Below are 113,434 nucleotides of genomic sequence, written 5' to 3'. Positions count from 1 at the left end.
AAAAACTACTGTCTATGTTCTATTTTTAGTAATGGCTGCCATGTTTTTTGACGGATCAAAATATCCCCACATCAGTTCTGTGCAGGATACCCCAAGGAACATTCGTACCAAGTTTGATTCCAATTGATCAAATACTGTCAGAGGGGAAGATTTTTGAAAGAAATAACATTAAAAATAGCAAAAATCGTTTAAAAAGGCAATAACTCCAACATGGCTTAACGGTTTTAAAACCAAAATTGACCTGAGATAGATCTTATCATGCTGAACACTTTTACCCAGTCCGAATTTGATTAAACGTAATGGTTTTGGAGATATGCGAAAAAACAACTGTCTGAACCCTATGTTCTATAATTAGTAACGGCGGCCATGTTTTTCGACAAATAAAAAATCCCCTCATCAGTTCTATGCAGAATACCCCTAAGAACATTTATGACAAGTTTGGTTCTAATCAGTCAAGTAGTTTCAGAGAAGAGTTTTGTATAATTGTTAACAACGACGATGATGGACGCCCAGTGGTGGCAATAGCTCACATGGCCTTTGGCAAAGTGAGCTAAAAAGTTATTCCACATTACTTCAAGTTGTCTGGAGCTTTTCAGTAGATGACAATTTTATAAAACATGATTTTGTAATCGTTAATGGATGATTTTTTTTTCTAAAGAAAGTTGGGCATTATGTGCCACCCATTGCCTGGGTCTTCTATTGACACCCTGTTAATTGATTTAGATAAGTTTGATCTACCGGTAACTGAAATAAGATCTCTCACTTGCTCCTCGTGAATTGGTATAAGTATGTCACATGACATACCAATAAACAGGGAGCAGGTGGGAGATCTTATTTATATGAGATTGAAATAAGTTTTGAGGAAATTCATGTTACCCATGCAAGTAACTCTATAATTGCTTCAACTTCTTTGCACTTATATCTTGCATTATCCGTATGTTTGGCAGGCACATAATCATTACTTAGTAAAATTTAGCTTACGCATACACAGATACATGTAAATGATTCTTCATAGAGTAATCGAGGGAATCAAGATTCTAGCTGAAATCAAAAGAATGTAATCCTGGGACAAAAACTAGACATGGAAAACAGACAAACACAACAAAGAACATGAAGTAACCAAAAAATAATACAAAGTAACAAAAGTGAATGAGCAACTCAGACTCCACTAAAAACTAGGAGCATGGACCAAGTGCACCGGTAGGGTAAGCATCCTCTGCTTTTCTAGAAACACCCGCCGGGTTGCTCATAAAAAGTCAAGTCTGGGGTAGATGAAAGAGGAAAGGAAAAGTATGACACATTGAAATTCACGATTTGGAGGGGGGAGAGGGACATGGGTCTTTGAGGGTGGATTACAGCCCCTCCATTTCTATCTAGGGAGGACATTAAAATGGTTGTAGTCTAATTGACAATTAGATTACAACCATTTTAATTTAAGGGGTTGTAACCTGCCCTTTATCTTAGGCTTTAATTACTTCAATAACAAAATGTTTTATATTTTATATGACAATATATAAGAAATTCATATTTGACAATCATTTATGTTAATTACACATTACAAGAACAAGATGAAAATCACATCATGATCTATAAATAAACATTAAGCACTTTCAAGCAAAATAAGGACAAAAATAACCTTTTGTCATGAATACAATACAGATATTTCTGACAACCAAATTTTGTTCAATTTATACATTTACATATATGATTTGTAAAAAAAAATATTATAACAAAAATGAAAATAGAAATCGTGTCATGTTCTATCAATTGGTTTGACAAATATTGAAGTATTTTATTAAGGGATGATTTTACGAGGTCAACAAAGCAGAAATTTGCAAAATTGGATGTAAATATATAGTAAAAAATCTGGATTTAAAATAGTGGAAATCTGCTAAAAAAGAAAAAAAACCCATCCCTATCTATTATAATTTTATATCCCCTGTTTTGGCACAGGCATATATATGGGAGATTTTTTATGCAATATTTGGAGACTCCCATCAAAACCTGTCAAACAACTTTCCAAAAGAGAACCAACCAATAAGATGACTTGTAACAAATAATTCAAAATTTATATAAGAACCAACCAATCAGAAAGCTTGTAACAAATTAAAGTAATGTATTCATTAATATACCCAATTATTCATGCCCAATATAGATTAGTATATAACAAATGCCACCTTTTTAAAAAAAAATCATCACAAAATATTCTGACAAAAGATATTTATGAAATAACTGTTATATTTTTTCTGTCTATAAAGAAATAACCTCAATAATGTGGTACGCCTTGAATAACATTCAAAGTATAGTATTATTTCGAAAAGACAGAAACAAAACAACAATCATTCTCCTTATCTAAATTTAACAATCAACCATCAAAAAGAGTTGTACATAACAATATTAAGTATACAATATAAGAGACAACAATTTGTAGCCAATAGGAAACATGTTTTATTTCAAATATCAAGTGATAAGTGATCCAATCGGAAAATGTTTTACTTCAAATATTAAGTTATTAGTGATCCAATCGGACAATGTTTTAGTTCAAATATTAAATGATAACTGATCCAATGGGAAAGCGTTTTATTTCAAATGTTAAGTTGTAAGTGGTCCAATAGAAAAGCATTCTACTTCTAATATTAAGCGGTACTTATGTAAAACAGTTAGAATAAACAAAAACTGCCCGTTTTCTTGTTCAAAGGGTTAAAAAATGTACAAAAAAAAGAAGAAAAATACAATGTATGGGCTTGATTTGGTAACTTGGAAGGAATCAATAAAAAGAATATGAGTTGTATAATATGAATGAAACTAGAAAAAAAAGATACTGATAAAAATACAATTTGTTAAATATTTTACTTATGGTCATGTTATGTTTGATTTCTTAAGGTATTGATTCTGATAGAACATATCAAAAAGAAAACTGATAGAACATATCAAAAAGATATAGGACATTAATGGAAAATTAAGTGAAACCCAGCTACCTAATGGTGAAAAATGGGGTGATGGTAAAATGTTCAAAATGGGGTAACTGGAAAACAACAGTGGATTTTGCTGATAATATGACTTAAACTGTATTTAATGGTACTAAACAACTGTCCAAAATTTAGAAAAATTCATTGATCTGTTCTCAAGTCATCATCTAGAAACCCATGGTGGATGGACAGACGGACAGACATGGAAGTTTTTTGGTAGTACCATATAATACTTCATGTGGTGGGGTATAAAAACAATTTTTGTTCATCTCTTATCGTGACATATTAAGTAGTACTCCAGCTATGAATCATGCAAAATGTGATTCATGGGTGAAAAGCCTACATATTTATATTCTTGATATTTTGTTTGAATAGCAATAGTAGACAGAAATTAACATTCAGTTTTTCAATTAACCCATGCTCTAAGGAGATAAAAATTATATAGAATGCACTGTAGATTTCAAAATTAAGGGAGATAACTCTGTAAATGACACTCAAATACAAGTGAATTTGAATGAATAATTATTTCAAAATATAGACCCATAAATCAACTTCATATCAAAAATAAAAAAATGTAGCCTTTTTTTAGGTGTATCACATTTTACAATATTTGCATGATTCTTACAAAGACTACTACTTAAGTCTCAAAACAAAATTTGAAAATCCATTAATTTTTTTCAAAGAAATTAATTACAGTAGGATAATAAATTGGAAAGAGTAAATATAATAAATTATTGGAACGTTTGTATTCATCATTTTACATCAATCTCAAGTAAGCTTCAAAGTAACTTGGACTGATTTCATTCTGTTTCAAAGGAAAGCTTGAAAGGCTTTGGTGAAATTAAATATGATACAGACATATCACTGACATCAAGAGTTATGTGCCTTACCCTAGGTCTACCTCTTTAAATCTTTAAAGTATTATGGCATGAATAAATATATTTTAGTTATTCACAATAATCCTATCTATTTTAAATATTTTCTCCCCAATTTAATGCAATGTCAAACATGACTTTTTTATTTTGTGAACAGAAGATTGATATTCTTCTTGTAATACTTTGCCGGGAGAAAGTCTGAAACTTAAAACTTCCAAGTTATTTCACAATGTGAATTATCAAATAATTTTACACAGGGAAAATTCAATGAGTCACTTCAATCTATAAAATAAATCATATTTTATAAAACTAGTATGATAAGAAATAGGTCTACTATATCTTATTATGAAACAAAAAAACAAGAGGCTCCCAGGAGCTTGAATGGCTCACCTGGTTGAATTTTGCCTTTCAAGGGCAATAAATTAATCAAGAAGTTGTCCAACAATTTTGCCTCAAGAAAACTTTGATAGGACTTATCATAAGGATCATTTCAGTAAATGAAAGTCTTAATTTATCATAGTTTTCAAGATATTGGCTGAAAACTGTAAAAAAACAAAAAAAATGACATTTTCCCCTGTCAAATAACTCTTATAAGAAGGCGTCTGATAAATTTTATGCCTGAAGACTTTTGTAGTCCTAAAAATAAAGATCATTTCAACTACTGAAAGAATTTGGCTAAACCTAACAGTTTTGGAGATATATGCGAAAAACTACTGTCTGACCCCTATGTTCTATTTTTAGTAACAGTGGCCATGTTTTTCGATGGATCAAATAACCCCACTTCAATTCTATGCAGGATACCCCAAGAAACACTTATACCAAGTTTTGTTTCAATTGGCAAAATAGTGTCCAAGGAGAAGATTTTTTTAAAAGAAATAACATTAAAAATAGCAAAAAACTTTGAAAAAGGGCAATAACTCCTACATGGCTTAATAGATTAAAATGAAAAGTTGACTGAAGATAGATCTTGTCATGCTGAACACTTATCCCCCCCCCATCAGAATTTGGCTAAACCTAACCGTTTTGGAGATATGTGCGAAAAACTACTGTCTGACCCCTATGTTCTATTTTAGTAACGTCTGCCATGTTTTCCAACAGATCAAAAATCTCCACATCAGTTCTATGCAGGATACCCCAAGGAACATTCATACCAAGTTTGCTTCCAATTGGTCAAGTAGTTTCAGAGGAGAAGAATTTTGAAAAATTGTTAACGACGACGATGGATGCCAAGTGATGGCAATAGCTAACTTGGCCTATGGCCAGGTGAGCTAAAAATGTTAAAAAGCTACATTTTCATCAGTTCAATATTTCAGGTACTTGCTTAGGTACCTCACAGAAAATTAACAAATTCAAATAATCATCATCTGGTTCAAAATACACCAATTAATACACACTTTCATAAACAAATACACAAATAGAAATTAAAGCATTTCACATTAAAATTTACATTGAAATATTGAAATGTATTTTTAACATTTACCCCTTCAAATGGAGTAAATAAATAAGAATTATAATATCACTTAAGTAGCAGTCTTCATAAAAATCTAATAGGTGATTCATGCATGTCAAAAACCCAATGAATTTTCTTTTTTATTTCTAAATCAGTAATTTTTACAGGCCACAAAAGGTCTTAGTTAGTCATTTGGATCTTACACTTTTGAGATAAAAATTATATAGATTTAAATTTGGACTTTGCAAGAGTTATCATTCTTGATTTTCTTTGGTTTGATTGGTTTTAGTGGGAGATAAATGTATCATTTTTTCTAAATGCAGATCTGAATACAGAAATCATTATTTTATGTAAAAATATGGCATAGATAGACTGAAAAAAAAACAACATTGTTTGTTTGGTGGATTTTTTCTACACCATGAATCACTTTACCACTGACAGTACCTGCATTTTATGTGGACTGGTACTTAACAAAGACTACACAGGCAAATATTTTTCACATGAAATTCATGTTAATCGAGCTTCATGTGAAATTCACATGAAATTAACATGATTTTCATGTGAAATTCAATAAACATGAATTTCATATGAACATTTCGTGTGCATTTCACATGAAGGCTCCATTCACCCAAATTTCACATGAACTCTGTCACTCCGTTTATTTGCTCAATTTAGGTGAAAATCATGTGAAATAATTTTGCCTGTGTATACCAGTACAGTTAGTACATTTAATCAAACTTTTACTTGCAATGAAGTTTTTAAACTAGAAAAACTGGGGGCAAAGCCCGCTAAAGGATACCTCCATCCCATCTACCAGAAACCACATGGTAAAAAAATAGACAAATTCATCAAATTGGGATTTGATATCCATGAAATAATGCCAACAGCTGAAAAACAACAAGAGGCAGACTTTACTAAGAAACAAGAAATGGTACCAACTGGTATTGCCAAAAAATGAAATTCCTCTTTATTAACTAAAAATAAAAATGTGTTTTGCACGTATTTCAAGAAAATGGAATAGGTCAATTTTAAATTGATAACAAAAATATTTTTGGTCCCCCATTTTGATTAATATACTCTCCACTTTGTTCAGATAATTCCAATTACAAATATTTTGGCAAAATTTAATGCCCAACTTTATAAAACAAAAGTTTTTCATGGCAAACCACACTGATAACCTTTATGATTAAATATACGTATGTTGATGAATTCTCGCTTGAATTACTTGCACAGTTTAAACAACTCAATTTTGGTTTTGGTATGTAAATATTCAACAGGAAAGAATGCAGTAATAAGATTGTTCATGCATTCAGACAAAAAAAAAATCATACCGAATTAACAAATCACTACTAACAATGGAACAAGTACTACATCCATATCAATTATCACAAAACATTCTCAATAAATATTTGAACCAACATACACACAAGGCATTTTTAAACAGGCAGCCATAATCTCAATGATTTGTTCCTTTGTAATCCTTTACAAATACTTTATCAGTATTAAATGGAGACAATCTATAACAGAGCAGGGTTCGTAGAATCATAACTTGGAGCTATTTCTGATCCTATGAGGTTTTGTCTAGAAGAATTGATGTCCTGCTTTTCTGTCCCTCCTGACAACCCCTCTCTCCTCTTCTGTTGTGAGTCATATAGCTTGGCTTTATTAATGGGAGGCCCTGAAACATCAACAAAGATATTTATTATTCACTGGTCAACGAAACTCCATTTATGGCTTTCAACATCTCAAATGATTTTTTCTTCAAATGAATATTTAACATTCTTATTCAAAATCAAAGTCCTATTAGCACTGGAGGTTTTTGTTTTTGTTTTTTTTTGTGAAAAAAGTACTATACACTCAATCTCAAACATAAGATGATGTAAAATAAAACTGTAATCATAAATTTGCATTTCTCATATAATTTAGAACAGTTTTTTTTTTCTGAAATGTTTAAACTAAATGTTAATCTTCTACACTTATTTCAGAGATATGGTAACCTGTAAACCTTTGGAACAGTTCATGTGGGATATATGTCACCCATATGCTAACCTGTAAACCTTTGGAACAGTTCATGTGGGATATATGTCACCTATATGCTAACCTGTAAACCTTTGGAACAGTTCATGTGGGATATATGTCACCCATATGCTAACCTGTAAACCTTTGGAACAGTTCATGTGGGATATATGTCACCTATATGCTAACCTGTAAACTTTTGGAACAGTTCATGTGGGATAAAAGGCACCCATATGCTAACCTGTAAACCTTTGGAACAGTTCATGTGGGATATATGGCACCCATATGCTAACCTGTAAACCTTTGGAACAGTTCATGTGGGATATACGTCACCCATATGCTAACCTGTAAACCTTTGGAACAGTTCATGTGGGATATACGTCACCCATATGCTAACCTGTAAACCTTTGGAACAGTTCATGTGGGATATACGTCACCCATATGCTAACCTGTAAACCTTTGGAACAGTTCATGTGGGATATACGTCACCCATATGGTAACCTGTAAACCTTTGGAACAGTTCATGTGGGATATACGTCACCCACTGACACTGTCTAATACCAGAGATTTCCACATTACAACAACTTTTTTATGTAAAATTTAGTTATTAAATATATTTTTTTACAGAAATAGTAATTTTAGCCAAAAACCTACACAAACCTTACATATTCCTGTGGGAGATTCTAAATTTTCCATAGGTTTTATTGGAGTTTCCCCCTAATGTGGAAGGTTAACAGTATGTTATTTGAAGGTTAAAGGTTGATTTTATATGCAGATAAAGAACACTAACACTTAAGATACAAGGCTTGTTACTATTCTCACATTCTTTCAAATGAACAAGTACGCTGGTTAAATACATGAAAAATTCACTAAAACTCCATTCCTTTAAATCTTACCTACATAACTGAGTAATAATGACAATGCTTGTTACTATTCTCACATTTTTTCAAATGAACAAGTACGCTGGTAAAATACATATAAAATTCACTAAAGCTCCATTCCTTTAAATCTTACCTATATAACTGAGTAATACTGGTAAGAATATAAGACCGTGTGTAGCACCATAAACAACCATCCCTAAATACATCCGGAAATAAAACACCTGGAATAACTGTGACTTGGACAATGCTAGGATGATAACACCTCCTAATTTGGTCAGTGTAATACCACTTAAAACCTACAAGGAATAAATGTAATTATAGAATATTGTACAATAATATATGCTCTCTTCAGTTGGTATGCCCCCATAAGAATGGGTAAATGCCCTCATACCCACAAGGGGTCTAGTAGTAGGCCAGAGCTCCAAAACAGCAGTCCAGCCACTAGTTGGACATACTTTGAGCAAAATCTTCAGTCAGGTATACCAGAGGCTGAGCTCTGCCACCAACAACAGTTGGTTTCTACTTACAACAACTATTAATGTATAACAAATCTAAGTAAATAGAGTTGACTGTTACCAAAATTGAACTTCAAGATAAAAAGATATAAAAAAGGGGGGAACACAAGAAATTTGTATGAAGGAGTTCGAACCAAAACAACAGTACTGAAGTTGTCTGGTCTCACGACTTCATTAAGCGTAGTATACTATCCCTGACACGTGTAAAACTATAAACCAACATTATCTAGTTTAAGTTATGGCACAAGTCAGGATGCCCATAGCACGTTTCAAAATGCAGTCTATATAAATATCCGACAGTGATAAATGCATGTCAAAATTTGATAAAATTCACAAATATTTCTAATTCAGAAACAGAAATCTTTTAAAGTCTTGGATGAGGAATAATCAAAGGACAGGTATGCATACAAATACAGATGGGCATATAATGTCCTCCCACCGCAAGCCAAAAATGGCAGGGGGGGGTGGGGGTTAAAAAATGCACTTTATTATTAATAGCTAATTAAATCAAAGAATTATAATGTTCTTGGGTATCAATTTTTGTATGTTGTCATATTTTGCTACATTGTTGACTTTTGACTTTATGGATTTTAATTTCAGTGTTCAAGTTTTACAGATCCTTTGGATTTTGAATTTGTGTTTTGCCTGCATCTGACAGAGAAAACTACAAAAATAGTGCTTTCATAGTATATTACTGCAAATTAATGTATACAATGCCGCGGTATAAAATCTCCTAGTCTTTACTTACAGAACTACCCATATGTGCTAAAGCCTCTTCAGCTCTCAGTAATTTGGTTGGCTGCAAGCTGACAGCAAATGCTCTGACGATGTGAGCACAGAATTCTACAGCAATACCAACAGCCTGAAAAAGTATAGAAAATTCCAGTGACACTTGCCTTAACCATACACTGAATAAATCAAACCAAACAGCTGTCTAAACCAAACACTCTGACAGCGTGAGCTCAAAACTCTATTGCTATACCAACAGCCTGGAAAGTATGGAAACTGGTAATGATTTTAAAAGTCATTCATCCAACTTTATTTTTGGCTTTACAAAGTTAATTCCTTTGTTGTAAGGCCCACCTTTACCTCTTAAGAGTACTGAGTAAGAGGGTGCCTCATTACTCATTTTCATTGCCGTATAAATAAAAAAAAAATAAAGACATACACAACAAAGAACACAAAGTAACTTAAACCATACATACAAAGTAACAAAAGTAAATGAGTAACTCCGACTCCACTAAAAACTGGGAGCATGGACCAAGTGCACAGGTAGGGTTAGCATCCTCTGCTTTCCTAGAAACGTCCGCCGAGTTGCTCATAAAAAGTCAAGACCGGGGTAGACGAAAGCGGAAAGGAAAACTATCACACATTGAACAAATCAGTTTTCATGGCGCAGGTGGATACACCGTAACCATCCACAAGTTCATGATGACGACCATAAAACTTTTGTAGTGATGACTCCAATCTGGTAGCAACACAACCCTGTTTCAGAAGCCTTTTTGTTAGAATTCTAGCGTGATACAAAAAGTCTGTGTAGTTTCGGCAAGTTCTGGCATAACATATGAGTTGTGATATGAACACTCCATACAATATAATGTAAGAAATACCCTCATCATTTTTGGGGGCCAAAAGAAGGGTAAAAATAAATGCCTCTCTCCCTACATCATATATTTCATGAAATATACCCTTATCACCAAGAAATTAACTTTGAATGGCATTTAAATGTCTCTGCAAGTTAATTTTTTTTATATATAGTTGAGTTCTGAATTGCTATTATCACAGCTCAGGGAACCAAAATTAGTTCACAATTAATTTTAGAGAGAGTTTTGTAAACCATGAACATTTTTACTGTAATGCCTTTTTTTTCTTTTTTTACAGTTTTTAACAATTCATTTCCCAAAATTGGGATGCAGTATTAAAACTTACTTACTATGGTAAGTACAATACATTCATGCAATTTTTTTCCCACACTATATGTTTTACCGCAAAATAAAATCTATAGCCTTACCAAAATACACACAGAAAATAATGAATAACCAACTGAAGATATTCTGGTTACCAAGGCAACTTACCATGACTAGATTAACAAGTGAAACTGCATTTAATGTAATTCCCCAGAAGTACATCATCCCACATATATCGATGATAATCATCATCACAACAATGCAGATCATAACAGCAGAGAAAAAGTCAAATCCAAGAAGAATGAAGGTCATAACAAATATGGCAGCCAGACACAGACCGATGTTGAAGAGGGTGTCATGTACAACTGTCAGGTACTGTTCATAATACACGTAAAATATGCTGAAATAAGAAAATTGGGGAAAATAAGTGTTTTATAATATTCTGTTTCGCATGTACTGGTAATTACCTTGCAATCATCATTTTTTTAAAAACAAATACAAGGTGCATATGAACATTTTGCCCATATTTTAAGCCATGCCAATTTCTTGTGATAATTATCTAAGATTACAATGGTATAAAGCTCAGGATTCTCTAGGCTTACAGTGTATCCATATGAAATCAATTAAAGACAAATTATAGAATAACAAATTCTACCAATGTCTTTAAAAAAAATTATCCTTTTTTCATTGCAAGATAAAAACAGTATTGTTGGAAAATATAACCTGTAAGTGTAATAAGCATGGGACGTAATTATTGCTGGGCTTCATGATCCGTCCCAAAGCCTAAAACACATACAGGCTGTTTTCATCATCAATATTCTAATGTGTATACGGTATGTAATTTTTGTTTCACAATATAAAAAACCCTTTTTTTTTGGTAAAAATAGCCACTTTTTTTTTAGTCTGTCAGAAGTATCTGAATAACCACCAAAATGTTTATAATTAACTATATTAGAATATCTGAAGAGCCTGTAATGGGTGTCAATAAAAATTTAACCTGTGTAAAGGAACACCTGCCTAAACTGAACAAACTCTTCAAAAAGGAGGGGGGTTTAGTGTAGATAGGTACCGTTGTACTTACCTGTATGGAAACACTGTACTGTTGGAAGTTTTAGTAGATATAGCCTTGGTAATATTTTCACCGATTCGTCTCGCCTCTCGTAATGCCCCGATAAAATCTTCATTGGTTTTGAGAATGGTGTGATAGGTCATAAAATAGGTTGCTACAATTAAAATACAAATCATATATTCATAAAATTAAAACATCATTGTGAAGTTGACCCAGGTGAAAGAAGACAATAAGTGATACATGCAGATCTTGTACACAAAATAAATCTTGAGTTATGTGAGATTTTGATTCACCCAACTTTGAGTCATCAGAGGTAAAATTGTGTTGGAGTGAGAAAATTTTTGCTGGGACAGTCAAAGAAGTTTGAGTTATTCAAGATTTTGTCACATTAAGGTTCACCTGTAGTGTAATACATACCTCCTACACGAGTTTTATTCTTGATGAGATTAACACCACTACCATAAGCTGCATGACCTCTGTAATAAAAAAAAAATTAGTCTAAGGGTGTTAGGTGATTCATTGCATTGGGCAGAATAACTGTGAAATAAAATAATAGAGGACGAAGGCCTCACAAAGGTTATCAATACAAATTTTAACCTTTGACCTTAGAAATATTGAGAGTCCGATTTCAGTCTGACAGGAAGTTAGCCTGTAATACTGAGTAAGGATATTTACTATTCTTCTATCTTTAACAAATAGAAAATTGTGCTAACATCTCTAAGTTCTGTTAAATTATGAAGAAAAATAAATTCTAGTTGCTTTAACACTAAAAAATATCCATCAAGTCAATTTTCTCCTCTTACACCTGCCTTATATTAAGGGATGGAAAGTTTTTAAAAATCTCTCTTAGTAAATTTCGAGTTCCCCAACTAAGACACATTCCTACTAATATAAAATATCAAAATATCATTGGAATTTGATCATCAAAGAGAGATAACTCAGTTTTCATTATATTGTGACTTTGAACTGGCTTTCCTGCATCCTATGGTACTTTTAAGGAGGTAGACCTAGGGTAAGGGAAATAACTCTTGAAATCAGTGATATGTTTGTATCATTATATTTAAATTTCCCCAAAGCCTCTCAAGCTTTTGTTTGAAGCAGAATAAAATCAATCCAAGTTAATTTGATGCTTGCATAAGATGGATGTACAATGCTGCATACAAATGTTCTAATGATTTAAAATTTTAAGAGTTGTGTCCCTTATCCTAGGTCTATCTCATTAAGATGTTACCAAAATTTCAATTTATCTTCTAAAGCCCATAACCTATGTGCCAACATTGTTAAATTAAATCTTTTTTTTCTGAACATAATTCGTTATTTTCCAATCCTGTCTGATTCTTATAGATTCCAGTATTTAATCCCCTCTTATGCTTACCCTACCGGTGCACCTGGTCCATGCTACCTCAGTTGCTCATTTGCTTTTGTTAATTTGTATGTATGATTTTAGTTACTTTGTGTTCTTTGTTGTGTATGTCTGTTTTCCATGTCTGGTCTTTGTCTCTGGATTACATTCTTTTGATTACCACTATAACCTTGGTTCCCTTGATTACTCTTAATCAGATAAATCTCACACTGACTTTTTCGTAAGGAACCTTATGGTACAATTTCATTAATTTCCATTCATACATCAATATATTTGGTTAAGAAGTTAAGTTTTTTTTTAAATAACTGTTTTCTTGCTACTTTTTTTTTTTTGAAAGTTAATAAGCCTAAAATCAATCAATCTTCAGCTATGGCTCACAAAGCAGACACATTGCAATTTAGTCTAGTGAAATGGTCACATTGGCGACTTAAATAACGTTTTTGCGACTGAAAAGAATATTAAAGTCGCCAATTGGCGACTTGAAATAATATTGACTGGCGACCAAAAAACCTGGAAAAAAATTATGTCCGAGCCGGTATTTTTCATATGTTACTCAATTGTCACCAGTACGTTTGAAAGTAACAAGATTTTGAAAACGATTTCAAGCATGTCATCGATTGTTTCTAATTCCCCATAATGGCGGAGAAAGTAAAACAAACACTTTTGACAAGTTTTTTAATGAACAAGGACACCAGACAACATGAAAAACTAAAACTAAAAATTAAAAAAGTGAATGACCCGGACAAAATGAAAGTATATGGTATTACTTGAACTTGTGATAACATTTTTTCTGGTGACCTACTTTTTTTGGCTGGCAACCTAAAATTTGTGTTGGCCACTAAAATTTCAAGGTTGGTGGCCAAAAGACCACCTAGTTTTAAAAGGTACTTTGAGGGCTGCTTACATCACTATGTCAGGATTGTTGCAGGAAATAACATTATAACGTTGATGTTGCCTTGTCAATGATGTCAGCATGAGTGGAAGTAGTTTATAGATCGAATAAAAGAACGTTACACTAGTCTCTATTGCTAATAATCTACAATGAACTTATATTTTAGGTCTCGGAGCAAACAATTTGATTTTCATTAGAGGGAGGGAGTAAAGCCAAAGATGAAATTTTCTATCCTGTTGACAATGACTTCAATTTGATACATTTTCATTATTTTTTTAACCTGTGTATTGGTAAAGTCCTATAAAATGAGTTGTAATTGAGGGACTGAAATGAACTTGACAAAGAAAAGTTTGTTACATGTACATGTCATCTTTGAATTTAGATATTTATTACTGTTCTGTTGATGTAAATAAGACCAGGCTTTGCTTTAAAAGCATATTGTTTTTTAAGTAGTAGTCTTTGTAAGAATCATGCAAAATGTGATTCATGGGTAAAAAGCCTACATATTTTTATTTTTGATATTTTGTTTGAAATGTCAAAGTTAACAGAAATTAACATGTGGTTTTTCATATAACCCATGCTCTTAGGAGATAAAAATTGTATAGAATGCACTGTAGATTTCAAAATTAAGGGAGATAACTCTGTAAATGACACTCAAATACAATAGAATCTACTGGATTTTCAATGTTGATTATCTTCTATGAGCAGGCAGATTTGAATGAATAATTACACATTTCATAGTATAGACCCATAAAACAACTTAATTACAAAAATAAAAATATGTAGCCTTTTTTAGGGTGTATTACATTTTTCAGATTTTGCATGATTCTTACAAAGACGGATATTCAAATAAATTAAAGATTCTTTATTGACAATCTATACCTCGTGACATTTCAGAAAATTAAGTTGGTTGAATTCTAATTTAAATTTTAAATGTCAACAGTTATTACATTTTTTTACCGGTATTTTCTTCATAAAAACTTCATGTACAATATTTCAACAATGCTGGTAGTGAACATTTCACAAACACATAACCACTTCAATAAAGTAGATCTGCTGGAAAAACATCTGCTAATTTCATTTTGTCTCATAAATTTACAAGCTAAGTTAAAAATACAACAAAAACTATAGAGAAGAACTTCTCTCCAAAATAGATAAAATATAAAGAAAATTAATGATTTAAATTTATTCGTCAAATTATCATTTTAAACTACTGTCAATGGGTTTTACAAATTGATAATAATTTGAAGTACGAAAAATTAATTATTTTCCAGGGATGATTTTACATGGTGAACAACCAAAGCGGAAATTGACAAAATTGGAAGTAAATATACATTAAAAAAAAGAATCATAATGGTTAAATCTGGATTTGGAATAGCGGAATTCCGCTAACAACAGAAAAAAAAATCATCTTTGATTTTCATACCTTTTCAACTGACCAATAATTGTTTTAAAGAATTACTGGACAGGTGCAAATTATTTTATACAAGCAAGTTATATATTTGTTAACAAGTAGAAATTCTACTTTGTAGTGTGAATATCGACAGATGTCAAATTTCTAAAACAACAGAATTCCGCTAACAGCAGAAAAAAAAATCATCTTTGATTTTCATACCTTTTCAACTGACCAATAATTGTTTTAAAGAATTACTGGACAGGTGCAAATTATTTTATACAAGCAAGTTATATATTTGTTAACAAGTAGAAATTCTATTTTGTAGTGTGAATATCGACAGATGTCAAATTTCTAAAACAACAGTATTTTCTGTAAGGATTTTGATATTGAATTGAAACTGACACAGGTAAAAAAATTAACATTTTGGCCCATAAAAACACCAGGAAACATATATCAAATGAGTTTGGATATTGTCAACAGAAAACAGACAGTTTTGGAGTGATGACAGGTTCATATACTGATGCATTTATTGTATTGGCCTAGACATTGTGAAACAAATATAATATCTTTTGGCCTAGAAAGGTTCTGGTATTGTGAAATAGATATTTAATCTTTAGGCCTGGAAATTGACAACAGAAAGCAGACATTTGTTGGGGTCTTGGAATAGACACCAAGAAGATAACTGCTATTCATGGTATAGAAATAGACACTCAAGACTAGTTCTTTTGGCCTGAGATAATAAGAAGATTAGAAATAATTATCAACAAACATATATTTTATAGTTTTGCCTAGGAATAGACATGAAACAACCAAAACAATGACTGTAAATGAGAGGATCTGTTGGCCATTCTGATCAGATATAGGAATTCAGAATTTGACATCATTAATTTCTTCCAAGGATAAGTACAGTACCAGTGTAATTATTGGTATGGTAAGTCTTCATTTTGAAAACCTTGAAATGATTGCTTTGTAAATGGCTTTTTTTCTATTTTAAACAACCATTTTTGTTTGAAAATGTAATGTTAGCATCGTCTTAATATTGATATTCTTTTTAATTCAAATTTCATTATTTTTTTTATAAACTTATAATCCTTGTTCAAAGTTGAAAGATTGACAAGGTATCCCAATGTTTATCTGAATATTTTCAAAATAAATATTCATTTGAAAATTTCCTGTGGTTACTGTAGACACAGGAGATTTAGCTGGGCATAAATCGGGTTAACCCATCATTTTTTGTCAAAAAAATGTAAATTAAAGTTTGTTTTGCCTTCAAAAATGTATGCCTCCTCCCTTCAATATGGTATAACTCCACAAAATTCAGTAGATCAAAAATTCCTCAAATATGCAGAACTCCATAACAAGTCCTCACTACATACAAAATTTCATGAAATTCTGTGCAGTAGTTTCAGAGTTGTGCTTACAAAAGTGTGACAGACAGATTAACAGAGCAAAAACAATATGCCCCCCATAATAACTTGATCAATGCTGCATATATAGTGCTCCATAATATTTTAGAAATTTTTCACCAAGCCCCTCTAATAATGAACAAAATTGTGGATAAATTTCAAAAGGGGAGAAATATACACAGGTTCGTTACAGTTCTGTATGCAACATTTAAAAGCTAGTCTCTGTAAGAATCGGGCAGTGAATATAACATGAGCTCTGTAAAACTATTTTGCTCAGTTCAAAGACAAAAATCACGTGAATATGTTTTGCCTGCAAAATAAAATATTGATTATTTTTTAAAATTCTACCTTATTATTAATATAACTTCATTTCTAAATAAGTGGGTTTTTTATATACCTAATCTTGCCTGACCATTACAAGCATTTGTCCATCATAATGTGTCAAGGTTGAAAATGTTTTCAAAACTAAAACACTAGTTTGTATTTATATAATATGTCTATCATGACCTAGTAAATAACCATGCATTCAGATTCCTAAATTGTCAACTCAGAAATAATTTAATTTGATTTGTAACAAGCTTTCTGATTGGTTGGCTATCATCAAGAAAACCAGGTTATTTTGTATAATATTGATTGGTTCTGATGTCTTCAATTCAAATAATCCTATACAAAAATAACATTTTAATATTAACCAATGCTTAAGATATTTGAGTTTGAAACCATTGGAAATTGCATAATGAGGAACGTTTTTTTTATAGTTTATAAGTGAAAACTGCTGTCAACCAGGATATTTCTTCATACCTATTTAAAAATAAGAAACACTCCTTAAATAATTCGTATACTTTGAAGTACAAATTCTCCTTTAAACATCCCATGATTTGAGGTTCAAAAGGCATTGACCTAGCACACCACACAACCCATTGTGTCCAATCACTTTTGTGAATTTAATATTAAAAGGCATTGACCTAGCACAAACACACTACCCATTGTGTCCAATCGCTTTTGTGAATTTAATAAACAAAACTTTTTAAAACTAAACCCACTCCCCCTCCCACACCTCGCACCTTAAATTGGTAAAAAAAAAAAAAAACAAATCAAATCTTGATTTTTTTTATTATAATGCAAAAGTTCTTTTTCTCATGCCTCATTAAAAAATCTGAAAATCTGGATCCACACTTTGATAAGAGGGTCTCATCAATTTCATAGTTAGGAGACATTTGTCACACCAAAATATAAAGGGGTAAATTCACTAATCCTAATTTTAGGCCTCCTATCATGTTGAAGTTTCAACTTTCTATTTGAAATTTTCTATTTGGCTATTTTAAAGCTACAATACTATCTGAATACTAATATACAGAAAATACAAGTTGATGTATCATGAATTAGTCACAAGGAGGACACAAAACTGTTTCTACACGGTTTTCAAGTAATTTTCACAAAAATGAGAGATTAGGGTAGTTTTTTAATACAAAAATATAGAGTGCAAGCTTTTAACAAAATCTTTTTCCAGGAGTTGTGATGGTACAGAAGGCTATTTTGTATAAATATCAAAGAGTTTGACAAATGTACTCTATATTTTCTACCTAAAAAATTCTCATGAAATAAGCTATTTCAACACAAGTCGTCTAAATGTTTTAATTTTGCTTTATTTTCATCTACAATTTTAGTGAATATATGCATTAACAGCAAGAAACTTTGTTTTTAATGAAGGCACATATTCAACTAGTGAATTATGCAATTTTCAAATATATTTGAAACATTTTAGTTTTAGGGGCTGATTTTGATATTTTCTGAACATACTCCTTTAAGATATTAGCAATATATTATTTAAAAATAAACAAAATTACCCTTGCATCTTATAATTTTAATTGAAATAGGGCTGTAACCATGGTAACTGCTAAAGAATAAAAGCAATACTAGTACTTCAAACACCATAACTAAAATTCTTTCAATACTTTATAAAACACCAAAGCAAGTTTCTTACTTTTCAAACAAGAAATCTGTGAGTGATGGCTCACTTGTGACACCCTGCTTTCAATCATGATATAAGGTAAATAAACAAAGTCCTTGGTAAACAGGTAGTTGTTGACAAATTTTCCAGAAAATTAACCCCACCACCTGGCATACCTACATAAAGAATGTGTTAAAATTTCAAGCTGTGATGAGTAGTTGCTGAAAAAACTGTGATTGAAAAAATAGTTACAGGCAGAAACAAGATTACTTTGGAGCAGGGGAATAATAAACAGCATCACGATCCACATAAACGGAAAACAAGACCTTTAAGTACTACCTGCATGAACAAAATCATTCTTTTTTATTCTTTTAGGTTCAAACAAACTTGCAGTATAGTGACATTATGACAACAGTTGCGTCTCCACATAGAACTTATCTATTTTGATGAAACAGGCTGAACCAGTTACTAAAAAGTTTTAATAATCCAAAATCTAGTGAATTACTGGGAAACAGTATCAGCTTCCATTAGAAAGAAATACAACTTTACTAAGAATAAAAATTAACTAAGGAATGGACAATTCACAATTAGAAATCTGACAGTTAAGTTTAATGATTCATAGACCAGTGTGAAGATAAGTTCAGTCAACTCCGTGACAAGTTACTTTGAAGTTGATTAAATGAATGGTAATAACAGAATTATTCAGGATTGACCGAAGCATTTTAAAATTCTTATGAAAACTTCCTTCCACATAAAGAAAATTTTATCAAACTTTACTTAAATAAAATCAACTCACTACCACAGAAGTTGAATTGACCTGACAGCACAGAAGTTGAATTCACCTGACAGCACAGAAGTTGAATCAACCTGATAGTACATAAGTTGATATAACCTGATAGCACACAGAAGTTCAATAAACTGATAGCACACAGAAGTTCAATTAACCCGATAGCACATAGAAATTCAATTAACCTGATAGTACACAGAAGTTGAATTAACCTGATAGCAAATAGAAGTTGAATTAACCTGATAGCACACAGAAGTTTAATAGCACAGGTAAATTGAGTTAACACTTAGCAGCACAAAAACTGCATCTAACAAAATGTATGAAGAATTAGATCACAGATTTCAAATAGGATCAGGTATAGCTAGTTTGATCATTTCACCTTTCGTTATACTTGGGAATGCAATGGTTATTATCTCCATTATAAAATTTAAGCGTTTGAGAACAACGACCAACATGTTTATCGGAAGCCTAGCATTTTCTGACCTGTCTTTAGGTTTGATCACTCTGCCATTATATGCACTTTTCTACTTTGAAAAAAGTATGATTGGAATGAAGTATTTGTGCCTTTTTAAATATAGCTCAGTTTTATTTTCACTGAGTTCATCATTGGTGAATTTAGTCGTCATAGCTGTTGATCGATACATTGCAGTTCTGCATCCATTGCAGTATCGGATATGGATGACCCGAAAAAGAGCCAAACTTATTATAGGAAGTGTATGGACATACCATGTGATTATTTGTGCAATACCAAGCCTTGGGTGGAATTTGTACGACAAACATGGCAAACGAATTTGTGACTTTTTCACCATTTTACCAAAACCTTATTCAATGTTCACCTGCCCTATCACAATACTGGTTGGTCTCATCATATCACTGATTTTATATATACAGATTTTCAAAGTTGCACAAAGAGCCACCAACAAGAAGAAAAAAAGAAATCATCAATTTTCAAAAGACACAAAATCGGCAAAGGTAATGGGGCTAATTCTGTTTTTCTTTTTCATATTTTGGATCCCATTTATGATAGCTGCAGCCTCAAAGTATTTGAACTATGACCCCAATCTCTCAAACATCATAAAGAACTTTACTTTGCTACTGGCAATGTCAAATTCAGCAATAAATCCAGTGATATACTGTTGGTTAAGAATTGACTTTCGCAAGGCATTTAAAGAAGTTGTGAAAGGATTGCCTTACTTCTGCAATGGACATAGAAACGCAGATCATTTAAACATAAGTTCAAGTTTATCATGGAGCAGTTCATCTGTCTTGAATGCCAGGAGTCAACAACAAAGAATCAATAAAAATTACAATGGCTCATCATCACATATTCAAGAAAACTTCAGAAATGGATCGTCTACACATAGCAAAGTCAAATGTGATATTGGCTCATCTAAACATTGCCAAGTAAACTACAATATTGACTCGCCTAAATATAGTCAAGTCAAGTGTAATATCAACTCACCTACAAACAGCCAAATAAACTGCAGTAATGGCTTGCTTAAACATGGCCAAGTAAACTGTAATATTGATTCAGCTAAACACTGCCTAGAGAACTCCCCCCAAAAAAGCCGAATAGTCTGCAATATTGATTTCCCTACAAACAGCCTAGAAAACTGCAAAATTGGCCATCCTTTACATTGTGGAGATGAATGTAAAATAAATTCCCTTGTATTGTGCAGAAGAATGTAAAACTGAATCAATAGCAAATGTAGTCAAAACCACTGCAACATGTCAGCTATATAAGATTTTAAGACCACAAATGAAGCAAAGATTACTGTATACCAACCTCTACATGAAAATATCCAGGTTAGCAGTAGTATATACATACCCCTTAGCACATTTAGTTCCTGGGTTATCCTTTAAGAAAATGGGTAAATATTTCATGAAATCTTGTGGTGCAGGGCGGCCATTGCCAACTCGTTTCACAGGACATGCATTGCAGGTAGCATTCACTGTAAATGTAAAAATATAAACATGAAATAGGTACTGCTTTAAATGCTGGTAAAGAATTCTTATCATTATTCAAGGTAGACTAAGCAATATGGTAATCACTGATTTCAAGATTAAAAATGATGGCTGGTCTAATTTTGGAATTTTTGTTAGATTTTTAGGATCATTGGGTTTTCAATTTCACCAAAGCCTATCAAGCTATAAGGAAAATAGGTTTTTGACTCAATTATTTGTGTTCTTTTGCAGTTCATTTCGCTCGAGGAGGTAGACCTAGGGTAAGGGATATAACTCTTGAAATCAGTGACAACACATCACTGATTTCAAGAGTTATATCCCTTACCCTAGGTCTACCACCTCGAGTGAAATGAACTGCAAATGAACACAAATAATTGTGTCAAAAACCTATTTTCTACAACAATGAAATGAAACATTTCTAAACATATCCACTGATGCAGAGGTCAAAGACTTAGAGAGGTCATTTCAAAAAAGAAGACTTAATTGAGTAAAAAAATCAGAATAGTGGGTTTTTTTCACTCTTGCCCGACTCTTGAAATGACTTGTACTAAAAACAATTTAAATGAAACATTGTATCATTTTAATACCATCTATCAGCCATTAATTCTGACTGGTGCCCCATGACTTACCTACTGTTGCAGCACAAAAACTGCCATTTGGGAACAGTCTACAACAAGGTGGATTTCCTCCTGGTGCCAACCAATCAAAAAAGTCATCAATCCATGACGATGTTGGCTGAGCAATGTATGTACTGGAAAAATGAGAAAAAAAAATACAGTGACTCCTGTCTTAACCACACCAAAATAATCCAAAAACCAGTCTAAAGTAGAGACTTTACATCAATTTTAGTACCATTCTGTGTAAGAACCAGGCAATGTGTGGCACATCATTTTTCTTGTCCAGAAACACCTGTGGCATAGATAATTTTGATTGCCTATATAGGAAAAAATGCAGGATAATAATTTTCCAGCCATTTCTCCATACTTCATTTTAACTAAATTTGACCTATCAATTTCTGAAAAAAGGAAAACTTCACAAGCATTTTGATGGTTATTTCTGGAAGATATGAGGTATAAGTACTAAGATAATGCAATGAAATCTCTGTTTTTTTCCTTCATGTGCCACACCTTATACATATTTTGCCTGACACTTACACAGAAAAGTAAAAATAAACATATATTGAATCCTGGTTAACCAAACACCTGTCTGACCTGACCCAATTTTAAAGTCCAGATGAGGTTCAGTTCAGACAGGTTTCACTGTAAACTGAACAAGAATACAAAAAAAATAATAGTCTAGTTTCCTGCTACAAGCAAGAAAAAAATGGGGTAGGTAGGTAGGGAAATTGTTTTTATATTTCAAAAACATTTTAAATTGAATTAATGGGGAAACAATCTAGACTTTAATAGTGTATGAGCAAAATGAAATGTTTAGGGTAGGTACAAAAAAGCTAATGTAGGTAGGATAGAAGGAAACAGATATAAAAATTTCTTTTGCCTTACCTGCGAAAATTCAAATCAGAAAAGTTATATTAATATTCATAATAAACTCTTGTACATTGCAAGATATTTGTCAAAACATTGGGATTGATTGTTACATATCTCAGCCATTTTCTACAGAGTTTGCAATGAAAATGACATCACATGCCAACAGTGTGCAGATGCACTACTAGATTTTGTGTGTGACAATAGTCCAAAAATAAACGTTTATCAAACTGAATAGACACACAATCTATGTTGCTTTAGTACTTAGTGTCTATACCCTTATGTTGTCATAGTCACTCAGGTCTATATGTTGTTTAGTCCCTATGGTCTATATGTCATTTTAGTCCATAGGGTCTCTAGTGACTATATACTGTTATAGTCTCTAGCGTCTATGTGTTGTCATAGTCCAAATGGTCAGTATATTGTCATAATCTTTAGCTTCTATGTGCTGTCATAGTCCACATGGTCTATATGTTGTTTTAGTCTCTAAGGTCTATATGTTGTCTTAGTCCACAGGGTCTATATGTCGTTTAAGTCTCTAGGGTCTATATGTTGTTTTAGTCTCTAGGGTCTATATGTTGTTTTAGTCCCTAGGGTCTATACATTGTTTAGTCCCTCCAGTCTATATGCTGTTTAGTCCCTAGAGTCTTTTTGTCATTTTAGTCCCTTGTTGAGTCTACATGTTGTTAAATCTCTAGAGTCTCTACCTTGTTTTAGTCCCTTGGATCTGTATGTTGTTCAGACCCTAAGGTCTTTATGTTGTCATAGTCCCTAGCACCAATGGACAAAATAATAGTTACTATGAATTACTGATGAACTCCAAATATTTACAATGATATCATTAGTATCAAAAACAAAATAACTATTTTTGTAAACAGATTTATTTTCACTGTTGATAATTTTGACTGATTCAATCAGGATATCAATTCCTGTGACTTTAAAGAATGAAAAGCATTTCTAAGGATTAAATATCAATTTTCAGAGTACTGTATTTTGTGGTAATCTGTTAAAATAAAAATAGCCCGAAAAAATTCATATGATTTCAGTATTCAATAATTACTTACTAATTGGCAAGTTCACTGGCTGTGAATATTTGTCCTACTAACGAGTCCTGTGGGCATCCATTTCCTCCACACATATCGTTCTGGCCCACCACCGACGTGTAGTTATGTCCTTGCTCCACAACAAAATATACCGGGGGACCAACATGAAGATACTTGGATTCGTTTCCAAAATATCTCAATACATAGGAATCCTGAAAAATTAAGATTTATTGTGAAAGTACTACTGTTCGTGACATACAAATTTTCGTGCTTTTTGTAGGTAGGCCTAACCACGAAATTTGATTCCCAAAGAAAATTAAATTTCCATAGATGTGTCTAATGAAAACCACAAAACCACGAATTCAAGAATCCATGAACTTGTGTTTCATCCCTAATCCATGAAAATTGGTATCCACGAATTAAAGTACTTTTACAGTAGTAGTCCAGTGATTGTAATTTTTGTAATTTCATTGTTATTTCTCTTACATTTTTTCTATACATATAGTCAATTTTTGTCTTATATGAATAGATTCACTTCATTAATTTTGGGGCCTTTTACAGCTTGCTTTATATATGGGTTATACCCATCATGGAAGACTCTGTGGTGACCTGTAGAAAGTTAATTGTTCGTTGCTTGGTGTTTGGTGTATGACAGTCTAATTGGCAATCATACTAAATCTCCTATTTTTGTTTTATTTGAAATGAAGAAAATATAAGCTATTGCAATCACACAAACGGATCTAAACTTTTACACAAAAGTTAAACAATAAAATTTTACGCTTTGCTTGTAAGGGAATAACATTTGACTTAGTATGTAATACACAGATAAGTTGTAATTTCGCTGATGTCTTGACCAACGGGAATATGAGTGACTACCTATAACACATGTTGTTGCACTTGTGTTATAATTTGACAATTTCAGAGGCCATAATAAAAAAAAATCCATGATTCTCATCCCCATCTGATCTGATTTTGTATACCAGCCTGGATTTTTTTTAATTTTCAGAATGTGTTTTGACAATTTCACAAACTCAAATTTATGGAAATATATAATGTCTTGTCCAGACCCGATGTACAATTATTGATATGATGTAAACTGGTAGCTCTAGGTATAGCAGTAGAAAATATTGATAGAGCTGTTTCAATACCTTTGTGCTGGTAAAATTGATCACCAAGCACACATACATGGTGATAATAATGATAGTTTTTAACATGAGTGACAGTTACTGAAGGTAAAATATATAATAAAATTTTGTCACCCTGCTAAAATTTTTCAGAATCTAGGATTTTCTTTATTATGGCCTAATGCTCTGTCCCAATACACCATGTGCAGTACTATCATAAATACATTTATGTCATAGAAAATTCAGCGCCCTGTTTCGGTCAGTGGAACATAACATAACATAACGTGATATTATTCTGGTCATTGAAAATTCTGGTATAATATAAGGGGGTTTCTTGGGAGGAACTTGGTGTTAAAATTATATTGTAATGGGAAAGCAAGACTTACCTCTAAAATGTATAATGCTATGCCTTCGCCACCGAGGACCTGACAGTACACCCACCACAAGTGACTGTGTAAATAATATGCATTTATCATGCTCCAGTATATATATTTTTTTCCAACGTAAATGATGTGATGCCAATCATTTGAGAGTGTATTATGCATTTGCTCTCGGCCATTATTTCTGCAGCCTTTTCCACATTTGCAGAAACTTACAAAAAAAAAACCCCAAAAAACTATAATCGTATAAAAATGTAACTTACATCAGGCATAGAGAGTTTCTGATCCAAACCAAGTCCTATCTTATGAAGCACTGCTACACTCACACAGAAATATGCTGAAAACACAAGCACCTGAAAAAAAAAATGTGTACCAAAAAAATGTTTTGTTAGTAAACGTCAATTTAAGGAAGTAGAACTACGGTAAGAGACATAACTCTTGAAATCAGAGATAATATTCATATTCAATTTCACCAAAGCCTTTCAAGCTTTTATTTGAAACAGAATGAAATTAGTCCAAGTTGCTTTGATGCTTACATGAGATGGATGAAAAATGCTGAATATAAACGTTCCAATGATTTGTAAGAGTTGTGTCCCTTACCCTAAGTCTACCTCCTTAAAAATCATGTAGCAAACAAAGTAAGAAGGTAAATGTTCAACATTAGTTCAAATTTAAGTTGTCATAAAAAATGGCTGTCAAGGACATATAGCTAGTAAAAAAAAACTGCTTGTGCTAACTTTACCTCTGCTATTTATCACCCATGCACACAAATAATTTTTTATGAGAAAAGTTCTCTACCCAGTTTATGTTACTTTAAGGCAGTCCATTTTTGGCCCTTTTTAGTGAAAATGATACGTAAAATCCAGATTTGTAATTTTAAAAATGGTTCTATGGAGATATTCAATATCAATTGAGAATTCATATGAACTACAGAAGATCTGTAAAGGTAAAGACCTCCGACGTAAATGTACCAAGAAACCTGTCTCAACAAATCCACTTTAGGACATTTTGATTGGATTAATTTTGGCAGTTTTTGGGTTAACCAAGCCTCAAATTACATTTAAATTGATATATAGGAACTTTTTGAAGTGCCTGGATTAGACTGCAGCCCTTTTCACAAAAAGTCGTAACAGTAAAATTAGTTGTAAATTGTGATGTCACAATACTTAACTCTATTATGACATCATAACTTACGACTAATTTTACACTTATGATTTTTTGTGAAAAGGACCGCAGATTTTCGGATTATTCAGGGTTTGGTTATGACAGGTTTCTCTGTACTTTTAGAGGGATTATATCTTTGTACAGAGAAATCAGCCTTAACCAAATCCTTTTTTCAGACTAATGGTTTTGTTCAGTAAAAGGTGTTCCTATTACATAGGTAAAACTGGAATACATGGACTTCAGAAGATGGCTGGTTTAGACAGGTTTTGGTTTAATCATGGTGTAGTTTGGTTTAGAAAGGTTCCTGATTTATATAAGGTTATATTACTGTAAATGTATTAATTTCGTGGATTCTGTCAAGTGAACATATTCGCGGGTATCAATTTTCATGGTTTCAACAAAATGATTAGCATTACATGGTGTTAAATATCAATTTCACATGGACTATTTTTGTGGTTTTCTGTCCACCGCGAAAATAGCGGAAGTTAGTACGTTTACAGTATACAGATTTATTATATAGATAGAAGTGATTTACCGATTGTTCCCTGTGTTAACTATTTCGATAATTCACACTGTGAAATAAATTTAATTTCAGTTTCAGACTTTCTCCCGCCAAAATGTCAAAACTCTAATAACCAACTACTAATCACAAAATTTAAAATTTATGTTGAAAATATTAAATTAAGGAGAAAATCTAAATTGGATAATCAATCTGTTACTGTGAATAACCAAAATATAATTATTAGTACCAAGAACACATTAACTGTTGTGTGGAACAAGTTCAACAACACTTGTTAAATCTTGGTATACTTTGGCACTTGTAATTAAATTTGTTTATTCACTCTTTTCAATATCAAAAATTATCCTGTAGTGTACATGTACTTACAACTATAGGTCTGACATATTCTTTTAGGATAAACTTGGCATAGAAGTTTTTAAAGAGATAGAACAGCCATCCTTCATGCTTCTCCTGTTTCAAGCCAGCCTGCTTCACACAACAACAGGCATCAAATCTTGAATCCTTCAAGAAAAAAAAACATAGATGATGATTGTTAACAAGGATCGGTGTCAACTTTTCTATCCTTAACAAGTGGTTATCAGACTTGCCTACATCTTTCTTTTGAAAATAGTAAGGTGCACCCAAAAAAACATAATTTGAGATAAAAAATAGTAAGTTTCATTTTTTTAATGCCAAAAGTTGATTTTATAGACAGGAACCACCAATATTGTGGATGCATATCAATAAAATGAATATAAATGTACCATATCATATTTTATCATATTTTATCACATTGTTTTATGCTTTTTCTAGGCAGGAGCATCATAATTTCCTTCACAACTAAGTTTGGACAAAAGTTTTTGTTTGATGTTTTTTCAAACTAGAAATGACCATTGGAACAATAGTTATAGTTATAAAAAATAACAGAATGGAACCCCACAAAAATTCAGATATCAGAAAATCTGCCAAATCGTAAGGAATTTGACAACAAATGTAAGGGTGTAAGATGGCCTTAAAATTGTGAGCCTTACGCATCATCATGGGAGGCAAATCTGGTTCATACATCAGCTGTTTGGATGAATGAACCATTGAAACACCATAAGGTGGGGACATAATAACTATTGACCTCAAGGTCTTATAATTGTAGATTTTTTAAAAAGAATTTATAAAGTATAGAAGTTAGTCCATGTTCTTACTAAAATGAATGAATTAACCAATCAAAAGGGAAATAACTTTTACCTCTTGTCTTCTGGCATCTAGGGTCATCAGTCCAATAAATACAGAAATTTGTAACAGGAAGTCAAACAAAACTGCCTGGCCAGCATAAAGGGAGAAAACTCTTACAGCAGGCATGTCTGTCATGGCACCTTTAGATGAATAGAGGATATTCATTTTATTCGGAGATAGTCAAAAATATCTGGATTGTCAAACAACTCCAAAACCAGAAAACATTATAGAAGAAATACAACTTTTAAAAAAAAATTTGAACAAGCAACTTGTAGCCATATGTCCCCTGCCACCACAACGTAAGTTGGAATTGCAAAAGACACATAACTCCTGTAAAATTTATCAAATCAAAATGGCGGCTGAATAAGATCAACTATAAATGGTAACTAACAATTGTCAAAATTTGAAGGAAATCAGTCAAGCGGTTTCCATGTTGCGTCCACAAGTGTGACTGGATGGATGTACAGAAGCACAGACACTGGTATTTCTATGTTCCCCTCTGCGTAGCAGTAGGGAATAAAAACAGAATCACATTTTTTATGTTCATTTATTTTTGCTTTGTGATGTCATTTTCTCTGATGAGGAAAAATCGTAATTATTCATAGAGTTTCTAAATGACAATGAAAACCTATGAACAAGGAAACAAAACTATATCAAGATGTAGCCTGTTTCCCATGTAGGGAAATTTGCATCAAAATATAAACAGTTACCTAGGAAGAATGCAATAGATTCAGAGAAGCTACTGAGTAACATTGAGGGTCCAACTCTCCCAACAATTCTACCAATTTGTTCTTCTAAACTTTCACTTGTTGGTCTCGTGTCTCTCTAAAATAAATTAGTTGTTTAATAATAAATTAAAAATGTTTATATTATTGTAACATGACTAATGACATCAAGGATGAAATCAATTCCTTTCTTTCTTTCGAGTGTGTCCATGCAAAACCAGACCGTGGGAGGTACAAGACAAATTTTGTGTTAAAATATTTTTTTTGTCCGTTTCATATCAAAAATGCACCCTTTCTCAATGTTAAATGTTAGTTTCTGATTAATAGCAATGATTAAAGTGAAACAAAGTACATAAAAAAAGCATTGAAATTCATTGATAAGGGAGAAAACTCTTCACTAATATGTGGTCTCACTAACCACTTCCGGGTCAAATGGCCACCCCCTATGTAGTACCAAAAACACACTGAACCTAGACATATGCATTGTAAGTGCATTTTTTGTGTGTATTATGATTGAAAATAGTCAAAATAAAGCCTAGAATGTGTACTTTAAAATCATATATGTAATTAACTACAAAAGTGTATGAATATTGTTTACATGTGTGAGTAATTTATCTCCATGCTGTCAGTTAGCAGAACAGGTAAAAATGTGGATTTTCAGTCAGTATTATTTATTCAAAGTAAATTTTGTGAAGAATTTCTACAATCAGCGTACCATTAGCATAATGATTTTGGAAGCCTTATTTTCCAAACTTTGCAATGGTATGCAACTTTAAGATGTCATTTGTCCTGGGAATTCACAGTGAAACTTTGAAAATTACTTTTTTAACATGTAAAGTAATGGAAATGTTAGAAGTGGTTAGTGAGACCTGTATAAAATTTTGTTATGGAACTTTAAAATTATTTTCTGCACCATCGTCATACTATTTGACATACAAATTACATTGGAACAAAAATTTCAGTGAGAAAAAATTATGTTGTGCCACCCATAACAAACGAATTGCCAGATTTTTACATGGACAGCCTCTTAACTGTTATAAGTAATGATAAAATTCAAGAAACTTTTCATTTAAAAGAAAATTATGAAACATTAAATAAGAAATTAATTGATTTAATGAACCCCATGTTGACGTGTGTGTTTTTAAGATTGTTTCTTTCACTTTTGCTAAAAATTTCATAAATCACTGCACTTACTAAGTTTTGTTGCATTTCATTGAGCATACTGAGAGCACTTTAAAGTCCAAGGTAAAGCATTGAGCGTGAACATACCTGATAGGTTTGTATGAGGATGAAGAATTATCCTGACACCTAAAACCAAGAATAGTACCACCTCAATAATGATGAGGGTTGATGGTACACCTACATAACTGTACTCACCTGATAAGCTTGTACAAGAATGACGATATTATCCACACCGACATCCAAGACCAAGAATGGTACCACCTCAATGATGATGAGGATTGATGGTACACCTATATAACTGTACTTACCTGATAAGCTTGTACAAGAATGAATATGTTATCCACACCGACAGCCAAGACCAAGAATGGTACCACTTCAATGATAATGAGAGTTGCTGGTACACCCATGTAACTGTACATTCCTAGCGAAGCTGCTACAGACAGCAATACAATTGTCACACCAGACAATCCTAAGGAGATTTTGGAGTTAATCTGTAAATGAAAAGAACATGAAGTTGAATGGGTAATCATGCTAGGTAGACCATCACTCTCAAAAAAGTTGATATCTAATAGTATCCAACTTTGCCAAATCTCAAACAAATTTGAAATAGAATCCAACCATTTGGAGTCAAGAACATATGTTGAGATTTTGACAGATAGAATGCAGAGATGATTTTATGAAGTCATCAAACAAAGTGGAAATTGGTAAAATCAGAAATAAATAAACAGTAAAAAAAAGAATCATAATGGTATAATCCTGGTTTCAATTTGCGGAATTCTGCTAAAAAGCAGAATAAAATCATCCCTGAGAATGACAATTGGAGGGACAAGGTGATCCACTCATAGATTAGGGGTTAAACAAGATGTTGTATGGGTTGTGGTGGTAAGCAAATCCTTCGTATTTGAGGTAAGATAACAGGAAGCAATTATTCTACAAACCTTGAAAAAAGGTGGGATATGGTATAAAGTACCACACAAATCTCATTTAAGGATGTAATCAATAAAATTTTCAGAATCTCCTGCATAAAGACTTGTGGGAGGTCTTATGTTTAAAAATTACTATATTTTCTGTGAAAAATACTAAATAATAGAGTTTTTACATAAGAAATTTGCTTTTATGTAAAAATCTTCCAAATGAGATTGTGTCAATGGGGGAAAATCACCCACATGAACTGTTTCAAATGATAGCAGATATGTTAAAAGCCAACAAAATTAAGTTTTATCAGCTCTTGACTTCAAAATAAATACAGAATTTTCAAATCTCTATTTCAGCCCAAAGGTTTACAATCATGTAACCTATCAGTACTAAAAGAAAATTATTGTACCCTGTTAAACTGTCACAAATAAGCTTGGATCAACTAATACATTGTACATATATACACTGCACCTACCAGCAGTCTTCCAACATTATCACATGATCCATATTGACCAAGGGTGAGGGTAATATATCCAAACATTATCAGGTAACTAGCCAGAATGGTCCATATGTCAGAGCTACTCTCTCTATTAATCTCATCTTCAATGGATCGCTATAAATAGAATCAAGGAAGTAAATTACTTTGAAATCTATATTGTTCTTTTGATATAGTTATTTTCTTGGTTAAAAAAAATTAAAATAAATTTTATGTTTATAAACAGCAATGTAGCAAACAGAGTGTTAAGCACATAATAAATACATCTTAGTGTTTAAAGTTCACTTATTATGAAATTAAATTTAGAAATCCAAGTTATGAGGTTGTTTGTGAAAAAACCCAGAGAGTGGGAGGCACAAAAAAAAAAAATCTCCATTTAAGATAAAAAATGTTTTCTAAGTGAACTTTGAACATATACAAAAATGTATTCTTAGTCATCCACCTTTAATGCAGAAAAATCCCTGTTCATCTTGACCTCATAATGAGTTCAACATCACATAAAAAAAATTGGGAGGATAGAATTTATCATGTGTTTATTGAATCACGAGATCTGCCAGATTTCTACATGGGCAATCTCTTAAATGATTGATTGATTGATTGTGTTTTAATGTTAAATGGCAGATATTTCATGTATTTAAGAATGAGAAAGATTGACCAAAAAATAGACCATGCTTTGTACTAATCCCACATGCTGATATGATTTTTATTGTGCTAGTTCACAAAAGTAAAGCCCACAGATAAGCATGACACTCCACTTGAACGCATTATTCTAATTGTGATCCGACCAGCCGTCACTCTATCCAATAAATGAAGGATTTTCTCACTTTTGAAACAAGGATATTCCTATTGTTTTCTTACCTTACCCAGAAATTAGAAAAAAATATAACTTTGTGACATCATAATAAAACATTTTATCTTGAAAATATAATGGAATTTTGGCAAGCATGGTGTTATATGAGATGTAAATTTCCTTTGACCTTAAGGGAACCAAGATTCCAGTGATAACAAAAAGAATATATTCTAAGAATATCAGTGCAGTAATCACAAAAAAATATTTTTAAAAGTAAAAAAAATTTCAAACACTGACAGAGAAGCAGGTTAAGATCGGTGTTGAAGATACTCCCAGCAGTATTAGACTGGTAATGTCCCCCAATAATATCTATTATCCCATACCGGTTCATTTCTAGGATTTTGAATGGCTAGGAGCACCTCTTTATAAATCCCATGAACCAATGTGTTGCTAGGCCATATACATAGGTGTAACTAACCATTTTCCAGAACGTCACACACTATTAAGCGCTAACCACCATCCATTCCAAATATATCAGGAGATTTACGTCTCATATTGACTTTGGGTATTAGAAAAAAAACCACTTGAAACATTTTCTACCAAGATGAGAATCATATTTTCAAAATGACCTCCACTGAATCTGCTGTCTCAGTAGATCAGATGGTTTTGCCCTTGTTCTCAAACTGTATGCATATTAATCCCAATATATGCAAATTACTGTGAAAGTACTTTAATTTGTGAATACTAATTTTTTTGGATTAGGGAGGATACACAAGTTCGTGGATTAAGGATGAAGCACAAGTTCATAGATTCTTGAATTCGTGGTTTCCAGGTTTTCAGTATACACATCAATGGAAATCTCCTTTTTGATGGGAACTAAATTTCGTGGTTTGGCTCACCCACGAAAACCACGAAAATTGGAACCCTACAAACAATAGTACTTTCACAGTAACTTTATTGACATCATGTAGTAATGACGAATTATCACCTTCAGTGCCATGTACGTATTGGATCATACTTTGGTACTTCTGGTGTAAAAGATTGACATATCTATGGTTCAGAAAATAAATGACTTATAATAAAGTGCTTTAATACAGTATGTCAAAAAGGCAAGTTCATAAAAAAAAAAAAAGCAATTCAGGAAATGGATGAGAAATGATGCTATTTTTTCATATGGAAAGTATTACTATACCTCAGTATTAAAGGCAATGGTCATATTTGTTAATGTTTTCTCCTTCTCCTTCAAGAAATCAATCAGAGCCTTCTCCCACGCCATAGCTTTCTGGTTGTCCTCATCTTTTTCATGGTTGTTCACCAAAATTGTTATGATAAAGGCAGTTGAATTTTGGTAGTTCAAGTCTGAAATTTGAAAAATAAGGTTAGCATGATTACAATAAACTCAAAAATACTGGAAAATCATTAACTTGTTTTTTCTTCTTGGATTATTATAGGAACATGAAATAGAAGAACTATGACTCAGAAAAATTTACTCCTGCCAGTCCTGGCCCTGACATCACAATGCTTGAAAAATTGTGTTTAAAAGTCTGAGAACACTCTTTAACTGCTTGTATTATCATGAAATTACACATCATCTGTGTTTCTAAGAGGATTTTCATGCAAAAACCAGGCAGTGGTAAGGGGGGTACATGAAAAATTTGTTTTTTTATTAAATGTTCAACCATTTCATGCATCCTTGCTCAAAGTTGAATGTTGGTTTTCAATTTACTTTATTGATTAAAGAGAAATAAATTACAAAAAAACTGATTTCTGTTCACTGAAAAGGGGAGATAACTCATTAATTTTGTGCAAAATTTAGCTTTCATAGGAACTTTAAAATTGTTCTCCAAGCCATTCATTGTCCCTTTAAAAGAAATCTTTTTACTATTTGACATTACTTGATATAAACATTACATTGGAACTATCTTTCAGTGGGATAAAATTTACTCTGTGCCAACAATATCATAGGATCTGCCTGAATCTTACATAAAACCTCTTAACTCTTTTTGAAAAAGTAGTGGTTCTTCTCAACTGAAAGTGTATTGTTCTAAGCCACTGACTGCTTGGTTTTGACAGCCAATGTTGGGACATAACATTTTATTTGCAAGTTAAATTTATATCTGACACGAGGTCATGTTTTGCCTGAAATCAATTAGGGAGGGATGCAGTTTGTTTTCACTTTTTACTGCCAAAAAGTGCTTTTAATATTTTTCATAGCCAGAAAAAGACATTGAGAATTTGTTTTTGATTTGATACAAAAAATATGCAGTATATTTAGGTAATAAGAAACCTTTGAAAGAGAAGACCTATAAAATGATTTCTATTTTGCTTAAGAAGGTAGACCTATGGTAAGGGATATAACTCTTACAAATCATTGGAACGTTTGTATTCACCATTTACATCTATCTCTTGCAAGCATAAAAGTAACTTGGACTGATTGTATTCTGTTTCAAGAGAAAGCTTTAAAGCTTTGGTGAAATTGAGTATGATACAAACATATCACTGATTTCAAGAATTATGTCCCTTACCCTAGGTCTACCTCCTTAAGATGAATAATGTCATAATACAGCAACAACCAAAAAAAAAAAATTATAAAAAACAAAACCAAAATTTTCTATAAACATCTGTTTCAAGTATCTAATTACATTTTTTTGAAAGGTGAACTACTTTTTACAACAAATAACCCAGCAAAATAACATGGGCAGTATACAGTATCTACCTACCATCATATCCACCAAGAGCTACCCATGGGAATATTGGAGCAGAGTTAGAAGCCAAACATGATATATTCAGACCAACTGTATCTTGTGTTGAAGCTGGGGCACTGGAAAAAGAAATGAAATTCATGATCAAGTACCTAACTTGGAATCAAACATTCCTACAGTTATGAATGGTGGAAAATTTTTCAGGATTGATAAAATTTTATGTCATTTAATATTGGGGACTATTACTTAAGTTGCAGTTTTTATAAAAATCAGAGAGGAGGTGATCCATGCATGACAAAAATTCATGAATTTTACTTATATTTCTTATTCAGAATTAGACGCTTACCCTACCGGTGCACCTGGTCCAAGCTCCCAGTTTTTAGTGGAGTCTGAGTTGCTCATTTGCTTTTGTTACTTTGTATGTATGATTTTATTTACTTTATGTTCTTTGTTGTGTATGTCTGTTTAACCTTGGTTCCCTTGATTATTCTTTTAGACTACATCAAGTCATAGTTTTTTCATATGGATCTTGCACTTATGAGATAAAAATTATATAAATTGTGTATGAAATTGGCACTTTGCAAGAGTTATCTTTCTCGATTTGGTTGATTTTAGTAAGGTATGGATCTAGGTTTATCTCAAAAATACAGATCTGATTGCAGAAAGGATGACTGTTATGTAAAATTTATCATATGCAGACAAATAAAAAAAAGCATGATGTGTTCATTGTACTTTAAACGATATACAGTCCTGAGTGACCTTCCATTTTAGAGCAAAATTATGATCGTATCACTGGTGGTCTTTACATACAGCCTGTAACAGGTCAATTTTACATAGACTGTATTAGACAAGGATAATTTAATCGTGTGGTAGCTGTTTAAAGCAGGTTATTGCTAAATACAGGGGATGTTGCATGAGATCTAGGCAATACTGATCAGTTGCATGAGATAAAGGAAATACTGATCAGTTGGATGAGATTAAGGCAATACTGATCAGTTGCATGAGATAAAGGAAATATTGATGAGTTGGATGAGATTAAGGCAATACTGATCAGTTGCATGAGATAAAGGAAATACTGATCAGTTGGATGAGATTAAGCCAATACTGATCATTTTGATGAGAAGTAGGAAAAACTGATAAGTTGCATGAGGTCTAGGCAATACTGATCAATATGAGATCTAGGAAATACTGATCAATATGAGATCTAGGCAATACTGATCAATATGAGATCTAAGCAAAGCTTATGAACATGTACAAACCTTGTGCAATACTTGAAATGATCCAGATAATCTGCCTTGACAAACCAACCATCTGGAGTCATTACCACCTTGTCAATGTTGGTGTGATTTTTTTGCCAATACTCCAACATACTTTCTGTTGTGCACTTATTATTATCAGGGGCCAATGGCTTAAAACAGATGTCTTCAAGTCTAACAGTCTCATTGTTATATACAGCCGTGATGTTTTCAACAGCAAGCTGAAGGTCTAGTAACTGAATATAAAATATTTATGATATGAAAAACATCCATGAAAAGCAGAAAATAAGACAGCATGAAAATTTCCCATTTTATAGTAATCATGCCAAATATCTCAGCTGAGCTAAAAAAAATACAAAAGTTAAAGCGTAGTTCTTTCCTTCAAAATTCTCAACAACAAGCCAGAATAATAGAGTACTGTATAGGATTCAACTACCCCGAAACAGGAGAAGTACACATAATTTCACTAGCCCCAATCAATTTTAACTAACTCCAGGCATCAGGCTATTGGCTAAAGGCGAGCACTGAGAGTGGACACAAATAATGGTCACTGAGAGTGGGGTTGGTTACCCAAGTTTTAACCAGTTCTTCTGTAATGTCTTTAGAGTTAGGGGTTATCTTTTTTTTACACGACACACTTCCTTGTTGTGAGATAGTCATGCCAAGTTCTAATCTTAACTCCAAAAGGTATTAAGTGGACACAATAATTGGACTGGGTGGATACCATGGTTTAACAAGTTTTTTCTACAATGTCATTCGACTCAAGGTTTACAAGGATGATCATACTTACATCATGTAAAAACTGTTTATCAAAGAGAGATGTAAAGTTTGTGTAAGTGACTATTGTACCAGGATTTTGATGCCTGACTTGAGTTGTGTTGTGTGGCCTTGTTACGATTAGTTGTTCTGTTCTGTAAAATGGTCTGAAAAGAATTGAATAAAAAAAAATGTTTGTATGAGTACAAGTAAAATACATGTAGGAACCAATTTAAGTACATGCACATTTGTACATGTACATGTATAAGGTAACTTATATATAAATGTCTGAATACAGGTAAAAAAAATCTATATAGATTCAAAATTATTTTTGTTTAAAATAGCTAGACATGCATAGAGGGGTTATCAAAAATTCCTAACATACTTGTACATGTAGATAATTTGGTACATGAAGCTAACTTCTGTAGTAAGTAAAAATACTGTCTTTTTTAAATGCCCTCCCCTCTAAACCTGAGCTTATCTACAGCCTCAGTGTGTCTGTACCCGTCGTCAGTATTTCAAAATGCCCTTAGGAAATTTTATAATAGTATCACCAAAGCCACCTCTATGCAAAATTAACATTGTAAACAACTTCCTTTATCCTTCAAGAAGCATATGCACCATGTGTATAAAAGATCAAATAAAAAATCTGAGGGTCTGTTGTACATGTATGTCTAGCCCATTACACCTAAAATGACCCTTTATTTATTTTCAGATCCTAGCTAAAACATTCACTGTTATGAATCTCACAGATTAAACTTGCATAACAAGAAATCTGTGAGTGATGGCTCATTAGTGATACCCCTGCCATCAGTCACAATATTAGGAACATAAACCAAGTCCTTAGTAAACACTAAACAGGAAGTCGGTAAATTTTTCTGAAATGATTCCCACCATATGGCATACATGTACCTTCAGGAAGAATGTATTAAAATTTCAAGCTGAGTACATGTACTTCCTGAGGAAAATGTGACAAAAAAAAAGTTTTATGGAAACACAGACAAGGGTTAAAAAGTATACAACCAATCCTTCAGAGTGGAGGTTAATGATAAAATCTGACCTGATCTTCATAAAGAATTTTAGCTACCGAAAAATGAAAATGTGAATTTACAGAAAAATTAACAGATGTACATTGTGCATGTATAAACATACATTGTGCTAAAAACCACAGATAGTTGTATTCTTTGGTTTTAAGTCAGCTGTAATGCAAAGCAGGAGGTATAAAGTGATCATGTTGTCTGTCCATCTGTCCAAGGAAGATGAAAAATATTCTACCTACCCAAAATGAGAATCAAAGTAATCCTTTTCCATTCTAGCCCTACTGTTCTTTGCAGACCACAGTTCAACAGGGTTTGTTGTCACCTTGAAGAAATATATACCAGCAGATAGGCCTGCTCCAATGAGGATTCCAATGATAATTATGCTAATAGGATGTCTTGCACAAAATGTACCCCATTTGGTAAAAACTGTCTGTAAAAATTTCTCAATAGATGCTCCGATTCTTTCAAAGCAGTTAATGTCTTTTTTATCAACCAATGGTGGTGAGATGTGTGCCATATTAATTTTTCCTCGTGAATGTCCATTAATTCCAACACGATCTCCATCATTTCTTTCCTCAATGGTTGTGTACTTCTTATCCTTTGAACATACACCAAATGCATTGCGGGAGACAATATTGTAACAAAGTACATATGTACCAAAGAACAGAATGAAAACAATATACACAATAAACATCACAAAATACCAAGCATCAAATCCTAAAATAGTTGGTGTTTTAGCGGCTGCTGGAGGTGGAGGAATTGGGGAACATGTTAATGCACAATCCTGACAGCTGCAGGCAGACTTATTTAGGGCTGTTTCATTACACATTGAAGTTTCAGCATTCATTGGAGTAAAGGTCAAATTTTGACCTTTTGGAGTGACTTTCTTTTCAGTGATATTGAAGTTGATTTTGAAAGGTGTGTGTCCATTAGTTGGATCGCCCATGTATGTCAGCCAGTTGCTAACATTACACTGACTAGCAGGACGACCACAGAAGACGGAAAGAGCATGTTCATTAGCACTGGGCATTTGTACACCCTTGCAAGAATCAAACATGGCATCAGCAAACTCTGGATTGATGAAGTAATCAACAATGGTAATTCTTTTAACTACTTTCTTGGTATCAGGGTTTGTCCAATTTTCAGTTTCCAGGTTGTAGACGTACTCACTATTTGATGGGGAACAAGTCTGGTAACAGTATATATTGAGAAAATTACGATAACATGCAGGACATCGAATAAAGAACTGTTGAGGAAGCCCCATGTTCTTCTTGATTGTCTCCAACTGGTTTGTATCACAGCATGTATAAGTAGTATTTCCTTCTTCTGAAATGAAAATCAGGTAGATGAAATTATACTATATAAAGCTGAAAAGAACAAATACTCAATATAAGATCATGAGTGCATGTAATTTGTTATGTGCATGAGTTAAATATCAAAGCCTTCTCGGCAAAAGTTATTAACAATAATCAATTGGTTATCTTGTTTATCATATTAACTTTCTTTCATGCATTGTTGTTTTCAAATGAACTGAAAAATTTAGAGGTTCTTGGCCTGAAACTGTCAATCATCAGTGGTGTCACGTTATAAGATGTTTTTTTTTCTAAAAATGATTCAGGGAAAGTGAAAGAGTAATCAAGGGAACCAAGATTATAGCAGTAATCAAAAGAGTGTAATCCAGGGACAAAGACCAGACATGGAAAACAGACACCGTTGGGTAAGCGTCCTCTGCTTTTCTAGGAACAACCGCCGAATTGCTCATAAAAAGTCAAGTCCAGGGTAGACAAAAGAGGAAGGAAAACTATGACACGTTGCACAAATCAGTTTTCATGGTGTAGATGGATACACCATAACGATCCACAAGTTCATGATGACAACCATTAAACTTCTATAGTGATGACTTCAATCTTGTAGCAACATAACCCTGTTCCAGAAGCCTATTTGTTAGAGTTCTAGCGCAATACAAAAAGTCTGCGTAGTTTCGACAAGCTCTGGTATAGTGTATGAGTTGTGATATGAACACTCCATATGCAGGTGCTGAAGGGATGTTGCCACAGATGAAAGGAAAGTTGACAATTCTGAATGAAAAGTCATCATGTTTGGTCAATAGTTTTCCTTTACCATTGATTTCTAAGTGTAGGTCAAGATATGAAGCTGACTTCACAGTGTCTGTAGTATCCTTCATCTCAAGTTCTTTGGGGTAGATGTAATGTATCAAATCCCCAAAATTAGGATTGTTTCAAGATAATACATCATCAGCGGAACCTGAGATTAAAGAATCTAGCCAGACGATATTCTTTCTTTCGGATCAGATCAGCTATAAAGTCAGCCTCATAAGAGTGAAGGAATAGGTCAGCAAATAAAGGACCATTGGAATGCCGACTGTTTGTTGAAAAACATGTCCACCACACTGGACAAATATGTTGTCGATTAAAAATTCCAGCATTTTGTAAACATCTTCCTCTGTATATTTGAAAGATGATTAGGGATTATTTCTTACAAAGTATGAGGAATCTCTACCAAGAACTATATATTTGTATCTAGGTGTACCATCTATTTTGGAAAAACAAAGATGAATAATGTTTTTAAGTCGGGATTTTAACTGAGTATGGAGAATAGAAGTATACGTTAAAAAATCCTTGCACACTGCAATGCCATTAATATCATTTTAATGGTTTGAGAAAGAATCAGTTCTGTGAGAGAATCTTTGGCATGCTTATTTCATTTCAGGCTTCCAGCCAAGCAGGGTTCATAAAGAGTTTTGACAGGACCAACATAACTGTTAAGATATCATGGTAATAGGTCTTCAGACTGACAGGCTCAGGCCACTGGATGATTTGGGCAAAATAGTTGCTCTCAGGTCGTTCACTTCACTCTAAGACAACAACAATGAAATGTGAAGTTTTCAGACATCACCCAAGATCAGGACTGTACACCGTCTTATAGCAGTATCATGACCAGAGTTGACTCTCCCCGATAACAATTCCAAGAACAGTTGTGTCCGTTCGAGAAAAAAATTGTTGAAATCTTAAAATTAATCAAATATTTGGTTACAATCAAGTATTTTAATCTGCTTTTCGTAACAATCATTTAAGATAGAATACAGAATGAACAGCTTAGGATAATTGATGTTCATAATTCATTAAGAAATGTGCAAAGTTATTGTGCGTTTTCTTGGGTTAAATTTATCTCAATTAATAATTTGGTATAGTCACAAAGCATTTAATCTGACCTTCTTAATTCATAATTGAACAGTAAATTCCCATTTCCACAGAACACTTCTTCAGCTAAAATATGTGTCAAAAAAGTTTCAATGTTTCAATCACTATTTCTAGACCAGCTAGGTCCATCATACATGTAGCTTTGTGGTGACTAGTATATTCTTACCTGCTAAAATATATTAGCATCATTACTTTTAGACCAGCAAGGTCAATAATAGCTTTAGCAGGACTGATATATTCTTACTTGCTAAGATACCAGGGCAACAGGTATGCAGTATCCTTGACTAGTAGGGCCCATTAGTGGTTTTGGATGACTAGTATATATATTCATACACGGATCGACACTAACAGTAGTCCTGTGCCACCCTAATTTTGGAGAAGACTACTTGAAAAATTTTCATGGCAGTCCTATGGGCTACCTAAATTTTGTCTTATTTTTCATAAGATCTAAGAACAGAACCGTCGTTACCATCTGCAGACTACCTGTTTTACCTCTGAAGTAGTCCTGTTGACCACCAAACAAATAAAGTTAGTGTCAAACCCTGTCTTACCTGCTAATATATCAGGGCAGTAGGTCTTCAGTATTTCTAGACCAGTGGGGTCCTTCATTGCTTTGGCAGGACCAGTATATTCACAATTATATTTCCCAGTCTTTGATTCTCCACACTCCCCATACCATGAACAATAGCCTTCCTTCCCATAGACCTGAAAACACAAACCATTCCTCTATAATTTAGTTACAATGTATGTAACATGTGTAAGCGATTAGATTAGTTAACCAGATTCTGCTTTGTACTGGTCAGACATGATAAGCTGAATCTTTATTTTTGTAGATAACAGAAGCAATAGCCAGCAGGTAGGTATGCCAACCCATTCGGACAGAATATTCTGAGCTAACTTAAGTCGTCACATTGTAAAAATTGTGATGAGGCAGCATGGTGCAGAATACAGGGTAAAAATCCACTGTTGCATAGATGCATCATGATGATTTAAGATACAAGTACGATCCAGATATCATTACAGGAGTTGTTTCTATGATTCTGACTGGATTTCTTACTTACAAAACTGGAAGTAAAAAATGGAGTAATGACAGCTAAAAATTTCGTTTCCCTATCACAAACTGATTTATCTTCTGTGTTCAGCACTTTAGATTTGCTTAATCAGTAAGGAGTGAAGGCTAGTAACTACTTTACTGACGTGACTGTGTGCCATTTTTTTGTAATTTAATGAAATGTAATTGAAATAACACAACTAAGACATGACTGCAAAAATCATGATACGAATCAGATTGTCAGCCAAAAATAATCATACATGTCCAGTGTGGGAAACCATTTTTTCCCCCAACTTGCTATTCTGGCTAATGGAATATTGAATATTGATCTTGCTACCCAAATAGAAATTCAACTAGCCAAATTTTTTTTGGTTTTTTTGTCTGTACTATCATCTGTTTTCTCTTGGATTTGACTATCTTCTGCCTTTCTTTTTCTTTCTTCAACTATCTTTTCATTCGTTTCTAAATTTATCAAAAACTTTTCCATTTTTAAATATTCTCTCCTACTTAAGTTTTTCAAATTCAAGTACTCCATTTCTGATTTCATATTTTAAAAATTAAATTAAATTTCAACAGATTCAATGTTTATCATTTGCTTCTTGTTCATTTTTATTTTGACAATAAACAACTAATTTGCAAGGTAATATTTCATAAATTACCAAGATAATTTTGTTTGACTACTAATACGAGATTGGGACCGTTGCGTAGGTTTTGGCACGTCCCATTTACCGGAAATTAAAATGGCAGATCATAAACAATGCTTTGCAAGTCAATAAAATTGTGCAAAATTCACTTGACATATGCAAGCTAAACTTCTTAAAATGTAGGGAACATATTTTTGATGTATGATGTTAAAGGATATCTAACTAAATAACCTGTTGGCTGGTTAACTTTCCTTGGAACTCACCAATCAAATGACAGTCACCAAATTGACAAGTATAAGCTAATGAGAACTCGCCAAATTACACATCTACTTGTATTTGGCGAGCGGTGGTTTCCCACACTGCATGTATATATCGGATTGTGGCAGAGTGGAATTGTTACATTCCTAGTGCAGAACCATGCTAAATTACATGTAGTCTCAAACTTGTACAGTGTACAAAAAGTTACAATTACATAAAAGAAATATGACAAACTTTTCCATAAATAGAAGAAAATTTCTAAAGCACTGCATGACAATTGCATGATTAGTAGTTGTACAATGTATGAACAACATGCTGATCTATGTAAGTACTGTACATTGTACGTTTTTGTACATGAAACCATGTAAGCTGTATAATTCGTTTTAATTATTGACCTGTGATAACTAAGTAGACAGATACAACAAATAAACAAACATTACACTTCTAACTTTATCATGATTAAATTTTGTTTGTTTTGATAACAGGGTCATTGTTTCATAATGCATAACAATAGAAAGTAACAGAGATATTCACATAATGAAAGTTAAATCTTTTTAAGAGGTTTTGGAAATATTTGCAATAAATACATGTACCTGAGTGTCAAAATTAATTCCAACACAGCTTTAGCAATAACCCCCAAAATCACTCTCAGATTTTCTTTTGTGTCATGCTACATAAATGTATCTGGGTCCAGTTTCATAAAATATCTAAAATTGAGATAATTCTCAAATTCTTCCTCAACTCAAAACTTTGACCAATCAGATCACTTGAAATTGAAGATTTGAGGAAAAACACAGGACTTGAGGAAATTCTCCACTTAAGATTTTTTTATGAGACCCAGGCCAGTTGATACAATTTCAAAGAGATCTAAATTTCCTAATCTTCTAATTTCTGAGTGGTTCTTGAAAGTCATAACCCCAAAAAGCATACACTTATGTTTTACTTAAGTTATAGATGACAACTCATTGAATGAGTCATTCACAGCAGGGTTCGAAAATACTATTGGTCCGCTAGCCAGTGCTAGCAAATTGCTTTATTGTACCGGTCCGGTGGTCTTAAAGAATTTTCTGGAAATGTACCCAGAATTAGTAATTTCATAATTCCAGTTTTTTAACGCTTAAGGAATTTGAGAGGCATATTTCAAACATACGTAGATATTGATCAATGTCAAGGTACATGTAAACCAAATCGGAACTTCTCAGCCTTTCTCATGACACAAAGGTAAGTATTTGAAGTGTGGGAAATTAACCTAGTAGCTACGAAAGAAAGTAAACAAGTGGTGACACTTGAAGGGGTATTGAAACCTACCCCTCATAAACGATCCTCCAATGGAAAAGGGGAACAAATAAAGTGTATGACTCAAGAAGAGGCGCCAAATATTTCAGAATCATTGAGTAAATGTCTACACGTCTTCAATATAAATCGGAGAAGGATTAGATGTAATGTAAATATTGCCGTAATAATGCTAGTAGGGATGGTGACGGCAAACTGATAACAAGAACAAATAACTTAAAAAAGGATACACTTGACTGGCACAAGAACACTTAACGGTCCATAAAGGCTAGTGATATACACCATGCCATGAAAACTCTGAGTCTGAATATGAATCTGACACTGACTTTCAGCTAGAACCAGATGATAAATAAAATTGTGTTCACTGTTGCAATTAAAATTATTGTGTCATAGCAAGTTAACTAATTGAAAGTTTGTAGCCTTTCAAGTTCTAAGATAATATTTTATGTTGTCTTCTAAGTTCCAATTCCCATTAGCTGGCATCATTTCTAAACATTTATTTTAAAAATTACCTTCAAAAATGATCCCGACTTCAAAGCCATAAAAAAAAAAAACAACAAAAAAACAAAAAAAAAAACACCTTGTCTTATTCCGTTTAGGTTTCTATCAAGGCTATGAAATCAGGCCTAGTGGCTTTTTTGCAGATCTAGGTATTTTTTTTTTGCCTACTAGACCTGTGGTCTAGAGAAATATCTAGACTAATTTCGATCTCTGTTCACATTCACTTTCGTTCTGGAAAAGTTCTTCTTCATTTACATGTATATCAAGGTCACCTAGGGTCAACAGGTGTAAGTTCAGAGACATTCCAATGGGAGCCATGGGAACAGAAACTTGAATCGATTATTACAAAGACTTTTAAGAACTTATAATGATGCAAATATCATAGAAGCATTTCAGAATTTTTTCTAGTTTGGAAACGTATTTCTACTTACATGTAAATATAACTTCTGGTACAGTGTTCATTCCAGAAAATTGCACAAGGGTCAGCCAGTGGCCACTTTGACAGTAAAAGGGGTCATTATAGCAGTATATGTAATAGGGGTCATTTTTAGATAACAGGAGAAATTCAACCAACAAATAAATCAACCTTAGGTTTGTATACACTTCAAAGTTTTATTTTAGGTGAGAGGCATTCATCTCAAATCATGAATTAAAAAAAAAATTAAAAAAAATAAGTAGATGTTGCTTATTTATTATGACATTGTGTTGATTCAAATTGTCATTTATTCTGATGTTTTCCATTTAACTCGAAATTTTCCAGGTTCACCTGAAAATGTCCCTTCATTTTCAGCCAGTTGGGTCATCTGTAATTTATTGGGTGCAGTCAGTAGGGTCAGGGGAATTGATCGTGACCCCTACAGCTTCGCCTGCAGTTTTTCACATTTGTTTCTACTGTTTACAATGAAACAGCCAAGGACATCTGCCCTACAAGTGACAGAAACGTGTCCAGAAAATGCAGGGATCAACCTACTGAATACACGACACACTTTTTGAGTCCTTAGATAAAATATGTGCCAATGGCCCGAGGGGGGGGGTGGGTGGTTTGGAATAATCACTATTGCCGCCTACAAATTCTGTGTCCTTTCTTTGTCTAGTAAATGTATGAAACGGTTAGCCAGCTTCGACTAGATTCATCAACTGGCCACTGTGAAAGTTCTGATTATTGTCTGGAAACTTAACTGTCTATGGACACAGACGACAGGACGGGTGTATTTTTTTCAGTCCTTTCAATAAAAGAACTCTCAAGATAAAATATTCACAGTTTGTAACCTATGGTCGCACCCGAGTGAGTTACATTGTGCTAGCACTGCCACAGAGCTAGTACATAAAAAATAACAAATTATATTTTCATCTGTTTCGATAAGACATGAGCGAAACTTTACACAAAAATATTTTATTCCTGTAATAGTTTTTTCTTGGGTATCTTACCAGTATAAACGTTTGCAAAATTATAGTCAGCAGAATGATTAACTTGTTTCTCATTTTCCCTGTTTGTTGATGATCGTCAGTTTCGGTGGTCTGATCATGTGAGTCATTAAAAATTTCAGATTGTAAAAAAACAAAACGAATATAAAATATGTCCGTTATGCATAAAAGTTTGTACACGTAAAGACGTTGTGAAACATATTTTTGTTACTTTTTTTACGAGCAAAATTTTAAATGACAAAAAATAAAAAATAATGGGTGCTAAAATAAATTTTTCGTTTTGTACAATTTCGTTGTAAAATCTGAAAAATGGCGTATCCTTATGGACAGGTACTTCCCTCTCTTTTGCAAAATTATCCCTTTGTGTCCATAACACACATAGGGGACGGTGTTGAAGGTTAAATAATCTAAATGTTCACTCATGTGTCAATCTGGAACAACTGAATTACTGTAAGCTTGTACTGAAAAAAATACTTACTCAGTGATCATGTCATCATGATGATTTTTGTAAACAAAATTGTGTATTGCACTATTGGACGTAGGATCTTGAAAGCTGACCAAAATTCTGTCAAAAGCTCTATATTATCAAAAGATGATCCAAATCAGTGATTCAAAGTCCGTAGTCTTCATTTTTGTATTTTAGTAAACCATTATCAGGAATGTATCCAGATACATGTACCTTAAAAAGGGGGGTGCTAGGAAATTATTTGCCATTTTTATCAATTTCATACATGAAAATGACAAATTTTCCAATAAAAACAGGGGCCTACCCCTTGCATCCCTCTGGATCCACCATGATTATTTTATTGATAGGCCCTTATTAATAAGACTGGTCAGAAAAAATATAATACTAGTTAGTAATATAAAGTCCCTGGACTGGTATTACATACATAAAATATATGCTAGTAAGGGAAATCATGTTGTGTTTACATGTTCTATACCACACAGTCATAGGTATATGTCATGAAATTAATAAAACGGCTGACACATGTACATACATACAAATGTACGTACAGTACATAAACTAAATTTAAACTGCTAAGATTGTTCAACTATTGTTAATGCTAGGGAGTTACCATTTAATTATTAGTGTGGGCAGTGGTTGAGATAGAAAATTTTGAGAAGTGTCATTTTCTGAATTTTTCAAAAGTTATTCACAATTTGTAAGAGCCATTTGTTAAGAAACTGTAGTATTCTTTTAGATAAAGGGTCCTTTCCCAGCCAGGAAAGGCAAATGTCCCCATCTTCTGAGTAAAAGGTTTTGGAATTTTTTTTGCATCTTAAATGAAAGGTCTACCATCTGAAAGTTACAGTTAAACTGGAAAAGTCAAAAACAAAATAAGTATGGTACATGTAGGTCAAGGACTTGCATCAATTAAATTTCCATGGACCTGCATCAGAAATTGATGGTCCAAGACTTCAGACCAGCACTTATTTGAACCCTTGCATTTAAGGTGGTAGACCTAGTGTAAGGGACAAAACTCTTGAAATCAGTGATATGTTTGTTTCATATTATGTTTCACCAGAGCCTCTCAAGCTTTTGTTTGAAGCAGAATAAAATCAATCCAAGTTAATTAGATGCTTACTAAAGATGGTTGTAAAATGCTGCATACAAACATTCCATTGATTTTTAAGAGTTGTGTTCCTTACCCTAGGTCTACATCCTTAAGACATACCTTTGGAACAGTTCATGTGGGAGATTCTTCCCCATTGACACTGTCTCATGCGTGAGATTTTACGCAATAGCAAATATTTTATGTGAAAATTTAATTACGAAATTTATTTCACAGAAAATATAGTTATTTTAACCAAAAATCTCCCACAAATCTTACATCATATTTAGGAAATAAATTCTTTATTTTTTCTCAGATTTTGTGGAAGTTTCCACTCCCCAAATGTAGGAGAGTAAACAGGCATGTTTAAGAAAATTAAATGGTCAATTCCTGGGATCGAGACTTTGCCAATGTTGCCATTTACGATTTTTTATTTGATCTGGCAACTAAAATAACGACTTTTTTTGGGTCTATACATTTTACATGTATGTAGGGCTTGTATATTCAAATTGATAGGATGCTTTTCATCAATGTGCAATCAGGCAGCCTGTCCAATCAAGCAAAGGCAACATCTGGTCAGAGTAAAATAGACCAACTGATTTACCTGAACTAATGTACGACTGAAGCCAATCAAAGGCTTTAAGACATTGATTTACAACTCATCGAACTCTTACTGGTGCACTTGGCCCATGCTCCCAGATTTTAGTGGAGTCCCGAGTTGCTCATTTGCTTTTGTGACTTTATATCTATTATTTTAGTTATTTATTGTTCTTTGTTGTGTATGTCTGTTTTCCATATCTGGTCTTTGTCCCTGGATTACTTTCTTTGGATTTCTGCTAGAACCTTTAAACCCCTTGGTTACTTTTTCATTTAGTCCCCATTTCAAACAAAATTTTCGTGGAAAGTGACAACCAGATGTAAATATAGAATGGAGCCCATCGAATCCCACAACATTTGGTCAAAGGTAAACACAACCCTGGCCACAAGCCCTGGATTTGTGCAAGTTTCAAATCAGTGGTCCACTGGAGGAAATGCACAAGGCCATATGAAAGTCCAAACTCATTTATCTGGGGGACTAGACCTTGAACCACCACCAGTTTAAATTCCTGTGTAAGGTAAGGGACACAACTCTTACAAATCATTGGAATGTTTGTATTCAGCATTTTACATCAGTACTAAGCATCAAAGTAACTCTGATTGATTTCACTCTGTTTCAAATGAAAGCTTGATAGGTTTTGGTGAAATTGAATATGATACAAAAATATCACTGATTTCAAAAGTTACGTCCCTTATCCTAGGTCTACTACCTTGAATTAATGAAATAAAGATGCTTTATAATTCAGTGTTTTTGTTAATGATCTTAACGGTCAGAAAATTGCTGATTGAAGTTGACTGAGCCATCAGTCATCCAAACTTGACAAAGAAAAAATAAAAGAGCTTATTAGTAGCAGTAAGTATATTTAACAGGTGAGATACATGTAAGTTTGACCTCGTACAGCTACACGTATTTGGCGTCTGAAGCAGAATCTAAAGTAAAACTGACTTAGAGGATCATGGACTGTAGATAAGAAGCTGAGGACTATTCATGAATCCTTCAAAGTGCAGGGTATTAGTTATTTGGGTGAAATTTTGTCATGCAACATTATACGTGTAAGGTTCAGAAATATGTATATCAAAATATTTGTACATGTATGCAACAAGGAACAAGTATAGGTTTCAACTTTGAACCTTGTCTTGTAACTGCAAAGCTACATGTATGTCATGCTACATGTAGGATAAAAAACATTTTATTATCTCCATCATAATATATACATGTATATTCACATCATCATCATCATCCTTATCAATCAATTACTAGTGTAGTTTGCACCTGATATTGAGTGAATGGCAATTACAATACTAATATTTCTAATGCTTATTATTTTAGGATGACCCTTAAAATTACAGGACAGTTATGAATAAACGAGAGAAAAACTGGCATTTACAAAGAGGAAGGTCACCCGATTTTCTGCTTGGATGCGATAGGCAATATCCAGATGAAGGATTTGGAGAGGATAATAGAAATAGACCTGACAATCGTGGGAGAAACCTCGGTGGTCGAAGAAGGGATTTCAGAAGAAGTGCCGATCGATTTGATCGGGATGTTGAGAGAACAATGGAAAGATTTGATGAAGGTTTTGAGCATGAAATGAGAAAATATGCTTGGAACGATTCAGGGTTTCCTCCAAGCCCACATAGATTAGATGCTGGATATCCTCTGAGAAGTTCAGATAGAGATGAGTATGGCAATGGTAATTGGAAAAGCCCTGATAGGTTTGAAAGAGACTGTGGTGATAGGTACCAGGATAGATTACACGTTGAAAGAGAGTTTGATCATAGAAGTCCAGATAGAGTCCTTAGGGACCATAATATGAGGAGTGGTGAAGATAGGAATTTTTCAAGGAGCCCATCTAGACAAGGTGCAAGATTTGATGACCATATAGACCGAGGTCAAAGGGGAAGGGTCACTGATGATTTAAGAGGACCTGAACACTTGGACAGAAGGAGCCCATATAATAAAAGAGATCTAGATCATTATGATACAATTCTCAGGGATGATAGAAGCCCAGAAGTTGCGAGAATCCACGAAAGATTAGAAGAGGACTTCAGACATGAGAGAATTCCTGGAAGATTTGAAAGAGACTTTAGAGAAGGGAGAAGTCCTGGTAGATTTGAAAGAAACTTTAGAAATGGCAGGAGTCCAGAAAGATCAGAAAGGGCTTACAATGATCACAGAAGTCCAGCAAGGTTTTGTGCTAAACCTGTTGACCTTAGAATTCCTGAAGTCTTCAATTCAGACTTTGAAGATCATAGAATTCCAGACGAAATTGTATCCAGAGGGGGTTGGACCACTGATTTGATTTCAGATAGAAATGACTTGCATGGAGATGATGAAATGCATTTTAGACCAAATATTCCTAAAACAGACTTCGCTCATAGGAGAAGCCCAGAGATATTAGAGGAGAGAGACTATGCAATGGAAATCTATGATGATAGATATGAAAATCCAGAGTTTATGGACAGGCACGCATTTGTTCAAGATGATAGGAGTCAGAATAGATGTGATGATAAACCACATCATTATTATAAGCGAGAGTGTAAGTCACCACCACCCGAACGATTTATTGAATGTGATCCTTATGAAATCAGTTCAAGAAACTTTGATGAAAAGGATCAAGTTCAAGCTCATGGACATAGTTCTGATGGGCATTTAGAAAGTGATCCTAGGAGATGGTCCAGAAGTCCAGATAGATCAAAACCAGATGGTAGATCTGGTTCACAAAGCCCGTTCATAGACCCTAGGAGATGGTCCAGGAGTCCAAATAGACCAAGATATGATGGTAGACTTGGCTCACAAAGCCCAGGCAGAGACCCTAGGAGATGGTTCAGAAGTCCAAATAGATCAAGATATGGTGGTAGACCTGGCTCACAAAGCCCAGTCAGAGACCCTAGGAGATGGTCCAGAAGTCCAAATAGACTTAGATATGATGGTAGACCTGGCTCACAAAGCCCATTCAGAAACCGTAGGAGTTGGTCTAGAAGTCCAAATAGACAACGATATGATGGTAGACCTGGCTCACAAAGCCCAGTCAGAGACCCTAGGAGATGGTCCAGAAGTCCAAATAGATATAGATATGATGGTAGACCACACTTACAAAGTCCTGCCAGGGATCTTAGGCATTCATCTTCAAACTCTGACAGGTCTTTTAAAAGGAGTCCAAAAGATGTTCATGAGGCAAATAGAATATTCAAAAGAGCTATTGATGAAACTGGAGGGAGCAAAATGCATGACCATAATAGACTTTTCAGAGGAAATATTCCGAAAGAAATTGATAAGGGTGTGCTGCTTGAAGATGATCTTAGTGATGTTAGAAACAATAAAAATTTCATAGAGTCAAGAAATCCTCCAGCAACATCTAGGGCTCGCTTGATAGAGGATGGTCATTTAGTAGAGGTCATACCTGGTGCACTTTTAATAGAGGATGGTCGTCTTGTGGATGTTGCACAGGACACAAATGTTTTAAGTGACTCAGTGGAATTAGTTTATGATGTTGGAAATGTAGACCAGTTTAATCTGCCCTTTGGAGAGCATGAAAGGTCAAAGGAAATAAGTATATCGTATGAAAAACACAGTTCTCAAGATGAACGTGAAAGGAGGCGAGATCAAAGAAAGTCTTTGAGTCCCGCCAGATCACAGAATAGCTACATAAGTAATCATAGTAGTCAAAGTTTAGGGAAAAGAAATTTTGGGAGAAAAGTTGAAATTGATCATGGATTGGTTGTGGCGACTGTTCGAAACATGTCCCCTGATTATGCTAGAAAAACAACACCAAATCGTTCAAAAGAGACAAATAAAAGTAGAAATTCATATAGAAGTCAGAAAGAAGATGTAAACAGAGACCGAAGCTCTCAGTGGCGAGGGAGTAGAGATAGGGATGTCCATACAAACCAAAGCTGGAGGAGTAGATCTCGATCAAGAAGTCCATTAAGATCTCAACATTATCAAGATAAGTTAAAAAGTGAAGGAAGCAAAAGTGATGGAAATCGAAGTAAAAAAATTTTAAATTGTTCAAGAAGTCCTGATAGAAGCAGAGAATCAAGAAGTCCTAAGAGAAGTCGAGACTCCAGAAGTCCTAAAAAACAAAAACACAAAGAAGAAGAAAGAAAATCTAATCATCGTTCAGGCACATGTATTTTAGATTCCAGATCTTCAAAATCTAGTACAAGAGATACAGAAAAAATTAAAGGAAGTAAAGACAAGGGGGATAATCAGGAAAAAGGAAGTGAACACAGGGGAGATCAGCAGAGAATAGATGATCTTTTAGCAGGGTTTAAAATTGTTAAACAGGTTGGACTAGGCTCTCAGACTGCGCAGTGGAATAAAGATGCACAAGGAGCTGATATTTCTTCTCGAAATAAAATTTCCTCTGTACCGACAGGAAATAGTGGAATTTCCACTACTGTGAAACAAAATTCTGGGCTAACATCAAGCATGTCAGGGTTTACAGATGCTCAACCAGCTTCTATACAACAAAGTAGTACTCAAAATATGCTACAAAATCAACAGACTAGTACTCAAAATATGCCGCAAATGAGTACCATTACCCAAAATGTGCTAGGAAACCAGAATCTAGCACGTCAAAACCAACTTCAAGCAAGTGCTGGTTATGGAAATGCTTTGAATGTTGTAGAAGCAAGAATCAGGCAGCAAGTGCCGTGTTCAGTACTGCAACAAAACATACAGAAAGTTGTGCAAACTACTCAACAGGTATTGCATCAGACACACCAAATGATGCAAAGTCCTCTACCGCTACTTAGACCCCAACAAATTCAAATTCAAAGTATTCAGCCTGTCAGGGCTCCAGGTAGCTTCATTCAGACTACAAGTAATATGCAACTGAATATGCTGAATGTAGGACAACATAATTTACAAATGCACCAGCAGAGCTTAAGAAATGCTTTTCATAATAATCAGCAAAGGCAAGGTACATGTACTTTTCGAAACATAGTGCCACCCGTGGCAACAAGTGCACAATTTGGGAATGTCACAAACTTGGTTGCAAATGCTTCTAGTCAATCTGTTATGCATGGACAAGTTTGGGGCAAACTAGATCAATTTCCAAAATCTTCTACACCAAGGACTTTGACTAATGTTCCAATGATAAATAAGAGTTCAAATAGAACTGGCCAAGGGTATAATGCCGTTGCACAACTTAGAAAAAATTTAGATACTAACAATCATACTTCAAATAGATGCAGCTCAGGACAGAACCTCCCTGCACAGCTTCAAAAGAATAATACAAATAATACTGGAATGCACAGTCAGAACTCAAATGTCACAATGCCAACTGCTCAGGTGAAAACAAGTGTTACCGCATCAATGGTAACAAATCATGGTTCACTGCCTCTAAACAAGCCAAATGTTAGGGCAACAGTTGTGACTCCACAGTGCAGTGTTGTTATCCAGAAATTACCTGTACTATTTAATGCTGGAAATGAAACACCTGTTGAATTAAGCAAAAATCAGCTTGCACTAAGCCAACACCAACAAATAGAGGAAGCGAAAAGGGCTCGATTGAAAGAAGCTGAAGTTGCTATCAAGCAGCTGAGAGAAAAGATCAACAAGCAAAAGGAAGCTGATTTGAAGAGTGAGCAGTTGAAGGATAAGAAGATGATGCAAACTGCTCAGAAGCAGGAGAACTCTAGTCAAAGTAAGCAAATTAGAAAGTTTGGTACTGAGCAATCTATTGGAAAACCTGGTTCATCTGGATCAATATCAAAAGGCATTACCATAAAAGGAACAGTGCAAAGATCATCTAAAGAGAGCCAATCAAAATATTTAACAGGAATGGAAGGCAAGTTTGAATCAATCTTTTCAAGTGAAGGTATATCTAAAAGGAATGGGTCTAGTCCAAGAGAATCATCTGCTATTTCTGATGGCTTGAAGAGTAAGACAAATGAAAAACAAGACAAATCCGTAAATAAACAAGAGAAAGCCAATTCAACAAAATCAAAGGAATCAAACATCAAGGAAAAAATAAAACAAAGCTATATGAAAGAGGTGGCTTCAAGGGGTAAGAAAACAATCGACGCAGGAGATAACCTAAACAAGTCAAAAGAGTATATTTCTCCAAGTAAAAGCCAACAGGGAAAAAAAACTGATCAATTTCAGAAACCAAAATCTTCAAAAACAAGATCTGGACACGTGAAAACAAATACTACGGCCGCAGCAACATTACAGGAGGATTCAATAGCTAAGTCAACAAATCAGTCACATTCTGATTTGAAAACTATACCAGACAACATTGTAGATGTGACGGCAGATGATGATGTTGAAATCGTTGAACCTCCCCCATTGGGCAAACAAGCAAATGACTTTATCATAATTTCTGAAGATGAAGAAGAAGATGGAAATGATGAACATGTTTTTGGCAACATTGACTTAAATAAAACAAATTCATCGAAGGAAAAAATTGATAGTGATATTACTTCCAAAACATCAGTGAACGTAACTAAAGACTTTTACTCATCAGAAAATATTTCAGATACTTGTGCTGAAAAATTGCTAAACGAAAAAACAATTCATACTACAAGCAGTAGAGCTGATATCAATGTGCAACAACATGGAACTGATGATGTGGTCATTTCAAATAAAGAGAGTCAAGTAACTGAGGTAACTAGCTCAATTGTTGCTAAGGAATCAGGTCAACCTTGGTCTGTTGCTATGCAACCTGTCATCGATACAGTTGAAAGGAGTACAGATAATGATATTGACAAAAATGAACAAGGTAAAGTCAAGTTGGGTGAAAAGGAAACATCAGATCATGTTGGCATGGTAACCACTTGTGGGACATTTATTAGTGGTGATGGTGAGATGGAAAAACTTACCAGTAATGAATTAAAATCAGTGCAAATATCAAAAGAGGTGGAAATTGTTGACAAAATCGATTCAACTCAAAATGAAGAAGTTATGAAATCAATTGATAATGATAGTGCGTCAAATAATTTGCTTGTTGGCAATAATTCACAACCAAATGACAGTGTTGTTTTAAAAGACTTGCCTTTACAATTATCAGCTGATGTAATAAAAGACTCGCTATCAGATAAAGAATTTGTATCAATAGATGCAAATAGTAAAGAAATAACTGACAATAGTACAAAAGATTTGACAATTCAAAGAGAAATTGTATTTACAGACTTTAAGGACAAAGGTCAAGATGGGCATTCCAAAAAGGCAATGGGAAATGAAGAAATAAGCCTTTGTCAAAATGAACTTATAACGCAAATCATCAGCAATGAGGATATAGGCAGTAGTCAATGTAAAGGAACAAAGGAAGTCATTAGCAATGAAGAAATATGCAGTAGTCAAAATGAACGATCAAAGGAAGTCATCAGCAATGAGGAAATATGCGGTAATCAAAATGAACGAACAAAGGAAGTCATTAGCAATGGGGAAATATGCAGTAGTCAAAATGAACAATCAAAGGAAGTCATCAGCAATGAGGAAATATGCGGTAATCAAAATGAACAAACAAAGGAAGTCATTAGTAATGAGGAAATATGCAGTAGTCAAAATGAACTAACAAAGAAAGATATGAGTGATAAGAATATAGACAGTAATCAGAATGCACCAGTTGTTGTAGATCATTCAAGTGATGTGTCCAAAATGGGCAATGAAACAGATATTGGATCATGTGTTAGTAACTCTGATATCATGAAAGATACTAGCCAAATTGAAACATTTTGCACAGTTGAAAATGTAATGCTTGCTTCTTACACAGAACTCACTGACCTTAATCAAGTAGAACTAAATAGCACAATTGATAAAGCAACACCCAGTTTACTCACTGATGTCATTGTTAGTAGTGAATTAGCATCAAGTGCTACAAAAGAAAAAGTGATGCACAGTGGTAACACTGAACTTACTGATACAAATGTGACTGAAACATCTGATGTAACTGAGAAGGAGGTAACAGCCAGAGCTCATGGACTAACTGATACTAATCAAAACCAGTCAGCTAGCATAACTGAACTCACTTATACCAGTGAAGTAGTATCAGATGGAACAAAAGAAAAAGAGACACAAAGTGTTAATGAACTCACTGATACTGCAAGTAATGAAATAGGGATATCTGGCTTAACTGAAAATGTGGTTATAACCATTGCTCATGTACTCACTGATATAAGTCAAGTAAGGACTCACAGCATGACTGAAAAAGCAATAGCCAGTGAAAATGATGGGCTCACTGAATATAGTCCTGAATATAGGTCGTCTTGTATGACTGAAAAGATTATAGAAAGAGGTAATACCTCACTCACGGATGCTATTCAAGAAGAATCATCTGGTTTAAAAGGAAAGGTCTCCGTCAGCGGGAATACTGAACTCAGCAATTCTCTTCATGCTGCCTCAACTAAAGTCAGAAATGTAAGTGTGGTAGTTAGTTCTGAACCTGCAAATGACAGTAGTGGCACAACTTACCTAAGTTCAGACTCAGAAACAGTCATCAGTGAGATTCAGTCTGTAGGTGCTCATGCTACCATTCAGGATAAACGTAGAATAGAAGCAGATGATACTGGGATACATGTCAATCAAAAGAAGGAGTCCTTGAAAGATAATTCAGGAAAAGAATGTGAGAGATTACAAACATCTACAAGAAATGCTGAAAATGCAGACAACATGATTACAGAAAGCAGTTTAGAAATTACTGTTGATGAAACATTGAAAGTTAAAGATGTATCATACAAAGGCACCAAACCACAAGACAAATCTTCAGTGGAAAGTAATTCTCATACTGCAGATGAGAAATCTAAGGGAATAACAGATAAAAATGACTTGTCACCAAAGGGCAGTAACTCCACAAGCAAAAATAGGAAGTCACCTAATGAAAAACAACCTGAAAAGAAAGAGGAGAATTTGCCTAAGGGGAATAACTCAGCCAATAAAGCAAGCAGCAATGCATGTTCTACAAAGCTTCCAGGTTGGTGCTTGTCAGGCAAAACATTTGTAAGAAAACAACCAATCAGTGCTGAGAAAGTAAATAGTATTGGAAAAGAAAATGGCAAGCAGATGGCAAGAACAGTACAAAAAGCTGTAAATATTAAGATAAAAACAGAACCTGATAATGATTCAGATTATGGAGAAAAGCTTGAAGAAGAAAAAGTTATGCCAAGAGGGATAACTCAAAAAGTCCTTAAAGTCAAGGTCAAAGTAGAACCTAAGGAAACAAAGTCAGGAAAACTGGTTGAAGTTGAAGATTTAAAAACAGAATCTGTGGAAGTTGGACCTAAAGAAGCTCACTCAACTGAACAAATGGAAGTTGAACTCAAAGAAACTAATTCCACAGAACAATTTGAAGTCAAACCTGTAGAAACAAATTCATCAGAATCAGTTGAACCTAAAGAAACAAATTTAGCAGAATCAGGTGAACCAGATATTATTTGTAAAGACAATGACTCAGCAGAAACTGAAGATGAGCGTGCAGAGACATGTAAAATTAAACGAACATCTACTTGTCCAATTCCAGATTGTCTCGTTACAACCATGAGACTTAAGAGACATGCTTATAGTAAGCATTTACCATGGGTACTGAAGGAGAACAATTGGAATAAAAACTTGAACCGATGTGCATATATTCTTCGGCAGTTGACAAAGTGGATATTGGGAGAAACTGGAAAACCTGAAGAACTTTGCTTGTTGCTGAATGAATCTGGACTGTTGCCTAAAAACATAGAAATTGTAGACAGTGATTTTGAATCTCTGAGAAAACTCTGCAAAAGCCAGAGTTGGCCTGAAAGGGATAGTTACACTCTGCATCCTATCAATTCTCCTGCATGCTTCATCCATTGGCGAGCATTTCTCATGCTTCTTATATACATACCTGATGAAAAGAGACAACAGCTGAAAAAGTTAGGCTCATCATCCGCAACGTATGATGTGAAACAATGCAGTACTGAACCTGTCAAGGAATCCAGAAGTACTCCAGTGCAAGGAGGGAAATTATTAAACTCTAGATCCACATCTATTAATTCACCAGCTGAGTCCAAACAAGAGGGAAACAGATCTGCACAAAATGCTAAAAATTCTCTCAGGGAAGTAAAGAAACACAAAAACAAGGACAAGAAATCCCAATCTTTGTTATCTTCAACACCTGCTGATCTTATAATTTCTGATACAAAAACTACACACTCCAAGCAACAAGTACAGAGTTCACACAGCTCAGTGGTCAAGCAAACGGTACAGAGTTCACTTGAATCAGGGGTCAAACAGACAGTACAGACTTCACCTGGATCAGGAGTCAAACAAACAGTACAGAGTTCACCTGGATCAGGGGTCAAAGAAACAGTACAGAATTCACCTATGTCAGCTGTCAAAGAAAAAAGGACACCACAAACTAAATCGACTGTGCAATCTGTTGGAAGTGAGCCAAAGCAGCAAGCTAAGACAAAACCTGTGAAGCAACAGCCTTTAAAAAGAAGCACTGAAACTCCTATACTAGACACTACCACTAAAAAGATAAAAATGAGTCCAGTACCCACTGTAAATGAGAGCAAAACTGCAACAGAAAAAGCAGCTTCAATCAAGCACTTCAAGATTCCTCTTTTGATCAACAAATCCACTGATAATAATAGCAATAAAGGTAGCTGTGATTATGATTCCAATCAAATTCCAACCCTTCTTGGACGTAAACCTGTTCTGGAGCCGAGGAAAGCTGACATCAGCTTACATTATCCAACTTGGAAAGAAAAAGAAACAATTTCTTCTAACAAGAATGATAAAAGTAATGACACAGGAGGAAAATCAAAGTCTGACTTCAAAGTAATAGACTTGACTTTAGCTGATGACAAAAGTACTGACAGGAATGTGTCTAAAACTCGAGATGAAAATAGTGAAAAGAAATCCATGTCTGGGTCTAATTCTAAAAATAGATCTAAAGACAAAAGTACTGAAAGAGGAAGAAGATATTCTAGATCTCCAGAGGGCAGTAAGTCAAGAATTCATAGACAATCTAGATCACCTAACCATGAAAGAACAAGGAGACGATCATTATCACCTGATCGTGGTAGAATGAAACATGGTAGGGATTCATTGTCTCCTCTCAGAGAAAATTGGAGACGCTATAGAAGATCATTATCGCCTACTTATGATTATTTTGGGCCTTATAAAGGTTCATTGTCACCTGATTATGATAGGTTACAAAGAAGGGGAGATTCTAGATCTCCAAACCATGAAAGAGCAGCTACTTGGAAAAGGAGAGATCCAGAATCCAGGCAAAAATCTAGATCTTATAGAGAAAGAAACAGGAGATTAAAATCTCCGGAATCTGACTCTGACACCTTAGTCATCTGTCCACAATATGTTAACTCAAAGTCTAAAGGGAGCAAAAGAAAGGCAGAAAACTCTCTAATGGAAGAATGCTCAATGCGCAAAAACAAGAAAGAAAAGCATTCTGGGTCTGCTTTAGAACACTCAATCAATGCTACGTTACATGAGCTTCAGAGGGGCGAACAGGCTAAAACAGGGAAAAAGTCATCAGCTGGTGTAAAGAACTTTCCCATGATGAAAATGCCAACTAAAGGCAACTTAGAGTCATCCATGTGGTCGACTCTAGAACAACTTAAAAAGTCATCTCTTCCAGACACAATGAAAAAATCATTAGAAGATTCAATGAAAACTGCTTTGGAAGAAATGTATAGAAACAAAGTTGAGGAAATGAAAAAAGCTGCTACATACATTGCAACTGCCAGAGGAATATCTACCAACAATACTGCAGCTCAGGATGCACCCATGTTGACTCCACCAATAAGTAATTTGAAAAATCCTGCTCTTTTGACATCAACTAAAAATCAAGATGCAAACATGTCTATTAGCTCTGAACCTGAATTTAAACGAAGTCCTACTAAACCGCCTGTGGACTATATGGCATTTGTTAAGAATTCAAAAAATAGGCCATTGGAGGACATCAGAAAGCATGAAGAAGGGAGGTATACTGGAGCTGCTTTACCCTCCTCAAGTAGAGTAAGAGATAGCAATACAAATAATACTCCGTCTGCTAGAAAAGATGGATACGATTCAAAAAGTGAAAGGTCGCCTCAGTCAAAAGTTGAAGATCAAAGGCGAGCGGAATTAGAGGCATCTATGAAAAATGCATTGGAGGAATTTTGTAGCCTTCTAGATTCATCGTCTTCTAAAGTTGCCCAATCAGATAGGTCCTCGACAGAAAGAACAATAGGAGCACCTGCCTTGTGGGAGTTTCGTAGTTACACTCCTTCCCCAACAAAGTCTGGCAAGTCTGATTCTAGTGCAAAAAAATATGGTGTAATCAATTATGAAATTTCAGACGAAGAAGACTCTGAAAATGAAGCATCTCCAAATCTTTATAAACATTGTCTATTTAAACATTCAAGTGATGTTGGTGAGCAAAAACCATATGTCAAAGACTGGAATCACCAGTCACCATGGGCACAATGGCAACAAAAATTATCAGAACTGCCGCAAGCGGTTCCAAAGCCAGGCCAAGTAGATATAGAAGGGGACAATGATCCACACCCTAATAGATTCACACGGCCGGCTCTTCAGCTGCATAAAGATTTGATGAACAACCAATGGAAAATATCAGTTGGCATGGTTGACAAAGAAAAGGATGAAAGTCAAAGGGTAATGCTTAATTATAAGTCTTCTCTTGCTTAGGATCAAAGCTTGTCCAGATATTAAGCTGGTCATTTAAAAATAAAACAGGCTTTTTAATCTCGTAGGCAATTTAAATTATGTATACAGTGTTCTAGAATATTTTATTTAATTTTAGATTTCCACATAAAAACTCCAATTGAAGATTCTCTTTCCTGTTATTGAAGTCTGCTTTTTGAACTTAAGTTGTTTCAGAAATTCAAGTGTTCATCTTGCCATAGGGAAAGTGGAATATAACCAAAAAAAACTTTCCCACACCAAATTTGCACTTGCTCCTGGTGACATTAAATTGGAATCCTAGAAAACTGGTGATCATCATACATCTCTATTCATCTGTCACAAATTATTAAGTTATTGAATCATATTTGGTGTTATGCTTGAAGTTTCTCTTGTTAATTTGACATAAGTATATTTTTAAAACATACATTTGTATAAGCTTTGTTCCTTTCAAGTGAAAGTGAAAGTGTTGTGGAAGTGTTGTAATTTATGCCTCTAAGAAGTGAAGTAAAACAAGTGAATTATTCAAATCTGGTATGGGAATTACATAAGGGGAGACTACTATTAATGTTTTTTTTTTCAGGGTTGCAAATTTTTGTAGATTTTTCCAATTTTTTGTCATTTTAAAAATCGGTACTCTGTAAAAATTAATATGTTTGCTGTATAAGACCTGCATAAGGTTTGACATTTTGTTTTTTTGTTTTTTGTTTTTTTTAACATGGTAGGTTCTAATAGCCAAATAACGAAACGTTTATACTTTTTTGTAAGTGTAAGCTTTTCTTTTGGCTTAATTATGATACAGTTCTGACTTGGTTTAGTATGATCTAAATCTAAAATGGTAAGTACAGCAAACATATGGAGCTAGAACTTGATACAGGTAAGTATAGATGAGAATTGGTAAGTATGGCTAAATTACAAAACAATTGGGATTTGGTAACGTATGGTCTGATAATTGATATAAATAGGATTTGGTATTATTGGTAAGGATTCAATAGTCCTTTTTCATATTTACGGAATGCAAGCCATTTTAGCAAGTTTTGCAAAGGGACATACCAACCAACATTTGACTTCTCATTGAGAAAAGGAAGACCATTTTCAGATTTTCTTGGTAACTTACGGTAAACTATTTTAACTTGTGTACATGTAAATACAGAATAATAAAGGGAACCAAGGTTATAGCGGTAATCAAAAGAATGTAATCCAGGGACAAAGACCAGACATGGAGAACCGACATTCACAACAAAGAACATAATGTAACTAAAATCATACATACAAAGTAACAAAAGTAAATGAGCACCTTGGACTCCACTAAAAACTGGGAGCATGGACCAGGTGCACTGGTAGGGTTAGCGTCCTCTGCTTTTCTAGAAACGCCCCCCGAGTTGCTCATAAAAAGTCAAGTCCAGGGTAGACGAAAGAGGAAAGGAAAACTATGACACATTGAACAAATCAGTTTTCATGGTGCAGATGGATATACCATAATGATCCACGAGTTCACTATGACGACCATAAAACTTCTTTAGTTATGACTTCAATCCTGTAGCAACATAACTCTGTTCCAGAAGCCTATTTGTTAGAGTTCTAACAGGATACAAAAAGTAGAAATTGTTTCAAATTTGATAGTTGTAAACATTCAAGTATTTACAGTGGCTTCAATAAATTGAATACTTGAATTTGAAGTCTGCTGCTGTCCATTGTGTCAAATTGGACTGTAAAAGAGTCTGTCAGGTTGGAAAGATAGTTTCCTGTGCTTGACATTTAAAAAATCTTAAGTCTAAGTTGGGAGTATGAAAAAGGACTATTGGTAAGTATTTATTTAAATATTCTGTTCAATAAAGTCATTTGTAAAATACTTCATTGTTTGTTTTATGAATTGTGCATTAGATTAACATGATTAAGGAGGTAGACCTAGGGTGAGGGACACAACTTAAAAATCATTGGAACATTTGTATTCAGCATTTTACATCAATCTTGTGTAAGCATTTTATTAATTTGGATTCATTTTATTCTGTTTCAAATGAGAGCTTGAAAGGCTGGTGAAATTGGATATGATACAAACATATCACTGATTTCATGTGTTGTGTCCCTTACCCTAGGTCTACCTCCTTAAATTCACATGAAGTGACATGAAACATGGTGTATTCCAGCTTATGAATGAACTTGTGGTCATGTAATTCACATGATATTAATGCCAAAATTCACATGAAATTGACTCTGTTCACTTCTTCCTGAAATCCTTCCAAAGCTCAATTTTGTACTAATATATAGAGGCATATACAATTGGAAATGTTGTAAGATATGGGAGCAACCTTTTAATTGTAATGGTGGGGGCTAGGATAAATTTTTCATCCTGTCTATTCTTATAAGAAAATATTGGTCCTGCAGATTGCTGATATTTAAATCCTAGTGGCAGGAAACACAAATGTATTATCACTTTCTTTCAAAGGGAGATAACTCTGACTTTTTGTTAACAAATTCTGTTTACAAATTTCCCCTCTAATATTGTGTACTACATAAAGAATGCTTTAAAGGGAAAAATAAATATTATCCATTTCATAATTAGTATGTCTCAAGGTTAAATTAAACAAATATGTAAGACCCTTTACAAATGAATCATTTAATTCTCAGCTACCACAAATGTAGATATCATGCAATGTAACACTGTAAACGTATCAATTTTCGTGATTGCTAATTTTAGCGTTTTCTGTCATGCGACTTTTCGCGGGTATCATTTGCGGTTTCGAAATTTCATAAGCGTTAAAAATCAATTTCGCGGGTACTAATTTTTTGCTTTTATCAGTCAACCATGAAAATGTCGAAAAATTTGTACACCGCGAAAAATTAATACATTTACAGTATAAAACTATGAAACCTGTCAAAACAAAACCATGAATAATCTGAAAAATTGTCTAAACCAGACACTTTGTACAGTCCTGCTTAATCAATGCAAATGTGTTTTAAACCTTGTTAACCAAACACCAGTCTGAATTGACCCAATCAATGTTGAAGTCCACAAGGTATCTGGTTTACACAGGTTTCTCTGTGTTTGTTATTAATTAATTGCCTTGTATTGTGTGACTCATACACTTGCAGTTATATTCTACAAGCCAAATAACTTCATTACTGCTTCTAAATGAAGCGAGTTTCACTTAAGCTTCTTAATTTATCTTAGCCCTTGTTATGCCTATTGGCATTTATGGCAAGGACAAGCTTCCTCCACTCTCCTCTGTTGTTGGCTTTCCTTTCAATTGTACCCCTAGCAGTCCTCTTTCCAATTCCAGCTTCAACAGTTTAAATATGCTCAAGGATGCTTCCCATGTGGTGGAAGTTAAGTTTTATGTAGCATAAAATCTGAAATTTTAGTACCTGTATTAGAATTGTGCAGGCAATGGAACACATTTTGAGCTCTTAATTGATAAGTTAATTATTAAGAAATTTTATTTTCCATATTTTAGGGAGGCCCTCCAGGTGGTTATGCTCCCCCTCCAGGCCAGCCAGGTTATGGTGCTCCTCCCCCAGGACAGCCAGGGTATGGAGGAGGTTATCCACAACCAGGAGGATATCCAGCTGGAGGTAAGTTAATATGGCACCTCATACAAGACTGCTTATGAAGGAACTTCCAGCTCTTCCTTCAGTCAAAGTGGTGAGGTATTATGTAGTATGTTTTGAATAGTTTCATGTCGGTCCGTCCGTCCCCAGACAGTTTCCTGTAGAGAACTTGTGAATGAATCAGTTATATTTTTTTTTAAACTTTGCAGAGTTGTTAAGTACCATAAAAAAAAATAGGTCAATTTCAATTTTCAGCAAAATCAAAAATGTGATTTTCACGTTAGGCCATTGTGAACAATTTGCCATCCCCCTTTTTTTTCACAATTACATGGGGGTGGATCTTTTAATGTTTCATTATACTATTGGAGTTCAGTTTTACTGGATAGTTTTTGATAAAATGCAATGCAATGCTCTTCTTCAAGATGACATTAGAAACTTTATGAACGACCCTTTCTTTCGGACCTTAAAGTAGAATTAGTGAAATTGAATTTACTCCCTTTAGTAAATATTTCAGGAGGATATGGTGGACCAGGTGGACCACCTGCTGGAATAGATCCCAGTGTTTACCAATGGTTTCTTTCTGTGGACCAGGATAAGAGTGGACATATTACTGCACACGAATTACAGCAAGCTCTGGTGAATGGAAACTGGAGTCATTTTAATCCAGAAACATGCAGACTTATGATAAGTAAGTTTTTCTCTCTTTTCCACTCATGCAAAATTATAGAAAAAAAAAAAAGATTTTTGCCTGTTTTCCATGTCTGATCTTTGTCCCTGGATTACATTCTTTTGATTACCACTAGTATCTTGGTTCCCTTGATTACTTTTGCAAAATGTGACATAAGAACGCTGCATCATTTTACTTGTGTTGGCTTGTTTTAAACATGTCATCCATGACTGTTTGATAGATATAATACAGGCACAACACAGCTACATGAATTCCACAGTTTATGGAATTACATCCAGAACTGGATGGTGTGTTTGATTCGTTACTCATCTTTTTTTATTCAGGTCTGTTTGACAGGGACAATTCAGGCACGATACAACTTCATGAATTCCAAAGTTTGTGGAATTATATCCAGCAGTGGAAAGGTGTGTTTGAGAGGTTTGATAGCAATAGGTCCGGATCCATTGAAGCAGCTGAACTTATGCAAGGTATGTAGCAGGGTCAGAGTTAAATGCTGCCCTATTGCCTAGGACAAGTAAAATGATTATCTGTGTAAGTAGAAATGAAATTTCAATTGCTTAAAAGGCAACCAAATTTTATGTTTTGTCGTCTTGCATTTACCGAAAGATAAACTTTTTGTCGATTTTCATCTACTGGCACTGTCCTGATAGAACCAAGTTCACAAATTGTGAATGTCAAACCCTGTTTAGAGGTGTAGGTAATGTGGTAGTAGTTGTTGCTGCAATAAGGAATAAAGTGTGGCATGGAATGATCAAACTTTACATAAAAAATTTAGGCAGGTTTCCAGGGTTACAAAGGTTAAGGTAATTCCTGTTGCATATCACTTTTAAGCCCAAACCAACAAAGTTAAGACTGGAACATGTTTTTAAGCTTTAGTCAGTCTGGATATTATAGATTTTCTTTGGGGTTGTTCCCTCTTACTTAAACCTTGCACAAGTGTGTTAAAATGCAACAGAGGTTTTGCATCTAAGTTAACCCTCTAGATAGGCTACCTTCTAAGGTTTTTATGTCCAATTTTCCTGATTCTAGTTGGTTTAAGCAATCTTTGCCATTCAATTGATTTTTTATTCTGTTTAACCTACAATAAACTACTTGTGAAGGATCAGTTAAGGTTGTAGGAGTTTTTTTTGGTGTATTCCAAAATGGTTATTTATCATGAAAATGGCAGCCTATTGGTATTTTGCAACTACCCCCATGTCATGATAACAATCTTTGAAACCATCAATCCACTTTCTTTAAAAAAAAAATAATCAACAATCTATATTCTACGATGGATGACAATAGTAGTTAGTAAGAAAATGTGAAATTAAATGAGATTAAATATCAAAGGTTACTGTCAAGGACTTATGGGTCAAAATTGCAGATTGCAACTTCATGTTATGCTTTGTACTCCTATTTTTTAGGTGAATGATTTAGCTATGATTTTGTTGATAAATATATACATAATATAGTTTGTCTGAATAGAAAAGTTACTGAAGCCATTTAGCTAAACATTTGATGTAATTTTACACCAAAAGTGGATTTTATTCCTTCTGACAATTTCACTTCTTTGTTGTCCTTGTAAAGAATTTAACTGTCAAAATTATCATTACCATTTCAGCTTTCCAACAGATGGGATACAACTTATCTCCTCAATTTGGTCACATTGTTATAGCTAAATTTGATGTTTATGGAAGAAGATCACTGACTTTGGACAATTTCATACAATCCTGTGTCATGCTGAAATCATTGACAGACTCCTTTAAACAACGCGACCCTCAAATGGTTGGCAACATCAGGATGGGATATGAAGATTTCATGACCACAGCTATTTTCAATAAAGTGTAATTTTTAGGAATAACTAAGCTATTTAAATATAGTTTTAAAGTATTTTTAATAGACTGTCTAGTTTTTATTTCTTAGGGCAGCCTTGAAATTTTCTATTTAATTTTATGCTTGAGGATTGTAATATGCTACACTGCAGTTCAGGTTTATTGTGTTACTTCTACCAGCCTACTATTGGCAAATTTTTAAAAGAAGTTCGGGGAAAACTGCCTACAGTGGCCCATAGTGAATTTTTTACCATCAGATATTTGACCTTATTCAACTTCCACCGTAGGAAAATTTTGTACATGGTTTACACCTACTGTGACAAGTGGAAAGGATGGAATCTCCTGAGCTGTAGTGTATTTTGATTTTCTGTGCAATGATAAAATAAGCTATCCTAATCCAGTTCTACTTATAATTAGAACAAAATGTGATAATTTTTGCATTTGAATACATTCAGTCTATGTGATGGAAACAATTACACATGTACTGTAATATCAGTTATTTGGCATGTATTTATTTTTCTTTTTTCAGTGTATACATACATGTATGTACATTACATACATTTAAATTACATGTACATGTATTTCTAACTGTAATATAGTATAAAATTTGTGAAAGGGATTTTTTGTAGGTCATTTTAGAGTCAAATGAACCTGTTATTTTCAGTCAAAACTTATGCTGAAAAAATTTTTTTGTGTATTTATATAAAAATGCTATTCTGTCTTCTGCTATATCAAACTTTGATATTAAAATTTCACCAGTTGTATGACAACATGAACAAAGGAAAGTTTGAATAAAAAGGTTGTTTATTGAACAAATAAGGCATTAGTCTGTGAAAACTAATTTTGAAAAGATTGTTTACTAATCATTTATTATAATGTAAATGAATAGAATGAGATAGAAAAACGTTCTTTTGAGATATGAAGATAAATAAATAGGTCAAGAATTCTTGCTCTGAATATTGTCCCTTCATAGTAGAGAGTTCCCTACTTCTCGTTTGTATATATAACAACTACCATGTTGATGCTTGTATAAAACTGTTCTTGCCTCTAACATATCTGTTTATACTACATGTACTAGAACATAATAAATCTTCTTTAAATCTTCTGATTGATTTCATTATTTGGTGGTTTTACTCCGTCATTTTTGCTTTTTAGTCTTTTTTTGCCATCATCTTGACTCCGTTGTTGTCTGTCATTAGTTTCGCTTTTTCAAAAATATGATAACTAGAAGACCACAGAAGATACTATTTTGAGATTTGACTGATGAGAATTTTTACAAGAGTATGGGTAAACTTGACTAAGGTAAAAAGTGACCTATATTTTACACCTTGTCTTGATGTATCACTGGCCTGGTCAGCTGTTTAATACATATAATTGGAAAACTAACTGGAAGTGAGAAATCTGGAAGTTTAGATTCTTAATGTCTTCCACTTTGAATGTTTTCTATAGTAGAAATTCTGGTTAAAAAACCTTATTGTGGCAAATACTTCTAGTACCATTCAATAAAGAGCTGTAAAGTCGTCAAACCAAATTGCAGAATGAAGTTCAGCCCAAGTGCAATAAAATGCTTCAAGATTCAAGCTTGTGAAAATTCAGTGATTAATTCTAAAGAAAAAATGTTGAATTTTAGATGAAGGCTAATAGCAGATTTTTTTTTACAAAAGCAAAACAAGAACATAAATAAGTAATTCCAGACAATAATTGTTTGGAAAAAGGGAGGAAAAATTTTGTCTAAAAAAGTTATCAGTGAATTTTCCTAGTCAGGCCTGTATGTCAAAAAAAAACAAAACGAAACAAAACAAAACAGAAAGATAGAACAAAACTGAATAGAAGTATTACACATCAATATACAATAACACAATACATGGGTAAAACATGCCCTGGATACAAAGTGATTTGTGGTGGTGGGGGTTGGTAGAAATGAATATAAGAAGGAAAAAAATAAGTTATCTGACTAGATCTTTTATTTCATACATTCTAACGTTAACATACATGTACATCTATAGACATTGGCAGCATATCAAATTCAAATTAGAAACATTTTCCCCTCTAACATCTGAAAAAAAAATATCCATCAGACAATATGATATTACAACCCTTGGGTCAATCAAGACAAGTCGTTCTGGCAGATGGAATCCAGATTAGAAAATATGTTCATATGGGACAAACAAGCCCCCATTTAAAATCTGTGGATTTCCCCCCTTTAAAATCTGTGGATTTAGGCCTGCAAGCAGCATGAAGCCTAAAAGTACAATTTGATTTGTCTTAATGCTTTATAAATTTATTTTATGAACAAGAATTGGTTATCATTATATAGATAGCAGTGACTTACCAACTGTTCCCAGTGTAAATTTTTTCGTTAATTCACACTGTGAAATAAATTCGGTAATTTCACTCTCACACTTTCTCCCACAAAAAATGTCACAACATGAATATCAATCTGCCGTTCACAAAATTTTTAAATTATGTTAAAAATAAGAATGAATAATGGAGGAAATCTATATATTAAACAGGATAATCAATTGGTTATCGTGAATAACGAAAATATGATAACTCGTGCCAAGAACGCATTATGATTTAACTTTATTAACATGCATTAAATCTACTCGTGATCATATTTTGGTTATTCACTCTTTCCAATTAATTATGCTATTATTATTACACATCTATATACCTGATATTTTTATTTAAAATTTTGTTAAGAAAAAAGTTATGATAGACAAATTGTCCATTATATATATATATATACGTATATAGGAAAAAAATTGAAAACCTTTTTATTACTAGTTGATGAGTTGGTGAGCTGTATGTGTCAACACACTTCTGTGCACAGCACAAATAGCCTAACACTTCCAGTATATTGTTCAATGTTGATTTATTTACAAAATTTACAGAGCACACAATGGTGATGTTCAGGGGAGAGGCTATGTCTTCCCTTCTTAAAATGAAAATTCACCTATTGATTACTTGAAAAGGTATTTAAACCCATGATAGGTTTAAATCTCTTTCTCAATTGGCCATTAACTTATCAATTAAGTAATTGCACAGGTATTACATGTAGATCCTAAATATGGATAAACAGTTTTACATATCTTTCTCAAATGTACAGGTCATGTTATCAAGGAAAGACTAACTCCAGCCCCTGAACATTATCATTCTATGGGCTGTAAATATATACTTCTCTGCATGCACCATTCAAACATAAATCATACAGTTTATCACAGTTCTACCCTAGGAGACATGTATATAAGATCTGAATACAGTATAAGTCATGGAATGTTCAATAGGTCTTTATGCTTTGGCTGACACTAGTTGGTTTGTGTCTTTTGGTTTTTCAGAAGCTTCTAACTGTCGCCCTAAGTACTCCCTGAAAAATATAAAATGTATGAATAAGAACTACAAATATTGTTAGCCAAACTGCAAAAAAGTACTTCTGTTTCAAACAGACTTATATCAAATTCAAATCTTACGGTGGATAAATTCTCCTTGCCGTAACTGAACATTATCTTCACAATAGTGCTTTAAACTAGTCTTTGAACAAACAAAATTGTAACAAACCTAAAAAATAATGTCCATCAATCTTCACATTATTAAATACAGCAGAGTTAGAAATAGTAGCCTTCCAGCCAGCACGAGACTGGCTATTTTTTGGCAGGACTGGCTAATTCTAGCAAAAATTTATATAGCCATATAGTAAATATATTGGAAAATTGTATTCGGGACTGGCTGGAATTTGAGTGAGTTTCCTACCCTGATACAGTGAAACCTGTCTAACTTGAACTCTGGAAAGCCAGATACCTGTGAAAACCAGACATTCAATGAAGAATATTGAAACTGACATGAATGGGCTGGAGTCATTGGATGTCTGGTTTACACAGAATTCCATTTTTCCGGAGTTCAATTTAGAAAAGTAAGAGCCTGTGTAAACTAGAAATCTTATAAAGTCTATTCATATCAGTTTCAAAACATTTTGAACTTCTGTAAACTGAACACCTGCCTACACAGGCAAATGTGCTCCATATGATAGTTATATGGTGGTCGATTCATATGATAATCATATGGTTAATCATATGACAATCATATGATATTTAACATATAATAGTCATATGATTATCATATGATTCTCATATGTTAATTTTGGCTTAAAAACATATGATTATCATATGGTGCTCGATTTATATGATAATCATGATGCAAACCATATGATTCTCATGTGTGGCACATTTGCCTGCATAAACCAAACAAACCTTTAAAAGGGGTTTGGTTTACACAGGTTTCATTGTAAATGGCCACAATCACACAACGATCATAAATGTGACGAATGACCGAAAAATGAAAAACAACATGTGAACCTAACAATAAACATGTATAAAGCAAAGAAAAGTGGAAACAGGGAACAGAGGAACAGAGATGTTAACTTTTCAAAGAGCCCCTTCAGGGTTGAAACTGAACTTATTCACTGGTTCTGATAATTTGTAAAAGACAGAGTATGTGATGAAATTACACAAATTCCAATATTTATCTTAAAATAACTACATAATAAATTGTTTTTTCAATCTGAGCATGTAAAAGACTGACACAGACTTCTGCTGAAGTTTGATAAAATGATCGGCATGGGCTGTCAAAATTTCCAGACCCTTGGCATTGAAAATCTGACTTTATGGGGGAGGCTATAGAATTTTTTTTGGAAAAAAGTTTATTTTTACATATTTTTGAGAAAAAATTAAGTCTTCATCAATGTTAAAATTAAATTGTTCATTTTAGTTTTTGCTTTCTATAACTGTATATTTGAACAAAATAAAATAGCTTTCTGAAGAAAAATAGTATTCAAAAGCTTATTAATATAACAATAATGGATATAGAGAAGTCAAAGAGACAACAGCCCAACTGGGATGAAAAATGTCAGCTCAAGGCCAACCATGGGTCTTCAATGATTGCTGAGGAAACTCTCACACCACAGGGTAGGCTGCAGTCTGTGCTTAAGAAAATGTTATTGTCTCGCCTGCGATGAAAGTGACTTGAACACTTTTATAACTGTAGTCAATGTAATCAAGTCTCTGAGAAAATGTCAAAAATTCAAGTGACAAGAGTACACTTCAAATATTGTGTGACACATGATTTAGCATCAAACATAGGAAGTCAACAGAACAGCTGAACAAAAAGGTGTCTGATGCAACTACTTGGCATCTGAAATAACCAAACAGGCTGAGAAGTTTCAATTGCACAAGAAGCCTTCCAACAATTAATTTGTGGCTATATGAAATTTATCTACATTTTTTAAATTTGGTCAGCGGGAATTTTAAGCCATGAATAGAGAGGTGGTACATTTTCTTCATTTATCAGGAGTCTCATGGAGAAACCATGAAAGTTATCATCTCTGCCAGGAATGTGTCAAAAAGACAACCCTACCATACAGTGAAAAAAAAAGAAAAACAGCCATCAATGTGTGAGAAATTTCCCACACTCAGAATCTGCCTTTAAAGGGTCCCTGAAACAAGAAATATACAGGTTCAACAAATTGGGCATCACACTATAAGCTTAACACATAAATAAAGCAAAATTCAAAACCACACAAGATTAACAAAGGCTAGAGCTGCCCTACTTGGGACATCCACACACAGCAAAGTGAATATACTCACCACTACCATAGTAACCATTATAGCATAGTACATGTTTACAGTGAAGACTTGATACTCACCAGTTGTGTACCATAAGTTTCTGTACAGCTATTAATGCTTCAAATCTGACATTAGGATCTTCATGGGACAGATACTGCATAACTAACTGTTTACCACCAAGCTGTTCTATTACACTGTAAAATAGTAATCAGTCTATGTAAGAATCAGGCAGTGATAACCGTAATATAAGGAGGTAGACCTAGGGTAAGGGACATAACTCATGAAATCAGTGATATGTTTGCATCATACACAATTTCACCTAAGCCTCTCAAGCTTTCATTTGAAGCAGAATAAAATGAATCCAAGTTAATTAGATGCTTACACAAGATTGATGTAAATGCTGAATACAAACGTTCCAGTGAATTTTTAAGAGTTGTTTCCCTTACCATAGGTCTACCTACTTAGCCAGCACTCCACAGTTTAGTTTAGTTTCGCACTTTTGGCTAGGAATGAAAAATGACATAAATGGAAACCGCTGGTTGCTATAGTGATTAAAAATGAAGAATCTATTGTTGATAAAACATTTTCTGAAAAAAAGGGAACTTTTAAAAGTATTTTGCAATGTCTTATATTTTCAATGTTGAAGGGGCTTTTTTTCAATGACAATTTGACTTCATTGTGAAAGTGAAAGTAAGTCAATTTTTCACCATGCTAAATTTAATAAGTGGATTACAAAGTGAAATAGCTCAAAATCTAACTGGCGATGCCCATATGAGGAAGGGGTTTTCGAAGGAAAAAGTTTGAACAGTTTCAGGGGATGAAATAAAAATTTCAGATATTTTGCGGGAAATTTGATATTTTTAAACCTGATTTTAGGAACTTTTTTGCAAATTTTCGCATATTTTTGCATGGTTTCTATGGTTACCCTATATGCTGTGGGTAATTTTTTCCAGAAAATTTTTACTGCATCCTGAAGGCCTTGGCTTCAGCTATTTCTAGATATATAGATTTACAGATGCTTGACATTTTTTTAAAGTGATAAATGTTACAAAGCATCAGATTACAAGACCAAAATTAGGCAGTTCTACAATACTGTGGAGTGCCGGCTTAACAAGTGCAGAGAAATGTTGTCATGACAACAAATTGATTATTCTATTTATTTCCTCAATAATTTATTGCTATTTTGAATGTTTTGATCAGCAGACTGATATTAATGTTGTGACATTTTGGTAGGAAGAAGTCAGAAAGTGAAATTACCATATTTGTTTCACAATGAGAATTATTAAATTCTATCACATAGACAAAATATGAAAAGTCACTGCTTTCTATATAATCAGTAAAATACCTGTAAGATTTCAGAAATTTGTCCCAGGAAAGACAGACAAAAGTCACCTTCATTTACATTAACTTAGAACTAAAGATAAACATTTATTGCAACTTGAATTGAACTGATAACTGATACATCTTATATTAAATACAAATCTAGCTTGACTTCTGATAGATAAAGTAGTATCAGTTCACTTTAATCTGCCGTTATATGTAACATAATACATACTTTTTTCCCCTTGGATAATGCCGTACATATTCTCCGAGGTCATGAGCTGCTACAGATAATATTAGAGGGTCTTTACTGGTCTCTAATAATTTGATCAATATTCTGAAAAATAAAATATTAAGTGTCAGTAATAAATCCACTGAATATAAATACTAATTATTTATTACTTGGAAAGGCATGCCCAATTGATTATCAAATATAATTGGGATTTGTAAGATGCAATTAAGTTTACAAATAAAAAACCTTTAAGAATGTACAGGTAATTAAAAAAAAATCACCTTTTTAATCACCTTTTTTTCTGCAATTATTGCCATATTTAAAGATAAGAACAAAAAACACCACCTTCACTCTATTTCTGGCTGGAACAATGCAAAAAGCACCTCATAATTTTGGGGGACAATAAAATAAAAAATTATGCCTTCCTCCCTCATAAAAAATGGCATTAGACCCAAGAAAAAAACTTCAAATGGCCATGAAGAAGATTTGTTTTTACAGTGAACAATGAAAAAATGAAACTTATTTTAAAAGATAAAATAAAATACAAAAATGCTTTCAGCTGATTTTCCCTGTGTATATTCTGGTACATGTAAAAGTAATTAGCTTGGAATCCAAGACAAAAATGGTTCACTTACTTAAGAAGCTCATAATTTTTCTCGTTAAGTCTGATACAGTTTTCCCTCCAGAATCTGTCAGATTTATGTACTGGGCTCCACTCTAATCTTCCTGACCTCACTTCTGTTGTGTACTCATCAAATGAACTATAAAGAAATGATTGATTCTTTTTTTAAAAAATCTGACAGATATTGTAAACATATTAATTTCGCAGTGTACTAAATTTTTTTTTCCGCGGTGGACTGAAAAGCATGAAAAACAACACCCATGAAATTGATTTTGAACACTTTGTAACACTAATAAATTTTTTAAACTGCAAAAATTGAATACCCACGAATATGGTCACGTGACAGAATCAGCAAAAATTGAATACCCACAAATATGGTCACTTGAAAGAATCAGCAAAAATTAGCAGCTGCAAAAATTAATACGTTTACAGTATTTCATGCATTTCAGGACAAGAATGATTGATGAATCAAACAGACCCTGCTTTGTGCAAATCTAACTTGCTTAGCCAGAATTTTAAGGAGGTACATCTAGACCTGGGGAAAGGGACATAACTCTTCAAATCAGTGACATGTTTGTATCATATACAATTTCACCGAAGCCTTTCAAGCTTCCCTTTGAAACAGAATGAAATCAGTCCAAGTTACTTTGATGCTTACATGAGATTGGTATAAAATGGTGAATACAAATGTTCCAATAATTTGTAAGAGTTGTGTCCCTTACCCTAGGTCTACTACCTTGAATGCTAGCTCACAGAAGTAACATCTGGCAAAAAAGCATGTTACACACTTTGACAAATTATTCTGATTCATAGCAAACCAATTATTACTCTATCTTCTAGATAGTGCATGCTTTTGAATATCTTTGAATGACATGGTGAGGGATAGAACCCACAAAGAGATCTTGAATGGAGGAGTGAAGTTGTATACCTGAGATCTTTAGAAGATAAGAGTCGATTTCTTTAGAAGATAAGAGTTGAATACATGAAATATATAGCCGTAAAGTTGAATTTGTGAGATCTTGAACAGAGGTGGGAAGTTGAATTTGTGAGATCTTGAATAAACGAGGGAAGCTGAATATGTGAGATCTTGAATAAAGGAGGGAAGCTGAATATGTGAGATCTTGAATAGAGGAGGGAAGTTAAATATGTGAGAGCTTGAATAGAGGAATAGAGGTGAATACCTAAGATATCATATAGAGGGATAAAGAATACCTGAGATCTTGAATAAAGGAATGAAGTTGAAATACCTAAGATCTTGAATAGATGAGTTTAGTTTTTCGGATAAGAATTCTATGTCATCGTTGATGTCTGGGTCATCAAATTTTCTGGCCTCTAGAAGTTCTAACTGTTTTATAACTTTACATTGAACCATAGATAAAGCATGGTCTGTGATTACTTCCTTCTCTTCTGGTTTCTCAAGTAAATTCTGAAAAAATAAAACAATAATAGAAAATACTCCAAAAAGGATTTATTTGAAAAAAAAAACATATGCATATGAAAATATATATAAAATCCTAAGATCAAAAAGAATTTTGAGTTAAGCTCTTACTCTATTCCAGCAGACTGTGTAAAAAATGATGTATCTATTGTTTGAAGTTGAATTTACTGGAAAGAAATGAATGGTTCAGTACTTATGGTAAATGGAAAAAACGGTCACAATTTTGGTAGGAAAAAAAAAACACAGAAAAAAAGGCCATTGAAACTTTATCAGTAAATAAGAATGATTCCATAAAATAGAAATTGGTATTCTACTCATGTTGGCATTTTAAGCATTTGCAAAACTGACTGTTTACAGCAAAATGGCATAACCCTAAATGCTTTGAGAAAAGATAGTCACAAGGTTAAGGCAACTAAAACAATGGTTTAAACCATACAAAAAAACCCGTAACAGATAACAAGAGGTTGAACCCTATGTGGTGCTAAGAATACCCCATTCAACCTGGGAAAGACAGACATGGAGTTGATCTGAAAACAGGAATTAGTTGAGCAAAGAACCTGTAAAGGGAAGCCAAGGTACAAGTTATCATGCAAAAGCAATATATCAAACATCTAAGCATTCCCTTCAATTGAAGCTGAGAAATATGTTTCAAAAGTTTCTATTATGTACAACCTAAAAAATGACAAAATTCATCTGAAAACAGGAAGCAGATGAGCTATGAACCTGAGAAGGGAAGACACTGGGCAAGTCTTAATGCAAAAGCACTATACTAAATATCTGAGCAATTTCTCCATTAAAAGCTGAGAAATCTGTTTATATGTAAAGCGTAACGTACCAATTGATGGACAAGGTGATTGTAATATGGCCCTCATTCTAATGAGTAGGGGTATAAAAACTGTTTTCAGTATTACCGACAAATGCCTCCCAGTCAATTACTTCGTTCTACCTTGTCTATTTGGGTATACCTTCCTAACAAATTTACTGCCATATCAATAAAGCACCACACTCATCATATTTTTCAGTCCTCAAACAATGTCAAAAGCACCTTCATCACTTTTTAGATTATTAAACAGGTAAAAACAAGAAATTAACACTGATTGACTTAAATCAACATACCCTGTATGTAGCTAAGATGATTCTAGATACTTTTTCTTTTACTGTTTCACTGAGGATGTCTGCTAGTGTTGGAATAACTTGGTATCTGTAGTCATAATGAAAACTAATTGTGATTATCTAAACAAAAAGCTCATTACCATACCAAAGCTACCAGGTATATGTAAACTGATCCCTGAATAATCCCAAAACCTGCCCAACCCAGAAACTTTTTAGTCACTTTATATCAGTTAAAATGTATTTTAACCTTTGTAAACTGTCCAAACTAAACCAATTTTTAAGTTTAAAAGGGGTTTTAGTTAAGGCAGTTTTCATTGTTTAAGGTTTCAATGTTTTTCCTTCACATGATTACCTCCCCTTCTGATCATGTACATATCAGTTAATGGAAATTTGACTGGAATAGAAACTTACACTGTACCAATACATTAAGAATACATTCGTATTTTAAAACATTTGAAAATTAAAATTAAAGAATTGGCCCAATAGACATAATAGACATAGACACAGTTGTAGATGCCATTGATAAAAATGTCATAATTTCCTGTTATTTTTTTTTATTTAACTCTCCTTTAAATACAAGATAAATAATGTCACAATGTAAAATTACATATTTTTTTTAAAATCAAAAGGTCATTTACAAATCTTGGGACATAAAGAGCAAAATTACGAGTGTGAATTCAAGTATTATGTCTTAGTGACCTTGCGAGACTGCTATTAATATAACATATAAGAACAAAATCAATTTGAATTTATTTCGTAAAATAACAGTATTTTTCATACATTAAATTTCTGATCACTTACTTGCTCATTCTTTCTGCAAGATAGGGGTTAAAGGTCAGACACCATAGACAAAAGATCAGCTGATACTGGATCTGGAAGCCAGCTTTAGATCCTACCAGTACCATAACAATTCTGAAATATACAGAAAAGTAGTGAAACTAGATATACTCAGATCAAGCAGATAAAACAAATACCTGCTTTACATTAGGGTTATTCCATTACATTTACATGGATGAAGTGGAATGCTACTCGTCATAGATAATGTAACAACAGCAGTAAAGACATTCACCCACATATTAAGTAGCACTCCAACTAAGAAGCATACTAAATGTGATTCATGGTTGGAAAGCTGACATATTTTGATTTTTTTATATTTTGCTTAAAATGTTATAGTGAACAAAAATTAAGATGCGACTTTTCATAAAGCCCTTGTTCATAGGAGAAATATGTTGTAAGGAATGCACTGTAGAATACTAAATTAAGGGAGACTACTCTGCAAATGACACTGAAATACAATATAAATTGTTGGATTTTCATTGTGAATTTCTTTTTTTTTCTCAATACAGATAGATAGGAAAGAGTAATCTTATAAACCCCATTAGGAATTTACAAAATGCTTCAAATTAGGATTTTGTAGCTTTCATACAGCAAAGTATGGCACCATGGACAGTCTCCGCAACAACTAATTTGATTCACCAAACCATATTTTGGATGAGTTTTTATATAGATGTTACTGGTCTGTAAGTATAATTTATACAGCTCCACCAGCATTTTACCAGTCTTGCTTCTTTGGACTACTGGTTTATTATGAAGACAGCATGAATATGTAATACATACGTTGAAATACCATCAACATCAACAAACACTTGTCTGTATTTATCAATTCTTAACATCATTTGTAAACATCTGGCAGCTGTGTGCATGTACTCATTTCCCTAAAGAGGATAAGAATAAATAAAAGTCACACCAAATAAGCTGTGTGCATGAACTCATTTCCCTAATAAGGAGGTAGACCTAGGGTAAGGGACATATCTCTTGCAAATCATTGGAACATTTGTTGTCAGAATTTTACATCAATCTCATGTAAACATCAAAGTAAATTGGACAGATTTCATTCTGTTTCAAATGAAAGCTTGACAGGGGTTGGTGAAATTGAATGTGATATAAACATATCACTGATTTCAAGAGTTATATTATTTACCCTAGGTCTACCTCCTTAAAAGACAGTCCCTGTAGAAACCAGGATGATATTGGTGGCACATAGTAAATTTTACATCACATGTAGGTCAAATAGTACAAGGATTTGTTTTTAAATTGATAATGGATGGCTCAGAAAATGATTTTAAAATCCCATAAGAAAGCAACCAAATTTTGCACAAAATAAAAGTTATCTCCCTTTTTCAATGAATTTCAATTAGCAGTTAAACAAAAAGCAACATTCAGCTTTGAGAAAGGATGCATTTGGGATATGAAATGAATGAAAATTTTTTGAAAAGAAGATTTGTCATGTGCCACCCCTATCAGATTTTTGCATGGACGTCCTAGGCCTCTTTAAATGGAAAAAAAGAAATTTTAAAACTTTAATCACAAGATATAAGTAAGCTGTACTCATGCACTTATTTCCCTGAAGAGGAAAAAAGGCAAGAATTTTAAAAAATCATATGTAACATATGTAATGTGCTTTTTTTCCATTTCCCAATAAGAAGGTAACACAATGAAAATAAAATAAGTAATACATGTAATTTTCCTAATGAGGAAACACAATAAAAACTAAATGCATGAAAATTGCTTATTAGGGTGTATAACATTGTTTGATGTTATTCAGCAGCTGTTCACATGAACAATGACACAATGTCAATGAACATATATACCATGTTAATTTTACTGTTCTTTGCAAATAAAGATAAAAATATTATATGTTTCCAATGTATTAAATCAATAACATTATATATACATGGTACACTGGAATGTAGAACAGCTGAGTTAACATATTTCTCTCATATTCACGGTGGTCTGAATATAGCTGAAATATTGCTGCTCGGATGTTAAACCCCAACAAAACAAACATATTCAAGGAGTGATTTTATATAAATAGATATTTTTAATTATCTCTGCTCGGACGTTAAACCCCAACAAAACAAACATATTCAAGGAGTGATTTTATATAGATAGATATTTTTAATTATCTCTGCTCGGACGTTAAACCCCAACAAAACAATCATATTCAAGGAGTGATTTTATATAGATAGATATTTTTAATTATCTACAGCAAATTAAAATTCAGTATGTGGTTTCCAGCCATTTCATGTTTTCTCACTTGTCTAAGAACATATTCTCCTTTTGGTCAAATCTTGAATAAAACAATTCTTCACTCTTGATAGTAAAATATGAATTTTAACATGTTTGCACATGTAATGAGTTAAAATTTTACTATCCCCAATATGATAACCTACTGAAAACGGAATTGATATGTCTCTCAAAAATAGAGAGACAAATTTCGTTAGTCCATTCACTACTAGGAATCAGAGGGAAAAATTAAACTAGATTTGGTCAAACCTGTCTTAGCAAACACCTGTAGCTGCATTCAACAAAACATGTCTTAAAAACTGTGATTAAAATGTCCCCTATGCAGTACATTCTGAGTAAAATTAACCTATATATAAAGACCACCTGTCTTATGCGACCATGAATTTGCTCTACTTTGAAAGGTCATTTTATACAGGTTTAACTGTAACTTGGAGCAATGGTACAAACCCAATGATGTCTCTACTTTTAAAGTAGTACCCCAGCTGAGAATCATGCAGAATGTGGTTCATGGTTGGAAAGCCATTGTTTTTGATATTTTGTTTAAAATGCCATAGTAAACAGAAATCAACAAGTGGCTTTTCATAGAAACTGTGTTCTTAGGAGATGAAAATTATATAGAATGCACTGAAGAATTCAAAATTAAGGGAAATAACTCTGTAAATGACACTAAAATTCAATAGAAACTGTTGGGTTTTCCAAGGGGATTATCTCTTATGAACAGACAGATTAGAATGAATGATTCTCTAATTTTCATATCGCTTGACCAGTGTGGAAAAAAATGTTCTCATCATTAGTGACTTTCTTGTTCTCAGAGTTCGATTGGCTTAGAAATAGATTGTCTTGGACTCCATCTTGAATCGTCTCGATTGATTTGTAGTTATATTTCAGTTAAATGAGATAATTTTGGTGTTTTTTTTACCTTAAACAAGAATTATGAAGGGACTCGGGAAGATTTGAAGTGAAAAACCTTTAAAATCGTCTGGTTTCTTTTGTTTGGAATGTTTGCGTTTGTGTGACGTCAACATGTTTCCTACAAATCGGAATCATAACATTTCGTTTTTAGGGCATTAAAGAAACAGAATCTACACTCAAAGCTTGTTGATTATGAATTTCTCACATCTCGAGAAATAAATTTTATAGTTTGAATAGCTCGGCAAGGCTCACGATCAAAACTATAAAATTTATTTCACTCGATGTGAAAAATTCCATAATCAACTTGTTATCGTTGTAGATTCTATATTTATACATTTCATCATATAGACCTATAAAGCAACTCAAGAACAAAAATAAAAATATAAAGCCTTTTTTTTTGGGGTGTATTACATATTAATGAATTTACATGAATCTTACAAAGACGGATACTTAAAAGCACATAGGCTCTTGATATGCATATCTAAGATACAGGGAACAAATAGGTAGGTTTCTTTTTTCATTACAAACATTTAGTTTACTGCTGTGGATGATGTCTATAATAAATTTCCCCCACATCTCTCAGGTAGTGAAACCATGAACATATCTTTAATTGTTTTTACTGACAAAACATAAATCTCCTGTGTTGAAAGTATATCAACATGGTACAGGTTGTCTTGGTAACAAATGTCGGAACGTAAATAATTAAGTGTAAGTGTTTGTACGAATCAGGAAAAATCATAAACATGCATGTCAAAAACCCACTGACCTGAAAATGTAATATCACTCAAGGATACTAGGATACTTTCTCTATTTAAAAAAAAAACTATTTAATCTCTACATAACTGTCTTTGCTTAGAAATTTTTCAATAGAATGTGAGAAAAATGAGGTTTTTGACAGAGTTATCAGCCCTTGAAATGTTTATTTTCAGAGCATTTCAATGAAATTGTAACTCAATGGTCCAGCATGATATGAAAAATCTTGTCCGTTTTCATTTATTCTGATGGTGCAAACAGTCAAATTACACTATCAAAATGATGGGTCTTACTCATACCATGTTTCACCCACTGCCTGATTCTTACAGGGACTGAAACTTAACTTGATTGAAATAGATCTATATAACACAAACAAATATGTGTATCTATAAAACCTAATGAAGACACAATGATCTAATGAAATACATAGTAGACTAACATTTTTCTTCAATATTCCTTACATAAGTCGAAGTGGCCGATAAGTCAAGGCTGATGACTTGCTGAAAAAAAATATTGAATTAAAGTCTTGAAAATACGGTAAGCATTTAAATTTTTTTTTTGTTTTGTAAAAATATATATCATATGGTGTTTTAGTAAACAAAATGCTCACCGGCAGTCGGAGTTGATCTTTCAGCCAGTTGAGATAGAATTTCAGATCCTCTAGTCCCATCAACTCCTTACCCCAGCAGGCAATCTTTGCAATAATCCTACTTGTCTAAAACACATACAGATTGAAAGATTGATGGTAATTTTATAGCAATGTAGGCATTTGAGGAATATTATTATTTTTAATCATTCTTTCAAGTATCCTAGCTACAATAAAAATAGTGTTGTGCACATGAAAAATCATGATATTCATGAGATTTTTGAAAACACAAGATTTCATGTATTTTTAAAGTAAAAAAAATCATAAATGTATTAATTTTTTCAGTTGCTAATTTTCACATATTACATTAAATGAACATATTCACAGGTATCAATTTTTTGCAAATTAAACAAAATAATTAGCATTATATAGTGTTAAAGATAAATTTTGTGGGAACTACATTTTGCAAAAAAATTTACGCGACAATTAGCACTGAAAATCAATAAATTAGCCAACCTATAAAATCACTTTAACTTAAAATAATTCACTTTCTCCATCATTGTAAAATACTTTTAATTTCTGTGAAGGCAGAATCTTAAGAGAATTTTAATCATCAAATCTGATTCAGGCCCAGTATGGATTTGTGTGCCAGCCCTACTGTTCTTGGGGAAAAAATAAGTTTAGATGAAACAAAAATCACTGAAGCCTGAGAGTATGCACCCCTCTTTGGTCAGTCAGTGTGCCCTCCAATTCTTTAATTCCTGTATCTACCCCTGATCATCATATCCTTTTTCAAAGATCCCTTGTTTTAACAAATCTACCTGATTAACAATAAATCTATCATCCCTGTTGAGAAGATGTAGAAATGGAACCCATACTGACTCTTTATTTTTCCTGGAATATTCCTTAAATATCTCCACTCTGCTCTTATCCTCCTGATCAAATAAAAAATTAAAAATATACAATTCATATAATTTATCTGAAAGCTACAATAAAGTTTTAAATTCACAAGCCTCAAACAGTATTTTTTTCAAATCCTTACAAAAATGTTCATATTCAAGAAACTAACTTAACACACTCATACCAAATTTTGTTCCTGCACTTGATATTGTTTGTTGTGAATACTAATGATACATGTATACTTTCTGTAATATAAAGCATAATGATGTTAAAAACTTTTTTCACAAATACTGTTTACAAAATATTTTAAAACCAACATGGAGTTGCATGCATTGTTGTGCTAGGAATACACCCTATTGGTAGAGGAAGTTGATATTGGACAGTACCCAAAATCGCTTACATTTCTAAAAAGTCACACACCGAATATAAAATCATTCTATCCACTGGGAGCTAAGATAATTGCTACAAAATTTGGACTGATGGTTGGATAGACAAGGTAATTCCAATACAATACATAACAACCACTCATTGAGTGAGAGTATAATAATTTCAAGATGTTTTAGTGTTGCTTCCTCCCTTACAGTACATTGGGTCACTTCTATAAATAAATACAAATAATCAAATTTTGATTTTTGTGTTTTGTTTAAGAGACGCACCCAACCTTTTTCATGGTTTCTTGAGATTTTATAAATAAAAAGATCACAATAAAGGTAAAGAAAAGCAGCAAAGACTTTCTAGGGCATGTTCAATTTTTATGTTCTACATTTCTTATCTACTTTTACTTTCTACTTTCAATTTACCTGTAAGACATCATCTAACATAGTTAGAATGTATTGTAAGGTTTGATCCTTAGCTATTCTATTCATCAAACTGAACATGGTCTTAGCAAACTGTAAAATAAAGATAACAACATTCAAAAAGACATTATTGACAAAAAAACAAAACAAAGATTGATCAACAAATCATCAAAATCTCTCCAAACTTCCAACTTTGATTAATATCATATTTATTTTTGTGGAAACCGGTATCATGATAAAATTATTCATTATCTTAGTTAATGATTTACTTCCAAAAAATCTTAAACAAAATTTCTAGAAAAGCTAGGATAGAAAATATCCCTAATACTACAAAGAACCCGCAAAAGGAAACATGAAATGTGATAAACGGCGCACTAGTGATGCAACAGAAAATGTGCGAGACGGCGCACTAGTGATACAACAGAGGAAATGTGAGAGACGGCACACTAGTGATACATCAGGAAGTAGATGTCATACAAGTACGAAAATGCATTTCATGATTCAGTAAGATAACCCATAAGATGCTTTGTATAACAGCCTGTGGTTTCCAAAAGCTGAGAATTTCGTTACGTGAATGACAGAATGATGGAATGATGGAAAAACATCATACAGTGAGACCTGTTTAGACAGGTCTGGAGATTTTTTTCTGGTGTTTGGTTTAGACAGGTTTAGAGATTTTTTCAATGTAGTGTTTAGACAGGTCTGGAGATTTTTTTCCTGGTGTTTGGTTTAGACAGGTTTGGAGATTTTTTTCAATGTAGTGTTTAGACAGGTCTGGAGATTTTTTTCTGGTGTTTGGTTCAGACAGGTTTCCCTGTTTTATATTCAGGGTTGTTTAAAACACAGCTGTACCTGCAGATGATTGTCTGTCAAAATATTATTCTTAACTTCTGAGTTTGCATTATCAAACTTTGATATAAACTGGAAATCTTCATGGGATATCATCTGTCCCCTGTAAGTAATAAAAAAAGTGTATCATGTCATTTTATTACTTTTTCATATACAACACTACACAAAATGAAAAAACACCAGAATATAATATTTTTCAAATACTGTAAATGTATTAATTTTCGCAGTGTACTTATTTTCATTGTTTTCGGGGTGCACAGAAAACTATGAAATTTACTTTTAAACACTATACAATGCTGATTGTTTTTTGAAACCGCAAAAATTGATACCCATGAATATGTTTCCTTGACAGAGTCCGCAGAATTAGCAACCGCAAAAATTAATATGTTTACAGTAAGATGGCAAAAATGTATGTAAAAAAATGTAAGTACTTAAAAATAGAGTAAAATATATTTTACTCAAAATAATCACAAAACAAGTGCACGTATATCTAAACAAGATGGCTACATGTAGGCACTGCTGATGAGATTGCAAGACCAAAACTCAGCCCACATGTTTGTTCATCCATCTCATATTTTAAACAAATATTTCATGATTTGGTTTTTGGTAAAGATTTGAGCAAAACCACCTAAATTTGTGCTATTTGAAATTAGCCTGTAGTAATTAAATTCAGATACTGAGAATCAGGCAAAATTTTCAAATCTGAAACACTAAAAAAAACCACCCAATCTGATAAACCATTTCATTATTGGTGACTTTTTTCAATTTGAAATACTCAACATTTGATTTCTATATAAGATGAGACATATGAAAAAATAAACAGAAATCATACTTTTTGTTATCCCGCCCTAAAAGATATTCAAATGAAAACACAATTTGTTTCCTAAACAATATGGCAAATCTGAGTTCACATGGAACACTTGATGAAAAAATGGTGAAAGTCTTCTATTTCATTCACTGCCTGATTTTTATCAAGACTGGTACTTAAACAATTAATCCTTACTGAAGATAAGACTGCCAGTTGACTCTATTACTTCTGACATCATTGGCTCTCTGTTGTAACAAACTGGTTGCCACTTGTGCTCCTGGAAAGAAAAAAAAAAAATTTCTTTTATTCTAAATTTAAAAGTAAGTTAGGATTAGAACACTATGTTCTGAATTTGCAATGCTTATTCAGCTACCTCAGTGGTTATAAAAAGCCAGATCAATATTACCTTTTCAATCAAAAGAAAAGAATCCATACCACCAAATCAACGGTAAGATCTCATTCACGGTAGGATACAATCACAATAAATTTTAAACTTTCGTCTTCTTTTCATGAAATTACAAAAACTATAAAATTATGAATAGAAAATACTCTTGCATAAGAGTATCACCCTAAAGCATTATCATGATACACCCAAACCCTTCATCACATCAGGTCCCGATCCACAGAATTGGAAAAGGGGAAATTTCAAGTCTATTATTTACTCAGTTTTGCCCAAATTTTGCCCCTAAATCCACCATTATCACATTGTTATTGTATATGACTATGAAAAGTTAATTATTTTTTCAAAACTGAAAATTGATACCCACTAGAATGTTAATATTTAAAAGAAAACAACACGTACAAAGAAACAAAAATAAATGAACAACTCCGACTCCACTATAAACTGGGAACATAGACCAGGTGCATCGGTTGAGTAAGTGTCCTCTGCTTTTCTAAAAACACCTGCTGAGTTGCTCATAAAATGCCAAGTCCAGGGTAGATGAAAAAGGATTGGAAAAGAGGAAAATGTGAATAATCAAGTAGCATGCAATGTACTAATAATGACTTCCACATGATTTTCATCAGAATTATGACAGGGTTCATGTTAGCATCAAGTAAATTGAGCTTTTACATTGACTTTCACATGCACTTTTCACATTGAAGTTCATTGAAGTGATTTCACATGAAAATCACATAAATAAAGCTTGCTTCACATGAATTTCACATTATACAATATTTGCTTCAATAGGTATATGGCCAAAATAAAAAATATACTGGATTCTCAACCCCTCCCAACCCAATTTTTTCACCCTCCCCAAAAAATTTGATTTAGATTTTTTTTTCACAATTATGGTCAATTTCTTTTAGATTGACAGCATTTTTCACTTAAATTGAAAATAAAATAAAAAAATAAAATTCGCCTGCCCATACCTAATTTTGAAACATACTGGATGAGAATCCAGGAATATTTTTATTACAGCCTAAAACTAAAAGTAAAATCAATACGTCCTTGAATATGAATACTTTAAGGCCATGGTAACTACCTTTCCTTTCTAAATAATGTTTTGTTACAAATTGATCAGCTTGAATTTGATGCCGTGATTCAACAGATTCCTCTTCTTTTAACCCTACAGGTGTTGAAAACCTCCGAGGCAGTCCTAATTTTCTAAATTGTCCAATTTGCATATCAGACACTGTATCCTCTTGGAGTTCCTTACTTTGTGTTCCCATAACACTGTACGATGATTGTCGCCTCATTTTGATAAAATATCTTAAATCCTTAATTTAGTGTTTTGACTTTGAAAATTTGTGTAATTCCTAACAGCCTTCTGTAAACCAGTTATTTTCTAAAATCGTATTCCAGTGCCACTATTTCTGTTGTTAAACTACACCAAGCAAGTGTATTTTACAAAAAAAGCTGTCTTAAGAATAATCTATCCACTATAAATCTATACTGTTGGTGATTAAAACATCCAATTTTATCACAGAACCTCACAAAACTAACACGAGATTTACTACACAGTGTTAAAAACTAAAAAAAATAGTCCAACTTGAATAATACAAGTTCTACAAAGTAAGTCAATTTGAAAAACTAAAACCTAAGTTTCTCTGAGAAAAAAAAATGCAAATCCAATGTTATTACATTTGCTTATAGAACACATACAGTGAAATCTATAGATGTATAAAGAATCCTTTCAAATTGATATTATATAACTATTAGATGCACTATGTGGGCGCTATAGAGAAATAAAATATAATAGAAAATCTGATAACATTATAGATTACCAACTACAACAGGTGCTTAAGAAAAATGAATAATTAATCCAGTCAAAAACATTAATAAATAATGACAAATATTATTTTTCAACTGCAATCTCCATCAAAAACAATTCCTGAAATAGTTTGGATAAAACTCCAGAGGAAATGTGCACAGTAAACAGTCATAAACAAAAGTAAATGATCACAAACACTTTTTTTCAAGTCGCAATATCCTTAAACAACAACTTTTTAAAAAGTTTGGATAAAAATAAACCCAAAAACTGTTGCTTGCACTATAACTGGTCTATTATAAATACAGCTCTTGGCAAAGATTAAAGGTTTTCCAGCATATTCAGTTAACTTCCAGATTTCTATTCAAAGCTTGATACACCAAGTGTAAGTTCATATCTTTATATAAGCAAGACTCTATAATACCTATACATTTATACAAAATCACTATTGGTGCACCATCTGTTTACATACATGAAAAACTATAGTCCAATTGCATACGCACCTATGAGCATATAAAACATGTCCATATATTTCAAATGATGAAATTAACGATGCCAAATGTGAAATTGCACAGAACAGTTACTACAAGTAAGAAATGTAGATGACATGTAGCTTATTCATAGATTTCCTTGTTAAGGAGAAACAGTTTCCTAAGAAATTCAATATTCCGAAAGACATCCAAAGTGCTAATTAAGATTGCTTTAGCAAATCACAAACATAAAAAAAACATGTATCTATATATTTCCTAATCACGATCTGTTGGAAGAAATAAATAGTGTAATGTCACTATTATAACACTAAAAGCAAAAGTTACTTAGCTAAAAGAACAATTTAAGCTGATCCCTGCAGAATTAGGTACGAAAAGAAGTCTATAATGGTAAATCCACTGGCTTGCTGATTTCCTAATGGATTTTGTCTATTTAAGGCTTGATGATTAGAGACAAATATCCTGAACCATTCTCATTAACCAATGCTTAATTATGATGATACATCCAATGCTAGTTATTTTGGAATTAAACCGAACGGGGTCGTGAAAGTTGTTGTAATCACTTTGTATGAGAATACACCAAAGTTGTCAGCTTTTTGTTAAGAAGCTACGAGATACCGGTATATTTTCCTGATTGCCAAGTTCCATTCTTCAAACAACTATAAGTTTCTAGATATGAACTACACTAAGCTACAAAAATGTCTTTGATATATAGGATTCCAGGAGATATTCAATAGTAGAACGTGTTTACAAAATAAACAAGATCTTATTCAATGGAATCACGATGAGAAGTAAAAGTCCTACATCCTATTCCCGACCTCAGGCAAAAACAGAATCGACAAAATTCAGTATCCCATCACTCAGAAAAAATGTAAGGGAAATTTCACTAATCCACTACAGAAACATACAAATCTTTAACAATATGCACAACATGTTGTGATAATTTGTTAAATCTGTCAAATAACCAAGTCACCATAATAATGCACAGATGGAATACACAACCATAAAAAAAAAATAATCAATAATAAACGTGTATTAAGTGGTACTTTCCTGGATTTTGAAACAACATGTCATTAATTTTTCATGTGATGGATTATTTTGTGCTACAGGGGAAAACCTAGCTTGTTCTACAACTTTCAAGGTAAGCTTTAGAACAAATATTGGTTCCTATTCATAAATTTATCGTTTTCACAATCACCTACATTTCATGTTCAGGGTGTGAAAATTGAAGGTTCCAAAATTGGCAAAAAAAAAGAGAGGTGTTCTGGCATTTTTTGCTCATCTAGTACAAATGTTCGTTCCGAATCATAAATTTTGCAAAGAATGAGGATTTTTCAACTCCACATACACATACATGTACCTTATACATGTAATGTTTATGAGCAGATCCAGAGATTTCGGAAATGGAGACTCAAGTTCCAAAAATTTTCAAAATAAAAGGGGGCTATGGCTATTTTTTAATCATTTATATGTTAATATCTAATGAAATTAACAAAATTTTCCCCAAAACTACGGCAAAAGGGAGGGGTTCTACAACCCCATTCCCTCTTTCACTGGATCTACCATTGATGTTATTGCATTGAACAAAATGATAAATAAACAATTCATATGAAAAATGCTAATAATAGTCTATATTGACATTTTCAAAGTGATGCATCCATGCAAGCAATCCATTTTTTAATTTTTGACAAACGTCTGTAAAGTAACAATTACCTTATATTTTTTGCTGGAATATCTACAAATCTTATTTCATGAGTGCCTCCAAGTTTGCAGCCACTTGCTTTTGCAAGTTATCATAAAATGTATGTAATTACAGCAATATAAATAAGGTGTGTATTCACAATTTTTTATCTATTCAAAAATCTTCCCATTCTAGATAATCTAAATACTTGGCATGTGTGCAGCTTGATACAGCTGAACAAGTAGTAGAAGCTAAAACAATCAACATGCAAAAATACCAACACAAATTATCTTCATGGAGAGTATTAGATTGATTGATTGATTATTGGGGTTTAATGCCCAAGCAGCAATATTTCAGCTATATTCAGGTGATGAACATGAAATGGATGATAAAATGAATATGAAATGATGATGATGATATGAAAAAAGGGATTGGACACAAGGGCAACAGGGTTGACAAATTTTGATTGCCACTAGAAAAGGGAGGGATGGGTAAGGTCGGATAATTAAGCCTCCTGAGGCAGAGCGTAAAGGTTCCTACTCCTATCGAATACCACAGCAAGGTTCTTTAACGTGTGAGGAAGGTAGCATCTTTCCCAACACTGTGCACCACTCAAGAGTATTTTAACTTAAAAATGTACATATATAAGGCACACAGAAAAAGCCAACAGAAATAAAAAGAAAACAAAATGATGAAATAACTGTATTTATATGGATGTAATCTTCAACTCTAAAGTTACCAGTAATTCAAACGATTCTAAAGTTTTCTGATCTTGAACTTTATAATTTACAACATTTGAAATTCTGTCTATACCAATCCCTTTTTGGGTTGTAGAATTTGCATGATTTGGACAGGTTTAACTAGGTTAAAAATACATTTCACCTGATATGAAATGCTCATAAAAAAGTGTAAGGTTTCGATAAGTTTCACTATATTTAAAATTTCAGCCATCCTAATCCAAGTATTTCCATTCTTACAAACAACCCTTCTTGTAGGGTATTGCAAAGCATCATAAAGAATGATTTTTTCTTTCTGTACACTAAATCTTCCTTTTTTAATGTTTTTACCACAACAAATTTTAGATTCTTCATAAAATGATGTTTGAAAAAAAAAATGAATTGGTACATTGTACAATTTACCCTTTCTGGTATCAAAATGAATTTTTCATTTGTTTTCAGGTGACCTTATACTTGTACTTATAAATATCATTTGCTCATAGATTAAAACAAAAAACATTTCTCAACTTTTTGATCCGATAAAAATTTGCACATTAAATAATTGTGATGAAGGGGAGATAACTCAAAAAAGTTTTACCATTAAACACAACTTACAAACTTCATAAACAATTCTGCAACAAATTTTTTCCCTTATTTTTTTTTTTAATTCACCTCACACTGTCAACGCTACATGTATTTGGAGTTTTTCTCAAGGTGTCTTTTGGCTGAAATTTCAAAGACTCCATTTTTTTAATATATGTAGTATTACCAAATTCCAGTTTCAATACATGTAGTATCATTACCAAATTCCATTGTTAATACATGTAGTATTATTACCAAATTTCTTTTTTTAATATATGTAGCATCACTGCCAAATTCCATTTTTAATACATGTATACACAAAAAAGCTTCGAAATAGTTTTCTCCTAATTATAGAAACTGTTAAAATAAAATCAACAGAAAAAAAACTATTAAAAAAGACTACCAGTATCTTCTAAAAGATATTTAATAATTTTGGAAGATAATACAGCCAGTGTGGATTTTGTCAATTCTTAAAGGCCAAACATAACAATATAGTTGTAAACAGTTGGTCTACCATGTCTACTAAGAGCTCAGGACATGCATAGGAGTAAAGTTTTAGCTTTTAAATAGACACATAAAACCTATTATAATCACTAAAACTGGTAATTTAAATCAAAAGGAGAAACAGAAATAAAATTTCTTTTACAAACCAATATTATTTTTGAGTTGGGGCTTTCCTTAATTTTATGAGAAGGTAAGAGAATAGCAAACAAAGATCATTTTAATTTAGGCCGAAAAGAATGTTTCTTATGATTCTACATTCAGAGATTCTACCCATGAAGTATTGTGCTTTGAAGCATTATGAATCAAGAGCTGTACTACCTTTTTTTCAATTTGCACAGTGTAGTGCAATAAATTTCAAAAACTCTTACAAATTATGTTATAAAATGCTAATCCAATCTTATCAGAGGCATCTTTCAACCTCGAAATTAAAAAGTAACACAGCCGAATATGTTCAATTAAATTATTTACCATAATTCAAAGAATTGTTTTAATTTTTTAGACCACGGGTCTTATGACTTAAAAATGTGAAAAATATAAATTTGATTTTCTGAAATGGATCCACCAGGAAGTAAGGGAGAAAGTCCACATGGGCTGTACTGTAAATGTATAATCAACTTTTCAACAAATGAAGTGCTTGTCATAGAGGGAGCGATGACATAAGATAATAAACCCTACTACTTCTGCAACAGTTTATTGACAAAAAAGTCAAATCAAAATTCAAACTTACAAGTTGTTTACTTTCATGACAAACTTTTCATTCCCTTAAAAACAAAAATACAGGAATTCTTACAAGACAGTCAGCTTAGGTGGATTTTGCCTTTTTCCCACTTGCCATGAGAGAAAACATACTTGTCAAGTCTCATGAAATTTGGGATAGCATATCAACCATAATGAAGCCAAATTTCAGCAAATTTCCTCATATATATTTAATTTTTCTCTCTTCAATCTTTAACATTTTTTTTATTTTGAGTTTTTAAAACCTTTTACATGTTTCATATAGTAATTCATCACTTCAAAATAAATTTAATGCATGTGTACATTTATACGGTCCCAACATTTTTAACTGATCAATTAACATATAAATAATTTAGTATGGCTAATGTTTCAATTTTCATAGTTGCTAGTAGATTCTGTCAAATTACATGTGTAGCATTTTGATCAGGAATTAATTTTACCTATTTTGAAAAATACCAGTAAGCAGTGTTTCGAAGTGATACAATCAACTATGCAGGCACTAGTTTTGTGATTATCTGTCCATTGTGAAAATAGTTGATGGTAGCTTGGTCATTCTGTACCTACATGTATTGAAAAAAAGGCAATTTCCACCTAACCTGTGGTATCTTTTACAGACTTAAGAGAATCTTCAAATACTGTGAAAGTATTATTGTTCGTGGGGTACCAATTTTCGTGGGTTTTGGTAAACCATGAAATTTGATTCCTAACGAAAAGGAAATTTCCCATTCATTTGTTTGATTGAGTTTCAAATCCACGAAATCAAGAATCCATGAACTGATATTTTTTCCTTAAACCACGAAAATTGGTATCCACAAATCAAAGTACCTTCAAAGTATGATCATATGAGCCAAATCATAATAAATAATACATGTGTATGTACCACTTTTGACAAACACTTCTATACAAAATATAATTCATGATTCAACATTAGACATACCATAATTCTTTCTATATTTCTCAGATCCTACATAGATTGTATAACAATTAAGTGCAACATGCATGACATGTACATGTACATGTAACTTAAAAATAATATATAATAAAAGCTCATTCCATACGTCTAGAATTTTTATAGCCTACATGTATTAACATCCTTAACAGGAAACTTCATATGAACTTTAAATTAAAAAAAAGAACAAAACAAAAAAAACAGCAGTACAGAATGAAGAAAATTGGAATGTGAAAAATAACTGTTCATAGTGTGCAGCACATACATGTATACATGTACTAGTTCCCAAAATAGGAAAATAGAAGTCTTATTATTTAATCTTTGCTGTAGAATTGCAGGTAACATGTATATGTAGAATATAAACAAGGTTCTAAATCTTGAAACACTGACACTTTACACATTGAGCTTAAGAAATTCTCTGCTTGAACAGCTAAATGGTACAATGCATAAAGATTAAAGGAGAAGACCATGTTATTGTGCAAGTCATAAATATTGAAACTAATCTGTTAAATGCTCATGAAAATTAAATTTAAAAACGATAATTTCCTTTTCTTAACTTATTAATCGCTCTTTATATTATAAGGAAATTTGAATTCCCCTCACCTTTGGCGCCACCATGATCATTTGAGCTGTGGTGTCATGAAGTAGGTTTGTAAAGTGAAAGTTATAAGGCAATTGATTATGATATCAGAAGAAAGTGCAAATTTGGGACTTTATATAGAATAGATTTGGCACAGCGTGTAAGCAAATGTCAGACAACATTAACAAACAACTGGATTTTCAGCTAGAAAGCTAGTATGTCTGAGGAAGATCTGATGCATGATAAGAGCTTGTTTTGCCAGTCAAAAACTTTTTTAATATATCTCTTTTATAATTTGCGCAGTCGTGAGCTTAACAAGACAGCATGTTTTGGTGATCAGAAAAATAGGATCATAAAAATATTTACATAATATTTTTTGTTTACACATTATATCAGTACCAAACAGACTTAGTGAGGTCACGAGCTAATCAGAAGCTATCGGTAAAAATCAATGAAGTCTGCTTATAATCTTCCTTCAGATAGAAGAGATCTACAAGATGGCTATCCACATATGTTTCAATTTTTTTTTTACAAAAGCACATATTGTATTAATGATTATTTATTTTTGCTTACAAGGGTATGATTTATCATAAGAGCCTAAGTTAATGCAGAGGAAGTCTTCCCTACAAGGATCTGATATGCTATGGATCCAAAAAGATGCTGAAATATGATGGAAAATGTTTCCAGCAAGTGAATTTACTCCAACTCCCACTAATATGGGGTATGCATTGCCTAAATCAGTGAGTACCATGAGTTTTACCATACATGTACCGTCTGTGTGAGACACATGAAAATAATACAAGACATTACAAAGTAGGGGAGGGGTCAACCCAGATGAAAAATTTTTGCTTCGCAAATGCAATAATTTTATTCATATCTAAGCAGCAAGCGAAATCATTGTTTTTAATCGAATATCTGCCTTCTTAATTAATGGGGGAGTTTTTTTTTCAATAAATGAATAACTTAAAAAAAAAGTTTTTCCAAAATTCCAAGCCCATACCCCCCTTTCCCCTCGCTCTCAAAATGGTGATAACTTTATAGCACTTTGCAAAACATATTTTATCCCTTAAAGGCCTCTCTAGCAACATTCTTTTCAGTTTTGGCCTGTTGGATCAATCTGTACAGATACTAGAAATATTACAGTTCTCCACGGATGGTGGGAATATTTTAAACATATCATATGACGTAAACAAAATTCAGACGACAGCTGCAAATTCCAAACAAGAAAATGATTTCTTATCTTAGAAAAGCTATGCTTCTAATTGGATAATATATAATCAGTTACATTTTTTTTCCAAGGCAGGTTAGGTACTTGACAACAGTGACAGTGGAACAGCGAATATACATGTACCTACATCCACGTGTTTCCCAAACATCTGCCTTCTTAATTAATGGGGGAGTTTTTTTTTCAATAAATGAATAACTTAAAAAAAAAAGTTTTTCCAAAATTCCAAGCCCATACCCCCCTTTCCCCTCGCTCTCAAAATGGTGATAACTTTATAGCACTTTGCAAAACATATTTTATCCCTTAAAGTAACTAGTAAAAAAAAAATAGAGAAAGACTTGAAAACTATCAGAAAAAATGAATTTATTTTTACTGAAATGTTAATTCAACTTATGTATTTTTATTTGTTTGGTTAAAGGAGGCGATGAATTTTCTCTGTAAGGACAGTCACTTTTTGTTACTTCCGCGACATGACTTTTTTTTCGTTAATATATATTTGGGAACCTTAAGGGAAATTTAGATAGTACATGTAATAACCGTAGAGCTGACACCACTATGCATTGCTTGCTATAACATGATATTATAATATAACATGTGAAACGTTAGATGTAGATTTTATCAGACTAGGAAACTTTGAGACTAAATTATTAAGGGGGCATGTACATGTGCGTAATTTTATTTTTCTTTTGAAGCATTTTATCCCGTAAGTTGTAACTTTCAGGTTACACCTGTCTCCTAATATGAGGTAGGTGTTACCTGTAAGAGGATGAAGTTGAATATATACATGGTTATGAGCAACCTAAATTACGTTCAGCCATTGCCATTTGGATGATTTGTGATTTAAAAGAGGAGCCCAATACACAAGACGACATCAACTCCTATTTGATCTTATTCAAAAGTTTCTTTGGGATATATTTACCCTTTTCTAAGTCATCAATATTGCCAATAACACTGCCTATATTGCCTAAATTTGCCATTTGGCCAACAAGTTGTCTGCTTTGTGTATAAATTTTCGGAATATCATGTGATAATTCGTGCAAATAAGAAGCTTGAAATACTGTATAATTTTCTATTCGATTTCAAACACTGAAGTAACTTCTATGTAAAAATCTCAAACACGGATCAAAATCAGGATTAATTTACTTTCGTATTTCTCTGATTTTTTCCAATGTCAGTATGACCTTTACCTCTTGTTGACCGATCATGGTCACGTAAACAGAAACGTTTTTGTTTTTTCTCTGCACAAAAATGAATAGAGGACCGGTTGAGACTGGAGATATACTCATAGAACTTTGTAGTAATAATAATAATAAACAAAATGGACGGTAGCCGAGGAAAGTTGATAAGACCAAGAAGTGTTCAATGGGATCACTTGAGCCACATGGTAGCTGGTGTCTCCGGTGGGGTTGTGGCCACTCTAGTTTTACATCCATTGGATCTAGTTAAAATAAGATTTCAAGGTATTGTTTCAGATATAATTTACAGGCTGGTATGTTTTATTGTGTTAGAGGGCTTCATGGACAAAGTTTATCAGTTTAAAATGTGACCAGACTGATGTCGCAGTGATGATGTAATACTGTCTAACTCTAAATAAACATTGAAATGTATACTTGGCATATATGTCTGTTTTTCTCTTTTAGTTTATAGCTGCTGGGATATTTTTATATTACTTGAAATTTAGCAATGGTCCTTCTATAATGTCACCAGTTGTTACACTAATTTGAATCCCTGCATTGAAATGTATTGAGCTTGGTGTAAATTTTCTTTAAACATGGCATTTCAGTTAGTGAAGGAACTGCTGGCCAAGTTGTTGGAGCTGCCACTGTAGGTCGACCTCAATATAAAGGAATTGCTGATGCTTTCAGAAGTATACGACAGACACAGGGATTAGTTGGATTGTATCAAGGAGTGACCCCAAATGTATGGGGAGCTGGTCTCTCATGGGGTCTTTACTTTTTCTTGTAAGAATATTAATTCTTATTACAAGAATCTTAAATGCTTAAGTGTAATCACTGCTAACCATTTTTTTTTTTTTTTTGTGAGGGATTTATTTTCGTTTATTTTAACGGTATAGAAAAAAATACAAAAATGATGCCCCTAAGAAGTGATTTCATTATGGAATGTTGTTCACAAATTAATGGAAGATGTTTATAATACATTTAACAGTGAAAATATATAAAAGAAGAAGAGTTGCAAACCTGGATTACAAAAATAAATGTATAGTAATTCTGTTCACTTGATAAACCTTGGCATGAAAAACACTTTTTTTATTTTAATACACCATAAAAAGACTTACAAGCTTTACTGTTTAGGAATTAGGAGCCAAAAAAGGGCCACTTTGATTCTGGTCACATTCTTATGCTGTATAGTGTTTCAAGCTGCACTCTGCATAACATATTATTTTGGTTATAAGTTCACTTCTTTCTACTGTATGTATTAGCCAGTAAGTACTTCTTTTTGATATTTTCAGTTATAACACATTTAAAACATGGATGCAAGATGGTAATACTCAGAAATCTTTAGGTCCTGCTAAGCATATGTTAGCTGCATCTGAAGCAGGTATGACAACAGTCTTTTTCCGTTTTGTTGATTTCAAGTTTCAAAAGGAGCACTATCTACAGTGTACTTCATATACTTCTAAATGCAATTGAAATTTTTCAGTTTTTATGTGTTTCTCTTGATTGACAGTAAAAACTAATTGATATTAGTATGGGCAACTTTTAATCAACCACTTAATGGATTTTGATGAAACTTTTATAGAAAGACATACATGAAGGAAAACCATTTATGTAAAAAAACTGCAAGAGGGGATATCCAACTTAAGTGCTTTACATATTTTATTTCTACTTGATACAGTGGTAATATTATCTTAGTAAGCATGCTCACAGTATTTCTAGTTTGTATTGACATCAGTAGGATTCAGTCATATTTAAAAGATTTTTAAAAAGAGGAATGAAAGTTATGGTCTTATTATATCTTATTTTCAGGATTATTCACATTGCTGTTAACAAATCCAATTTGGGTGACCAAAACAAGAATGTGCCTGCAGTACGAGAGCAAAAGTTGTAGTGGGAGTGTGCACTACAAAGGAATGATCGATGGACTGCTGAAAATTTACAAGCACGAAGGAATAAGAGGGCTTTATAGGGTACATTTTCAGACATGATTTCTTTCAAATCCAATATTTTGTCTGTATATTGACATAAGATTGCAGTGAATTTCAAGTTCTTATTTGAGGTTAAAATTTTTGGCCACATTCCTAAAGAAAAATATGCTCCCAAAGTTTCCCAAATTCCAGCAGTGACATGAAACATTGTCTCAAGATTCATACATGATTAAAAAAGAGATTATATAATGTACTAAATCTTGTCTCAACTTTTCTGTATCAAATTTGTCTTCCAGCATTCAGCAACTAGATATTTGTCATATCCGTTTTTGACTCATTTTTATGCTATTTTTCTGTTTGCATAATAGTAGGAAAATCTCTGGATTATGCTCATTTTTGCTTTGTATGTTGGTATTGTTGTAAAATCATGACTAAATATTATAAAAATATTATAAAAAATTGATGTCATATAAAATGACATTAGAATCCTGGGCCATAGAAGGGTTATTCAGTCATGGCGAAATTCGTCGCACCATTGGACATGACCGGTACTTTTAGCCGCCAGTTGGTGAAAATTTGTGTGATTTCTGGACCAGATGTTTAGTACGTTTTTTTTTTAATTAGACAAGCCTCAACCGGAACTTCCGGTTTAAAGATGGTGTCCGAATCAAGGCAAATTTAAATTGGATCAGAAAATTAATTTCGGTCTGCCAGATAATTGTTCAGTCCAGCAGATTTTGTTAGGTTGCCTGACCAAATGTCTGACAGGTTGAAAAATGATTTCGCCAGGTCTGGGTATTAGAAACTTGAAAAAATAGTTAGAAGAGAAGCTATGAGATAAATTATCTAAACAGTACAAAACTTGAAAATAAGCTCAACTATATGCCAGTCAAACTATATATTCATTTTTTGCCATGAAAATTCTAGTATCGTTTAGGGCATGACTGAAGTTGAAGATCAATACATACATTTACATGTATACTAAAAACTGATTTTATTTGAAAAAAAAAGTAGGTATTGTACATGTATGTAGCATGATCTAATGTATAAAAATTGTTATGTATTGATTCTTAATATGTTGTAAATGCTAGCAGTTTCTTCATAAAGGCACTTAAACTTGAATTTTCTACCCTTGGTGAGAAAGTTAAGGTTTAACTATTGAGAGATTGGATGATAATCAATTGCACACTGTGTTAGATTCAGTTTCTCCTATTCTTGAAATAGTGTAATAATGCAAGACCTTTTGATTTATTTTATAGGGCTTTGTACCAGGTCTGTTTGGAATTTCTCATGGGGCTTTCCAGTTCATGGCCTACGAAGAGATGAAGACTTTATATAACACATACCTAAATAGACCTATTGACTACAGATTAGTAAGTTTTTAACACTGATATGGATCTGCTGAAACTTGCAAACAAGTTATCAGGCACTTTGACCAACAAAGTCATACTAAAATGTTCTGTCAGGTCATGAATATTCAGCTGTCTTATAAAGGACTGTTTATTACATCACGTAAAGAAAATACCATGTTTGACTTATCGTATCTCACAAGATGTCTGACTGCAGTAATTTCCTCAGTTAAGACAACAGTTTTTCAGAGTATTTTCTTCTGCTTCAAAACAGAATTCTGCCTTTTCAAATCTGAATTTTACCTTTTCGTTTCTCTTTTTTTTTATTTTTACTTCTGATTTTCGTCAATTTCCGCCTTTTTGTTAGCTTCGTAAAATAATGTCTTGTTTTTAGGAAGTCTTTTGGTATTTAGAATTGTTTTATGCTATGCATATCATTTTGATTTGATTTAATCTCTTTAATCCAGTTTTTTCAAAATATAGGGTTGCTCTAAAGCAGAAAATTCATGGTTTTCAGTAAGGGTTATAATGATTCCACTTCGTCATGATCCTGATTCTTGTGTTCTGAATTGTATCAGGATTTTTACAGAAGATTGCATTTGTGATTCATTAAGTACCAGTCCATATAAAATTCAGACACTGCAAATGGTAAAGTGATTCATGGTTAAGAAAACCCACCGAACAAACGATGCTTTTTCAGTCTACATTTGCTATATTTTCACATAACAATAATCATTTCTGCATTCAAATCTGTATTTTTTAGAAAACCATACATTCATCTACTACTAAACACAACCAAATGAAGCCAAATCAAGAACGATAACTCTTGCCAAGTGGAAATTTCATGTACAATCTGTATAATTTTTATCTCAAAAGTACAACAACCAAATGAAAAACTATGACTGGTTATGTGATCAGTAACTGTCTCTGAACAAGAAATAAAACTGTATTCAGTGGGTTTTGGACATGCATGAACCACCTTCTGTCTGACTTTTAGAAAGACTGCTACTTAATTATATAAACAAATGACATGTCATATCTATAGGTAATAAATAGTCTTTATCACAGGATATTTTAGCAAGTATAAAGTGGTGTCACACTGCAGATTGAACTGTGTTAGATTAAAACCAAAATTTCAAGCTTTCATGACTCCATTTTTGACTTCTGTTTGAGAAATTGATTTGGATTCACAAAAATGGTTCCTGTATCGATTTCTGGATCATTACTCAAAAGTTTCTGATGCAAGATTGATCATTTACTATCTATGCTCAGTAGAAATATACAATATATCATGAATAATTGTTTTGAAGAAATACTGCTACATTGCAATTGGAAATTTCTTTCCTTAATACTATCAGCAAAAAGTCCTTTCAAAAAATTTTCAAGAAATAATTTATGAATGAAGCATGTTTTTGGTAATTTTTCATTGCCTTAATATAATTTTGTTGATTAAGGATTTTTGTCCACTATTTCCAAGTTGTCTGCTGCACTTATTTTGATAGTGTCATTGTTATGTTATCATGGAATTAATTACTTTTGTTGTTGAGGCCTTTCAGTGCTTACACAAGATGTGTTTACACTTACTGAAGTCCTTTTAGTATTTACTGTTTTTATAGGGGTAATACCATTGTGCATTTGTTGCATTTCACCATATCTCTTCCCTTTCATCTTTTGCTTTATGTTTCCTTCTCTTGTTTTTTAGGGCACTGTTGAATATTTAACATTTGCAGCCTTGTCTAAAATATTTGCTGCAGTATCAACATATCCTTATCAAGTTGTGAGATCTCGTCTTCAGGACCAACATCGTCAATATGGGGGTGTGATGGATGTTTTACGTCAAATTTGGAGGTAATTAAAATAACATTTATTGGCCTCTCTTAATCAAGTTTTGTCGTAGAATTTTCTTTTAAATTCTTTCATCTTTAAAGTTGCTTAGATTTTCTAATGTTTCATTTTGGCACTCTCCCACACCCTGTAAAAAATATGAATAAGTATTTTACAGTTTTGGTCATATGAGGTAAGTTCAAAGACATTTCCCTATCATTGATAGTAATTTTTGAAGACCATACACTTCTTAATGTTTTGAAGCTTTTTGAAAAGTACTTTTGATATTCCACATATGAATTCCTAAGAAATGACGTGATTTGAGATGGCCAGTGGTTTGTAGAAACCAACTGTCATTTTGCATGGCCTAACTACAAATTGTCAACACATAAAAAATGCAATTACTACCAATTCATTTGATTTTAAGTACAACTTGCTATAAGTGTTCGAATCTTACAAGAGCTTATGAAAATGGTGACATACATGTATGCACATATGTATATATGTATCTTGTATGTTTTGATCAAAGATACTAAAATTTATAAGTACATCATATTTTTGAAATAAAAACAAGTTTTCATGTGTTATAGTTACTTATAATTTGTCTGATATGTTCACAAATAAATATTAAAAAGACAAATGTAGAAGTGGCAAATTCTTTAGATCTTACTAAATTTACCATGTAGAGTTAAAAAAAAAATATTGTCATGCTGTCTTTTTGTCAGATTATATTATAATGAGAAGTACTTTTTGTTTGAACATGAAAATAATAATAAAAAAAAAGAAAACTTGGTATAATTGTATATTGTTATTTAAGATTCAAATAAGCAAACTGTACAAAATATCCCAGTTAAAGACAAAATTTACTTAAAAAAGGTATTTAAAGGGGCTCATTAGGGATATTTCAAAATACTTAGAAATCAGAGTTTTTTTCTTTTTGCCTTTTTTAGCACTTTTTTGTGAAACATATAAAAGAAATATTTTACAAGAGCAAGATTAAAAAAGATTTACATTTTGTGTGGTAAATAAAAGTTTAATTGATCAAATCATATTTATGTTACCCTAACTGAACCTCATTTGAACCCAAAAATCTACTAGGATTAGGAAGTCAGCTGTCTATAAGGATATGTATTCATCAGTCCAATTGAAAAGTGGATCTGGAGAAATTGAATTATCCCAGATATTACATATATTCCTTATAATTTTAAAGATACATTGGACATTTGCAACTGTCTGGTAAAGTAGTATAAGATGGTGTTAAGCTGCTGTTTCATTTAGGTGTATTTTCTTTAATTTTTGCTAAATTTTGAAGCTTTAGAAAATGCCATTAAGATATGTCAAAAGTTGTTGGAAAGCATTGAAAAGGGACTTTCCAATTTATATTTTGAAATTCAAAATTTTAAGGGCATTCTTTCAGTTTTCTTATTAAATTTTCAAATTTCAAGACTGTTTTCAGTCTCAAAGCTCAAATTATCCTTGCCTTAATGCTTCTCTGTTCAAGTAATTTTTGGACATATTCTTATTTCTCAAATTAAGGTGACAGTACCTAAATTTGTGGGTATCAGTATTCCTCTTCTTCAAGTTTTAGTTTGTTGGCAGAGGTTTGAATTTTTAGATTGGAGCATAGACTCAGAAATTCACATTTGAGGAAGTTTAAATTTGAGGTTTTATTAAACCAAGAATACCATGAAATAGCAAAGTTCTTATCAAATGCCGTTTACTTTGAAGGAATTGATATACCATTACTATGATCTGTTTTACCAATCATTGCTATTGTCTGATGAACCTTTAGAGCCACCAACCTAAATGTTTCTAAAATCATTTAAAAAAGTTGCTATAGAATTACTGCTATCATGAAATGAGTATGAAGGTGAAAATATGGAATGTTGTGTTGTATCAATATATATTTCACATTATATATATGTTGTGTGCTTGGCATCATGCCATCTTATTTACCTCAGGTACGAAGGTTTGGCTGGATTCTACAAAGGCTGTGGTGTTTACATGTGGCATGTGACTCCAAACATTATGATTGTGTTTCTTATAATGGAGAAAGTTACAAACTTACACAAAAAACGTGACCAGGTGGAAAATTGGGGCAAAGATGATTGACCTCATGTAAAACATTAGTTTCAAAACAGGAAATAGCAAAAGAAGTTGTAGGAGAGACAATGCCTTATTGGTAAAGACTGAATATCACAAACTCTTCAGGAAACATATTTGTCCACTTACGATGCACCAAAGACAGATGATTCTTGGGTCTGTTATACTGTGATAAAATTTTTTTGGTTGTCAACTTTTCAGGAGTTTTAAGTTGGCACATTTTGTAAACAGCTATAATATATTTTTGAAGATGCATGTATATTTATTTTTCATAGATATTAAGCAATGTTATTGTTCAGAGTGTTCTTAGAAGAATTCATTTGAATATTGTGTTCATACACCCCAGGTCTTGTGGTTTTTACCCTATTTTACTTTGAAGCTTGCTTATCCTGTGAACTATAATGACACATGCTGGTTCACTTAATATTTAAAAAAATGGCTACTTGCTATCCAGTAGCTAGTCTAAAGCCCATAATAACCGAAACATTATTCACCGTGGGCTAGTGCATTTTGTAAAATTCTCATGAGGTGTAGTGTATCGGTATTTGGTACACATTTATAATTGTTTCACATTAAAATTTTTAATGATAATAATAAAATTTGTTAATTTTTTACCCATTGCAATATTTTGTCACTAATTTAAACATGATATTTAGTAATTCTAGTCATCTGGCTTAAGGAGGGAGACTTAGGGTAAGGGACATAACTCATACAAATCATTGGAACTTTTGTTGTCAGTATTTTACATCAGTCTCGATGTAAGCATCAAAGTAACTTGGACTGATTTCTTTCTGTTTCAAATGAAAGCTTGAGAGGCTTTGGTGAAATTGAAAATGATACAAACATATCACTGATTTTAAGAGTTATTTCCTTCATCAAAGGTCTACCGTCTTAATTTGTATTTTAAAGATCATTTAGTTACCAGTACTATTGTATTGTTTGTAATGTAAATTATATTGAAAATCTGTTGTCTCATCATGTGTACATGAAATTAAGAAGATGAAGTTTACTAGTTAAGTTTTAGTTTAAATAGTAAGCAGCGTAATAATTTTATGGAAGCAGAGAGCATTAATTAATATGATGTGAGTTGACCATGAGAGTTTTGTTTTTACCTGCAGCCAATGCATTACAACAGTCATTTAGACGGAATGATGTGTTTTTCTCCAGTGGCATTGATTTCACAGAAAGTCTTAAATGTAAACTTGATCGTAAGTAATGACATTACAACCTAAAATAGCATTGTTATGTCATATTTTACTATCAATTTCACACATAGGACTTTTTGTGAAATTGATGCCTGAATCTTGGATTAACCCATGTTAAAAAATAAAAGGTTGGAAGGTGTATTGAATAGTAAGGTAATCATTGCCTTGTGATAAAGGTACTTTGCCTCCCTTTACTTTTACACATGGTATGGTCCAACATTTTCACCTATCTACTGGAGCAATGCATATTATCCTGTCTGAATGACTTAAGGAGGTAGAACTAGGGTGAGGGAAACAACTCTTACAAATCATTTGAACGTTTTGTATTCAGCATTTGACATCAATCTCATGTAAGCATCAAAGTAACTTGGATTTATTTCATTCTGTTTCAAATGAAAGCTTGATAGGCTTTGGTGAAATTAAATATGGTACAAACATATCACTGATTTCAGGAGTTATGTCTCTTACCCTAGGTCTACCTCCTTAAGTGATATGATACATTGTAGCTACAGGTGGACCAAAACACTCATGTCATAATAGTCAACTCCCATGTTCCTTGAAATGCACATTTTCTCGGTCCTGTAAAATTTAACAGTTCTGACAAAAAGAAGCTGTTGAGAAAAAACATCCTGAATATTTTCATGCTCAATTACAATTGTAATTTAATGCATATATCAATGATGTTATATTTCATGTACCGATATATGTGAACATGCATGCAATTTTGCTTCTAAAAACTTGTCAAAGACAATCCTTCTAGATGGCTCATTAATACAAGGTATGAAATCCTAGATATATCCATTGGAGGGTGAAATTTAGTGCAAAAAGTTGAAGTTTTATCTTGTACATTCCAGGTGACAGTTTCAGTGTGTTATGTTCATATGTTTTATAAGATGAAAAAAAAATTATTTTCTGAAAGTTAAAAACATTTTTTTTACTAAGTATGCATGGATTTTTATATATGAATATTATGGTACTGTACATGTATAGGTGTTTTATTGTGAATTAAATCGAATTGTTTAGTATCTTACTCTTTATGTGTACAATTTAGGTACTTATGAGCAAACTTGTTTTTAAGTAGCACTCCAGATAAGAATCATGCAAAATGTGATTCGTAGTTGGAAAGCCTACATATTTTTATTTTTGATACTTTGTTTAAAATGTAAGCAAATATTAACATGTGGCTTTTCATAAAACCCCTGTTCATAGGGGATGTGAATTATAAGGAATGCACTATAGAATTCAATATAAAGGGAGACAACTATGCAAATGACACTAAAATACCATAAAAATTGTTGGATTTTCTATATGGATTATCACCAAAGAGCAGACAGAATGGAATGAATAATTATTCATTTCAAAATATAGACCTATTAAGCAACTTAATAGCAAAAACAAAAATGTGTAGCCCTTTTTGGGGTGTATCACATATTATAGAATTTGCATGATTCTTACAAAGACTACTACTTAATAATAGAGCAAGGGTTGATAGCAAATGGATACAGAGAATTACTCAACTGTTCACTGTTTCTACCTCAGCTCTTTACAAACCAATGTTATTCAATTACCTTTGGGTATTGTGAAAAATTGGGTTACTTTTGTTCCTGAGATCTCTTTTTCAGAAAGGAGTTCATGGGTAGGCTTTTTGTCAAATTGTCATACAATAAACAGTTATATATTGAATTTTGCACTCTTTTGGTAGGAGTCAATCAGTTCTTTGGAAATAGTTTGTATGCATGGGGACCAATCTCTTTGCGTTAAAAGACTTTCCAGTAATTATTTACTGAGACAAACTTCTGATTTGTTCAAAGTTTAGTTTACACTATAATGCTCAAATTGTCTTCTGTGAACCTATGAACCATACACAATCTTTTAGGCATTATTTTATGCTTATGTAAATTTTGTATTGTTGATGTTATTTATTGTTTTCCCCACCTATCATTATAGAAACAAATCTAGTAGTTAGACTTTAGCTAGTCTAATCAACTGTGTTTTATTGTGTAGTCTCCATTGGTACTCTTTACACAATGGGAAAAAGACGTTTCAAGAAAAGTTGGGGACTTACCATGTTAAGACAGTTCAAAACAACTTATTTATTTTATATTCAATGATATTGAAAGGGTGCTATTTTGAAGCTTGATTCAACAAGAGTTAGGCTTAAAATTTCATTTGATCTTGACAAATATTAGATTTTTTGTAGTCTTCTGTGTGATTAAAATAGCTGTCTGCCCCGCATTATACCAATATGTCTGCAAATAAATGAACAGTGTTGACCAATTACATTGTTACCACTGATATGTAACAATACTAAAAGGAGACTTAAACATATTATATAGGTTGTATAGGTCATATTTGGAGTTAAGGTCATTATTGTCGGCTTTTCATAGCATTTATCTGAAAGATCACTTGGGTGTTCAGTAGTACCGGTAATAAAGAAGGACGAATTAGTATAATTTATGGTAGAATTGTACTTAGAGTAGAGTAGCAAGGTATTTGAATGAGAAAAAAAGTTTACCTAGATTTGTATGGAAAGGGGTACCAGTTCATTTGAAATTGCAGTAATTATTGAATCATCCAGGTTTCTACCATTTGTTGCTTTATTTAGATCTGTACCTTTTTTATTTATTTCTTTGTTGTTATACATTTGATGTGTTTAGATACTTGTACATGTACTTGATTTGTGAGTTCTGTATGTTATGCTCTCAATGATTCAATGCAAATTAATTTCATATCTGCTAATTATGAGAATATAAGCCTTCGAAGCTCTCTAGTATACAGTGAAACCTGTCTAAATCCAACCCTGAGTATTCCAAATACCTGTCTAAACCAGACACTTTAAACATCCCTTTATATCAATTTAAATGTATTTCGAACCTTTGTTAACTGAATGCCTGTCTAAACCAAACCAAATTAAAGAGGTTAAATTTAGACAGATTTCACTTTACAAATGACAAATGATGGTGAAACCTTGTCATTCTCTTAAATGATCTCAATATCAGAATTATAGTATATAGTGCCAAAAAAAATGCATTTTGCAAGGTATTATTCATATTTTTAGCTATTGTGATGGAAAACTAAATTCTTATCTAAATTAAGATATTGGGTTAACATGTTGAAATAACAATTTTAAATCTTAGTTCTATAAAACCTTCAATTGTGTCAGTTTTTGTCACCATTTGAAATGTTGTGTATTGCATATACAGTAGGACCTTCTTAATCTGAACTCTGAATAAACCATAAACGTGTAAACCACACACTTTTTAAAGGCCCCTTTTGTAAGTTTTAAGTACCATTCTGTGTAAGAATCAGGCAATGACGGGGACATCATTTTTTTCAATTTGATCTTTTTTACCTCAAACATATTCAGTACATCTGGAAAACAATTGAAAAGCAAGATAAATTTATCCTGAGGTATCTGTTTCTTTGATATTTTTACTGCTTATATAGGATAAATGTGTAGGAATATTTTTCCACCAATTTCCTTAATACATTTCAACTAAATTTGACCTTTCAATATCTTAAAAAGGCAAACTTAACAAATACTTTGACAGTAATTTCTTCAGGACATTAGGTACAGATATCTTGATTATGCAATAAAATCGCTGCATTTTTTTTTTCTTCATGTGAAAAATCTTTTATACATTTTGCCTGATTCTTAGACAGAGAAGTACTGTATATAATTTGAACCTGGGTAAGATGAACCAAACAAATTCTACTGTTCAAAAGAGGTTTTGTTAGGACTGGTTTCACTGTATCAAGCTTTTCTATGTTAGCGACAATAGTCTAATGTCTCAATGTATTTATATTTTCCTTGCTAACAATTTTTCCAGTAGTATTTAAGCACAATTAGCATCTGGCTATGTGACTGCCTTCTGTTGCTAACACAGTGTTTTTGTGTTGTTGATAGTTGTACTTTTGACTTTGTTGACCAAATTATAATCAGGTTATTCCAGCGATTTTGGTTTTTCCAGGTATGAAGGATGGCGAGCATTTTACAAAGGACTTGTCCCGAATATTTTACGTGTCACTCCAGCCTGCTGTATCACCTTCGTTGTTTATGAAAATATCATTTCCTATTGTAAAAATGTGAAAAAACGAGAGGAAGAAAAAGAACAGAAAAATAGCGGAAAGAGACAATGATTAGATTTGAGATGAAGGCTCATTTGGCAAGTTCCCCATTTGGATTGTGAGTAAATGGACGAAAGGTCTGGTTACATGTCTTGATGGTTGGGCATTTCTCACCATCATTTTAGTTTTTGTATTAGCAATTTTGTCGTTGGAACAAATATTGTTCTGTTAATCTATAGTTTAAAGAGTAATTTTTTTTGTTTAACAGTATTGAAGTGTTATGGAGAACATTTTTTTAATTCTGTAATGAAATTTTAGTGAACATAATTATGTTTTCCGAATCCGGATTTGCCTGTTATGTTTTCTTTTATTTCTGATTTCATTAATTTTGGCATTTTTTTTGTCTTTTTAAAATCATGTCTGACTAAGTTACGATGAAATGTCAAAGTTCAAATTATGATACACGATGCAACTCCGTGTTAAAACAAATTTCAAGAATTTATAATATACAAAAACCATCCCGTATTTTTTTTACCGTAAATTTTATTGAAAAACAAATCAAATTGACTCTTTTATCATGGTTTATCCAGAATTGATAATTGATCATAATCACACATTGTTTATATGTTCTAGCGAAGATTATTTATATACAAGTATGTGAGATTGTGAGATTTTTTTTAAACCAATTTAGACACTTCATATATGAATTGTTAACTTTCATTTGAGAATGTTGATGGCAATTGTTTATGTAATTGACTCTGTTCTTATTTAAAGTGTCGACATATATATATATTTGTTGATGATAACAAAATAAATATTTGAACTTGTTTTTGTCAACATTTGTAAACTTGTCAATTTGAGCAATAAAATATAGATGCAGGGATAATAAGAAAAAAAGCACTGAAAGCACATCGAAATACCAATGAACACTTAAAAGTACTTCTCCATCTTAGAATTGGGCACATGAAGGGAAAAAACCCAGAGATTTTATTGAATAAACTATGTATTTATATTAGTTACCTTTAAAAATAACCATCATAGTGTAAAATTTGCCATTTTTAGTTGAAATGCACTGTGGAAGAAATGGTGGGAAAATTTGCCCACACTTTTTCCTTATAAGCAGTCAAAAAAATATCTATGTCAAAAATGCTTCAGGAAAAATTTGAATAGGTTTTCAGTTGTTTCAGATGTATTGAATATATCTGAGGCAAAAAAGACCAAATTATGAAGTGCCACCTATTGCCTGATTCTTAAATAGAGTAGTACTTTAATACAAAGAGTAAATACAAAGACCAGACGTGGAAAACAGACATACACAACAAAGAACATAAAGTAACTAAAATCATACATAAAAAGTAACAAAAGCAAATGAGCAACTCGGACTCCACTAAAAACTGGGAGCATGGACCAGGTGCACCGGTAGGGTAGGCGTCCTTTGCTTTTCTAGAAACACCCGTCGAGTTGCTCATAAAAAGTCAAGTCCGGGGTAGACAAACGAGGAAAGGAAACTGAACCGTTAAATAAATCAGTTTTCATGGTGCAGATGGATACACCATAACGATCCATGAGTTCATGATGACGACCATAAAACTTCTGTAGTGATGACTTCAATCTTGTAGCAACATAAGGATCTAGCCAAACGATATCCTTTTTTGGGGATCAAATCAGCTAATAAGTCAGCCTCATAAGAGTGAAGGAATAGGTCAGCAAGTAAAGGAGCACAATTTGTTCCCATTGGAACGCCGACCGTTTGTTGAAAAACACGTCCACCACACTGGACAAATATGTTGTCGATTGAAAATTCCAGCATTTTGTAAACATCTTCCTCGGAATATTTGGAAGATGATTTGGGATTATTTCTTACAAAGTATGGGGAATCTTTACCAAGAACTATATATTTGTATCTAGGTGTACCATCTTTTTTTGGAAAAACAACGATGTATAATGTTTTTGAAGTCGGGATTTTAACTGAGTATGGGGAATAGAAGTATACAGTGTTGAAAAATCATAGGTTTTAATGCTATTATATTCAGATAATAGTCTTGAACTGAACTTTTTCAGGATCCACATTAAATTAATACCAATACGGGAGTAAGAAGTGTTGTGGAAGGACAGCAGACCCTCTTTGGCAGTTGTGAGTATAGAAGTTAAAAGTTTTGAAAGAGGTTTGGTGGTACATTTTGCAAATCCAGCAATGAACGTTGTTTGTATGGATTTTTTGGAGTTTGGGAATCCAGTACATAGACGGTAAATCACAATCACCGTCCTTGGTAGGGAGACCAAAAGAGGATAGCACAGATTTATGGTTTTCCACAATCTCTTCTTTGGAGAGTGTGGTAGCAGTATAGGTCTTATCACTGCTATTATTTTCTACGTCTACCTCTGATAATAAACATTTGATGTAAAACGTTTTGCAGACAAAAACAATGTTCTTTTGGACTTTGTCTGCTGGTACGACAACATACTTGTCATGTATAGCAGACAATGTTTTTGCTACATCGGGGTCTTTGAAAATTGATGTAGCTTTGGCACTCATTGACCTACTTAAAACTTTCATTCGTTTCAAAATTAAAGATCTCACGGCCTTTAACCACTCTGACAGAGAATCAATGTCTTCTTCTTCTCGTTTTATCCATTTTCTTGCATAGTCCTCGACGGCATCCATAAGAACTTCAAAGTTATAATTCCAATTTATGGAGCGTGGTTCACGGTACTGAGACCTTTAGAAAGGCTATTACGCAGAGAATCTTTTCGATTATGGTTAAATCTCCCGTAACGACGTGACCTGAAGGACCATATTTGAATGGAGAGTTTTTACAAAACAGTCAGGTGGTTAAGCCTAGAAGTCCTCAATCTCGATGTTCTGCAATAGCCTCTTATAATTGAAAATTTTAGATGCAATGGGTGCAAGTATAGGAATATGAAATAATTGGTATGGATTTGTCTTTGAAATATGGGGGAATTTTGTTGGTGACATTTTTGTGATGGAGAATGTTAGTCAAATTAATTACATCTATACCTTTGTTGACAAACGGTAGTGGAAGAAATGATCGTTTTTCTTCATCTTGACTTTTCACACAAACTGGTTTAAAGAGTCTGTGGAAACCAATATCCAAAATAATGGCAACAAGTCTGTATAATGATGAGGTGTCAGAAACAGGAGTGTCAAGACTTGTTTTGTAAAGGGGGCGTAGTAGAGTGAGAGGTATAGAATAAAGTTTGGTTCTAATGTGATGAAGTCCAAGAGGTTTTTGTATGAAAGAAAAGAGATCATCTATGGAGACATCATGTAACTTAGGTGACGTATATCCTTTCCCGTCTTGGATTTTTGTCAAATAAATTCATCACATTTATGTTATTGTTATATTGGCTTGAAAGGTTTCCTATACTTCTGATGTTGTCATTGCATCCGTAAGGTATTGCAATACCTAGTCTGCGTATCCAGTACTCCTCTCTTTCCCTACGATAGTTTTTACTTGGAGCGGGACTGTTCGTAGGATGGTACTTTTTTTTCTAAAATACGAACTTTCATAGAGAGGATTGAATGATCTTGTTGATTAAAGTGTTGATAAACTGTCGGGAATTTGGTGGTGTTAATTCCCGAATGATGACCGGGGATAAGGGAAATAATTC

General features: G+C 33.0%; 5 protein-coding genes across 7 annotated transcripts; 3 read left to right on the top strand and 2 right to left on the bottom strand.

The window, feature by feature from the left end:
- Positions 1 to 1,485: 1,485 nt before the first annotated feature.
- Positions 1,486 to 46,723, bottom strand: LOC148598123 (NPC intracellular cholesterol transporter 1-like). Its single transcript, XM_088560435.1, has 22 exons — positions 46,622 to 46,723; positions 41,998 to 42,151; positions 38,465 to 39,551; positions 37,220 to 37,352; positions 36,433 to 36,665; positions 35,192 to 35,292; positions 33,664 to 33,830; positions 31,661 to 31,798; positions 30,579 to 30,761; positions 29,074 to 29,188; positions 28,376 to 28,503; positions 27,524 to 27,658; positions 25,737 to 25,826; positions 23,991 to 24,181; positions 22,072 to 22,193; positions 21,306 to 21,429; positions 12,100 to 12,158; positions 11,695 to 11,836; positions 10,782 to 11,013; positions 9,455 to 9,568; positions 8,325 to 8,487; positions 1,486 to 6,972 (listed from the first exon to the last, which is right to left on the bottom strand). The coding sequence occupies exons 1-22, from the start codon at positions 46,673 to 46,675 to the stop codon at positions 6,812 to 6,814; spliced, it is 4,026 nt and encodes a 1,341-aa protein (XP_088416561.1). The 5' UTR covers positions 46,676 to 46,723; the 3' UTR covers positions 1,486 to 6,811.
- On the top strand, positions 19,314 to 21,312 carry LOC148598124 (adenosine receptor A3-like). Its single transcript, XM_088560441.1, has one exon. The coding sequence runs from the start codon at positions 19,793 to 19,795 to the stop codon at positions 21,164 to 21,166; it is 1,374 nt and encodes a 457-aa protein (XP_088416567.1). The 5' UTR covers positions 19,314 to 19,792; the 3' UTR covers positions 21,167 to 21,312.
- A 257-nt stretch (positions 46,724 to 46,980) lies between the features above and the next one.
- LOC148598122 (uncharacterized) lies at positions 46,981 to 68,546 on the top strand. Its single transcript, XM_088560427.1, has 5 exons — positions 46,981 to 61,366; positions 64,849 to 64,966; positions 65,457 to 65,630; positions 65,954 to 66,097; positions 67,231 to 68,546. Exons 1-5 carry the CDS (start codon positions 50,126 to 50,128, stop codon positions 67,455 to 67,457), a joined length of 11,904 nt encoding a protein of 3,967 aa, XP_088416553.1. The 5' UTR covers positions 46,981 to 50,125; the 3' UTR covers positions 67,458 to 68,546.
- Positions 68,547 to 69,387: 841 nt separating this feature from the next.
- LOC148598121 (V-type proton ATPase subunit H-like) lies at positions 69,388 to 97,218 on the bottom strand. Of its 2 annotated transcripts, none has more exons than XM_088560440.1 (14): positions 97,066 to 97,218; positions 86,672 to 86,753; positions 85,672 to 85,771; positions 84,823 to 84,912; positions 83,944 to 84,057; positions 83,147 to 83,251; positions 79,402 to 79,499; positions 78,586 to 78,696; positions 77,788 to 77,872; positions 76,481 to 76,659; positions 75,247 to 75,372; positions 74,615 to 74,716; positions 73,140 to 73,253; positions 69,388 to 70,808 (listed from the first exon to the last, which is right to left on the bottom strand). In XM_088560440.1, exons 1-14 carry the CDS (start codon positions 97,121 to 97,123, stop codon positions 70,733 to 70,735), a joined length of 1,440 nt encoding a protein of 479 aa, XP_088416566.1. In that variant the 5' UTR covers positions 97,124 to 97,218; the 3' UTR covers positions 69,388 to 70,732. The 2 variants fall into 2 exon arrangements, with proteins under 2 accessions (XP_088416566.1, XP_088416565.1); XM_088560439.1 differs by lacking the exon at positions 97,066 to 97,218 and adding an exon at positions 87,961 to 88,357.
- A 93-nt stretch (positions 97,219 to 97,311) lies between these two features.
- On the top strand, positions 97,312 to 110,628 carry LOC148598120 (solute carrier family 25 member 32-like). Of its 2 annotated transcripts, none has more exons than XM_088560448.1 (7): positions 97,312 to 97,606; positions 97,930 to 98,107; positions 98,617 to 98,705; positions 99,134 to 99,294; positions 100,512 to 100,625; positions 102,304 to 102,449; positions 104,387 to 110,628. In XM_088560448.1, the coding sequence occupies exons 1-7, from the start codon at positions 97,465 to 97,467 to the stop codon at positions 104,535 to 104,537; spliced, it is 981 nt and encodes a 326-aa protein (XP_088416574.1). In that variant the 5' UTR covers positions 97,312 to 97,464; the 3' UTR covers positions 104,538 to 110,628. The 2 variants fall into 2 exon arrangements, with proteins under 2 accessions (XP_088416574.1, XP_088416572.1); XM_088560446.1 differs by having other exon boundaries at positions 97,313 to 97,606; positions 109,705 to 110,628.
- The last annotated feature ends 2,806 nt before the right edge of the window (positions 110,629 to 113,434 follow it).

This window comes from Perna viridis, chromosome 14 (assembly GCF_037379345.1).
Source record: "Perna viridis isolate PV_CMFRI_1.1 ecotype Kerala chromosome 14, ASM3737934v1, whole genome shotgun sequence".
NCBI lineage: Eukaryota > Metazoa > Mollusca > Bivalvia > Mytilida > Mytilidae > Perna > Perna viridis.
The sequence above is the reverse complement of the archived record's forward strand: the minus strand, read 5'-3'. Positions and strand labels throughout refer to the sequence as shown.

Excerpts from the sequence above, each read along its gene's own strand:
- LOC148598123 (XM_088560435.1), bottom strand. The coding sequence starts at position 46,675 with ATGAGAAACAAGTTAATCATTCTGCTGACTATAATTTTGCAAACGTTT. Across the intron at positions 35,293-36,432 it reads CATTTCAAGTATTGCACAAG|TGCCCCAGCTTCAACACAAG; the intron begins GTTTGTACATGT and ends TTCTTTTTCCAG. Across the intron at positions 28,504-29,073 it reads ATCTATTGCATTCTTCCTAG|GTGCCATGACAGACATGCCT; the intron begins GTAACTGTTTAT and ends ATTCATCTAAAG.
- LOC148598122 (XM_088560427.1), top strand. The coding sequence starts at position 50,126 with ATGAATAAACGAGAGAAAAACTGGCATTTACAAAGAGGAAGGTCACCC. Across the intron at positions 64,967-65,456 it reads AGGAGGATATCCAGCTGGAG|GAGGATATGGTGGACCAGGT; the intron begins GTAAGTTAATAT and ends TAAATATTTCAG. Across the intron at positions 66,098-67,230 it reads AGCAGCTGAACTTATGCAAG|CTTTCCAACAGATGGGATAC; the intron begins GTATGTAGCAGG and ends TTACCATTTCAG.
- LOC148598124 (XM_088560441.1), top strand. The coding sequence starts at position 19,793 with ATGTATGAAGAATTAGATCACAGATTTCAAATAGGATCAGGTATAGCT.
- LOC148598121 (XM_088560439.1), bottom strand. The coding sequence starts at position 88,174 with ATGAGGCGACAATCATCGTACAGTGTTATGGGAACACAAAGTAAGGAA. Across the intron at positions 84,058-84,822 it reads TGTTAGATGATGTCTTACAG|GAGGATAAGAGCAGAGTGGA; the intron begins GTAAATTGAAAG and ends TTATTTGATCAG. Across the intron at positions 79,500-83,146 it reads AAGATCAACTCCGACTGCCG|GGAAATGAGTACATGCACAC; the intron begins GTGAGCATTTTG and ends TATCCTCTTTAG.
- LOC148598120 (XM_088560446.1), top strand. The coding sequence starts at position 97,465 with ATGGACGGTAGCCGAGGAAAGTTGATAAGACCAAGAAGTGTTCAATGG. Across the intron at positions 98,108-98,616 it reads TGGGGTCTTTACTTTTTCTT|TTATAACACATTTAAAACAT; the intron begins GTAAGAATATTA and ends TGATATTTTCAG. Across the intron at positions 102,450-109,704 it reads GTTTTACGTCAAATTTGGAG|GTATGAAGGATGGCGAGCAT; the intron begins GTAATTAAAATA and ends TGGTTTTTCCAG.